Source organism: Vigna unguiculata, chromosome 8, assembly GCF_037176805.1.
Source record: "Vigna unguiculata cultivar grain cowpea cultivar isolate G323 ecotype 2 chromosome 8, ASM3717680v1, whole genome shotgun sequence".
Classification (NCBI taxonomy): Eukaryota; Viridiplantae; Streptophyta; class Magnoliopsida; order Fabales; family Fabaceae; genus Vigna; species Vigna unguiculata.
In genome coordinates, this window is record NC_140799.1 from 41,508,324 (window position 1) to 41,651,022 (window position 142,699).

At 32.4% G+C, this 142,699-nt stretch overlaps 15 protein-coding genes, 1 non-coding gene and 2 pseudogenes across 28 annotated transcripts in view; 15 read left to right on the top strand and 3 right to left on the bottom strand.

Annotated features, from left to right (window-relative positions):
- Positions 1–371: 371 nt before the first annotated feature.
- Positions 372–6,629, bottom strand: HY2 (phytochromobilin:ferredoxin oxidoreductase, chloroplast / phytochromobilin synthase (HY2)). Of its 4 annotated transcripts, XM_028083576.2 has the most exons (9): positions 6,298–6,628; positions 5,966–6,082; positions 4,070–4,164; positions 2,440–2,533; positions 1,998–2,129; positions 1,765–1,869; positions 1,316–1,366; positions 1,074–1,242; positions 372–673 (listed from the first exon to the last, which is right to left on the bottom strand). In XM_028083576.2, the coding sequence occupies exons 1-9, from the start codon at positions 6,514–6,516 to the stop codon at positions 666–668; spliced, it is 990 nt and encodes a 329-aa protein (XP_027939377.1). In that variant the 5' UTR covers positions 6,517–6,628; the 3' UTR covers positions 372–665. The 4 variants fall into 4 exon arrangements, with proteins under 4 accessions (XP_027939377.1, XP_085521478.1, XP_085521479.1 ...); XM_085665352.1 differs by lacking the exon at positions 1,998–2,129; XM_085665353.1 differs by lacking the exons at positions 5,966–6,082; positions 6,298–6,628 and adding an exon at positions 5,115–5,756.
- A 9,417-nt stretch (positions 6,630–16,046) lies between these two features.
- On the top strand, positions 16,047–17,513 carry SLY2 (F-box family protein). The gene has a single exon (XM_028085704.2). The coding sequence runs from the start codon at positions 16,850–16,852 to the stop codon at positions 17,300–17,302; it is 453 nt and encodes a 150-aa protein (XP_027941505.1). The 5' UTR covers positions 16,047–16,849; the 3' UTR covers positions 17,303–17,513.
- A 2,822-nt stretch (positions 17,514–20,335) lies between these two features.
- On the top strand, positions 20,336–23,679 carry LOC114194067 (uncharacterized). Its single transcript, XM_028084109.2, has 2 exons — positions 20,336–20,622; positions 21,130–23,679. The coding sequence occupies exon 2, from the start codon at positions 21,227–21,229 to the stop codon at positions 23,360–23,362; it is 2,136 nt and encodes a 711-aa protein (XP_027939910.1). The 5' UTR covers positions 20,336–20,622; positions 21,130–21,226; the 3' UTR covers positions 23,363–23,679.
- Positions 23,680–25,568: 1,889 nt separating this feature from the next.
- LOC114193981 (uncharacterized) lies at positions 25,569–36,666 on the top strand. Of its 3 annotated transcripts, none has more exons than XM_085665387.1 (10): positions 25,569–25,686; positions 25,771–25,841; positions 28,512–31,427; positions 33,157–34,068; positions 34,455–34,567; positions 34,867–34,935; positions 35,026–35,352; positions 35,482–35,562; positions 35,755–35,905; positions 35,976–36,666. In XM_085665387.1, exons 3-10 carry the CDS (start codon positions 28,544–28,546, stop codon positions 36,500–36,502), a joined length of 5,064 nt encoding a protein of 1,687 aa, XP_085521513.1. In that variant the 5' UTR covers positions 25,569–25,686; positions 25,771–25,841; positions 28,512–28,543; the 3' UTR covers positions 36,503–36,666. The 3 variants fall into 3 exon arrangements, with proteins under 3 accessions (XP_085521513.1, XP_027939797.1, XP_085521514.1); XM_028083996.2 differs by having other exon boundaries at positions 25,575–25,686; positions 25,768–25,841; XM_085665388.1 differs by having other exon boundaries at positions 25,575–25,686; positions 25,768–25,841; positions 35,985–36,666.
- Positions 36,667–37,790: 1,124 nt separating this feature from the next.
- On the top strand, positions 37,791–57,879 carry LOC114195189 (putative disease resistance protein At4g10780). 3 transcript variants are annotated; one of them, XM_085665778.1, is made up of 10 exons: positions 37,833–38,005; positions 38,086–38,157; positions 46,028–48,943; positions 49,825–50,739; positions 51,159–51,271; positions 51,493–51,561; positions 51,652–51,978; positions 56,634–56,714; positions 56,907–57,057; positions 57,137–57,879. In XM_085665778.1, exons 3-10 carry the CDS (start codon positions 46,060–46,062, stop codon positions 57,652–57,654), a joined length of 5,058 nt encoding a protein of 1,685 aa, XP_085521904.1. In that variant the 5' UTR covers positions 37,833–38,005; positions 38,086–38,157; positions 46,028–46,059; the 3' UTR covers positions 57,655–57,879. The 3 variants fall into 3 exon arrangements, with proteins under 3 accessions (XP_085521905.1, XP_085521904.1, XP_085521903.1); XM_085665777.1 differs by having other exon boundaries at positions 37,834–38,005; positions 57,128–57,879; XM_085665779.1 differs by lacking the exon at positions 56,907–57,057 and having other exon boundaries at positions 37,791–38,005; positions 57,128–57,346.
- A 593-nt stretch (positions 57,880–58,472) lies between these two features.
- Positions 58,473–70,282, top strand: LOC114195190 (uncharacterized; annotated as a pseudogene). The gene is made up of 11 exons (XR_014984100.1): positions 58,473–58,593; positions 58,690–58,760; positions 62,920–65,420; positions 65,511–65,837; positions 66,799–67,712; positions 68,134–68,246; positions 68,467–68,535; positions 68,614–68,942; positions 69,072–69,152; positions 69,286–69,608; positions 69,689–70,282. The product of XR_014984100.1 is annotated as an uncharacterized LOC114195190 (transcript).
- Positions 70,283–71,434: 1,152 nt separating this feature from the next.
- On the top strand, positions 71,435–99,242 carry LOC114195691 (uncharacterized). 4 transcript variants are annotated; one of them, XM_028086238.2, is made up of 10 exons: positions 71,435–71,552; positions 71,633–71,706; positions 91,223–94,135; positions 95,596–96,543; positions 96,965–97,077; positions 97,380–97,448; positions 97,539–97,865; positions 97,995–98,075; positions 98,269–98,554; positions 98,632–99,242. In XM_028086238.2, the coding sequence occupies exons 3-10, from the start codon at positions 91,255–91,257 to the stop codon at positions 99,093–99,095; spliced, it is 5,169 nt and encodes a 1,722-aa protein (XP_027942039.1). In that variant the 5' UTR covers positions 71,435–71,552; positions 71,633–71,706; positions 91,223–91,254; the 3' UTR covers positions 99,096–99,242. The 4 variants fall into 4 exon arrangements, with proteins under 4 accessions (XP_027942039.1, XP_085521679.1, XP_085521680.1 ...); XM_085665553.1 differs by having other exon boundaries at positions 98,641–99,242; XM_028086239.2 differs by having other exon boundaries at positions 71,438–71,552; positions 71,636–71,706.
- Positions 77,480–88,236, bottom strand: LOC114195191 (uncharacterized; annotated as a pseudogene).
- On the top strand, positions 85,260–85,366 carry LOC114195727 (small nucleolar RNA R71). Its single transcript, XR_003606560.1, has one exon. It is a non-coding gene; the product is annotated as a small nucleolar RNA R71 (small nucleolar RNA).
- Positions 99,243–99,639: 397 nt separating the features above from the next.
- Positions 99,640–101,028, bottom strand: LOC114195692 (thiamine-phosphate synthase). Its single transcript, XM_028086240.2, has 3 exons — positions 100,902–101,028; positions 100,567–100,760; positions 99,640–99,906 (listed from the first exon to the last, which is right to left on the bottom strand). Exons 2-3 carry the CDS (start codon positions 100,732–100,734, stop codon positions 99,736–99,738), a joined length of 339 nt encoding a protein of 112 aa, XP_027942041.1. The 5' UTR covers positions 100,735–100,760; positions 100,902–101,028; the 3' UTR covers positions 99,640–99,735.
- Positions 101,029–103,831: 2,803 nt separating this feature from the next.
- On the top strand, positions 103,832–107,277 carry LOC114195328 (Sterile alpha motif (SAM) domain-containing protein). The gene is made up of 4 exons (XM_028085748.2): positions 103,832–104,029; positions 104,275–104,356; positions 105,591–105,783; positions 106,874–107,277. Exons 2-4 carry the CDS (start codon positions 104,303–104,305, stop codon positions 107,002–107,004), a joined length of 378 nt encoding a protein of 125 aa, XP_027941549.1. The 5' UTR covers positions 103,832–104,029; positions 104,275–104,302; the 3' UTR covers positions 107,005–107,277.
- A 3,075-nt stretch (positions 107,278–110,352) lies between these two features.
- On the top strand, positions 110,353–117,229 carry LOC114194109 (Nucleoporin, Nup133/Nup155-like protein). The gene is made up of 8 exons (XM_028084171.2): positions 110,353–110,635; positions 110,719–110,843; positions 110,958–112,775; positions 113,562–114,280; positions 114,367–114,519; positions 115,249–115,582; positions 116,086–116,156; positions 116,338–117,229. Exons 1-8 carry the CDS (start codon positions 110,454–110,456, stop codon positions 116,866–116,868), a joined length of 3,933 nt encoding a protein of 1,310 aa, XP_027939972.2. The 5' UTR covers positions 110,353–110,453; the 3' UTR covers positions 116,869–117,229.
- A 1,661-nt stretch (positions 117,230–118,890) lies between these two features.
- Positions 118,891–123,050, top strand: LOC114194566 (putative calcium-transporting ATPase 13, plasma membrane-type). 2 transcript variants are annotated; one of them, XM_028084891.2, is made up of 3 exons: positions 118,891–119,626; positions 119,810–122,390; positions 122,736–123,050. In XM_028084891.2, the coding sequence occupies exons 1-3, from the start codon at positions 119,282–119,284 to the stop codon at positions 122,861–122,863; spliced, it is 3,054 nt and encodes a 1,017-aa protein (XP_027940692.2). In that variant the 5' UTR covers positions 118,891–119,281; the 3' UTR covers positions 122,864–123,050. The 2 variants fall into 2 exon arrangements, with proteins under 2 accessions (XP_027940692.2, XP_027940691.2); XM_028084890.2 differs by lacking the exon at positions 122,736–123,050 and having other exon boundaries at positions 118,899–119,626; positions 119,810–122,682.
- A 164-nt stretch (positions 123,051–123,214) lies between these two features.
- LOC114194567 (photosystem II stability/assembly factor HCF136, chloroplastic-like) lies at positions 123,215–127,483 on the top strand. Its single transcript, XM_028084892.2, has 9 exons — positions 123,215–123,433; positions 123,521–123,780; positions 123,876–124,111; positions 124,218–124,348; positions 124,594–124,726; positions 125,340–125,462; positions 126,163–126,237; positions 126,474–126,589; positions 127,283–127,483. Exons 1-9 carry the CDS (start codon positions 123,288–123,290, stop codon positions 127,347–127,349), a joined length of 1,287 nt encoding a protein of 428 aa, XP_027940693.2. The 5' UTR covers positions 123,215–123,287; the 3' UTR covers positions 127,350–127,483.
- Positions 127,484–130,290: 2,807 nt separating this feature from the next.
- Positions 130,291–131,759, top strand: LOC114194568 (chlorophyll a-b binding protein 215, chloroplastic). The gene is made up of 2 exons (XM_028084893.2): positions 130,291–130,560; positions 130,935–131,759. Exons 1-2 carry the CDS (start codon positions 130,415–130,417, stop codon positions 131,584–131,586), a joined length of 798 nt encoding a protein of 265 aa, XP_027940694.1. The 5' UTR covers positions 130,291–130,414; the 3' UTR covers positions 131,587–131,759.
- A 784-nt stretch (positions 131,760–132,543) lies between these two features.
- LOC114195386 (DNA-directed RNA polymerase II subunit RPB7-like) lies at positions 132,544–135,854 on the top strand. Its single transcript, XM_028085838.2, has 6 exons — positions 132,544–132,942; positions 133,229–133,394; positions 133,489–133,539; positions 134,505–134,570; positions 134,690–134,758; positions 135,516–135,854. The coding sequence occupies exons 1-6, from the start codon at positions 132,827–132,829 to the stop codon at positions 135,576–135,578; spliced, it is 531 nt and encodes a 176-aa protein (XP_027941639.1). The 5' UTR covers positions 132,544–132,826; the 3' UTR covers positions 135,579–135,854.
- Positions 135,855–137,353: 1,499 nt separating this feature from the next.
- LOC114193937 (uncharacterized) lies at positions 137,354–138,055 on the top strand. Its single transcript, XM_028083939.2, has one exon. The coding sequence runs from the start codon at positions 137,386–137,388 to the stop codon at positions 137,926–137,928; it is 543 nt and encodes a 180-aa protein (XP_027939740.2). The 5' UTR covers positions 137,354–137,385; the 3' UTR covers positions 137,929–138,055.
- Positions 138,056–139,701: 1,646 nt separating this feature from the next.
- HSP89.1 (HEAT SHOCK PROTEIN 89.1) overlaps positions 139,702–142,699 on the top strand; it is a 5,599-nt gene continuing 2,601 nt past the window's right edge. The window contains exons 1-11 of the mRNA XM_028084987.2: positions 139,702–140,000; positions 140,300–140,488; positions 140,580–140,653; positions 141,047–141,172; positions 141,250–141,343; positions 141,443–141,526; positions 141,614–141,757; positions 141,861–141,974; positions 142,115–142,174; positions 142,297–142,371; positions 142,467–142,571. Of these exons, the coding sequence (XP_027940788.1) occupies positions 139,887–140,000; positions 140,300–140,488; positions 140,580–140,653; positions 141,047–141,172; positions 141,250–141,343; positions 141,443–141,526; positions 141,614–141,757; positions 141,861–141,974; positions 142,115–142,174; positions 142,297–142,371; positions 142,467–142,571 (1,179 nt within the window). The 5' untranslated portion in view covers positions 139,702–139,886. The remainder of the gene's footprint in view (positions 140,001–140,299; positions 140,489–140,579; positions 140,654–141,046; positions 141,173–141,249; positions 141,344–141,442; positions 141,527–141,613; positions 141,758–141,860; positions 141,975–142,114; positions 142,175–142,296; positions 142,372–142,466; positions 142,572–142,699) is intronic.

Consider the following 142,699-nt stretch of genomic DNA (forward strand, 5'->3'; position numbering starts at 1 on the left):
GATTGTTAATTCCTTTTACTTTAACATTGATTTCTTCTGTTTGTTATATACTTGAGTCAGAATTTGTAGTCAAAAGCAAAAAGATTTTGGTAAAGATGTACTTGAAAAAAAAAATTAGACCAAATGTTTACAATTGTATAACTTTTTTTTTTACATGTAGAGTATGAATAAATCAATCAGGAATTAAAATGATTTATAAATCATTTTTTAACAGACATGTTTGAGATGAAAACATATCCACATATGCAAATTAGTTTAATACAGGTGATAGAGTAGTCCAATTGATTTAAAGAACTTTTCTATTTACCCACTATAGTTGATCAAATAAATTTTTTTAGGTTACACAAATTAAAATAAATTAAATGGTAATATACAAATTAAATTTAGAAGACTTGATTGATCTAAAGCTAATTGTACACAGTTGAATGGAATCTTACAATATAAATGTTAAAATAACACAAGTACAACCATAGGAGCCTGAGGTTTGTTAAAGAAATTTTTTGTAATACAAAAATTTGTGTGGACATAACACAGTACAGTAGCACTTATGTTACAAACATCTAATGACATAATTCTCTACAACAATTGCCGTCTTTTCAATGCTCGCTGAACCATCCAAGTTTTAAAGTAATGTCTGAAAAGTTTGGCTTCTTACATGGGGGCAATCATTCACCTAAAACATTCCATCAGTCAAATAAAAGCACATGGATTCTTAAAAGTTACTATAAACAAAGATAACAATTTCATTGAGTAGTTATTCAATCCAATCAAATAAATTTTATTCATAAAATTAACTGAATTACTGAAATAAGTTACAGAAGAACTTATTCTAACAAGTTTTTCTGTAAATATTATAAAAATTATCAACTAGTTACTATTTTAATTCAGAAGAATGTTGCTTGATCTTTAATGAAATATTGCTTGTGAGTGCTACCAGAAAATAAAAGACACAGTTAAGGAAATTATTCCAATTGATCACAACACAATGTTGATAAGAGAGACTAAGACTACAAAACACAGATGCAAAGAAAACAGAAATTAGATAAATAAAATCCAATTGAAAAACCAATTACCAATAAATTCTCCTCTAGAATCCCATGGGCGATTTTCAAAGGACTTTCCAATAATATTGCCTTTCTTATTCAAAGTTCCCTCTTGAGTGCAGTAGTGTGGAAAATAATCATAGAATGTTTTGCTTCCCAGTTCATCAACTCCATTAAAGAGAAAGTTTTTCAACAAATCCTGGTACAAAACCAGAAGTTAGCATCTATAGTACTAAATTGTAAGAAATTAAACAACCACAGATTTGACCTACCTTGGCAAGTGTATCCCCAATCAGCTTCTTCAACACACCTTGTCCTGGATCCTACTTCCAAACATGTCCATGAATCAGGTCCATTGTAAATTTGAATTTGAAATAGAATATTTATTCTAAATTTAAGTCCCGATTGGATTAATGTCCATGTTGCTAGTTCAAACTTTAAACTACATCTCAAACTTATTTGTCAAGATTTGAAAGTAGAAACAGATTTGAACATTGCTCTATAAACAATAAGGTAGCTCTCTTGAACATATCACAAGCATAATCCTCTTCAGTATTATCATCATCTAAATTATTTTCAACTGCTGCTAAATGAGTGTAGATCCTTGGTGAAATAGAAAACCCCAAAACCAACTATACCTAGGACAAATATGTGCTCTTGTGAATAGATCACTAGTCATATTTATGTTGGTTGCCCAAAAACACTAGAAAATGTGAACTACCTTTTCAACTCTCCATGTCAAATATCTATGTTGTGCTTCAAGATTGAGCACAACCTGAGATTCATCTGTCTCTTTAACTGATTTGCATATCAATTCCAACCATACCTGCCAGGGCCCCAGTCAACAAGATAAAAAAAATTACACTTGTACAAGGCCAACTCTATTAAATATATTATATTTTGCAAAATTCGAATGGTCACTGATAAAGTTTATCATGATGTTGGGGTTATTACCTTGTAATAATCCTTAAATGCGGAATACAAGATATCGTATTTTTGTGGGTTTGAGGTAAACTTTGTCCAGATGACAATTGGTGAAAAAAATTTTATAGACTCACTTGTGAGCTTCCCTCCCCATGGAAAAAGCTGCATGAAGTCTGTGTTAAGTCAACACACTAGCTCCTTTAAGAAAGAATTCTATAATTTACAGAACATAGATGCATCCATGAAAACATTTGTGAATCATTCAGAAAGGAAAAGTCAAAAACAGAGAATTTGTAGTAAGAGTATATATAGTTTTAGAGCAATGCATCACTCATTTGGCAAATCAGATCAATAAGTAGTTCTTATTAACAAATTGCACATTGTTACGCTGAATTTGAGTGATTAACTGTTTCAAAACTGAAAATACTTCTACCAACAACTATAATAATTTGCCCTAAATATTTGTATTTACCTGAGTATATTTAAGGCCAAGAGGAATTAAGCTTTTAAAGTACTTATCCTTGTACTCATGCTGATTGATGATATCATGCAAGGGGTTAAGGTCCCTGACATAATTAATTCAAGGTTAGTGCTCTGCATTACATACAGTAATTCGTTCTTATAGAATGTTTGAACAACCTATTAATAGTACAGTTGGAAACCTTTATCAAAGTACCAGCGATATATAGGTGAACAGATACTATATTTCTAAGACAGTTAAGGTGCAAATAATATTGAGGAGAACCGAGCACTACACAGACCAACACAATGATTTTTCACATACTTGATTTATGTTTTGTTCCTAGGTGTAGCACGATCTTCCTCATTATGTTATTTTGGCTATGTCTAAACTCCCATGTACCATTGTGTAAAGCACATGCACTGATAATATGACTAGAGAGACACCTACATTAAGGAAGAATAATGCAACCTTAGAAGGAAAACAGTACATTATCTATAGGGATGGACACTATAGAATTCTTCTACATACAGTTGAGTAGGTTGTAAATTCTAGTAGATGTGCACCTCACCCAAAATCCTTTTGTATTTACTGACCAATATGACAAATTTCTCATTTATTACAATGGCTGCACCAAATAGTTCTTTATAAGAAGAATCACGACGAGTCACTACCAATTATCCAGAAGTCTCTATAACTTTGGATTATAAAACTACAATACATAAGAAATGAAAGCAAAGGCCAATATGCATAAAACAAGGATGATTTGGTACATCTAATATAACTTAATTTCAAATAGTGAATCAAATACACCATCCTCTATATAGAATATGATATGACATCTTGTGACATATATAGCCAGATTTATTGAACTAAGGTTTCAGGGTTCTTTATTTACAAGACCTCATTCTAAAGAGAATAATAATTATAAAACAAGCACCGCAACGATGCAAGCAAAGATCTGTGACCTTCACTGTGCAGCTGGTTAGGGCTACACTTCATCTTCTTCAGGGTTCATAGAAAAAAAAGTGGAAAAACCAAAGGGCTAGAGTAAAACAACTACAATTTTCTGGCTTAAAGTAACATTCAGATGTGAATAATCAGAAATATACCATAAAAGATACATGAACCTATTATAAAAAGGAATGAAGCATCCTCTTCAAGTGACGAGCGAAGAAAGTTTGCACTTAATGAAATATGGTATTTTCTTTTAACAAGTTCAATCAAATACCTATCCCTGAGACTACTTCATACTTGATAAACCTAGTTTGGTGAGCATTAGTAGGCAGTAAAACATATGCATTGACCACACCCAAATGAAGACAAAAGTTCTCTGTTATGTAACACAAAGATAAGAGGCTATTTTATGCATATTAAAAAACTGAATGATTCCCAACACAATTTCACAATGCAAAGCAGTCAAAGACGGGTTTTCATTATTAGTTCTAAACTCTTCTTGAATGAAAAAATTATGCGTTACAATGCATAAATTTCCTTAAGCTGAAATGCTGCTTAAGAATAAGTTAAAAAGTTGAAAACACAGTACACATTGTGGACTTTTCCACAACTAAAAGTAAAATGGAAAATGGAGAACATCCTTTATATAAGTGGAATGCAACAGTGGAAGAAGATGCTAACTTACAACACGACAATGTTTGTTTTAGCAGAGGTGAAAAAGTTGGCACAAAATATGGGGACATCATATTCTGCTTCAGGAAAGACAGTAAAATCAAAAACCTGCATAAGTTCAAGAAAAAAAAATAAGAGGCAGTGAGCATATTGTAAAACAATTTCCGGACAGGACAAAATACAGAAGAACACTTCAGCAATTGATATGTCATTCTTTTTTCTTGTATCATTGAAAACAGGTTTGCACTAGGCTGAAGTTCAAGTTCACATGAAGATGGAAAAAAGTTTGGACTAGGATGAAATCCAACACATTGAATTCAAATGAGGAGGATCCAGAGATATACAATAACACAATTAAGAAAATAAACAATATCTGGCCACCTTTGTTTTCCCAATGAAGAAATTACCACTTTAAAATAACTGCAACACAGTTAGGAATGGAATTGTTATTATAGTAGTTTAACTAGCAAGAAATGAAAAAAAAGAAGAAGAAACAGTAAAAGGCATTAACTTTGAAGTCTTATTAGTAAAGAGGATAAATTGTGTAGTGCCGTCGGCAAGTTTTGAAATGATTAGTTTTTTCAGACATTTTAAATTAAAATAATGGACAAGGGATTGTCAGTTTTGTGGAAACTATGGTATTTCAAGAATCGAGACTGGCAGAAATAAGTTCCTAGAAGATCAAATTTTTGAAATTGTTATGGCTAAAATAAATTACCAGGTACTACAAAGGCGTATGTTTTTAGGACAGTAGTAGAAACCAACCATACATCAATTTGTATTAGTATAACATAGTACAGGGAGAAACTGGTTTCATTATGAATGAGGGATTACAAAATTGAATTTACTGCAGTAACCTAAGCTTCAACTATGTATAGCTACAGAGATGAGCTAGCTATGCTAGTAAACTAACTACGTATAGTAAAGGAGCTAATTTTAGTAGGGATAACAAACTGTAACTAATGGAGTTGAGTTAAGATAACACACTATAACAAACTGAGAGTATGTTACATAGATCTTAACAATGAAAGAGATACAATTGAGTAATGGATATATACCCCACTACACACATGCAAGCTCAGGAAGGGTGGTGAGAACGTGAATCTACAACTTTGAGCTTTAACCAGAGTCAGGAAACGAGTAGGAGAGAAGATTTTGGTCAGAACATCAGCAACTTGACATGAATGATCTAGATTTTGGTAGGTAACAACCTTTTCTCGAACAAAGAAAATATTTGTTTCCATATGCTTGGAGCATGAAGAATAGGATTGCGGCTAAGGCTATAGTGCTCATGTTATCACAAAGTATGTGGAATTCCAAGTTCAGATCATAAAGTTTGAATCAAAGCATATTTCAGCTGTGGTGTATGCCATATTGCGATACTCAGCTTCTGTTCAGGAGTGAGCTTTCATGTTGGTGTGCAAATGGAAGTATGCATAAACCTTGTTCCAAAGCTAACACAATGACTTGCACCAGAAAACATGAGTGAGCATTTCTCTACACATGGAAGATTGAAGCCACAAGAAAAGTTGTTTGAAGATTGAAGCCACAAGAAAAGTTGTTTGTTGACACCAAAGGAGATAATTCTCACTCAAGCTCTTCAGAGATTGAGTGAGAACAGGTAGTTGTCACCATTGTTGGACGAGGAGAAGAAAACTAGGGTTAGAGGCATGGATTGTTTCATGCTAACAAAAGGAGAGAAACTGATTTCACTATGAATTAGGGATTACAAATTTGATTTTACTATAGTAAGCTTCAGCTTTTTATAACTATACAAAGATGAGCTACTTATCCTAGTAAACTAACTATAGTTAAGCTATTGTAGTAAGGATAACAAAATGTAACCAACAGAGTTTAGTTAAGCTAACAAACATAATAAATTGATATTTGACAGGGATTAAAAAAGCACCTGCATTGTTTCTGTCTCAATGATCAAACTTCGTAGAAGCCTAATTTTGGCAGCTTCAAATGATAGCATACTAAGCCTTCCTTTACCATCCTTAGAATTCATGGAACTGAACTTATCCTAGCAAGAAAACATACAAAAATGTAAATGAAGACCTGTGCACACATCTTCAAAACTGCGCTCGTCCTCAACCTTTGTGCATTCATCCTCAAGCACATTTTTAACATTAAAAACTAAATAATAAGTAAAAATTGAATTTTTTTTTCTCATACAAAGTAAACATTTTCAACACCATCTCCACAAGAAAAAATAACATAATTAAAAAAAAAAAAAACCTGCAAAGGTGAAGGGGTCAAGTGAGTGTGGCGTCTGGTTTCATCCAAAGCAAACTCAACAAACTTGTGATAAGATACCGAAAGACTTTGTATGCAAGTACTTCTCCTTCTCCTTCTCCCCCACTCACGTGTGAAAGTGGTTACGGTTTTTAATGGAGGAAGAAGCGAACGTCGCAGGGAAAAAGTTGAAGACGATGAACCACCAATTCTAAATTCCATTCAAATTAAGCTTCTTTTGCACTCAATCACTCAACTCTTCAGTTCACTGCTTCTGCTTCTGCATCCTCAATCTTCGGTTTCAGTGTGCAACTCCAACTGAGCCACACGTGCGGCTCAGCAACTCCCATTATAGTTTTTAGCAACCCACATCAGGTGGGCCCACGGTCCACACTAATTCACAGCCTGTGGGCCTCTCCTCGTATGGCCCAAATTATAATGCCTCCAAAGTCCATTACACTCGTGTCCTCTCTGTCTCTTCTCTTAGACACAGTACAATTTCATTTACCCAATGAGAAAAAAAAACTGTAATAATCACTAATGATGAGTGAGTTACTACCAATGAAGAGTTTTCATTTCTTTGTGGTGAGGATTTGACAACGAAATTTGAAAGTGAGATTAAAACTAATTTATTATTGGACTTATTTATTATTTTTAATTGACCTGAGATCTTTTATACAATGAACATTTTATATGAGATTAGATGTTTATATATAGTGGATGAGCTGATAGATCAAATTAATTTAGAATAAACTTTAATATTTTATTAAAAGATGAGTTTAAATTTAATTCATCTTTATCAGTTAAAAATTATTTTTCTGAAATATTATAGATTAAACTTGTTTTAAGTTGGTGTTTAATTTTCTTTCATTTTCTTACCTTAATGAGATATGTTTTGCAAATTTTCAAGTTATACAATGATTTTTGTAGATTTGATAATTACCGATTTATTTAAAATAGATATCAACATACATATGGTCATTTTATCATAATAAAATAATGCTTGTGTGTAAAATCAAAATAAGACCAAAATGTTCATATATGGACAGAGCTAACCCATACATCAGTTTTAAAAATTGAATTTTTTTTTAAATTAAATATCTTAAATTCAAATCCCATTTTAATTATAAATATTAATTATTTTCAAGTTTGTTGATTAATATTTTTAGTTACTATGTAAGCTAAGTTTATAATTAAAGAAATAAATATTATGTAAATATTATACAAAAGTTAATAGATAATCACTTGTAACACTAATGATATAAGCTTATATATATGAATAGAAAACCACAGTTTAGTTTAAGAAAAAATAAACGTAATGTTCTTACCAACTTATATGTAAATAAAATATATTTTGAAAATAAAACTTTAAATAGTAGTTATGCTTTATTTTTTAATTTTTGTAATGAACTATTATTTTAATGTTAAAGTAAATCAAATTTACTTAAATTCTAACTTTAAATTTACTTAAACATTAATCATTAATCACTTTATATAATAATTTTAAGAGTTTAAACTTTTTCTACCAATTATGAAATTAATTAATAAAAGGAGATTTATTTTATTTGCGAGCTGAGATTGATATGAGTTATAAATTAAGTTCATAGTAGGGATGGCAACGGGGCGGGGCGGGTACGGGTATCATGATCCCATCCCCATCCCCATAATAAAAATTCATCCCCATCCCCAAACCCAACGGGTATACAACTTTTGACCCATCCTCATCCCCACCGGGTAACGGGTATTTTCTTATATCCATACCCATACTCATTTTTTTATTGTTCCATATATCAATTAAATATTTTTTATAAAAAAAATTTAAAAATCACACCAACGGAATCATGATACTATCAAAATATTCAATATTAAAATAACATACTCTTTTTTATTTTCATGATGTCAAATATTAAGAAAAATATTATAATAGTATAAATCTCAAATTAAAGTATCAAATAACAACTAAATAAAATTCAAATAATTATATAAAAGCTAAAAAATTACACATTACTAAAATTTTATAATAACCAAAATATTTATTAATTTTACAAATGATCAGTGGTTTCATTTGCATTCGATCCACCTACACATAGAAAAAAAATGAAAAATTAGATATGATATAATAATTGAAATTGAAAATTTTAATTACTAGAATATAATGTACCTTTTTCATCAGATTCATTTTCACTCATGAGAACATCTTTTCCTTTTAATTTTTTAACACCTACAAACACCAAATGTAGAATATTAGATGAGAATTCACAAAAAATACTAACAAAAAATATTAATAAATTTGAGTAACTTACCTAGATGGTTTGAGTTCCATATCCAACTTCTTGTACACATCAAAGCCTCTATAGTAAATAATTAAACATTATCATGAAACAAAAAATAAATAATAAATAAAATTATCATAAAGGAGTAAAGATAATTAAATGTGTGACCCAAATTTGAGAATATCCATTTGAACATAACATAACGGAAAAAAAAATGTATAATTAAGATTATGATAAAAGGAAAAGTACCTTGAAGATCTGTTTAAACCTTAAAGAACAAGCCAAACAATTAAAAGAGAGTAAAAAAGTGTATAACCAAAGTAACAAAAAGAAGAGTTACAAAATAAGAGTCAAACATTTTCATGAAAATAAATAAATAAATAAAGATAATCAAATGTGTAACCTAAAAATTATTTCATAGAATGAAATTGAGGAACACCTATTTGAACATAACCATGTACAGAGAGTAAAAATTATGTAATAAGAAGAAGAAAAATTACCTTCAAAATTAAATCTTGAAAAACAAACCAGACAATTGAGAGAGTAAACAAAGTGTATAACAAAAAACAAAGAGAATGAGAAATATGTTATATATATATATATATATATATATATATATATATATATATATATATATATATATTATATTATATTATATTATATATTATATTACTATGTATATATATATATTATATGTGTGGATATCTTATGTTTATATATATATATATATATATATATATATATATATATATATATATAATTATTTATATATATTATATTATATTATATATTATATTATTATTACTATGTATATATATTATATGTGTGGATATCTTATGTTTATATATATATATATATATATATATTTTTTTTTTTTATAGATATATATTTATTTTAAGTATATATTATATTATATTATATAATAATATAAATATAATAATATATATTATATTATTATGTATATATATTATATGTATATGCGTAAATATTTTATGCTTTTATATATATATATATTTCTTTTAAATTTTTATAAATTTGTCATGTTATAAATTTGTTTATAAAAGATCTCACTAGTTAAATGATTAATTTGTTTTATACGTATATATTATATATATTATATTATATTATTATGTATATATATTATATGTATATTATATTATATTATATTATATTACATGTATATGTGTAAATATATATATATATATATATATATATATATATATATATATATAAGTATATTTTATTTATATGTATATATACTATATTATATTATATTATATTTTATGTGTAAATATATTATTTATTTATATATATTTTTTAGATTATTTAATAAATTATAAATAGTTTAGTAATTTAAGCGGGGACGGGTATTTGGGCGGGTATATATATATCCCCATCTCCATCCCCATCCCCAGTTGAAAATTTCGGGTATTACCCATATCCATACCCATACCCAGTCAAAGCGGGGATTCCCCGTCAAAACGGGGACGGGTTCGGGTGATACCCACGGGCACGAGTTTATTTGCCATCTCTAGTTCATAGCTTATCAATTATGAAAAAAAAAATATTGCAAAGATAAAAGAATAAGAAATATAGATAAATTCGAATTATATCAATTAAAGTATACTCCTGCTATATTTAATTAGGAACAGCATTAATGTAATTAAATATAAACTTATTAATTTACTATTATTTTTATTATATATTTATTGGATAGTTGAACATTTTTTAAATTTATGAACTTATTACTCCATTATGTCACCCTTTTTCAACTAATAACAAAACAAAAATGTTGTTATATCAAGTTGTTTGATGGATTTCAAGGAGTACAACTCACTTAGTGTTAAGTATTATTTATAACCTTAAAAAAATGAACTTAATTTAATCATGTAGACGAGTTGGGTTTTAGAATTGATGAGATCGATTTCATTATTTATGTGAGAATCTTACCATGAATAATATTAAGTACTTTTGTAAACTTTTTCAGTCTTAAGATTTATTCTAATCTTAATAAGTTCTCTGATCCAATTTACCTAAGTACTTATGCGTGTATGACAACAATTCTTATTTGTTTTACACTTTATTTATCAAATTGATACAGAATAGTTTTAAACACAAGGATAATAACTGTTAGAAGAAAGTAATTTGAAGTGGTATTTATAAAACATTAAAATAAAAAATAGCAAGAAATACAATTAAAAAAAATGTAGCATAAAAACTAAAATAAGGAATACGTTTGTTTTAAAAAGAAAATAATTTTTCATTCATGTGTACAATAATTAATATAAGAGCCAAAATGTTTTCCATATACACTTATGAACCATAGAATATATTAAAGCATTGCTATAGTAGTTGTTTACCAAAAACTATTTAAAATAAATAAAATTACTTAAATATTACCTTAAATCAACAATTTTATAGGCTACATTAGTTTATAGTTAAAAGATTAATATAAACATAAAAAATAATATTTTACTACATATATAATTTTTTTAATATTTATTTTTCTGACTTCTTATTGAACATTCCTATTTCCAAACACAATATATTTTTAAGAGGGACAATCATACTTTTTAGGAATAGTAAAGCGGGCCTTAGTTTGTTTTAGACCGCAAAGTATAATAGTAACAAAGATTATAATTAATGTACAATAACACACCTTACAAGAGAAGTACAAATTTATTAATTTAAAAATAAAAATATTTTATATTCAAGAATAAAAATCATTATCTTATATATAGTGATAATAAATAATAATAATAATAATAATAATAATAATAATAATAAAACTTATAGACTATTTAATTTTATAAACGGGTCGGCCTGTTCCACCCGCCTTAAGTCCAAATAAACTATAAATCTATGTTTCAACCCACTATTCAAATTTTTTGTGCGGGCATCTCGCCTCAAATTTACACTTCTAATTTTTTTACATTCAACACAAAAATACAAAAATTTACATCTATTTGATATCATTCTTTACCATAAAAGTGACTCAAGATCGAAGGAAGTAAAACTTTTATTTATTTCAAAAAAAAACCTCAAAAGATGTTTTTTTACTAATTATTTTAGGCTTTCAAAAAAGTCTCAAAATATTTCTAGTGCTAATCGTTTTAAGTTAAAAAAGACTAAAAAACTAAAAATAATTAAATAAAATTATGATAAAAGAACTTAGTTCTTTAATTTGTTTTAAATACTTTAACAATTTTTCTTCATTACCTTTCACCTTTTTATTTTTCCAAATATAAAAAAAAAAATCGTTAAGAATACTGTATCATAGGTGTCTAATAATGAGGTTCACCTTAGCTCCTAGCATGAACCCATACCTACACAGTTTTTATTCACGAAGTTACGTCATGGCACTGCACCATGGTTCAGTTTTTATTCACACAACAAGTTATTTGTCCACTTTCCATCACCTTCAACATCGGTGCTTAAAGTTAAAACTGCCACAAAACCTGCACAGTGTGTGCAATGAAAAGCTTCAATGCAGAACAAGTTTGACTCTGACCTTTCACAGAGCTTGGAAAATGCTAAGTTTAAAACAGTAGAACCCTCTGATTGATTAAATGACCCAACTTTACGGTTAACAAAGTTTAATTTTGGATCCACCAACAGTAACTTCTTCCTCTGTGCTTGTTATTAGTTGTTGGCATGCTGTGAACCACATAGTCATTTGTTTTTATGCCTAACATCACTGTTTTGAAGATGCCCTGTCAGAAAAACATGTATGCAGAGATTTGTGATCCATTAGTGTGAAGATTGAGGAAGTTTCTTGCTTGATATAAGGAATAATGAGCAATAAATTAGGTTAGAAGAAAAGACACAAGAAGAAAAACACAAGCCATATTAGCTAAACTTTGAAAAACTTTGAAAAACTTTGAAAATAAAGATGAGATTCCACAGTTAGCCACTTGTAGCTAAGAGAGTAGTTAGGAGATAGCGTTGATTTAGAACCTCACTCACTTGCTTCCTGTCATTGCATTGTTTTCTTTCCCTCTCTATCTTTCTGTTTACCTTTTACTTCCTTGTTTGTTTCTTACGTGGATGTTGTTTAAAGCTTCTATTATCACAACATACTTGTGCTAATTTGGATATCACAAATCATTGTTATGCCAAAACACTTTAATTAATTCTATAACCTAGGATCATGTTACTGTTCATACACCATTAATTAATCACCTTTTGTTTTAGACACACAGAAAAAGAAAAAAAATGAGAGTAGACGTACTTTTGAGCGAATTAGGCATGATATCCAGTGGCGATCTTTGCTTTTTTGTCTTTTACCAGGTTTGTGTACTTTCTTTCTAAAGTTACTGAACGAGTGTTTTTGACATTCTAGCATAAAATTTCTGGTAATTCTGGACACTCATAAATGCTCTTGGCATTTAGTAAAAGTTAAAGTAAAAGAAATAAAAGAAAGACTTCATCTTATTTTTCTAAAAGTTGCACTAGTTTAGTAAAAATAATCCACTCTTGCTTGATGAAACTGCAAACTCAGAGTATATCTCTTAACTTTTGTTCTCCACATTTTTCTATAAATATTAGTTAATTTTTTATTTTTTTTGTCTTTTAAGTCTTCTATCGGTCGGATACTTGTATCACTCAAGTTAGATTAAGTTTTTATCACTTGTAAGTAAATGTTATTTTTAAAATTCTCAGATATTTACTTGGGTTACATATTTATACTATTTTTTTTTGTTTTTATCTTTAATTTGATGTAGTCGAAGCCTAATCACCTATAAATGATGATTTTATTAGTAGTATTTCTAGCGAGCTTTTACATTTACATGGGTCTAATTGAAGTCCAACCAACTTTAATTGATTTTACTAAAAGCTTAATTAGGTTTAGCTGCTTAATCCTTTTGGAAGCAAGCATCAATATTAAGACATCATCGGATATCCGAATGTTGTCAATATTGTTTTTTCCACCTTCTTTTGTTGAGAGGTTTTTAGGCTTAAGTGTGTTTTAAGACCACTTGTGTTATTAGATGGATCAGACAAGATGTGTTTTAATTAATGATTAAATGAATTTTTAGTTTTTAATTTTGTGGAATCAAAATTTGAATTCGTTTTTATTTTAAATTTTGATGCATTTAATTTTAAATTTTTTTAAATAAATGAATATAATCTTTTTAGTTAAGTGATATTAAATTTTCTTTTTAAGTGTTAAATGACATTTATGATTGATATTTAAGTTGAAACGTGTCAAATAGTATAAATAATTCAAATGTCTCAGATATTATTTGACACGTCAAACAAAATGTAACACACTTGAATTAGAATGACTATATCTATTACTTTTAAAATTTGAAAATCAAATTATATTAAAATTTGGAATATGAACACATTTTAATTTCAAAATAAAAAAAATATATTTAATCCTTCGATTAATTAACAATATAAAAACTATCTCTCTATATATAACCTGTTAAATTATAGGAACGATAATTAAATTTGATGAGTGAGCTGCACTTCACCATGACAGCACCACCTCTGTTTTTGTTTTCTCTGACGAAACAAACAACAGGATTAAAAGAAGATGCGACTACACAATTTTGATAAGCATCTCATGATTTCTCTTTACCACCATCAAAAGTTTCCATGATTGGATATTCAATAATTCAGCGTTTTAAACTATTTTCCAGTTAGCAACTATAATATGTTGGACCACAATAACTTCGACGATCACAAAAACAGTGGACATAAGTGGAAAAAATGAAATTGTGCATAAAGAGATGAACATTGGACCACAGATCACAGATGATTGGGAATATAATTGAATGTATATGTATATGTTGATGTATAGATACTATACTATATAACTCAAGTAGCTAGTTGACTAATTAGTATATGTGGGCACAAGTTTACAAGAACAAAGTACAAAGGAGAAAGAAGAGAGGTGAAAAAAGAAAAATGGTGAAAAAAAATTGTGTTGGTTGCAAAGTTTAAAGCCATGTCCTTGTTGTAGTTTTGCAGTTATCGAGTTGCTGAGAGCAAGAATAGGGAACAGTGCCTCCCTCGAGTGTGTCCAACGAACAAGTCCAACCTAATAAAAACAACCCCTTATGACACACTCTCTCTAAATTGCAGTGTGGTGGGAACCACTCTCTCTCTACACAAACCCTAATTAATAAATCAAATGTCAATTTCACGCCCCCTAACTAGATGATATTATATTTTATGCTTTCTGTCTCAAAGGACTTGGTGTTTTGCCTTTGTGGGAGAAAATCCAACCCTATCAGACATTTCAATACTCATTGCCTCAAACAAAAACCCCTTCACCTTTTTCTTTGTTGCTATTCAAATTCACATCATTTCTTTTTTCTCCATTTTGCTGTACCCTCGCTTTTCTATTCGTGTGTCTCGCAGGGAAAGAACTTTAGTCACCAAAACTTTCAAATTTGGTGGAGCATCATTCACCCTCCTTTCCTTTCATCACCAAAACTTCTTTCTACTTCTGCTTCCCCATTTGCAAGGGGAAAATCAATATCAAACTCCATCATCTTCTTGTCCTCAAGTTAACACAGCATCTTTCTCAGTTTCCTCAATAAATAATTAATGATTCGTGGGTCGTGTTAATTTAATAAAAAATGGTAATCATGGTATCGTCACTGTTAAGAAAAATGATCAATTTTTATATCACGAGCGGACTCAGATTATTATTATATACTTTAAAAACTACGTTAGTCCATTTTATAGTGAAACTAAGTGAATGAAACATTTGGTCGAATAGGTTCAAGGCATAAGTCAAAACAAAAAAGATAATTTAAGCAGATCTTGAAAACCGAAGGAATCCAAAGTTTTTGCTTGGAGCGTTGGAAAGGGAAAATTATGTTACAAAAACATATACAGAGATCTGATGCTATTATCTATATGATAATAGGCATAGAGAGTCAACTCTGGCTTGATGTTGTACTTAGTTTTGTATAGTTTAAAATGTAAAGTTTTCAACCTTATCAGCGCACTTGCCAGCTATTAATGTATACACTGGTATCATCATACACATGCATTGCAGTGTCTTGTCCCATTTTGCAGTGGTGTATATGCTAATAATAGTAACAAATAATTATATTTGTGTAGTACTTTTTGCCCTATTTTCCACTCATAAAAGAACACGAAAAATGTAATTCAATTCAACACTCTTCTTCCACTGCACAAAGTAATACAAGAAACATGGTGCAAAGTTACCGTGTAATGATTTTTTGAACTGAAAACAGCTCATGAATCGTGGTATATGTATATGGAGACACTTATTATTTGTAGCATGAAATCAAAGACAATGAATGAAGGAAGTTATAGAAGGGTAGGTAGGTACCTCATATGTAGAGTTATAGGGTGAAGAGATAGATCAGAGATTTGTGACGAAACAGTGATGGCCCCATAGAGTGGAGGGAAGCCTAAAATTCACACTTGAGTACTTGACTTGAACATGTCATAAAAGCTTTTGAGAAAATGAAAAATGGTCCAAAGTTCTGGTCCAGAAAAAACCAGAAAACGTCTGCGTAGAGTGTGTGACTATTCAAGCAACAGCAGGAGAAAATTTCAAAACTTTTCTTCTCTTTCTCTCTCTCTCTCTGATCCACAACGGTTCTCAAGCGATACAAGGTATTAGAGAGAATGCAAACAACAACAAAAACAACAAACACCAAATCTGCTAACCCCGAAACCTATATAGAAAAGCAACAAGAGGAAAAAAGCATCGCATCGGTTCCAGTTCTCTGCTTTGGACCTTTCTTTTGGCCCCTTCTCTCTCCTCGATACTCACAACAACACAACCTCTCTCTCTTTCTCTCTCTATACATGCACACAACAACTCCAACCACAACAACAAACAACAATCCAACGTAGTAACAAATGAAAATGGTCTCACTCTTCACAACTTCACGTTTATTCATTCATTGCTTCCCCAAAGTCAAAATACATCACTCTTTTCACAGCTAAAACCCCACACCCTTTTATTTTATCATTTTGTATTTTGCATTTTGCATTTTCCCATTTATTAACATTTTCTTTTCATAACAATCTCTTGCTCCATCGTTTTTATTTGCAAAATTTACGACTCTAGTATCATTCGAAGAAATCTAACGTTGGTGTCCCACACCAACATTGCTTCATCTTTCACATGCCACACTTTCTTCTTAAACCCACCACTTCCTCTTTCACTACCTAGCTAGATAAATCTCTCTCTCTCTCTCTCTCTTTCTGTTTATCTATTTTCTCTTCTCTTCTCTTCTCTCTGTGTTTGTGCGCCATTCATTGATTCACCGGTGCTGGGAAGAATGGTGCAGGAGCAGCACCGGGGAGAGCGAGAGAAACGGCCTAAGTTCTTCATAAACGACAACATAGACATTCTTCGGGAAATCCTGAAACGACTCGACGGTCCCTCGCTGGGTGTGGCGGCGTGCGTGTGTCGTCTGTGGTGCAGCCTCACGCGCAACGACGACTCTCTCTGGGAGCATCTCTGCTTCCGCCATGTCTCCACGGCGTCGGTGCGCGCGGTGGTGGTGGCGCTCGGCGGCTACAAGCGCCTCTACATGGTGTGCGTGCGGCCGGTGCTGAGTCGACTCGGAGAGTCGGAGCGAGTGAGGAAACGGGTGTGGACTCGGCACGAGGTGCAGCTCTCCCTCTCGCTCTTCTGCATCGACAGCTACGAGAGGCTCGGAAGTGGAAGGATCGCCAGCGACGCGTCCGCATCGTCCCTCATGTTCCTCTGCAACACCATCAACGTCTGATCTCATCATCTCTTCTAAATTTTGCGCCTTCGGTATTATTATTATACACCAAATTAGAAAATATCACCAATTTCTTTGTTTATTCTCATCTCTTAATTTCCTCATATCATAGTTGAATTAGGACATATCAATAAAAAAAATGCATGTAATAATCGTGGATTATTCCCTCCTTATCTTTTATTTATTTACATGCAGCTATCTAGCTTCTTCACTTTCTTCACTTCAAAATCACTCCATTTTTTTTTTTCATTATAACCTTCTTGCTTCCTTAATTCAAATTATTATTATTTCTTTTCTGTGTAGAAAAAATGTTTTAATGTCGGAACTACATTAAAGTTCAATTTTATGTTTGATTACACCACGAAGGCCCAGAAATAATTGACTTTTACACAATACAATGTTTTTTCCACAGAAAAGGGAATGATGTTATTTTTGTAAAAGATACAAAAACTAAAAGCTTTTCACTTTTTTTAATCTCTCTTCATTACACATTTCTTTACAATTTGTCTCACTCTGGTGTATTGTTGTGAGAATTTGTTCCAAAATATTAATTAATCTATGATGACTTTGAATAGAATGAAATTTATAATAGTTTAAAATAATTTTGATTTATAATATTTAAAACATTGTTATATAGCATATCTTTCTAAAATATATAAAGAAAAATATTTTTTTGACATCACTTATACAAGTTGACGATCTACTTTTAAAAATACTTTAAATCATTAAAAAAATTAACTTTTACATTTATAAAGAAAAAAATATATTTTAGAGTAAAATAGTAGATATAAAAAATTCTAAAATTTGGCTGGATATCAAATAGTATCCACATATAAACAAACATAAATGCATTAAAGTCGGTTAAGGAATGTAATTAAAAGTTACAATGAAAATAATTACTTTAAAGCTAAGATTAATTGAAAAACTTGTACGAATTTAATACTTTTAAAATGTGATGTACATCAAACGCAAAGTATACGATTACAATGGACAAAACAAGTATTCAGACTTTAATTTAAAAACTAACTAATCTCTTTTTCCATTGGATTAATCCATTTAGAATAAAATGGTATTTCTAGTCACAATTTTCAAATCAGAGGTTAAACAGCCGTCATGTTTTTCTTTTTCTTTTTAATATTCTCAATCGGGTACGGAATCCAACATAAAAGTTTAATATTTTACCGATAAATCATGGGAAAAGAAATGCGACATCATATTAAATGTTAAAGAAAAACAAATATAAGTCATATTTAGTCGTAGAATACGAAATTGTTGAATATTTTTTGGTATGTTTTTTTTTTATAGTCATAATTATATGAAAAATTATGGTTCTATATGATTATATGACATTAGTCTTACAGATATAAGATATTTAGCATTAGTATTACACCAAAAACTTGAAACAATGTTGTTATGGATCTTTATTCTTATATAGTGTTTAATTTTGTCTATTTCATTAAATGTGAAACTTTTTGACTCACACTTGAATTATTTCCAACAGAAATAACTATATAATTAATTAAATATAACACACCCACACATTTGTCACAATTAATTCTTATTCCATTAATTTGTTCTATTTCAAATCTCAATATTAATTTGGAATATTATCCTGGTTTATTTGATGAAATCATAGTTTTCTGTGTTTTATTTTTTATAAATAAAGGTAAAAAATATTTACCCGAACCTGAATACAAATTTAGATAATGATATCATGATTTCTTTATTTTATTTTATTTTTTAACATGATTTAGTATGAGTTATTAATTAATATACTATTTTTTTATATTATTAATTAAAATATGTTAAAAAATAAAAAATAAAAATAAAAATTTAAAATTCAAAGTATAATTTTTCGAAAATTTTTTCCTATGGTAACTTGAGAGCACAGTATAAGATTAATTTTTACAGTGTGACAGTGAGTGAGTAGTGTTGAAGAATACGAAAAAGAAAAACAAAGTGTCCTTCTTACAGTGATGGAGACAGAGCAAGCAAAATCAACACAGTGGACAAACAAACATGTGACTGTGATCATTGACTCAAAGTGTGCATCCAATCCAAGCACTTCAATTTTTGGCACAACCAGATTTTTCAAGATTCAACTCTTGTCCTATTGATTGATTCTGTACTCAACAACATCATTTCATTAATCTTTTCTTTTGGTCCATGCTTACATTAATTTCCTCTAACTTTCGGCGACCAATGTTTTATTGGGCCTCCCACGTTAGCCCAAATTCATCTTATTTTAAGTCCATCTTATATGACATCGACAACGTTAAATCAATGTCAGAATTCAAGTTTGAAACTTGTAAATCCAAGTGAAAAACAATAGCTCAAAATATTGTATCTAAAAAAAAAAGAAAAGAAAAGAAAGAGAGATAAGAGTAGATAGATAACATAACTTACCCAATTATCAATTGTTACATTTGTACATTAACTTATAACAACATAATTGCGTATTTAATGTTAGTGAATTAAATTGTGTGGTTAAAGTCTACAATAGTGGCAATCAAGTTTGAATTTAATATTACATATTTATATATAAATTACTTAAATCACGCGTCACCAGGCTGGTGGGTTGTTTTAAATCATTTTCTATAGTATTTTTATTAATTTTCCATTTTATTTGATGAAAAAATGTAATTTAAAAAAATAAAATGACCAATGTGGAGCATTCACGAGATGTCCCATGCCCGTCACTGATAATTCTCCAAATCATCATCCAACCTCGCACCAACTATAGAACACACTCTCTAACTTCTAACTTCCGCAAAATATATAATTTTTTTAAAATAAATTTAAGCTGTAATGAAAATATAAAAAAATGTGAAATGAAGGAAAATACTAGTACTAGATTTTTCTAAAAAAGGGGAAAAAAAAAGTAATAAATCTGTCATGCAGTCATTAGTGATTACGCACCTACGGTGCACGTTAGCTTGTTCCAACTACCTCAGTAATAACAGCGTTTACTTGCTCAGAAAATTATCATCATTTTATTTATAATAATTCCTATTTTATTTGCAACCTTCTCTTTCTGATCGGCGATTGTCGGAAGCTCCTATTCATCGCCGCCACCTTGCGCCGAATCGGACCCACTTCGGATCCGAGAGCCACCCGAACCCTTTCTTCCCGATTTTTGTTTCTGTAGCAAAGGCTTCACCTTTACCATTTACCACACACCACTGTGTCCATACAAATCGGGTTCTGTGTTTTCCTGTTTTTAGCGCAGCAAGCGAGATTCACACTCAATTTTGCTCTAATTTCAAACTACACGTGGCGATCTGGCTCTTCTTCAACACCCCATTACCGCTCCAATCTGAGTTAGTTTTTTTGTTATTATTATTATTATTTAAATTATTGTGCTTTTTTTTTGCATCTGGGGTTTTGGTTTTAAATAAATTTTGGGGGGTTTTTGGTTTAGGTTTTCGATCTCTTCGAAAGTTGTAGGTTTTGTCAAATTTACTTGAATTGGGTGCTGATTGAAAGATGGGTCATCTCTCCCTCTCTCCCGTTTGATTAATGTTATATTGATTTTGAAATTGAAAGATTTAGGGAGTTTAATCGTTTATGGGTTGTATGTGAAAAATTGAAAATTGTATTTCAATCAGTTAAATGTCGCGATCTGTTTCTCTTACTCCAAATTTTGGGCGTACGGATGGGCTGTGCTTGGTTTCTCTTGTCAGTTCTATATTAATGTTGGTCTTTGTGTATGTTTAATTTTACTATAATGTTTGTGAGTCGGTGTCATTTGGATCTTAGATGGAAATGATTTGAGTTCTAAAATTATAAATACTTACTTGTTCTTTTTGTTCCAAAACTGTTAGCAGACATGGAAACGAGGTTATATGTGATATTGGAAAAGATGTTGGGCGGGTCTTAGTTTCTGTTTCAAGAGTTCAGTTGTGAAGTGAGTTTTGTTCCTACATGGAAGCGAACAAGGAGGAAGCACTTAAAGCGATAGAGATTGCTGAAAAGCGATTTGCTGTGAGAGACTTTGCAGGTGCAAAAAACTATGCTGTAAAGGCTAGAACACTTTGTCCAGGATTGGAGGGTATATCTCAAATGGTGGCCACGTTTGAAGTTTACATTGCTTCTGAGGTCAAACATAATGGTGAGCTAGATTACTATTCGATTCTTGGATTAAAACCTTTTGCAGATAAGGAGGCTGTGAAGAAACAGTACAAGAAGTTGGCGGTGTTGCTTCACCCAGATAAGAACAAGTGTGTGGGAGCTGACGAGGCATTTAAGCTTGTTTCTGAGGCTTGGACTTGGCTATCAGATAGTGCTATGCGCAGTTCTTATGATCTCAAGAGAAATGCGCAGTTGGGTGGGACTAACCAGATGAATCTGTCTCCTGCCCTTGCTACAGGGGCTGCAGGTTATAACAAATGTTCCAATTTGTCAACCCCTCGTGGTGGGCTTGACACCTTTTGGACAATCTGCACCTCTTGTAAGGTTCAGTACGAGTATCTGCGCAAGTACGTGAATAAAAGACTATCTTGTAAGAACTGCCGTGGCACTTTTGTGGCTGTCGAAACTGGGGCGGCCCCAGCAAACGGTTCATTTCCATATTGTCCTTGGTCATATGTGCCGGGAAATGGGTATGGAAGTCATTCATTTGATGGTGTCTCATATGTTCCAACCAGTGCCCCCTATTTCAATGGGAATGGGGTTGCAGGATATCATTCTGGCCATGGATATGAGTACGTTCCAAATGTTTCATTTCAGTGGGGCTCTGCTGGAGTTGTTAATCAAAACGGATCACCTGCATTACCTGCTGATTCAGTCAATCGGGCAAATGGAAATGTGAAGAGGGGAAGACCAAAACTCAAAACAGGAGCTGATAAGAGGCATCATGTAGCAGAGACCATGGTGAATACAAATTCAGATGTACCGTTCTCCTATAGTGAACCACAGGAAGATAAACTAAGTAGACCTGACAAAAAACAGAAAGTTGTTGTGGGAGGCACTTTCAGAAATGGCTACGAAGAAAAGGGTTCCAAATGTGGTCTAGAGTCAATAGTGTCTAACGGAAATGATAGCACTGGACACGGCCAAAAGCCTTCTGGCGCAGTTGAAGTTCAAACCAAACATTGCTCCATGGCACCGGCATTTGATGCAAGAAAATTATTGATTGAGAAAGCCAGGACAGTAATCAGGCAGAAACTGGAGGAGATCAAGCTGTCATCCGAAGCAGAAGCAGCAGCTGCTGCTGCTCTGAAAGAGAGAGAAAAATCTCAAGCTCAAGTTGGTCTAGTAAAAAGAGAGACTTGTAGAAAAACAGCCCTGAATGTTTCTGGTCTACAGCTAGAGAATGGGAAACCTGGTCCAATCTCAATTACTGTCCCAGATTCTGACTTTCATGACTTTGATAAAGATAGGTCAGAGGAATGCTTCAGGCCAAAGCAAATATGGGCCCTGTACGATGAGGAAGATGGAATGCCACGGTTGTATTGTATGATCCGTGAGGTTGTGACTGTCAATCCATTCAAGATTCACATCAGTTACCTGAGTTCCAAAACTGATAGCGAGTTTGGCCCAGTAAACTGGCTGGATTCAGGTTTTACGAAATCTTGTGGAAATTTCAGGGCCTTTAATTCAGATGTTGTTGATCAGGTTAACATATTTTCTCATGTTCTAAGTCAGGAGAAGGCTGGTCGAGGGGGTTGTGTCCGCATATATCCCAGAAGTGGAGATATTTGGGCCGTGTATCGAAATTGGTCACCGAATTGGAACAGATCTACACCAGATGAAGTGAGGCATCAGTATGAAATGGTTGAGGTGCTGGATGATTACTCTGAGGAACTTGGTGTTTGTGTTAGTCCCCTTGTTAAGTTGGCTGGATTTAAAACAGTATATCAGAGTAATAGCGACAAGAGTGCCATAAAATGGATACCCAAAAGAGAGATGTTGCGGTTTTCTCATCAAGTGCCTTCTTGGTTGCTGAAGGGGGAAGCCGAGAATTTACCAGAAAGGTGTTGGGACCTGGATCCGGCTGCCACTCCAGATGAGCTTCTTCATGCTGCTGCCACTGCTACAGAAGAACCAAACGCTTTGTAGGTTATGCAATAGTGAAACAATTATTTGGGTTGTGCCTTAGCATTCTTCCCACAGTATTTTAGATTTAACTGTACACTAAGTCACACTTGGTTAGAGACCAATGAGACATTAACCACGGATGTTTTAGAAGCTGAAATTTTATTTTGTAACATTTGTCTAGTAGACTTTCAGATTTAGTGATTGCTCGTTCGGTAAAGTTTCTTCGCTGTAACTCGTGAGAGACCAGGACAGATTGCTTGTTTGTAACTCTATTCTGACCAGTTTTTACTGGTTAGTAAAGAATTCATTCAATTGAAAGCTGAAACCAATTTTAAATCCCCCAAACTTCACACGGAGAAAAAGAAATATTGCATTCTTTGCAAACTAGAAGTTATACCACTGACTTCAGAAACTATTTGTTTAAACGCTGACAGCCATGAGTGATGACTACCAAGCTACTCTACGTTTATGGTGGGGCTATATACTTATTGCATTTGAAACTTCTCTTTCAATGATTCATGTCATAAGAAGCTTTCCACTTTGTCAACCTCTCGTGGTTGACTTGGCTTGACACTGTCTAGTCATAACTTCTGTGCATTGAAACTATTAATCACCTTATTGTCTTTGGTAATATGAGTCAAAGACGTGGAAGGCATTCATTTGAGTGAGTGCCAGTAAAATTAACACGGAAGTGTGCCTCAATATAAATTCAGGTGTATCATTGTGTTAGCATATGGAAACATAGGATACGTTGTTCTATATTTAGGAGTATCATTCTGAGTCATATATTGTACACGTAATATAACCTGATGAATAGATGTTTTAGGCATTAGAATAATACCGATTTATACAATACTTTCCTTACTTTAAAAAGCTGCAGCCACGCATGAAATTGTTAGCATAACTAAACTTTTCCTGAATTGCTATTCTATTTTAAACCAGGTCATCTACAGTTTTTCTTAAAAGCATCTCCAATGCTTTTCATAAAAGCAACCCACTTAGTCTTTTTATATGGGTTCAAATTACTTCAATTTTAAGCAATCTAGTCAATTTTATTCCAATAAGAGTTACTCTTTCCAGATTGTTTAACTCACAATATCGTGTTATTATACAAGTGATTTTGTACAAATATTATATGAATTGTTGGGAACGGAATATTTGTCTATAGAATATACGTTAGCAAATTAAAAAGACGTTTAAAAGTGCATTGAAGAAGGTAAACAATACATAGAACATGAACATCTTGTTACAGTTCCTTCCAGATAATTTGATTTTCTTTCGGGAAATAAAGTTCGATTTTTTAGTGTGGACAATTTGGTTGGGGAAGCACCTGAAGATGACGAGGTTTGCCAAGGCTGGATTGTTTATAATTAATAAAACCATATAGAATTGGAAGTTAGCAAGAAAGTAAAGTTTTCTTTTTAATGAAGTTCTTGTTTGTAAGGACTTGTGTTTGTGGTTTCTTAATTAAGTGAGTACAATAATTTAAAGATGATAATTATATAGTGGTTTGTAATTATTTGATGTTAGGACTTGATTTTTGACTTGATCAAGAATTGCATATTAGAGGGTGTTTACCCATTCTTTGGCTAGAGTTCACAAAAATTAAGTTAAGGGAAGTTATTTTTATTCTACAATTTATTTCTTTTATATATATATATATATATATATATATATATATATATATAATATCTTATAGGTTATATTTTTTTATATATAGGTTATAATCATGGTTATATATATAATTTTTTCATATTATATATTTTCTTTCAGGTGTATGAGTGACCCCTTTAGTGATCAATATAACTTAGACAATAAATCACAAATCGAACAAAAGAAAATTCTAGAACAACCTTTGTTTTACTTAAAAAAATGTTGCTTAAGTGAGAAATCCTTGCACAAGCAACATTTTTCTATTTTATAAAACATGTTTTAACTTAGTTTAAAGTCTAACAATCATAGTTCATAATATATTTTTATAAATCATGTTTGTGTCCTTTGTGTCCTCCGTTACAAGTGAAGGAATTTTTGTGAGAATCTATGTTGTTGCCTTTGATTTGCAAAATTGGTGGATGCTCAACAATGGAGGATCACACAAGTTATTGCAAACACTTTAAGCATAACTTCAAACAAGGGATTACCAAACTCTTTCTTCAAAGAATCTGAAACATTCTGGAAAAGAATAAAAGATGATCTATATATCTTAATTTTTTTCTTTGAATACAAGGTTACCTTTCACATGTTTATGCCCTATAATTGTTCTTCATTTCACCACACCAACTCATACACTACTCAACATTCGGATCATAAACTCACCAATCTCCACAAATATATATTTTAAAGAGGTAAAGGTTTCATATCTTTGCTCAAAATCCTTTATGCAAATTTCTTTGCATCATTTATTCAATATTCACTGTCTCTTGCAGCAGACTTTGAACCCTCTTTCTGACCAAGTCACCCATTATTGTACTTATATAGCATCAATATTCTAAACAAAGAGGTACGTCATTAAATTATGTTTTTATCTCCTATTACATTTTCTTTTAATTTTAATTTCACCAAATTTATCCATTTCTCTAGTGTGAAATTGTGTTAAGATTTATAAATATATAATCATAATTAAATCTGAATGATTTATATCTTAAATCGAAAATATTATGTTATTATTATAGTCAACTACATGAAAAACTCAACCAATGCATTAGTTCCTTAATTTTCTTTTATTTAATAGATATTATATATAATTAAGCTTAAAAATCATTTAGTAGTCTATTAAATATTACTACATTGAAATTGAAAAATATATTTATTTATTTTTAATTGAGTAGACATTGTCTTTAAAAAATAATGTGGATAATGAAATCTATAACAATATTTTTTCTTCAAACAAGAAAGTAATAAAATACTTATATATATATATATATAAATATAAATATATATATATATATATATATATATATATATATATATATTAAATCTTAAATTAAAAGAAACTAGAAGTGTTTTTGGGCATGGTCAAAATTTTAACTATCTAATATCATGTATTTGAATATTAAATATTTTAGAAACATTTTTATTATTAGGTAATTTATAAATGTGTAAATACATTAATAATAACATTAAATCTATTATTAATAATCATTTCTATTTTTTTTAAACGTAGTTACTTTAAAAGATGTTTCAAAAAAACTAGTAAGTGAAAGTAATGACTTTATAAATATGTGATTAAGTTAAAAATAATCCATAATAACTTTCAATTAATAATTAAGTATATAAATTATAGATAAATTATATTTATAATTTGATAAACAGCATATCTTTTTTAATCCCATCATTAAGATATTATTTATAAAATAAGATTGTAATAAATCAAGACTCATTCCATCATATATAGTATTTGTGGTTTCGTTCCATCGTTAAATCCAACAACATATTCAACTCAAAATTTGTTAGCTCTCCAAGGCTCAATTTCCACATAAAATCTAATATTTATTAAAATATTCATTTTACCATTTAACTTAATCTTTGTCCTTTACAATTATAAAATCTTTTGTAAGGAATTTATTTTCTAATTTTCATTAGAACGAACTTGATTTGTTTTGTATTTTTCTTCCTTTTATTTTTCTTCTTCTACTTATTGTTTTCTATCAAGCATATAGGGATGCACACATCTAAATTATGAACTACAGTTCATAATAATGCAAATCCATGTTATTTTGGACTTTAAATGAAATTCACTTAATTGAATTTGGATTATATTTAGATTTGAATCATTTTTCGATTTTGAAAATACAAAACAAAAGTGTCTCTAAGTTAAGTCAAGACAGTTGGCACATGATCGAGCCAAATTGGCTTAGGTCAAAAGTCAAGTAGAATTGGCCTGTGTCGCAGGTCGAGACGAGTCAACCTGACCCGCAGGTCAAGCCAAGTCGTTTGGGATGAATGTCGAGTTGAGTCACCTTGACGATTGTGTCTAGTCAGTTTTGTTTGAAGGTTGTGTTGAGAGGAGCTAGGTCGAAGGTCAAATTGGATCAAGTTAGGTAGAAGGTCAATCCAAATTAGACTTAAGGTCAGACCAAAGTTTGATCCGAGTTGGACAAAAGGTCAAGTCGAGTCAGGTCAGGCCAAAGGTTGAGCTGAGCTAAGTCGGGCAAAAGATAAAACCAAATTGTCTCGAGTGAAGATTGAGCTAAGTTGGTATGGATCGAAGAGTCGAGCGATATTTGCCCTAGCCGAAGAGTTGAGCGAAGTTAGTCAAGGTTGAAGGTCAAGCTGGGCCGACCTCGACCGTAGCGTACCGAGTCAATTTGGATAAAAGGTCATGCCGAATTGACCCTGACCAAGGTCGAGCTGAGTGACCTGGATCGATACACTGATACATTTATAGGATATGATACGTAATATATATATATATATATATATATATATATATATATATATATATATATATATATATTGAAAAGTATACATAAAATTCTTAAAAACATGATAACTATATGATTGTTATTGTATGAATCCAAATTAAAATAATATATACTAAACATTGTCAAAATAAAAAAATTATAAATTATTGTTATCATAAAATAACTATTATTTTATAGATTAAATACTTCATTGATAGGTATTAATAAAATCAGACACGGATACATGACTCACTTTAAAATATGAGTACATTCATAGATTTTTACATCACGTTAAACAAGTATTTGTACTTAACATATTTTAAATTGATAATTATATTGACAAAATAATTATTAGACAAAAAATTTATTTGCCCTTCAATTATATTTATATTTGAATTTAATTTTTTTTAAGAAGGGAAAATATCTAAAAAATCGTGTTCCATATTGAATGAAAAAAAAGAGAAGATAAACTATATTTATTCATTAAAAAGAACAATTTTCATGTTCTGTAAAATCGTATAGGTTATCAAATATTCTTCCTCACTTGTAAAAAGTAATCATTAAAATACAAATAATTTTATATATATATATATATATATATATATATATATATATATGTATAATTTTACTACAATATTGATTATTTGAAATAAATATCTAAACGAATAAAACACATTTTTAATCTAACATGTCTAAACTTATATTTTAATTAGGTATGGAACTCAATATCAAATATGTTTATCTTTATATATGTTCTGTAATTTCAGGTTAATTAAGTTGAATTTAGTGGGGAGAATAAATGGACACCCTTTATGGTCTTTTGGCTGATATTTCAAAAGATTTGATGTGGAAGGGTTTCAATCAATTACAATACTCCTTGTGCTTTAATGGTTTTGTTAAAGAGCTTGAAAAAGAAGAAGACAACTTGACCGAAACAAGAAAGAATGTAGAAGACAGGGTCACACATGCTCGGAGACAAACCTTAAAGACTAGTGAAGTTATTGATAAATGGTTGGAGAATGCAAACATTGATTCAGAATATGTGAATCGTCTGCTGAGCGAGGCAAACGTCAAAAAGAGTTGTTTTTTTGGGTACTGTCCAAATTGGATTTGGCGATACCGTTTAGGAAAAAAGTTGGCAAATAAAAAGGCAGAGCTTGAAAAGATCATTCAAGAAGGTAGACAATATATACAACTTGAACGTATTGCCTCAATTCCTTCAAACACTTTTGATATTCTCACAGAAAAAAGTATGAATTTTGAGAGTAGAAAATATGCTTATGATCAAGTAATGAAAGCATTGAAATATGATGGGGTTGGCATGATTGGATTGTATGGAATGGGGGGTTGTGGTAAAACCACTTTAGCAATGGAAGTTAAGAAGATAGCAGAAGCTGAGCATCTTTTTGACAAAGTTATTTTTGTGTCTGTGTCTAGTACAGTAGCAATTCCCAGGATTCAAGAAAAAATTGCAAGTTCATTGCAGTATACATTTCCAGAAAATGAAGAAATGGAGAGAGCCCAACGCTTATGCATGAGATTAACCCAGGAAAAAAATATTCTTATTATTTTAGATGATGTGTGGGAGAAAATTGATTTTGGTCGCATAGGGATTCCCTCATCTGAACACCATAAAGGCTGCAAGATTCTGATTACCACTAGATCGGAAGAAGTTTGTACTTTAATGGATTGCCAAAAAATAATTTATCTACCAATCTTAACTGATGAAGAAGCATGGGCTCTCTTCCAAAACAAAGCACTTATATCTAAAGACACTTCTAAAACCATTAGGGATTTGGCAATATCAATTTCTAATGAATGTAAAGGATTGCCTGTTGCCATTGTAGCTGTTGCCAGTAGCTTGAAGGAAAAACAAAAGGACGTATGGCGTTCTGCTTTGAATAAATTGAGAAGTTCTAAGCCGATGAATATTGGAAAAGGTTTGCAAGATCCCTATAAGTGTTTACACTTAAGCTACGATAATCTAGACACTAAAGAAGCTAAATCACTTTTATTGTTGTGCTCTGCATTCCCTGAAGATTATGAGATTCCAATCGAAGGTTTAATAAGATGTGCAATAGGATTAGGTGTGGTTGATGGATTTGACACGTATGAAGAAGCAAGGACCGAAGTGACTGCAGCCAAGATTAAGCTTGTAAGTTCTTGTTTGTTGTTGGATGTAGGTGATAAACATGTCAAAATGCATGACTTGGTTCGTGATGTAGCCCAATGGATAGCAAAGAATGAGAATAAGGCCATCAAGTGTGAACTAGAAAAAGATGTAACTTTGGATCATGGTTTAATGAGATATCTATGGTGTGTGAAATTTCCAAATGATATTGATTGTTCCAATCTTGAGTTTTTAAGCATACAAACAAAGTTGGAAGTATCCGATGCAATTTTTGAGAAAATGGAAAAACTTAGAGTTTTGATTCTTAGTAATCAAAATGATAACAACGGGCTGCAGTTGTCAACCATGTCTTTCAAAACATTACAAAATCTTCGTTGTTTAGTCCTTCAGTATTGGAAATTGAGTGACATATCCTTTGTAAGAGATATGAAGAAACTTCAAAGTCTTTCACTTCGTCGATGTTCATTGCCTTCATTCCTTGAACTAGAAACCGATGTTGGAGTTACACAACTTCCAAACTTGAAATTGTTAGAGTTTAGTCATTGTGACATTGAAAGGAGGAACTTTGAAGAGATTAAACTAATCCGATCTCTAGAGGAATTATATATCTTAGAAAACTACTGGAATGGAAACGTTGAATTCCTTAATGTCCTCCCCGAAACATTAAAAAGGTATGGAATTGTGTTAGGATACAATACATTATATTATTACTCTCCACAACTTGAGTTTTGCTCTTTTCATGCAACTTTAGCGCTTTATCATTTTGACATATCAAATGAGATTATTATGCGTATGGCCAAAAGCTCAAAGGAGCTAACTATGGGAAACATTGAGGGAGGTGCAAAAAACATCGTACCTGATATATTTCAAATTGGAGCAAGTATGAGTGAGTTGAATCAATTGCAGATACACAATTCTGAAATAGAGTGTTTGGTTGACACTAGCAATCATTTGAACAAGGTGGGAAATGTCTTCTCCGAATTGTGTAGCTTGACAATCACAAATATGTGGTGTTTAAGGGCTTTATGGCATGGTTGTGTACCTGTCGATGGATCTTTTAAAAAATTAGAGAAACTATTTATAGAAAATTGTCCTAAGTTGACATTTCTCTTAACATGTGACATGGCTCGAGGTTTGGTGCAGTTGAAATTATTAGAAATATCCGATTGTGATATATTGAAGCATATAGTAACAAATGATGACAATTTTACAAAGAAAAGTGAAGATGAATTTGCAATTGGACATTTCGAGCATTCCAAAATTTTCCAAAATCTTGAGGATTTGGAGGTGTCCAAATGTAAAGAATTAAAAGATGTATTCTCTGCCGGTATCATAGGAGGCCTACCTCAATTGAAAAGCCTTGTGATACAAGAGTGCAATATGCTTGAACAAATAATCGGAGATGTTATTCCATCAGTACACCAAGATGAAAAAGAAGAAAAAGATGGAATTATTGAAGAAAATGAGCATCAACTTTTGGAGACAAACCAAATGATATTTTCTTCCAAAAACAGTTCAACTCCATCACCACCTATTGTGAACCATAGCTCAGGTACATTTTCCATTTACATCTCATAACCATGTTTAACCCATATTTGTACATTTTATTATTTTTTTGCATGTTCAATAAAATATATGGTTAAATAAAACTAGCACACGTTGTTTGGATATTTTTATTAAGGTGAATAATTTAAACAATTACACAATTATAAATACGCGAATAATATAGTATTATATTAAAAGAAGTACGGTGAAAATGTGTACCAGGCATAAGAAAATTTGTCTTTTGATGATTTTTTTTTCATTATTATCACTAAATTATTTGATGATAGGGTTTGTTGTTTTAGTTCTTTGAGATCAATGTTTTGTAAACAAGAATCAACTTGTGGACATAACATTTATATAAATGACTAATAGTTTTCTTATAATAGTGGTGTCGAAAAACACTTTTTCCTTGAAGATCTCTTGAAAAAGTATATTATCAGGATAATTGGAAAAAACTTAAAGATATCAACATAATTTATTAGAAAAAAGGTGTAGTGAAGATTGAATAATCTATTTTCAATATTAAGTGATAAAGATTCCTACATGGAGTGGAGAAACTTTCTGCTAAAACAGAATACAAACATGAAAAAGAAATGACTAAATCTAACTTTTGAAACCATTTGATATTTTTGAAGTCGTTTTTTCTATTAAACTCTAGAAATAAGTCATAATGTAATCTAATATAACAGCATTATATATATATATATATATATATATATATATATATATATATATATATATATGTATAATATTATATACACAAGTAAATTCATACATTATCAAAATATACTATATTAAGGAAAATTATGTATATATTTTTTCTCACTGACAAAAGGTAGTAGATAACTTTCATGATATCAAATGTTTGGTAATAGCTATTAACAAATTGAAAGTGGCTCCATTAATCCTTAAGAATTGAATCTAGATTTTTGTTTGGAATGTATCCAATAAGTGTGTTTCTCACCTTACAGTTATATTTTTAATGTAGTTAGTTAGTTAAAATTTGTCGTATATGAAAAATATAGGAAGATTAATTGTTAAAACATTGTATATGATATTAGTCACGTAGTAAGAGAACAAGAGAAATATATTTGAATTTTAAATATTTTCCATATAAAATTATAAATTATTTACTCAATTGATGGCTTTATTTATAAAATTTTATCTTTGAGTCTATCTACGTAAGAACATTTCTTTTTAATCCCTAAAAATAATATATATTTTTAATTTCTTTTAGTTTTCATATATATTATCTTGATGAGTAAATTAAATTACAAGTGGTATCATATAGATTGAAAACTATTAGAATATAGGAACCAAAACTAAGATGGATTTTTCGTAAATATAGAGATTATACAAGGTAATTAAATCTGAAATTATTAAAAGAAAAAGGATAGTGAAAATGTGCAGTGGACATAAGAAAAGTGTATTGGATGATTTTTTTCATTATTATCAGCTGATTATTTGATGTTTTGGATTTGTGGTTTTCGTCCCCGGAGATCAATGTTTTTAATAAAGTTGTTATATAATAAGAGTGATGTATATGAATTTATTTGGAAAAGTGAATGCATAAGTTATTAAAATATAACGAGTTAAGAAAAATTATGTGTATAATTTTATCACACACAGAAAGATGGTGAAAATGTGAAGTGGGCATAAGAAATTGTTTTGGATGATTATTATTCATCATTATGAACTCTTAGACTAACATTTTCTTATTTTTAATTGATTTTCAGGATCGTTTTCTCTGTCTAGCCTTGCAGAACTTGAGATACATTCATGTCCAATGTTAGGCTCATTGTTTACGACATGTGTAGCTAAGACCTTGACTTCATTGGAGGAATTGACCATAGAAGAGTGTGATGGTTTGAAGCATATAGTAACTCCTGCAAGAGTGAAAAGAAATAAAAAGGAAAACATGGTTGAAGATGACCATGAATTTGATAGTGACCTTTCAATGTTCTCAAGTTTGAAATGGGTAACTATTTCGAATTGTGAGTCATTGGAAGATATATTCGGAATGGCTTTTGTTGGAGGCATGATGGGACAACAAGTGAGTTTAAAGTTAGAATATTTGTCGTTGGCATATCTACCTCGAATGACTCATATTTGGGTGGCTACCAACAACTCATTTACCCTCCAACATCTCAACTCATTAACAATAATGAGGTGTCAAAAATTGAATGTAATATTTCCTCGTTCTATGTTGAGATCCCTACCAGAGTTGAATTATCTACAAGTAATTGGATGCAATGAATTAAGACATGTCATTGAAGATTCTAGTATCGTTGCTTATTCTCCACGACCATGCTTCCCCAAACTACAATCATTGCTTATTGAACGATGCCATAAGTTGAAATGTTTTGCCTCTGTATCTGCATCCAATGATCTTTCCAACTTGAAGATTCTAATCATAAAGGGAGCCACTGAACTAAAAGCGTTTATTGGATGTGAATACGACAACACAGGAAACACCAAACTTCAACTTCCACAACTCCAACTTTTAATATTTATGCATCTTTCAAATTTTAACCAAGAGACTATATTTTTAAATGTCAAGTATCGTATTGTTCGCAACTCTTCAAAACTCTCCTTGACTTCAACAATTACTCCTCATGAGCTCCCACAAAAATTTTCCCTATTAGAAGGTAAATACTATGCATGGAACCTTTATATATAAACTACTCATCCTGATTTCGCTTAATAATGCAATCGTGAAATTTCAATTCTTCAGCTAACATTTTTAATTGTTCGTAGAATTAGACCATAACTACATTTCAAATAACTACCCTCAACTACCAAATCATTTATGTTTCTTTGTTCCTCCTAAAGAAAATATGAACAAATTAACTATGTCATTCAAATTTTACACCAAACACTAGTACAAAAATAATCACAGTATTTATAATTGTCTACACATTATTTTCTTTTCCATATTTTTTAATTGTGACAATGTAATGATCATTCACGGAATGTTGAGGTTGCGTTGTTTTCCATTGCTAAATGAAGTCCTTAATTATGTATTGAACTACAGGTTTGGAAAACTCTGGAATTTATAGCTGGTATATTGAGTCATTGATGGATGAAATACAGAAATTAGATGAAGTTTCTAGAAGCAACAATTCTACTGAGTTGCCTTCTCCACAGGTCAGAACCAATCAACCAATCCAACTTAACCTACTGAAATTCAATCATACTGACAATGACATTTAACTACAGTATATATACACCATCACTTGCTTCACTAAAACTTGACAAACTTCATCTCTTTTTTTTTTTTCTTTGAGACTCGATTCATTAATTAAAAAAATAGTCTTTTCATTTATAATTATTATTATTCTCAAAAAACAGACTTATTGAGATGCTCCTTTTCTATATATTTTATCTTTGATTAGATGAATGAAAAATCAGATAAGAAACTTTCTGAGAAAGATTATGGTTTATAGGAACTGGTTAATGCGACTTCAATAAATTCAGAGGTGGATGAAAAGTCTAATCGTGTAACATATTCACAGGTAACTCTACATTAAGGTCTTCTAAATATTTGAGAAATGGAATGACCAAGCACTTTTTATTACTTACTACCTATTCATCACTTCATATAGGAGTTGGTGGATGGAAAATCAACGACTGGATCATACCTGACAGACCAACAAAATCCACTTGGAGAAACCCAAAGTACCATCAAAATGAGCCATGAAGATCCACCTATATCTGAAATTAAATCATCTTCTTCACAACTCAATGATGACAATCAATCTATGTCGGATAGCATAGTTGAAATGGTAGGTGAACATAAGACAATTGAAACAAAAACACTGGTGTCTAAAACACAAGAGTTCCAAAAAATACACAGAAAAAGTGAAATGACATCAGACCCACAAGCGATGGACCAAAATTTCCCACTCATTTCTTCTCCAAACATGACTCAGGTATTTATATATTTTATTTTAATCTTCTAAAAAATGATATATTAATGAACTACATGATGGAACAAATAAAAATAACAACAACGAAACTTAACTTACTAATCAATCAACATAACTTTTGGCATTGTAAAGCTCACTGATGAAACAGAGGCAAACAACATTGGGAAAACTACGACATCAGATAAACTTGCAATACCAACTTCTGTTTTAGAGGTGAGAACTTCATCTCAAACTTGTATGGTAACTCCCTTGCATAAAATAAATCTGCTTATAATCATGGTAACAACTAAAATTGGTCAAATTATTGTGTTACCAACACACATGATGTACATTAGGAAACGAATGTTTTTCAAAGTTATAACTTCAAATATACACAAACATTACTTTTCCATTCGTGATGAATAGAATATTGAGGAAATAGGAAGACAAAGGAAACCTGCAACAGAGGGAGCTACAATTAAACAAGATTCCCAGGTTGTTAAACAAAATAATGAGATGAATGAAGAGAAGACAGAAATAGGAATTGTTTCTAACAACAGAGTTGAGGTTACGCCAGGTTATTACTCTTTGCTTGTCTCTTCTTTATCCTATATTCATATGTCGCCTACTCCTCAAATTTTTTACAGCTTCTACAGATCCTCGTACAAGATTGGAAAAGTATAAGAAGTTCGTTGATCTCAATGATTCACAAATTTCTCTGCTAGTGGAGGCGATAGCAGCATATCCTCATCTTTGGAATTCCTGTGAGAAGTTCAATGATCGTTTTCGAGCTTGGATGTTGAAAACATTGGCAGATATGTTGTTGTTCCTTCGAAGTGAAAGTGTTGGTAGTGTTGATCCTGAGAGAGAAAAGGAGTTCCTTGAACTGTGTGATGAAGCTGTTCAACTTGGATTTGAGAGGTCGTGGGTTGATGATATGCGTCAACGTGTTGTGGGAAGGGATCATAAGTTGGAGCATGCAAGGGCACAAATTGGTGAGCTTCTTAAAAGACATCATCATTTAACTCAGGAACTAGACAGTATAAAGGTGCCAATTGGTGAACTTGTTAAGAGACACGATCATTTAACTCAAGAACTGCACAATATGAAGAAAGAACTTAGGAGTATTAATGACTCTTTTGATGCTCCCACAAAATGTTTCGACTTTTTGTGATTTGGAAGTTCTGGTCAAACACTTTGGTTTTATGTATTTTATGTTTCTATGAGACATACATTTAGTCTTATTTGGATTCTTCTAAGAATGAGTGTGAGTTTCTGAATACACTGTTATATATGGGGTGTATAAAGCAAGATGTTTAAGTTTATTATGCTGCATTTACAGTAAACATTAATTATGTCGTTTTTTTGAAGTTCTTCAACCTGATGAATAGATGTTTTAGGCATAAGAATAATTAATATTGATTTTTTTTAATAATCTTGAGTCAAAAGTTCCGCATTCAATATAATAAATAAATTTAAATATTATATAAAAATAAAGATTCGTACAATTGCGTTAAGATTTTAATACAGATGTCAAATATTATATATATATAGATAACCACGATCTCTTGATCGATGATTATAAACATATCAGATTTTTACAATACTTTCTTTACTTATAAAAGCTGCAGCCACGCACGAAATTGTTAGCATAACTCAACTTTTCCTGAATTGCTATTCTGTTTTAAAGCAGGTTATATTCTAATTTTCTAAAAGCATTTGCAATGTTTTTTCATTGTTGGAAATAGGTCAAGTGTGAGTTAAAAGGTTCCATATTGGATAAAAAAGACAGTTAAACACTATATAAAAATAAAGAGCTATAACAACATTGCCTTAAGGTTTTGAGATTAAAGTGATGTCTAAGGTCTTATATATGTAAGACTAATGTCATATAATCATATATGCCAATCACAAGCTCTCAATAATTATGTCATGACTGTATCCATAACCCGGTAAGAATTACTGTAACTCACAGTATCGTATTATTTTACAAAAGTGATTTTGTACAAATATTATGTGAAATGCTGGGGAAGTAATATTGCTCTATAGAACATCTATTTTTTCCATTTTCTGTTCCTCATTTTCCTTTTGTTTTCTTCAAACAATCCAACAAGTTATCTTATTAATTATCTCGCTTCCATGATAAATGTAAAGCAGTAGCTATAAAAATTTACTATTCATAATCAATCCTAAATAGCATAAACATTTTGTTTAACACACCGTAAAAATAAAAACAAAAAACTAATAATATTTTCGGTTTATGTGTGGCTTTAAGATACCTTGCTTGGATTAAAGTTGGACATTGTCATTTGTTGTTTGAGTCCTTTGTGTCCTCCGTTACAAGTGAAGGAATTTTTGTGAGAATCTATGTTGTTGCCTTTGATTTGCAAAATGGGTGGATGCTCAACAAGGATCACACAAGTTATTGCAAACACTTTAGGCATAACTTCAAACGAGGGATTACCAACACTTCGGTTATTACACTCAAAGAATCTGAAACATTCTGGAAAAGAATAAAAGATGATCTATATATCTTCATTTTTACTTTGAATATACAAGGTTACCTTTCACATGTTTATGCCCTATAATTGTTCTTCATTTCACCCGACCAACTCATACACTACTCAACATTCGGATCATAAACTCACCAATCTCCACAATTATATATTTTAAAGAGGTAAGGTTTCGTATCTTTGCTCAAAATCCTTGTTGCAAATTTCTTTACATCATTTATTCAATATTCACTGTCTCTTGCAGCAGACTTTGAACCCTCTTTCTGACCAAGTCACCCATCATTACACATATAGCATCAATATTCTGAACAAAGAGGTACGTGATTAAAGCTTTCTCAATGTTTTTATCTCCTATTACATTTTCTTTTAATTTTAATTTCACCAAATTTATCCACTTTCCTAGTGTGAAATTATGTTAAGATTTACAAATATATAATCAGAATTAAATCTGAATGATTTATATCTTAAAAGGAAAATATTATGTTATTATTATAGTGCAATAGATGAAAAACTCAACCAATATATTAGTTCCTTAATTTTTTTATTTAATACATATTATATATAATTAAGTTTAAAAAATATTTGGTAGCCTATTAAACATTGCTACATTGAAATTTAAAAATATATATTTTTATTTTAAATTGAGTGGATATTGTCTTTAAAAAATAACGTGCATAATGAAATCTATAACTATTTTTTTTCAAGCAAGAAAGTAACAATATATATATATATATCACTACAATAGAAATTTTAAATAATAACTATTTTTAGTGATAAAAAATTATTAATCACTATAGTGACCAATTTAGATACTAATTTACAAAATAAAAAATTATAATTGGTCACTAGTTAATTAGAGACTATTTGAAAACTAATTTCTTCTGTAGCAAAAACCTTGGTAGCTAATATTTAGAGACCAATTTTCTTTGATAGCCAAAACCTATGTAGCTAAATTTTAAAAATCAATTTAGAGACCAATTATAATTTTTCATTCATGATAGTGATTATTTTAGTAAAAAATAATTTTTTATTTTGTAAATTGATATCTAAATTGGTCACTATAATGATTAACAAATTTTTATGACTAAAACTAATTGTTAATGAAAGATTTTCTTTAATGTATATAGACTAACACATTAAATTTTAAATTAAAGGAAACTAAAAGTTTTTTAGGCGTGGTCAAAATTTTAATTTTATAATATCATTTACTTGAATATTAAATATTTTTGAAGACGTCTTCCAGCTTTATACCGTATTCTATTTGAGAACAATAAAACACAAATATAAAAGCATTTAAAAGAATTAAAAGATATAACACGTAGGGATGACAAAAATAACTGAGTTACGGGTATAAAAAGAAAAAAATATTTGGCGGGAAGTTAATATGTGCAGGTGTTTTTTATCCACGGATAACAAGTATTTTAATACTCGCTTACAAATAGGTCCGGTGAAGGTATCATACTATTTCCACCTGCAGGTACCTGTTACTCGAAAAAATTAAAATTAAAATTATATTTTATTAAGTTAAATTTAATTAAAACTAAAATTTAATTTAATTTAATTTTATTTATATTTTATTTTATTTTATTTTTACAATTTTATTTAAAAAATTTATAATATATATATATATATATATTTTTTTTTTAAATATTCGCGGGTATCCACGGGTTCCTGCGGGTTTTAAAAAAATTCGCAGGTATTTTTTAAGTGGTACTAGAAGGCTAAATGGACGGGAAGCAGGTGGATTTATTTTTTTTTTTTGCGGGTAGGCACTATCCGTATTCGACCTAACCCGTTGTCATCCCTAATTACTTGTGTGCCTTAGAATATATTTGATACACCATTGAACAAATTTGCATAGAAAAGAAAAACATGTATAATTAAGGGGTATGATATGATCACAAATATCTTGAAAATCTGAGATATTATTTTAGTTATTAAACTAGTCAAATCGTTGAGAGATAATGAAAATTATTTTTTGAAAACAAATATTCTTAAAAAGAAACAAAAAATAAGGGTCAAAGAGAATAAAATATATTTTTTATATTACCTAGTAAATGAAAGATTTATACGATTGAACACTTGAAATTAATAATTAAACATTCTCATTCATGAAAAAAAAATAATAAATAAAAATATTAAAATGAGTAAATATAATTCAACATGAGACTAAAAATTATTTCATTAACTGAAACTAAAAATACACAATTTGATTATAACCAAACAAAAAATAAATATAATTAACATTGTGGTAAAAGAGGAAGTACTCGAAATATCATGAATTTTGTAGATATAAAACAGACGAAATAATTGGAAGAGAAGAAGAAATATTGTATACCAAAAAGAAAAAGGAGTTATATATATATATATATATATATATATATATATATATATATATATATATATATATTTATTTATTGTAAAAGTTAAATTTTGAATGAAACTTGAAGTTTTTTTTGGCGTGGTCAAAATTTTAATTTTATAATATCATTTATTTAAATATTAAATATTTTGTAAACATTTTTTATTATTAGATCATTTATAAATCTGTAAATACAATAATCATGACATTAGATTTATATATATATATATATATATATATATATATATTAATAAGCATTTTCTATTTTTCTTTTAAACTTAGTTACTTTAAAAATACTTCAAAAAAGTAATATATGAAAGTAATGAATTTATTAATATTGGTTAAGTTTAAAATAGTTCATAATATTTTTTAATTAATAAATAATTAATAAATTGTAGATAAATTTTATTTATGTAGCGTCCCAAATTAGTAGAATAATTTTAATTTATAGAATGTCTCATGTTTATAGTATAAAATAGAGCACCGACATAAAGTATATTATAATTAATCTTTTACGGTTATCCCAAATTATATTGGAATGGAAGTCCAAAGACACAACACAATGCCATGAAAAGAATCTAAACACATACTAGATTAAACTATAAATTTGCTCAAAGAGCAAGAAACTACAAAATAACAACAGTACACAAGAAGAAATGCTCAACAAGGAGCAATAAAGGATCTAGGAAGCCTAACTACATCGCAACCTCCCCGCCAACATCACGATCACTAAGAGTCTCCACATCTGTTCACACCAAGAATTTGGTGATCATCACAAAAGGAAAAACCCAAAAGAAGATAACAGACACAAAGAGAAAGGGTAAGTTAGAGTAAAATATTTAACATGTTATTGAGCAAGCAGATTATAAAATAGGTTATAGACAAGCAAAGCAGTAAGCATCCAAAACATATGAAATCAAACAATTAAAGGACTCTTTAACTCAATATTCGGATCATACTCTTGATATAAAATTCTAAAGGAAGTATGTTATTTTAAATTGAGTGGATATTGTCTTTAAAAAATAACGTGCATAATGAAATCTATAACTATTTTTTTTCAAGCAAGAAAGTAAAATATATATATATATATATATATATATATATATATATATATCACTACAATAGAAATTTTAAATAATAACTATTTTTAGTGATAAAAAATTATTAGTCACTGTAGTGACTAATTTAGATACTAATTTACAAAATAAAAAATTATAATTGGTTACTAGTTAATTAGAGACTATTTAAAAACTAATTTCTTTTGTAAAAAAACCTTGGTAGCTAATGTTTAGAGACCAATTTTTTTTGATAGCTAAAACCTATGTAGCTAAATTTTAAAAATCAATTTAGAAACCAATTATAATTTTTCATTCATGATAGTTATTATTTTAGTAAACAATAATTTTTTATTTTATAAATTAATATCTAAATTTGTCACCATAATAACTAACAAATTTTTATGACAAAAACTGATTGTTAATGAAGGATTTTCTTTAATGTATGTAGACTAACACATTAAATTTTAAATTAAAGGAAACTAAAATTTTTTTAGGCGTGGTCAAAATTTTAATTTTATAATATCATTTACTTGAATATTAAATATTTTTGAAGACGTCTTCCAGCTTTATACCGTATTCTATTTGAGAACAATAAAACACAAATATAAAAATATTTAAAAGAAGTAAAAAATATAACATGTAGGGATGACGAAAATAACTGAGTCGCGGGTATAAAAAGAAAAATATATATGGCAGGAAATTAATATCTACGGGTATTTATTATCTATGGGTAACAAGTATTTTAATACTTGCTTACAAATGGGTCGGGTGAAGGTATCATACTACTCACATCTGCAGGTACCCGTTACTCGAAAAAATTAAAATTAAAATTATATTTTATTAAGTTAAATTTAATTAAAATTAAAATTTAATTTAGTTTATATTATATTATATTATATTATATTTTTATAATTTTATGTCCATATCGCAACATATTAAAACGAAATTAAGAAAAACACACTGCCTTATACAAGATACATGCTCAAGCTGGTCTTGGGGATTCCAATGCTTCCATGAACCTGCCCGTTCGTGGTCCAACTCTACAAACCTCCCCGCTCGTAGTCCAACATGCTTGAACACCTACTATGAACCTCCCCGCTCATAGTAGCCTCAAGTGTGAGCATGGAACATATGAACCTCCCCGCTCGTAACTGATCCAACATATCCCTAACCAAGCCCTCAAACCCATCCATGCAAATTCATCTGCAATGGACCCTTGCTCCTGCATATCGCCTGGCGCTGCCAAAGCGCCACCAGGCGAAATGGAAGTGCAGACCACTTGACGGTTCCACAACACCGTCAGGCATCACGACACACAAAGCTTCCCTATTTCTGGTTATTGCTTAGCGCTTCACTCTTCACCGTCAGGGGCTACACCAGTAATGTGACACTACTGGTTTTAGGTACTCTAACTAAGTTCCTAGTATCAAACAATTCAATTCTCAACCATCCAGAACCCAAAATACGCATTCATATACTTCATATACTTAAGTTTACAACATCACAGCTCATATGCATCATTCAATTATAAACACACATCTATCCCTTTCTAAATTCATATATAACCATCAAAACAAAAGTGTTATACCCAACACACAATCATGGACAACAAAACAATATACAAACCAAGAAAAACACATAATCATTTCCCCAAAATATCGCACAGGCAATAAGATAATAATAAGGATAAAAATAAAAATAACAACAACAACAACAATAATAACGATAATGATAATAATAATAAAATTAAACAACAAAAATAAAAATAAAAATAATGAAAATAATAATAAAATAAAATAAACAATAATAATAAAACAACAATACTAATAAAATAAAATAAAACTAAAAAGAAAATAATAATAATAATAATAATTAAATAAAGCACTAATAATGAAATAATAATAATGATAATAAAATCATAAATAAAATAAAAATGATAAAGTTAATAATGATAATAAAATAAAATAATAATCATAATCATAATAAAATAATAATAATAATAGTAATAAAAATAAAAATAATAATAATAATAGTAAAATAAAATAATAAAAAAAATAGTAATAACAATAAAACTAAAAATAAAATAATTATAATTATAATATAAATAACAATAATAATAATAATAATAAAAGAAGATAATAAAATAATAATAATAATAATGATGATAAAAATAATAATAATAATAATATTAAAATAAAATAAAATTAATAATAATAATAAGAATAATAATTATAATGATAATAGTAATAATAATAATGAAAATAATAATAACAATAATAATAGTAATAATAATAATAATAATGATAATAATAATAATAATAATAATAATAGAAATAATAATAATAAGAATAATAATAATAATAATAATAATAATAATAATAATAATAATAATAATAATAATAATAATAATAAATGTGTTGTGTTTAGAAGAAGAACTCTAAACACGCACCCTAGAAGTCGAATGCAACTAAAGTCAATTAATTAAATACCAACCTAAATTAATAAAATTACCTCTGCAATCCTCATTTATAAACCACTTTCTATAACTATTCCATTCCCCTCTTATATAATATATTAAAAATTACTAATTATATCATATCATAATTTCTATAAAAAAACACTACCAAAGAAAATTACTAATTATTCTAAAACCTTAATTGCGGCATACCATAACACCACATTTAACTACTTTTTCATATAACTAAAAAAAAATGAAAGCTTTAGAGTGCAACCCCAAGTCACGCCACTGTAAAAGAAAAACATAAACCCTAACCTTTCCTTTGCATCATTCACCCACAAATCAAGAAAACCTCAATGCATTCATGCTATATTAGATTTCGTATCACTAAAATTCATCAATCATATACTTAACATTCAAACAAAAATTTGATGATACTATATCACCATTACAATCAAAATTTCTAAAATATAAAACAAATGCATCACATTTTTTTTATTGTAAACAATAATTCAATCAAACAAAACATTGTAAACAATAATTCACATACAATCTTCTTTCAAAGGAAGAGATTAAACTAGTCAGCTCCCCTTACATGAGACTTTCCTTTGCTTAGAATTTGAATTACCCTTTGCCTATGTCACAATAACAGATGCCAAAAACCCCTTATGGTGAGGTTAATTGTTATTCAAAGCCCATTATTTGGTTGTTTTTCAACCCCACCATGCTCATCATCAAATCAATGCCTAACCACTCAAGCAATTTATATTTTGTGATAATTCACCTAATTCTATAATCATGTTATCACTCAACATGATCATGCATATTATTATTAAAAATTAATAATAAATCAAACATCACATAATTGACATACACAGGACTCAAACTCAAATCTTCTCACACAATCAAAGTACTCTAAACTGTTTAAGCTAGTACTTTTCCACATCACATCAATCAATATTTAATGCCATAAAGGCTCTCACTGCTCGCATTTATTAATTAATTAACTATTTAGTTATTTAAATTTCTTGGGTTTATAAGTGAACCTGATCCAAAGGTCAAGTCAAGTCGTTCAGGATGAATGTCGAGCTAAGTCACCTTGATGAGTGTGTCGAGTCAGTTTCGTTTGAAGGTTGTGATGAGGCGAGCTAGGTCGAAGGTTGATCTGGATCAAGCTGGGTAGAAGGTCAATCCAAGTCAGACTTAGGTCAGTCCAAATTGTGATCCGAGTTGGACAAAAGGTCAAGTCGAGTCAGATCAGATCGAAGGTTGAACTGAGCTAAGTCGGGCAAAAGATAAAACAAAATTGTCTCGACTGAAGATTGAGCTAAGTTGGTATGGATTGAAGATTCAAGCAAAATTTGCCCTAGCCGAAGAGTTGAGCGAAGTTAGTCAAGACTGAAGGTCAAGCTGAGTCGACCTCGACCGTAGCGTACCAAGTCAATTTGGATAAAAGGTCATGCCGAATTGACCCTGGCCAAGGTCGAGCTGAGTGCCCTGGATCGATATGTCGATACATTTATTTTTAAAATTATAGGATACGATACATAATATATGTATATTGAAAAGTATACATAAAATTCTTAAAAACATGGTAACTATATGATTGTTATTGTATGAATCCAAATTAAAATAATATATACTAAACATTGTCAAAAATAAAAAATTATAAATTATTGTTATCATAAAATTACTATTATTTTATAGATTAGATACTTCATTGATAGGTATTAATAAAATATCATAGAATATCGAACACAGATACAAGTCAGATACGGATACATGACTCACTTTAAAGTATGAATGCATCGTAGATTTTTACATCACGTTAAACAAGTATTTGTACTTAACATATTTTAAATTGATAATTATATTGACAATATAATTATTAGACAAACAATTTATTTGCCCTTTAAGTATATTTATATTTGATTTTGATTTTTTTTAAGGGAAAATATCTAAAAAATCGTGTTCCATATTGAATGCAAAAAAGAAGAAGATAAACTGTATTTATTCATTAAAAAGAACAATTTTCATGTTCTGGAAAATCGTATAGGTTATCAAATATTCTTCCTCGTCCCCTTTTACTTGTAATAAGTAATCATTGAAATACAAATAATTATATATATATATATATATATATATATATATATATACATATATATATATATTAATTTTACTAATACATTGATTATTTGAAATACGAATAAAATACATTTTTAATCTAACATATCTAAAGTTATATTTTAATTAAGAACGGGACTCAATATCAAATATGTTTATCTTTATATATATTCTGTAATTTCAGGTTAATTAAGTTGAATTTAGTGAAGAGAATAAATGGACGCCCTTTATGGTCTTTTGGCTGATATTTCAAAAGATTTGGTGTGTAAGGGTCTGAATCAATTACAATACTCCTTGTGCTTTAATGGTTTTGTTAAAGAGCTTGAAGAAGAAGAAAACAACTTGACCGAAACAAGAGAGAATGTAGAAAGACGTGTCACAGATGCTCGGAGACAAACCTCAAAGACTAGTGAAGTTATTGATAAATGGTTGGAGAATGCAAAGATTGATTCAGAATATGTGAATCGTTTGTTGAGAGAGGCAAATGCCAGAAAAAGTTGTTTTTTTGGGTACTGTCCAAATTGGATTTGGCGATACCGTTTAGGAAAAAAGTTGGCAAATAAAAAGGCAGAGCTTGAAAAGATCATTCAAGAAGGTAGACAATATATACAACTTGAACGCATTGCCTCAATTCCTTCAAATACTTCTGATATTCTCACAGAAAAAAGTATGAATTTTGAGAGTAGAAAATATGCTTATGATCAAGTAATGAAAGCATTGAAATATGATGGGGTTGGCACGATTGGATTGTATGGAATGGGGGGTTGTGGTAAAACCACATTGGCAATGGAAGTTAAGAAGATAGCAGAAGCTGAGCATCTTTTTGACAAAGTTATTTTTGTGCCTGTGTCTAGTACAGTAGAAGTTCAAAGGATTCAAGAAAAAGTTGCAAGTTCATTGCAATATACATTTCCAGAAAACCAAGAAATGGAAAGAGCCCAACGCTTATGCATGAGATTAACCCAGGAAAAAAATATTCTTATTATTTTAGATGATGTGTGGGAGAAACTTGATTTTGGTCGCATAGGGATTCCCTCATCTGAACACCACAAAAGCTGCAAGATTCTGATTACCACTAGATCAGAAGAAGTTTGTACTTTAATGGATTGTCAAAAAACAATTTATCTACCAATCTTAACTGATGAAGAAGCATGGGCTCTCTTCCAAAACAAAGCACTTATATCTAAAGACACTCCTAAAACCGTAAGGGATTTGGCAATATCAATTTCAAATGAATGTAAAGGATTGCCTGTTGCCATTGTAGCTGTTGCCAGTAGCTTGAAGGAAAAACAAAAGGACGTATGGCGTTCTACTTTGAATAAATTGAGAAGTTCTAAGCCGATCAATATTGGAAAAGGTTTGCAAGATCCCTATAAGTGTTTACAGTTAAGCTACGATAATCTAGACACTAAAGAAGCTAAATCACTTTTATTGTTGTGCTCTGCATTCCCTGAAGATTATGAGATTCCAATCGAAGGTTTAATAAGATGTGCAATAGGATTAGGTGTGGTTGATGGATTTGACACGTATGAAGAAGCAAGGACCGAAGTGACTGCAACCAAGATTAAGCTTGTAAGTTCTTGTTTGTTGTTGGATGTAGGTGATAAACATGTCAAAATGCATGACTTGGTTCGTGATGTAGCCCAATGGATAGCAAAGAATGAGAATAAGGTCATCAAGTGTGAACTAGAAAAAGATGTAACTTTAGAGCATGGTTCAATGAGATATCTATGGTGTGTGAAATTTTCAAATGATATGGATTGTTCCAATCTTGAGTTTTTAAGCATACAAACAGAGTTGGAAGTATCTGATGCAATTTTTGAGAAAATGGAAAAACTTAGAGTTTTGATTGTTAGTAATCAAAGTCAAGACAACGAGCTGCAGTTGTCAACCATGTCTTTCAAAATATTACAAAATCTTCGTTGTTTAGTCCTTCAGTATTGGAAATTGAGTGACATCTCCTTTGTAAGAGATATGAAGAAACTTCAAAGTCTTTCACTTCGTCGATGTTCATTGCCTTCATTCCTTGAACTACAAACTGATGTTGGATTTACACAACTTCTAAACTTGAAATTGTTAGAGTTTAGTGGTTGTTACATTGAAAGGGAGAACTTTGAAGAGATCAAACTAATCCCATCTCTAGAGGAATTATATATCTTAAAGAACTTTTGGAATGGAAACGTTGAATTCTTTAGTGTCCTCCCCAAAACATTACAAAGGTATGGAATTGTGTTAGGATACTATCAACTCGCTTATTACTCTCCACAAGATGAGTTTTGCTCTTATAATGCAACTTTAGGGCTTAGTCATTTTGACATATCAAATGAGATTATTATGCGAATGGCCAAAAGCGCAAAGGAGCTAATTATGAGAAACATTGAGGGAGATGCAAAAAATATCGTACCTGATATATTTCAAACTGGAGCAAGTATGAGTGAGTTGAACGAGTTTCAAATATATAGGTCCGAAATAGAGTGTTTGGTTGACACTAGCAATCATTTGAATGAGGTGGGAAATGTCTTCTCCGAATTGTGTAGCTTGACAATCGTAAATATGCAGTGTTTAAGGGCTTTATGGCATGGTTGTGTACCTGTCGATAGATCTTTTGAAAAATTAGAGAAACTATTTATAGAAAATTGTCCTAAGTTGAAATCTCTCTTAACATGTGACATGGCTCGAGGTTTGGTGCAGTTGAAATTATTAAAAATATCCGATTGTGATATATTGAAGCATATAGTAACAAATGATGACAATTTTACAAAGAAAAGTGAAGATGAATTTGCAATTGGACATTTTGAGCAATCCAAAATTTTCCAGAATCTTGAAGATTTGACGGTGATCCGATGTGGAGAATTAAAAGATGTATTCCCTACCGGTATCATAGGAGGCCTACCTCAATTAAAACGCCTTGTTATAACTAAATGCAATATGCTTGAACAAATAATTGGAGATGTTGTTCCATCATCACACCAAGATGAAAAAGAAGAAAAAGATAAAATTATCGAAGAAAATGAGCATCAACATTTTGAGTCTAACCGATTGATATTTTCTTCAAAAAGTACTTCAACTCCATCACCACCTATTGTGAACCATAACTCAGGTACATTTTCCATTTACATCTCATAACCATGTTTAACCCATTTGTACATTTTATTATTTTTTTGCATGTTTAATAAAATATATGGTATTAACTAAAACTAGATATAGAATCGCACACGTTTTTTGGGTATTTTTATTAAGGTGAATAATTTATTAAGGTGAATAATATTATATACACAAGTAATAAATTCATACATTATCAAAATATACTATATTAATAAAAATTATGTATATATTTTTCTCACTTACAAAAAGTAGTAGTTAACTTTCTTGATGTCAAATGTTGTTTGGTAATAGCTATTAACAAATTGAAACTGGCTCCATTAATCCTTAAGAATTGAATCTAGATTTTTGCTTGAAATGTATCCAATAAGTGTGTTTTCACATATATTATCTTGATGAGTAAATTAAATTACAAGTGGTATCATATAGATTGAAAAATATACTATTAGAATATAGGAACCAAAACTAAGATGGATTTTTCGTAAATATAGAGATTAAACAAGGTAATTAAATCTGAAATTATTAAAAGAAAAAAGATAGTGAAAATGTGCAATGGACATAAGAAAAGTGTATTGGATGATTGTTTTCATTATTATCAACTGATTATTTGATGTTTTGGATTTGTGGTTTTCGTCCCCGGAGATCAATGTTTTTAATAAAGTTGTTATATAATAAGAGTGATGTATATGAATTTATTTGGAAAAGTGAATGCATAAGTTATTAAAATATAATGAGTTAAGAAAAATTATGTGTATAATTTTATCACACACAGAAAGATGGTGAAAATGTGAAGTGGGCATAAGAAATTGTTTTGGATGATTATTATTCATCATTATGAACTCTTAGTCTAACATTTTCTTATTTTTAATTGATTTTCAGGATCGTTTTCTCTGTCTAGCCTTGCACAACTTGAGATATTATCATGTCCAATGTTGTTGGGGTCATTGTTTACGACATGTGTAGCTAAGACCTTGACTTCATTGGAGGAATTGAACATAGATCAGTGTGATGGTTTGAAGCATATAGTAACTCCTGCAAGAGTGAAAAGAAATAAAAAGGAAAACATGGTTGAAGATGACCATGAATTTGAAAGTGACATTTCAATGTTCTCAAGTTTGAAATGGGTAACTATTTCGAATTGTGAGTCATTGGAAGATATATTCGGAATGGCTTTTGTTGGAGGCATGATGGGACAACAAGTGAGTTTAAAGTTAGAATATTTGTGGTTGGCAGATCTACCTCGAATGACTCATATTTGGGTGGCTACCAACAACTCATTTATCCTCCAACATCTCAACTCATTCTTCGTAACAAAATGTCAAAAATTGAAAGTAATATTTCCTCGTTCTATGTTGAGATCCCTACCAGAGTTGAATCATCTATGTGTAAGGGAATGCGAGGAATTAAGACAGGTCATTGAAGATTCTAGTATCATTGCTTATTCTCCACGACCATGCTTCCCCAAACTACAATCATTGCATATTCAACAATGTCATAAGTTGAAATGTTTCACCTCTGTATTTGTATCCAATGATCTTTCCAACTTGAAGATTCTAATCATAAATGGAGCCACTCAACTACAAGAGTTTATTGGATGTGAATACGACAACACAGGAAACACCAAACTTCAACTTCCACAACTCCAACTTTTAATATTTGTGCATCTTTCAAATTTTAACCAAGAGACTATATTTTTAAATGTCAAGTATCGCATTGTTCGCAACTGTTCAAAATTCTCCTTGACTTCAACAATTACTCCTGATGAGCTCCCACAAAAAACTTTCTCAATAGAAGGTAAATACTATGCATGGATATGTTGTTGAAAACATTACATGTTACCATGGAACCTTTATATATAAACTACTCATGCTGATTTCGCTTAATAATGCAATTGTGAAATTTCAATTCTTCAGCTAACATTTTTAATTGTTCGTAGAATTAGACCATAACTACATTTCAAATAACTACCCTCAACTACCAAATCATTTATGTTTCTTTGTTCCTCCTAAAGAAAATATGAACAAATTAACTATGTCATTCAAATTTTACACCAAACACTAGTACAAAATAATCACAGTATTTATAATTGTCTACACGTTATTTTGTTTTCCTTTTTATTTTAATTGTGACAATGTAATGATCATTCACGGAATGTTGAGGTCGCGTTGTTTTCCATTGCTAAATGAAGTCCTTAATTACATATTGAACTATAGGTTTGGAAGACTCTCTAAGTTATAGCTGGTATATGAAGCCATTGATGCATGAAATACAGAAATTAGATGAAGTTTCTGGAAGCAACAATTCTACTGAGTTGCCTTCTTCACAGGTCAGAACCAATCAACCTATCCAACTTAACCTACTGAAATTCAATCATAATAACAATGACATTAAACTATAGTATACAAAAAACAGTCTTTTCATTTATAATTATTATTATTCTAAAAAAAAAAGACTTATTGAGATGCTCCTTTTCTATATATTTTTATCGTTGATTAGATCAATGAAAAATCAGATAAGAAACTTTCTGAGAAAGATTATGGTTTATAGGAATTGGTTAATGGGACTTCAATAAATTCAGAGGTGGATGAAAAGTCTAATCGTGAAACATATTCACAGGTAACTCTACATTAAGGTCTTCTAAATATTTGAGAAATGGAATGACCAAGCACTTTTTATTACTTACTACCTATTCATCACTTCATATAGGAGTTGGTGGATGGAAAATCAACGAATGGATCATACCTGACAGACCAACAAAATCCACTTGGAGAAACCCAAAGTACCATCAAAATGAGCCATGAAGATCCACCTATATCTGAAATTAAATCATCTTCTTCACAACTCAATGATGACAATCAATCTATGTTGGATAGCAGAGTTGAAATGGTAGGTGAACATCAGACAATTGAAACAAAAACACTGGTGTCTGAAACACAAGAGTTCCAAAAAATACACAGAAAAAGTGAAATGACATCAGACCCACAAGCGATGGACCAAAATTTCCCACTCATTTCTTCCCCAAACATGACTCAGGTATTTATATATTTTATTTTTATCTTCTATATATTAGTGATGTTGACAAACAAGTCTCTTTGGATAAACACTTTGTATTTAGATTTGTTGTTTTTGAAATGAAGCACTACATGGTCCTTTTATAGGCCTTTGGACATTACCCTTCAACTACATTCATTAAATATAACTACTACCTAACTCACAATTAATACAACAACTTCCAACTACCCACCTTCCAACTACCAACTACCCACATTTAAGTTTACCTAACAAAATCCCCCCATAAACTTAAATGCTCTTCTTGTCCTTCATTCCGAGTATCATCTTATTGTTCTCGAACAAAGAGAATGACAGCGGCTTTGTAAACATATCTGCAGCTTGTGCTCGACTTTCAACATGCTCCAACTCTACATTTCCTTCTTTCACTTGTTCTCGGATGAAGTGAAATCGAACATCAATGTGCTTGCTTCTCTCATGATTGACTGGGTTCTTTGCCAATTCAATGGCCGACTTGTTATCAACTCGGATCACAGTCCCCTTTTCTTGCTTCAATTCCAATTTGCTTAGAAGGTTTCTAAGCCAAACTGCATGGCAGACACTCCATGATGCTGCAACGTACTCTGCTTCACATGTTGACAGTGTTACAATGGGCTGTTTCTTTGAAAGCCAGGTGAACGCCGTGCTCCCCATGAAGAATACATATCCAAACGTGCTTTTCCGGTCATCAACATCTCCACACCAATCACTATCTGAGTAGCCGACTAGTCAGTAATCATCCGTCCTAGTATACATCAGACCAAGTGACACAGTTCCTCTCACATACCTTAAAATTCTCTTTAGGGCCTTCCAATGAGTATACCTTGATTCCTCCATATACCGACTTGCTATTCCAACACTCAGCATTAAATCTGGTCTGGTATTTGTAAGATACCTGAGACTTCCAATCAAACTTCGGTATTTGCTCGCATCAACTTTGTTTCCATCTGCATACTTAGAAAGTTTTGTGCCCGGTTCCATAGGGGTGGAAACCGGGTTGCAACTCATCATCTTGAACTTCTTTAAGACATCCTCAACATACCTTTCCTGCGACACAAAGATACCGTCCTTCCCTTGAATGACTTCCAAACCAAGGAAATACTTCATAAGACCTAAGTCGGTCATCTCGAACTCCTTCTTCATCATTTCTTTAAATGCTTCAATTAGCTCAGCATTATTCCCCGTGAAGATAAGATCATCGACATAGAGGGCAATGAACATCACATCTTCTCCTTTCTTCTTTATGTAAAGAGCATGTTCATAAGGGCACTGCTCATACCCATTCTTCTTGAAGTAAGTGTCGATTCTTTCATTCCATGCTCGTGGAGCTTGCTTTAGGCCATAAAGTGCCTTCTTCAATCTCAACACTTTCTTCTCTTCGCCTCTTCGTATGTATCCAAGTGGTTGTTCAACATATACTTCCTCCTCCAAGACTCCATTTAGAAATGCTGACTTCACATCCATCTGCAAGATTGTCCATCTGTGTTGAGCTGCTAAGGAAATCAACAACCTGATTGTTTCCATCCTTGTCACTGGAGCGAATACTTCGTATAATCTATTCCTTCCTTCTGCTTGTACCCCTTCACTACGAGTCGAGCTTTGTATCGCTCAACTTCTCCTTCAGCGTTTGTTTTCTTCTTGTACACCCACTTTACGCCAATAGGCTGAGCTCCTTTGGGCAGATCGGTTAGCTCCCACGTGTTGTTGTGTTCGATTGCTTCGATCTCTTCATTCATTGCCCTTTGCCACTTTTCCTCCTGCACGGCCTCTTCAAAGCTCAAGTCTTCCGAATCTGCCAAGAAACATACAACATGTACTTCATCAGTCGAGTTGTATATGTCTTGCAAGCTTCGCGCTCTAGGCTGTAGAGGTTCATCTTCTTCATCAGAAGTCTCATGATCTCTCACAACTGGTGGTGTATCTACTTCCAAGCTTCTAGGCTCCTTCTCGGAGTTGTTCCACTTCCACTCGCTCTCTTCATCAACTTGAACATCTCGGCTCATAATCACCTTCTTTGTTATTGGGTTGAACAACCTATACGCCTTGGTTTTTTCATCATACCCAATAAACACGTACTTCTTGCTCCAATCTTCAAGTTTGGTCCTTTGATGAGCAGGAACATGACCATAAGCAATGCTACCAAACACTTTGAGGTGAGACACACTCGGCTTTCTTTCGCTCCAGACTTCTTGCGGTGTCTTCTCGTTCAGCTTGGCATGTGGACATCTATTTTGTACATAGATGGCACATTGCACTGCTTCCGCCCAGAACTCCTTAGGCACATTCTTGCTTTTCAACATTGTACGAACCATGTCAAGTATGGTTCGATTTTTCCTCTCAGCTACTCCATTCTGTTGGGGTGAGTATGGTGCTGTCAGAAATCTCCTTATTCCTTGCTCCTCACAATACTTCATGAGCTCAGATGAGATGAACTCGCCTCCTCGATCAGACCTAACAGATTTGATAGGCATACCGGTCTCCTTTTCAACCATTGCCTTGAACCTTTTAAACACTTGGAACACCTCGGATTTCTCCTTCAAAAAATACACCCATGTTTTTCTTGAAAAATCATCTATGAAAGAAATGAAATACCTTTTTTCCACTGAAAGATTCAGGGGTAATTGGTCCACAAATGTCTGTGTGAATTAATCCGAGTTGTTCCTTTGCTCGGTACTCGGCAGTCCTCGGAAATAAGGTCCTTGGATGCTTCCCGAGCACGCATTCTTCACAAAATTTCTTTTCAAACTCCACCGTCGGGAGTCCTCGCACCATCTCCTTTTTCACCAACTCGACTAGTCCACCAAAATGCAAGTGGCCAAACCGGAAGTGCCACATCATAGCTTCATCCTTCACGTCAAGTTTCAAGCACCTCTCTTGGACTATTTTCAAGTCCAGCTTGTACATCCTGTTCTTCTTCATCTCTACTCGGGCAATCAATCGATCTGACTTGTCTTTCAAGTATAGTACTCGGTCTTTCATCAGAACCGAATAGCCTTTCTCCATCAGCTGGCCCATGCTCAATATGTTGCTCTTGAGATCGGGTACATAGTACACATCTTTGATTTCTCCAACTCGGTTGTTCTTCTACAGGTACCAGATTGTACCCCGGCCTTTTACTGCCACCTGTGATGCATCTCCAAATGATACATGTCCAGCGTCAACTTTGGTGAGCTCCTTAAAAAGATTCTCGTCCCCGCACATGTGGTTGCTTGCTCCTGTATCAAGGTACCAAACTGAGTTGTCAGAACAGCTCGGACTTAGTTCGACACCTGATCTCCTGGACATCATCAATATTCCTTCTTCCTCAGCATCCTCAGAAAGGAAGTTTGTTTCCTTTTTGCTTTCAGATTGGCAATCCTTCGCGAAATGTCCAACCTTCCCACAATTGTAACATTTGACTCCTGAGTAGCAGTCTTTAGCAAAATGACCGTACTTACCACATTTGAAGCACTCAACTCCTGAGTTGTTCGACTGGCCTACTCGGCCTCTACCACCACGACCTTCACCTTGTCCTCGGCCACGCCAGTTTTGTTGGCCGACCTGTTCTTGACTTCTTTCATATCCTCCTCTGCCTCTACCACCTCGGCCTCGAGTGTTCTGAGTATAAGGAACCTTCTTCTCCCTAGTGGTTGCCTTTGCTTGGAGTGCTTGATCAAGGGACTCCTCTTTCTTCTTCCTTCTCCGCTGCTCATGCGCTTCAAGCGACCCAGCAAGCTCTTCTACCGAGAGCGCTGTCAAGTCCTTGGATTCCTCTATTGCGCAAACTATATTCTCGAATTCGTCGGTTAATGACCTCAAGATTTTCTCCACCACTCGACAAGCGGGCAGCGTCTCTCCATTTCTACCGAGCTGATTTGCTACGGTCTCAACTCGGGAGACGTACTCAGCAACCCCTTCATCTTCCTTCATCCTCATCCTTTCAAGCTCGCCCCTGAGAGTTTGAAGCCGAACTTGCTTCAAACGGTTATCCCCTTTGTATGCCTTCTCCAGAATATCCCACGCTTCTTTTGAAGACATAGCATTTGCTATCTTCTCAAAGCCGGACTCATCAACAGCTCGGTACAGTACGTACAAAGCCGTTTTGTCCTTTGCTCGTGTTGCTTTTAACGTAGCAATCTGGGCTATCGTCATTTCTCCAATATCCTCTGGTTCTTGGTGCCCATTTTCGACCACCTCCCATACTTCTTGGGAACCAAGGAGAGCCTTCATCTGCAGGCTCCAGTTATCATAGCTGACGCCTTTTGATAATTTCGGCAGGGGCATGCTGTTAGCTAAGCTGGCCATCTCGATCAAACTCTCTAACTCACTCAAACACTCAAGCTCTCAAGCTCTGATGCCAATTTGTTGACAAACAAGTCTCTTTGGATAAACACTTTGTATTTAGATTTGTTGTTGTTTGAAATGAAGCACTACATGGTCCTTTTATAGGCCTTTGGACATTACCCTTCAACTACATTCATTAAATATAACTACTACCTAACTCACAATTAATACAACAACTTCCAACTACCCACCTTCCAACTACCAACTACCCACATTTAAGTTTACCTAACAAGTGAACTACATGATGGAAGAAATAAAAATAACAACAACGAAACTTAACTTACTAATCAATCAACATAACTTTTGGCATTGTAAAGCTCACTGATGAAACAGAGGCAAACAACATTGGGAAAACTACGACATCAGATAAACTTGCAATACCAACTTCTGTTTTAGAGGTGAGAACTTCATCTCAAACTTGTATGGTAACTCCCTTGCATAAAATAAATCTGCTTATAATCATGGTAACAACTAAAATTGGTCAAATTATTGTGTTACCAACACACATGATGTACATTAGGAAACGAATGTTTTTCAAAGTTATAACTTCAAATATACACAAACATTACTTTTCCATTCGTGATGAATAGAATATTGAGGAAATAGGAAGACAAAGGAAACCTGCAACAGAGGGAGCTACAATTAAACAAGATTCCCAGGTTGTTAAACAAAATAATGAGATGAATGAAGAGAAGACAGAAATAGGAATTGTTTCAAACAATAGAGTTGAGGTTACGCAAGGTTATTACTCTTTTCTTGTTTCTTTTTTATCCTATATTCATATGTCGCCTACTCCTCAAATTTTTTACAGCTTCTACAGATCCTCGTACAAGATTGGAAAAGTATAAGCAGTTCGTTGATCTCAATGATTCACAAATTTCTCTGCTAGTGGAGGCGATAGCAGCATATCCTCATCTTTGGAATTCCTGTGAGAAGTTCAATGATCGTTTTCGAGCTTGGATGTTGAAAACATTGGCAGATATGTTGTTGTTCCTTCGAAGTGAAAGTGTTGGTAGTGTTGATCCTGAGAGAGAAAAGGAGTTCCTTGAACTGTGTGATGAAGCTGTTCAACTTGGATTTGAGAGGTCGTGGGTTGATGATATGCGTCAACGTGTTGTGGGAAGGGATCATAAGTTGGAGCATGCAAGGGCACAAATTGGTGAGCTTCTTAAAAGACATCATCATTTAACTCAGGAACTAGACAGTATAAAGGTGCCAATTGGTGAACTTGTTAAGAGACACGATCATTTAACTCAAGAACTGCACAATATGAAGAAAGAACTTAGGAGTATTAATGACTTTTTTGATGCTCCCACAAAATGTTTCGACTTTTTGTGATTTGGAAGTTCTGGTCAAACACTTTGGTTTTATGTATTTTATGTTTCTCTGAGACATACATTTAGTCTTATTTGGATTCTTCTAAGAATGAGTGTGAGTTTCTGAATACACTGTTATATATGGGGTGGATAAAGCAAGATGTTTAAGTTTATTATGCTTCATTTTTTTCAGTAAACATCAAACAATCCAAACTTCCATCTCCAATAGTTAAAGATATTTACAAAACGTGAACTCTTTTCTTTGGCTAAGATAACCTTTCTTTTTTTATTTCGTTTATTTTTATCTCTAAGTTTTAGCATGCAACAAGCACTTATATATAGTATCTTATTATAACATAATAAACTAAGCGAAACCATATATAATTGTGAAGAAACAATATTGAGACCTTCCAACAAGTTATCTTATTAATTATCTCGCTTCCAACATAAATGTAAAGCAGTAGCTATAAAAATTTACTATTGATAATCAATCCTAAATAGCATAAACATTTTGTTTAACACACCGTAAAAATTAAAACAAAAAAACTAATAATATTTTCGGTTTATGTGTGCCTTTAAGATACCGTGCTTGGATTAAAGTTGGACATTTTCGTTTAATGTGACCTTTGTTCTTGCCACGGTTACAAGTGAAGGAATTTTTGTGAGAATCTATGTTGTTGCCTTTGATTTGCAAATTAAATGAAGGATCACACAAGTTATTGCAAACACTTTAAGCATAACTTCAAACAAGGGATTACCAAACTCTTCCTTCAAAGAATTTGAAACATTCTGGAAAAGAATAAAAGATGATCTATATATCTTCATTTTTTCTTTGAATACAAGGTTACCTTTCACATGTTTATGCCCTATAATTGTTCTTCATTTCACCCCACCAACTCATACACTACTCAACATTCGGATCATAAACTCACCAATCTCCACAAATATATATTTTAAAGAGGTAAAGGTTTCATATATTTGCTCAAAATCCTTGATGCAAATTTCTTTACATCATTTATTCAATATTTCAAATCAATGGTACTGTTTCTTGCAGCAGACTTTGAAGTCTCTTTCTGACCAAGTCCCCCATTATTGTACTTATATATCATCAATATTCTAAACAAAGAGGTACGTGATTAAAGCTTTCTCATTATTTCTATCTCCTATGCAGTGGCATTTTCTTTTAATTTTTATTTCTCATGATTTCTTGCTGTTCAAGGATTACTTAACCAAATTGATCCATTTCTCTGGAGTGAAATTATGTTAAGATTTATAAATATATAATCAGAATTATATCTGAATATCTTAAACGGAAAATATTATGTTATTATTATAGTCAACTAGATGAAAAACTCAACCAATGCATTAGTTCCTTATTTTTTTTTTATTTAATAGATATTATATATTGTTGGGAATAGTCCAAGTGTGAGTCAAAGTCTCACATTGGATAGAAAAGACAAAGTTAAACACTATATAAGAATAAAGGCCCATAACAACATTGCTTTAAGGTTTTGGTGTAAAAGTGGTGTTTAAGGTCTTATATGTGTAAGACTAATGTCATATAACCATATGGAACCACAATCTCTCAATATCCATAAACATGCCTATAACTATAACCCATATCCTATATGAAATAAATATAACATATCAGTGGTATCAGAGCCGATGGTTAAAAGAAAAAAAAAACAAGGGACTCACCCTTGAGGGGAGATGTTGGGAATAGTCCAAGTGTGAGTCAAAGTCCCACATTAGACAAAGTTAAACACTATATAAGAATAAAAGCCCATAACCATATGTGTAATGTTTCTATTGTATTCTATCTCATCGTATCCCATTCTGTTCTGCGATATTTGAGAATCGCCGTCGGTGTAGGTTCGGGATACTCATTTGTTCGACAGTCCGGGGCTATTTAAACCAACCAATTAAGAATTCTTAGATATACTGGTACTAGCAGTAGCAAGTGCATCTTTGATGCATTCATCAATTTTCCCGAGAAGCAATTACCACTAGCAAACATATTAATGATGAGGAACGCTTTTTTGTGCTATGCTAATAATACTTTACTTGCTCCGCTATTCCAAACCTGGCTGAGGAAGCGTAAAAAAAAATGGGGATTAAAAGATTAGGGCATACTCAATTGATTTAATAAAACATAAAACAGTAAGGCCATTCCATTTCTACAAACTACTCACAAGTTCCATAGCTTTGGGTCCACTAGCCCGATCATGATTTTCCTACCCCCAGAGGGAAAAATCCTTCCCTTTTTTGGCCGGTTGTGGGCGAGGAGGGATTCGAACCCCGTCCCACATTGGATAGAAAAGACAAAGTTAAACACTATATAAGAATAAAAGCCCATAACCATATGTGTAAAAGTGGTGTCTAAGGTCTTGTATGTGTAAGACTAATGTCATATAACCATATGGAACCACAATCTCTCAATGACCATGCCATAACCATGACTATGACCATAAATCATATATGTGAAAAGAATATATATATAACCTATCATATATAATTAAGCTTAAAAAATATTTGGTAGCCTATTAAATATAACTACATTGAAATTGAAAAATATATTTACTTATTTTTAATTGAGTAGATATTGTCTTTAAAAAACAACGTGGATAATGAAATCGATAACTATTTTTTTTTTCAAGCAAGAAAGTAATAAAATACATATAATATATATATATATATATATATATATATATATATATATATATATATCACTACAATAAATTTCTAAATAATAACTAATGATAAACAATTGTGAGTCATTATACTGATTAATTTAGATACCAATTTACAAAATAAAAAATTATTCATTACTAAAATAGTCACTATAATGAATAACAAACTTTAATTAATCTTTAAATTGGTCACTAGTTAATTAGAAACTAATTTAAAAACTAATTTCATTGGTAGCAAAACTTTGATAGCTAATCTTTAAACACCTAAGTCAAAACCTATGTAACTAAATTTTATAAATCAATTTAAAGACCAACTATAATTTTTTATTCATGATAATTATTTTAGTAAATAATAATTTTTTTTTATTTTGTAAATTGATATCTAAATTGATCACCATAGTGACTAACAAAAATTAAGTATTAAAAAGAATAAAAAGATATTTTTTTATATCACCTAATAAATAAAAGATTTATATAATTGAACACTTGAATTTAAGAGTCAAACATTCTCAATCATGCAAAAAAAGAATAATAAATAAAAATATTAAAAATGAGTAAATATAATCAAATATGAGACTAAAAATTATTTGATTAACTGAAACTGAAAATACATAATTTGAATATAACCGAAAAAAAATATATAATTAACATTGTCAAAGAGAAAGTATTGGAAATATGGATGAATTTTGTAGATATAAAATAATAGAACAATTAGAAGAGAAGAAGAAATATTGTATCACGAAAGAAAAGAAAAAGGAGTTATGAATATATATATATATATATATATATATATATATATATATATATATATTTATATTTATATTTATATTGTAAAAGTTAATTTTTGAGGGAAACTTGAAGGGTGTTTTGGGTGTGGTCTAAATTTTAATTTTATAATATCATTTATTTAAATATTAAATCTTTTGTAAACACTTTTTATTATTAGACTATGATGCATTGATACTTCAACTTGAGCCACTTATTCGTGTTCGACACGTGGATACTTTATGATACTTTAACAATATTTAACAATGAAGTATCTAATTTATAAAGTCGTAGTACACTACAATAAAATATTTGAATAGTGACCAATTTTATTGACAAAAAAAAAATAGTCACTAAATAGTGACCAAATTGACAACTAAAATAGTTTCCAAAAATTATAATTAGTCTCTAAATTGATAATTAAAATAGTTTCAATTATGAATTGGTTTTAAAATTGGTCACTAACATTAGTTACCAGGTTTCGGCTACCAAAATAATTGATTTATAATTAGAAAATTTGGATTCATACGTTAACAATCATATATTTATTACGTTTGTAAGAATTATTGTAGACTTTTCAATATTCATATATCATGTATGTATCACGTATCGTATTCGTATCGTATTATTTTGAAAATAAACATATCGACATATCGAATACGTGTCATATAGGTATCGTATATGTGTATCATAGTTATTAGATCATTTATAAATGTGTAAATAAAATAATGATAACATTAGATCTATATATATTAATAATCATTTTCTATTTTTCTTTTAAACTTAGATACTTTAAAAGAAACTTAAAAAAGTAATATATGAAAGTAATGAATTTATAAATATTTGATTAAGTTTAAAATAATTCATAATATTTTTTTAATTAATGAATAAGTAATAAATTGTAGATAAATTGAATCATATAAATAATCATATTGTATTTATAACCAAGTTAAATTTTTTGAATCTCATCGTTAAATTATTATTTATGAGAAAAAGACTAATAATAAATAAGGACTCATTCCATTACATATCGTATTTGTCAAGATAGTTCTTATTCCAGCATTAAAACCAACAACAATATTCAACTCAAAATTTGTTAGCTATATTAGGTTCATTACCACATAAAGTTTAATCTTTTACATTGAACTAGATCCATTAAACTTCTCAATTCATTGTCTTCAATGAATAGCTTCAAAGATTAAGAAAAAGAAAAAGAGAGAAAAATTCCAACTTGTTTTCCAAAAGCCTGACTCTCACAAAAAAATGATCACTGTGGATCCATATTAATACAGATTTATCCATTTTACTTCAATGAATTCCTGTCTCAACTACAGTAAATAACCTAATAACCTTTGTTTCCACTTTGTGATTCACGATTCACATTAATCAAGTATTTTAAATTGATAATTATTCTAAGAAAAGTATATTAGAGACAACTTTTTTAAGGTTACTTTATTTATCTGGAGAGGCGGAAATTTTGTATGCCATTTAAGTATATTCATATTTGAATTGATTAATTCTTTGGAGGAAAGAAAAATATTTTTTAAACGTATAACTTTTTACAAATTCCATGCCAACCAAAAAATATCCGTGTTCCATGTTGAATGAAAGAGAAAAAGGTAAACTATAATGCAAGATGTTTTTTCATTAAAAAAACACTTCTTGTTATGTAAAATTGTATAGAATTGTATACTTTATCAAATATTCCTCCTTAGTCTATTTTACTTCTCTTTAATAAATCATTATTTTAAACACAAAAACTTATTACAACAAATAATTTAATAATCGATTTTTTTTATTTTACTAATATGTTGATCTTATCTGTTTTGTAGTATCACATTAATAAGTTGAATTTAGTGGGGAGAATAAATGGACACCCTTTATGGTCTTCTGGCTGATATTTCAAAAGATTTGGTGTGTAAGGGTTTCAATCAATTACAATACTCTTTTTGCTTTAATGAGTTTGTAAAAGAGGTTGAAGAAGAAGAAAACAACTTGACCGAAACAAGAGAGAATGTAGAAAGACGTGTCACACATGCTCAGAGACAAAACATAAAAATTGATGAAGTCATTGATAAGTGGTTGGAGAATGCTAAGAGTGATTCAAAAGATGTGGATTGTTTGCTAAAAGATGCAAAAGCCAAAAAGAGTTGTTGTTTGGGGTATTGCCCAAATTGGATTTGGCGATATCGTTTAGGAAAGAAGTTGGCAAATAAAAAAGCAGAGCTTGAAAAGATTATTCAAAAAGGTAGACCATATATGCAACTTGAACGCATTGCCTCAATTCCTTCAAACACTTTTGATATTCTCACAGAAAAAAGTATGAATTTTGAGAGTAGAAAATATGCTTATGATCAAGTAATGAAAGCATTGAAATATGATGGGGTTGGCATAATTGGATTGTATGGAATGGGGGGTTGTGGTAAAACCACTTTAGCAATGGAAGTTAAGAAGATAGCAGAAGCTGAGCATCTTTTTGACAAAGTTATTTTTGTGCCTGTGTCTAATACAGTAGAAATTCCCAGGATTCAAGAAAAAATTGCAAGTTCATTGCAATATACATTTCCAGAAAACCAAGAAATGGAAAGAGCCCAACGCTTATGCATGAGATTAACACAGGAAAAAAATATTCTTATTATTTTAGATGATGTGTGGGAGAAACTTGATTTTGGTCGCATAGGGATTCCCTCCTCTGAACATCATAAAGGCTGCAAGATTCTGATTACCACAAGATCAGAAGAAGTTTGTACTTTAATGGATTGTCAAAAAACAATTAATCTACCAATCTTAACTGATGAAGAAGCATGGGTTCTCTTCCAAAACAAAGCAGTTATATCTAAAGACACCCCTAAAACCATTACGGATTTGGCAAGATCAATTTCAAATGAATGTAAAGGATTGCCTGTTGCCATTGTAGCTGTTGCTAGTAGCTTGAAGGAAAAACAAAAGGACATATGGCGTTCTGCTTTGAATAAATTGAGAAGTTCTAAGCAGATCAACATTGGAAAAGGTTTGCAAGATCCCTATAAGTGTTTACAGTTAAGCTACGATAATCTAGACACTGAAGAAGCTAAATCACTTTTATTGTTGTGCTCTGCATTCCCTGAAGATTATGAGATTCCAATCGAAGGTTTAATAAGATGTGCAATAGGATTAGGTGTGGTTGATGGATTTGACACGTACGAAGAAGCAAGGACCGAAGTGACTACAGCCAAGATTAAGCTTGTAAGTTCCTGTTTGTTGTTGGATGTAGGTGATAAACATGTCAAAATGCATGACTTGGTTCGTGATATAGCCCAATGGATAGCAAAGAATGAGAATAAGGTCATCAAGTGTGAACTAGAAAAAGATGTAACTTTGGAGCATGGTTCAATGAGATATCTATGGTGTGTGAAATTTTCAAATGATATGGATTGTTCCAATCTTGAGTTTTTAAGCATACAAACACAATTGGAAGTATCCGATGCAATTTTTGAAAAAATGGAAAAACTTAGAGTTTTGATTGTTAGTAATCAAAATTATGACAACGAGCTGCAGTTGTCAACCATGTCTTTCAAAACATTACAAAATCTTCGTTGTTTAGTCCTTCAGTATTAGAAATTGAGTGACATCTCCTTTGTAAGAGATATGAAGAAACTTCAAAGTCTTTCACTTCGTCGATGTTCATTGCCTTCATTCCTTGAACTACAAACCGATGTTGGATTTACACAACTTCTAAACTTGAAATTGTTAGAGTTTAGTGATTGTTACATTAAAAGGAAGAACTTTGAAGAGATCAAACTAATCCCATCTCTAGAGGAATTATATATCTTAGAGTACTATTGGAATGGAAACGTTGAATTCTTTAGTGTCCTCCCCCAAACATTAAAAAGGTATGGAATTGTGTTAGGATACAAAGAATTCAATTATTACTCTCCACAAGATGAGTTTTGCTCTTATCATGCATATTTAGCGCTTAATCATTTTGACATATCAAATGAGATTATTATGCATATGACCAAAAGCGCAAAAGAGCTAATTATGGGAAACATTAAGGGAGGTGCAAAAAATATCGTACCTGATATATTTCAAAGTGGAGCAAGTATGAGTGAATTGAATCAACTGCAGATATATAGTTCTGAAATAGAGTGTTTGGTTGACACTAGCAATCATTTGAATAAGGTAGGAAATGTGTTCTCCGAATTGTGTAGCTTGACAATCGTAGATATGTGGTGTTTAAGAGCTTTATGGCATGATTGTGTACCTACCGATGGATCTTTTGAAAAATTAGAGAACCTAAATGTAGTAAATTGTTGTGAGTTGACATCTCTCTTCACATATGACATGGCTCGAGGTTTGGTACAGTTGAAATCATTAGAAATATCTCGTTGTTATATATTGAAGCATATAGTAACAAATGACGACAAAACGAAGAAAAGCAAAGATGAATTCACAATTGGACATTTCGAGCAATCCAAAATTTTCCACAATCTTAAATATTTAGCGGTGTATGAATGTACAAAATTAAAATATGTCTTCCCTGTCGGCACCATAGGAGGCCTACCTCAATTAAAACGCCTTGTTATAACTAACTGCAATATGCTTGAACAAATAATTGGAGATGTTGTTCCATCAGCACACCAAGATGAAAAAAAAGAAAAAGATAAAATTATCGAAGAAAATGAGCATCAACATTTTGAGTCTAACCGATTGATATTTTCTTCAAAAAGTACTTCAACTCCATCACCACCTATTGTGAACCATAACTCAGGTACATTTTCCATTTACATCTCATAACCATCTTTAACCCACATTTGTACATTTTATTATTTTTTGCATGTTCAATAAAATATATGCTATTAAATAAAACTAGATATAGAAACGCACACGTTGTTTAGGTATTTTTATTAAGGTGAATATTTTAAACAATTACAAAATTATAAATACGTGGATGTTTTAGTATTATATTAAGAAAAATTATGTATATATAACTTTCTTAATATCAAATGTTTGGTAATAGCAATTAACAAATTGAAACTGGCTCCATTAATCCTTAAGAATGGAATCTAGATTTTTGTTTGAAATGTATCCAATAAGTGTGTTTCTTACCTTACAGTTATATTTTTAATATAGTTAGTTAGTTAGTTAAAATTTGTGGGATAAGTTTTGGATTTCTTTTTTTTTTCATTAAAACTATGAATCCATTGTCGTATATGAAAAATATAAGAATATTAATTGTTAAAAACATTATACATGATATTAGATCACGTAGTAAGAGAAAAAGAGAAATATATTTCAATTTTAAATATTTTCAATATAAAATTATAAACTATTTACTCAATAGATATCGCTTTATTTATAAAATTTTATATATGTTATCTTGATGAGTAAATTAAATTACAAATGGTATCATATAGATTGAAAAATATACTATTAGAATATAGGAACCAAAACTAAGATGGAGTTTCTGTAAATATAGAGATTAAACAAGGTAATTAAATCTGAAATTATTAAAAGAAAATGGATAGTGAAAATGTGCAATGGACATAAGAAAAGTGTATTGGATGATTCTTTTTCATTATTATCACCTGATTATTTGATGTTTTGGGTTTGTCCCTGGAGATAATTTTTTTTAATAAAGTTGTTATATAATAAAATTGTCTTGGATGATTATTATTCATCATTATGAACTCTTATAGACTAACATTTTCTTATTTTTAATTGATTTTCAGGATCGTTTTCTCTGTCCAGCTTTGCACTTCTTACGATACATTCATGTCCAATGTTAGGGTCATTGTTTACGACATCTGTAGCTAAGACCTTGATTTCATTGGAAGAATTGCGTATATATGAGTGTGATGGTTTGAAGCATATAGTAACTCCTGCAAGAGTGAAAATAAATAAAAAGGAAAACATGGTTGAAGATGAGCATGAATTTGAAAGTGACCTTTCAATGTTCTCAAGTTTGAAAAGGGTAACTATTTGGAATTGTAAGTCATTGAAAGATATATTCGGAATGGCTTTTGTTGGAGGCATGATGGGGCCACAAGTGAGTTTAAAGTTAGAAGAATTGTCGTTGACAGATCTACCTGAAATGAGTCATATTTGGGTGACTACCAACAACTCATTTACCCTCCAAAATCTCAACTCATTCATTATTCATAAGAGTGTCAAAAATTGAAAGTAATATTTCCTCGGTCTATGTTGACATCCCTACCAGAGTTGATTGATCTATATGTAAGTGAATGCGATGAATTAAGATATGTCATTGAAGATTCTAGTATCATTGCTTATTCTCCCCGACCATGCTTCCCCAAACTACAATCATTGCGTATTCAACAATGTCATAAGTTGAAATGTTTCACCTCTGTATTTGTATCCAATGATCTTTCCAACTTGAAGATTCTAATCATAAATGGAGCCACTCAACTACAAGAGTTTATTGGATGTGAATACGACAACACAGGAAACACCAAACTTCAACTTCCACAACTCCAACTTTTAATATTTATGCATCTTTCAAATTTTAACCAAGAGACCATATTTTTAAATGTCAAGTATCGCATTGTTCGCAACTGTCCAAAACTCTCCTTGACTTCAACAATTACTCCTCGTCAGCTCCCACAAAAATTTTCCTTATTAGAAGGTAAATACTATGCATGGATATGTTGTTGCAAACATTGCATCTTACCATGGAACCTTTATATATAAACTACTCATGCTGATTTCGCTTAATAATGCAATTGTGAAATTTCAATTCTTCAGCTAACATTTTTAATTGTTCATAGAATTAGATCATAACTGCATTTCAAATAACTACCCTCAACTACCAAATCATGTATGTTTCTTTGTTCCTCCTAAAGAAAATATGAACAAATTAACTATTTCATTCAAATTTTATACCAAACATTAGTACAAGAATAATCACCAGTATTTATAATTGTCTACACGTTATTTTGTTTTCCTTTTTATTTTAATTGTGACAATGTAATGATCATTCACGGAATGTTGAGGTTGCGTTGTTTTCCATTGCTAAATGAAGTCCTTAATTACATATTGAACTACAGGTTTGGAAAACTCTCTAAGTTATAGCTGGTATATTGAGTCATTGATGCATGAAATACAGAAATTAGATGAAGTTTCTGGAAGCAACAATTCTACCGAGTTGCCTTCTTCACAGGTCAGAACCAATCAACCTATCCTACTTAACCTACTGAAATTCAATCATAATAACAATGACATTAAACTATAGTATACAAAAAACAGTCTTTTCATTTATAATTATTATTATTCTAAAAAAAAAGACTTATTGAGATGCTCCTTTTCTATATATTTTTATCGTTGATTAGATCAATGAAAAATCAGATAAGAAACTTTCTGAGAAAGATTATGGTTTATAGGAATTGGTTAATGGGACTTCAATAAATTCAGAGGTGGATGAAAACTCTAATCGTGAGACATATTCACAGGTAAAACTGTACATTAAGGTCTTCTAAATATTTGAGAAATGGAATGACCAAACACTTTTTATTCATCACTTCATATAGGAGTTGGTGGATGGAAAATCAACGACCGGATCATATACCTGACAGACCAACAAAATCCACTTGGAGAAACCCAAAGTACCATCAAAATGAGCCATGAAGATCAACCTATATCTGAAATTAAATCATCTTCTTCACAACTCAATGATGACAATCAATCTATGTCGGATAGCAGAGTTGAAATGGTAGGTCAACATAAGACAATTGAAACAAAAACACTGGTGTCTGAAACACAAGAGTTCCAAAATATAGACAGAAAAAGTGAAATGACATCAGACCCACAAGCGATGGACCAAAATTTCCCACTCATTTCTTCTCCAAACATGACTCAGGTATTTATATATTTTATTTTAATCTTCTAAAAAATGAGATATTGATGAACTACATGATGGAAGAAATAAAAATAACAACAACGAAACTTAACTTACTAATCAATCAACATAACTTTTGGCATTGTAAAGCTCACTGATGAAACAGAGGCAAACAACACTGGGAAAACTACGACATCAGATAAACTTGCAATACCAACTTCTGTTTTAGAGGTAATTAGAACTTCATCTCAAACTTGTATGGTAACTCATTTGCATAAAATATTAAAAATTACTAGGATTGCAAACAGATTTCCTGCTATAAACACTAACTCTTGTGATGCTTATTCAATATTTCAAATAAAAGTTGGTGCACAAAGAATCAAACAACGAAACTGGTTTTCCATACCAACATGGACTCGAAGAAACAGTGGTAACCACTAAAATTGCTCAAATTATAGTTGTACCAACAACACACGATGTGTATTATGAAACAACTACTTTTCAAAGTACTATAACTTTAAAGATACACAAACATTTCTTTTTTTATTCGTGATGCACAGAATATGGAGGAAATAGGAAGACAAAGGACCAAAGATGGACCTCCATCAGAGGAAGCTGCAATTAAAACTCTGTCAATTGGTGCAGATAATGGTGTTACAATTCATAAGTCGAAGGAGGTTACTCCAGGTTATTGCTCTTTTCTTGTCTTTTTTCCATCGTATTTTTCATATGTCACCTACTCCTCAAACTTTTCACAGCTTTTACAGACATTCGTACAAGATTGGAAGAGTGTAAGAACTTTGCTGGTCTCGATGATTCACAAATTTCTTTGATAATGCAAGCGATATCAGCATATCCTCATCTTTGGAAAGCTTGTGAGAAGTTTAGCGATCGCTTTCAAGCTTTGATGTTGAAAACATTGGCAGATATGTTATTGTTCCTTCGAAGTGAAAGTGCTGGAAGCGTTAATCCTGAGAGAGAAAAGGAATTCCTTAAACTATGTGATGTAGCTGTTGAACTTGGATTTGAGAGGTCCTGGGTTGATGAAATGCGCCAACGTGTTGTCGGAAGGGATCCTAAGTTGGACCATGCAAAAGCGCGAATTGGTGATCTTCTTAAGAAACACGCTCATTTAACTCAAGAACTACACAGTATGAAGATAGAACTCATGAGTCTCCATGACTATTTTGATGTCCCTAAAAAATGTTTCGACTTTGTGTGATTTTGAACTTCTGGTCAAAAACTGTTTTGATATTATATCATTTACAATTATAATTTATTAATAACACGATATCTCATAATGTATATGATATTAAAATATTTCAACAAATGTATCATTTATTACCATTGTATAATGTCAAAATCATTCCACCAATGTGAAAAAGCTATTTAAGAGGTATAAAATCATAACCATATCATTCCACTCACAGAAATAGTACTTTTTTACTCTGCAACATTTACTTATTTGATATTTATTTAGTTAAAATGTGCTTTTAATCAAGTAATAAAAAATAATGCTATAATTTCTTCAAGAAAAATTTTGGGAATTAAAAGATTTCAAGAGTTTTAGTTGATTAAAAAAAAAGATTTTTAGACAAAATCAAAAACAAATTTCTTCTCCAAAATTCTAGATTAATTCTGTTAGCTTAAACTAACTTTATTAAAATTTAAACTGGTATAAAGTCTTTAAGATATACGTTGCTTGACACTACAGCATTTAGTAGCTACAACAATAGCTACATTTATTAAAAATGTTACTATTGGTATAATATAGCTACATTTATTAAAAATGTTACTATTGGTATAATATAGTTACATTTATTAATATTGTAACACTTTTTAAAAATGTCACTGTAGATGGTTACACTTTTTCTATTTTTACTAATATTTGTGTAATCACATTTACTCAAAATGATACTATATACATCCTAATATCGCAACATGTTTTAAAAATGTTACTGTAAATAAATAAATACTGATTTTTTTTGTATTCATGTCTTTAAATACTGATTATTTTATTCTCGTTCACACATATGGTATCAATTTTTAGGTTCACACAACGATAACAGTAATAAAAGAGGACAATTTTTAGGTTCACACATAATATAAATTTTTTTAATTCTACAGTATTAAATAATCAAATTACTTTAATCATTCTCATTAATTTAACATTTTTCTTAATTTCTAATCTAAATAGTATATTTTATCATAAAATATTTAAATATGTAGTACTGTGAATTAAATTTGGACATTGTCATTTGTTGTGACCTTTGTTCTTGCCATGGTTACAAGCGAAGGAACTTTTCTGAGAATCCAAGTTGCCTTTGATTTGCAAAATTGGTGGATGCTCAACAATTTCCACAAATTAAATGAAGGATCACACAAGTTATTGCAAACACTTTAGGCATAACTTCAAACCAGGGATTACCAACACTTCGGTTATTACACTCAAAGAATCTGAAAAAAGAATAAAAGATGATCTATATATCTTCATTTTTTCTTTGAATACAAGGTTACCTTTCACATGTTTTATGCCCTATAATTGTTCTTCATTTCACCACACCAACTCATACACTACTCAACATTCGGATCATAAACTCACCAATCTCCACAAATATATATTTTAAAGAGGTAAGGTTTCATATCTTTGCTCAAAATCCTTGTTGCAAATTTCTTTACATCATTTATTCAATATTCACTGTCTCTTGCAGCAGACTTTGAACCCTCTTTCTGACCAAGTCACCCATTATTGTACTTATATAGCATCAATATTCTAAACAAAGAGGTACGTGATTAAAGCTTTCTCAATGTTTTTATCTCCTATTGCATTTTCTTTTAATTTTAATTTCACCAAATTTATCCATTTCTCTAGTGTGAAATTATGTTAAGATTTATAAATATATAATCAGAATTAAATCTGAATGATTTATATCTTAAATCGAAAATATTATGTTATTATTATAGTCAACTACATGAAAAACTCAACCAATGCATTAGTTCCTTAATTTTCTTTTATTTAATAGATATTATATATAATTAAGCTTAAAAATTATTTAGTAGTCTATTAAATATTACTACATTGAAATTGAAAAATATATTTATTTATTTTTAATTGAGTAGATATTGTCTTTAAAAAATAATGTGGATAAAGAAATCTATAACAATATTTTTTCTTCAAACAAGAAAGTAATAAAATACTATGTTTACATCCTTAAATTTTTTCTTATGTTTATGATTAGTAATTATATATATATATATATATATATATATATATATATATATATATATATATGTATGTATGTATGTATGTATGTATAATAAATTTTAAATTAAAAGAAATTAGAAATTCTTTTGGGCGTGGCCAAAATTTTAATTATCTAGTATCATGTATTTGAATATTAAATATTTTAGAAACCTTTTTATTATTAGGTAATTTATAAATGTGTAAATACAATAATAATAACATTAGATCTATTATTAATAATCATTTTCTAATTTTTTTAAACGTAGTTACTTTAAAAGATGTTTAAAAAAAAAAAACTAGTAAGGGAAAGTAATGACTTTATAAAGACTCATTCCATCATATACAGTATTTGTGGTTTTGTTCCATCATTAAATCCAACAACATATTCAACTCAAAATTTGTTAGCTCTCCAAGGCTCAATTTCCACATAAAATCTAATATTTATATATAACCAAATCATATTTTTATATTAAAATATTCATTTTACCATTTAACTTAATCTTTGCCCTTTAAAATTATAAAATCTTTTGTAAGGAATTTATTTTCTAATTTTCATTAGAACAAACTTGATTTGTTCTGTATTTTTCTTCCTTTTATTTTTTCTTCTTCTACTTATTATTTTCTATCAAATATATAGGGATGCACAATACATCTAAATTGTGAACTTCAGTTTATAATAATGCAAATCCAAATTATTTGACTTAATAGTATTTGAATTATATTTAAATTTGGATATTTCTTCCATTTTGAAAATATAAAACAAAAGTATCTCTAAGTCAAGTCAAGATGGTTGATGACAAGATCGATCCAAATTGACTTTGGTTAAAAGTCAAGTAGAGTTGGTCTGTGTCATAGGTCGAGACGAGTCATGTAACATTCCGGTCGGATATTACTAATTTAAATAAAATGAAGTAAAATAATATCAAATATGTCATTATTATTCAAAGTTCTTTCCCAAAACGCGGGAAAATTAAAACCTTACTAAAATGTCTCAAAATTCAAAACCATAAAGTAATAAACTCCATGCTTACATAGTTCAAAAATGATCAACTAAATGTTTACAAAATAGTCAAATATAGTCTATAAAACTTCCCAAGCTAACCCCTCTTCGACTTTAAGTGTCACCAGCTCCACCTGAAACAACGTCTGCTCCCGTGTAACGAATTACACGATCATCGTCAAACACACACAGAAAGGGTGAGCTCATGTAACAATATAAACATATAATTTAATACATTGAATTTCACCCCCAAATTAATTTATTTCAGCCAATGCTTAACTAAGAAACCTTATTGCCCTAAGGTTTCTAATTCACAATTTCATGACCATGGACCCAGGATATATATGCTTCCGCGAACCTGCCCGCTCATGGTCCTACCTCTACGAACCTCCTCGCTCGTAGTCCAACTCTACGGACCTCCCCGCCCGTAGTCCAACACACGTGATCTAACAGCTACGAACCTCCCCGCTCGCAGCAGCCCTCAAGTGTGAGCACGGAACATACGAACCTCCCCGCTCGTATCCTCACATGAGAGCATCATAATATGAACCTCCTGTTAAGACTTTGGCAAGTGTACCAAGTCGTGCAAGTAATAAAAATGGTAAGTCCAAGTATCGTTTTCCCACGGGAATTGCGTTTGTTTAGTTAACTAGGTGTACTTACTAATTTAAGTGTTGAATGTAACCATTGATTAATTCGAAACAAGTGAAAACATAAGAATTTCTAAACTTTAAAGTGATAAAATACCAAGGCAAAGACTCATTGGGGTTGGAATTCATGACCAAAACTCTAAGCAAGCACCTCACAATATAAATCTCTCATCTACTCAAGCATTGACATCAAAGGTATTCAATCCCTAATCCCTTAGGGGTATGTTTTGAACTTTTATGTAAAAATTACTAATCCCTTAGAGGTTTAAACACAAAAGACACATTAAAAACGATGTCTAGAATGACCAAAAGCTTTGGTCTATGTCTAGAACCAAACCTTTAGGTTGTTCTATCCATGTCTATGGTTCCAAAACACTTTCCAATGATTAGATACCACCCAAAATGCATAGATATTCCATCATGCACGAAAATAATTTAGATAGAACACAAAAACAGTGAAAGAGATTCTATTGCATAGATGAAACTATAATGAGTTTAGGTACATTACATCCAACCCCAATGAAATGGAGTTTAGCTACTCCTATACATCTAGAGCACAAATGGAGTTGAAATGGTAGAATGGATGAAGAAAGATTGATCCTTTAAGCTCCAGAAATGTCTCTGCCTTCGTTTTGAGTTCCAGCAGTGTTCCTCCCACCAAAAAACTCCCTTTTCTATTCGAGTCTCGACACTTTTAATGTTTGAGCAAAAAGATAAACTCGCTGGGCCAACATTCATTCTCGCTGGGCTAGAGAGCATTCCTCGCTGAGCTAGTGAGTCTGGTTCGCTGGGCTAGTGAGTCTGGTTAGCTGGGCGAGTACATCCAGCTAGCTGGGCTAATGGCTCCAGACAGCAACAACAACTAGTGAATTTTTCTCCAATCTTCCATTCTTTTCTACAAAAGTCCACAAACATCAAAGTAAACATGTTTTTGAAATAAATAACAAAATCCTAAATTCTTTCATGAGATTAACACAAAAATACATGAATAAAAGACAAATAAGAGGTTCTAAGAAGTGTAAACAATAGGTAATTATCACACTTATCAACTCCCCCAAACTTGAATTTTTTTCATGTCCTCATGGAAAGAAAAACTATCAAAACAGCAAAGAGAAGCAAGGCTAGCCTGATCAACACAAAAAGAGAAGCATATGATATCAACTCACACTATCCTTGTCACAAAATAGAGAAAAGTCTTTTGCATTTCAAAGAGTGAACATGGAATGGTGCTTTTATCAACACAAATCCTTAAACCAGAATGATATATGGCACACAGGAAAGAGAATCATCACAGCTTTCACCATGGTAGTGTTTCACTCAACTGACAAGTGTTTAAACAACTCAAACTCAGCATGTAAGAAAACTACTTCATCAACCTTTGCACTTCATCTCAAAAACACTTCACACAACTTGATTTAGATCAAAAGGTCTTTAAGGGTTGTAGCTTGGCTTGGCTAGAAGAAACATGGTTTTTCTTGGATTCAAAGACACCAAATGAGAAGAAGAGAACAAAATATGCATAAATCATTCATCAACATCCTCTACCTTCATATAAAAAATAGGCTCCCATATCCTTCTAACCTCATTTTTATCTGTAGCAACCTCTTTGCTTGCCTTTTTCTTTTGTTCATTCATTTTCATTTTCTTTTTCTTTTTCTCTCTTTTTTTTTTATAGAGATATTCAAACATTACTAAGAGGCATTCTCAACCAATTCACCCCTTACTTTTTCACACAATCTTCCCCCAAACTTAATCCCAACTTATACCCTCATAACATACTATTTGTTCTCTTCTTCTAGGGTGTGGGTAAAGATGTATTTCTCTTTATAGGCTTAGGGGTCACAAAAAAAAAAAAAAAAAGAATTTATAACAAAGCTCAAAAGGTTCACAAAAGATCAAAGTCAAGCATCAAGGGTGGCTATTTGGCCAAGTAGCTATGTAACATAAAAACAAAGAAGTGCCTTTCTCATTTCTAATCAAGTGTGTATGTGCATTTACAAGAATCATGCAAAACTCAAATCCATAGCAACAACAGCTTTCTCACATACACTCCCAAACACATTCTCACAATTCTCACCATTCAATCCCCTGGTCATAATCACACAAGGTTAAGGAATTAATCAAATTGCAACCACGTCCACATTCTCACTCTTGGATTTGCAAGCAAAATGCTCAAGATCATGCAAGGATAACATGAAAAGACATCAAAGCTCCCAATGCCAACAACAAAATAAGGCATCTAAAACAAGGCTGGCCAACAAAATTAAGAGAAAAAGAGAATTAGTTCAACTATCAAGCAAGTGTTCCACCCTAAAACAAGGTACTGAAAGCAAAAACTAAATAAACCAACAAAAACACCAATCAAAGTACTCCAAACTGCATCAGGGTCCTCCCTGCTCTCCTTCTTCAGCATCAGGGTCATCATCATCAGCAGGGTCCTCCTGACCTCCTTCTTCTGCATCAGGATCATCATCAGCAGCAATAGAACCTCCCCCCCACTGAGACTCAGGCCTGCCCACAGGCCAAGGAATGCGTGCATCAAACTGTGCTCCTGTCATGATAAGATCATCTGGAAAATCTGGAACACCTAGAGACAAATGGTGCATGCTATCTATGATGTTGACTTGGCCTTGCCTAAGTGCTTGATGACCCAGCCACATGTCCTCTTGTCTTGCAAACATTTTGGTCATGGCTGCTTGGAATGATGCCTCGAAAGTGGAGGAAGGATCATGTGTGGACTGAGAGGAAGAGGAAGCTCGGGGTGGACGGGCTGCTCGGGGTGGTGGTGCAGGTTCATTGAGTTCCACCCTACTAATGCAATTCTTCCTTATGAACTTTTTGTCTATGGGTGGCTGGAGGGAGAGGAGTACAGGAGTGTCAGCAATGATTCCCTTTTCCCTGCAAAGAGCTGTGATAAGTGCAGGAAAACCCAACTTTACATTCTCCATGTCCGCAGTGTAGGCGATATCCTGAGAAATGTGGGCCCCCACGTCCATGTCCATACCTGTTACGAGCCCATAAATGAGATAAGATCTCATTAAGTTAAGATCTGAAGTATGAGTGTTGGGGCTTAGGTTGGTGTAGGAGAAGGCACTCCACATTTGTGCCAATGAGGTCAGATGCTTCCTGAGAATGCGGATGGGATTGCCATTGACGCCCAACATGTAAGTATGACCCGGGGTGCACAAAGCTGAGGCAATTGCATCATGATCCTTGTGAGCACTTGAGAATTCACTAAATGGAGTTACGTGCCCCGCAGGAGGTGATGCCGTCCTCAAAAAGGTATTGATTGTCTTCCTATCATATTTTATCAGCTTCCCCCGCACCCTACATTGACGTGGGCCATCCCTCACCTGCTGGTATGCGTTTGCATAGAACTCTTTTACCAACACTTCATCAATTTCATTAGGAAGGTCTGCTAACACCTTATGCCAGTTTCGCCTCTCAAGCTCCAAACGAAACTCATCATACTCCCCAGGATTTAATTTGACCTTCCTCTCTGGTATCAAGCTCCTGGGCATTATCTCAGCAAAGCGGTTGGCAGCCGTCTCCGAAGAGAATTTATGTTGATCAAAATTCTGCACCATGTCTGATTCCATGAAGTCTGGTTGGGGATTCTGAGAAGAAGAGCCTCGGGTAATTCTCTTCTTTTTAGCAACATGGGAAGTCTTAGGAGGAGCCATTTGATGGAAGAGACAAAGAGAAAACGTGAAAAATGGAAGCAAAAGTGCAAAGTGTGAGCTTAGGTGAAGGTGGAGGCGCAACTGAGCAAGGAAGAGGGAAGGGGAACGGCTAGGGTAAAAAGAAGGGAGAAAATTGGATTAAAAATGAAAAGTAATAATGGGGAATAACCGCAGTCATTCGCTGGGCGACCCGATACCACTCGCTGGGCGAGCTGCTTCAGAAATTTAAAAAGCAGGCTTGACCCAACTAACCGCTGACAGCATTAAATGCTGCACAGTCGCTGGGCGAGTGGAATCGTTAGCTGGGCGAGTGGTCGGGTTTTCCCCCCAAAAATTCGAATTTCAAATTTTTTTTTTTAAGTAAAAGAGAGTCGCTGGGCGAGTTTATGCGCCCAGCGAGTAGCTCCAGGGGCAAAAATTCGTTCAAAAAGGGCTGGGCGAGTAGTACTCGCCCAGCGATTTTATTGGACAAAAGATTTTGTTGTTGCAGGGGTCATGCTCGCTGGGCGAGTGGGGGCTAGCTGGGCGAGTCTGCATAATTTTGGAACTGTTTTTCTGTTAAAAACCAGACTCGCGAAGCTAGTGGTCACTCGCTGGGCGAACAGTGACAGACCTGATGCACCCAAAAGTTGGTGAAATTGAATCTACTAGCTAAGAAAAACTCAAAACACTGGGTTGCCTCCCAGTCAGCGCTTGTTTAACGTCATTAGCTCGACGCCTGTAGGCTCATGCGTCATCTAGATGAATGACAGTGGTGAGGCGTTCAACCTCACCCCCCAAATAGTGCTTAAGTCGCTGTCCGTTCACAACCCAACTCCTTTGTGGATCTTCCGAGGAGGGATCCATCAGCTCTATTGCTCCATAGGGTTTGACTTCCTTGATGGTGAAGGGTCCAGACCATTTAGACTTCAACTTACCCGGAAATAATTTGAGCCTTGAATTGAACAACAACACTTGTTGGCCGGGTTGAAATTCTTTCTTAAGTAGCTTTTTATCATGATACATTTTAACTCTCTCCTTGTAGCTTTTAGAGTTCTCATACGCATTTAACCTCATCTCTTCAAGCTCCAGCAATTGGATCCTCCTCTTCTCAGCAGATAAAGAGGGCTCAAAATTCAAAAACTTCAAGGCCCAGTATGCCTTGTGCTCCATTTCCACAGGCAAGTGACATGATTTGCCATAGACCAACTGGTAAGGTGATAATCCAAGAGGAGTCTTCATGGCAGTCCTATATGCCCAGAGGGCATCATCAAGTTTTAAGGACCAGTCTTTTCTAGATGAAGCCACGGTCTTCTCTAAAATCCTCTTAATCTCCCGATTAGACACCTCGGCCTGACCATTAGTCTGTGGATGATAAGGTGAAGCAACCTTGTGCTTCACTTCATAGTGTTTCAAGACTTTGGCCAATTGGGCATTGCAGAAATGGGATCCTCCATCACTGATGAGAACCCTGGGGACTCCAAACCGAGAGAAAATTTGTCTCTTTAGAAATTTGATGACAGTCTTGGCATCATTTTTCTGACAAGCTGTTGCCTCCACCCACTTACTGACGTAATCGACTGCCACTAGAATATACTCATTGTTGAATGAAGAAGGGAGGGGACCAACGAAATCAATTCCCCAACAATCAAAGACCTCCACTTCTAAGATAGCTTGCAGTGGCATTTCATGCCTTCTCGAGATGCTTCCAATCCTTTGGCATTTATCACAGCTCTTGGCATGAGCATGAGCATCCTTAAACAAGGTGGGCCAATAGAACCCGGATTGAAGCACTTTAGCAGCTGTCCTATCACCATTGAAGTGACCACCATATGGCGAGTTGTGGCAATGCCACAGGATCCCTGCAGCTTCCTCTGCAGTAACACACCTCCTCAAGAGATTATCAGCGCCAAGCTTAAACAAGAAGGGATCATCCCAAATGAACTGCTTTGCATCATGCAAGAATTTCTTCTTTTGATGCCATGTAAAATCATCTGGGAGAACTCCAGCAGCTTTGAAATTAGCCATGTCAGCGAACCATGGCCTCTCCTGAATTAGCATAAGCTTTTCATCTGAAAAAGCTTCTTGGATCTCCTTCTCTTTGCATGTCACTTCCTCATTCACTAGCCGAGAGAGATGATCAGCAATAACATTTTCACTCCCCTTTTTATCCCTAATCTCCAAATCAAACTCTTGAAGCAAGAGAACCCATCTAATCAACCGAGGTTTGGAGTCAGGTTTGGTCAACAAATATTTAATGGCAGCGTGGTCAGTGTAAATGGTAACTTTAGACCCAATGAGATAAGGTCTAAACTTCTCAAGCGCATACACAATAGCCAGAAACTCCTTTTCAGTTGTGGCATAATTCAATTGAGCTCCATTCAAGACCTTGCTTGCATAATAAATGGCATGAAACAATTTTTCTCGCCTCTGGCCAAGAACAGCTCCTATAGCATAGTCGCTGGCATCACACATTATCTCAAAGTCTTGTTTCCAATTTGGAGCAATGATCACAGGGGAAGAAATCAATTTGTTCTTCAATATATTGAAAGCTTTCAAACACTCTTCATCAAATTCAAACGGAGTGTCTTTAACAAGGAGGTTGCACAAGGGTTTGGCAATCTTGGAGAAATCTTTTATAAATCTTCTATAAAACCCGGCGTGCCCAAGAAAACTTCTAACCCCCTTCACATTAGAAGGAGGAGGCAATTTCTCAATTACATCAACCTTGGCATTATCCACTGCTATCCCCCGAGATGAAATTTTATGTCCCAGCACAATTCCTTCACGCACCATAAAATGGCATTTCTCCCAATTGAGCACAAGGTTTGTGTCTATGCACCTCTTCATCACCACATCTAAGTAGAGATGGCAAATAAACCCGTCCCCGTGGGTATTGCCCGAACCCGTCCCCGTTTTGACGGGGAATCCCCGCATTGACTGGGTATGGGTATGGGTATGGGGAATCCCCGACTTTTTCAGTTGGGTATGGGTATGGGTATGGGGATGTACATATACCCGCCATAATACCCGTCCCCGCCATATCTCCATTCTCGTTTAAATTATTAAAATATTCACAATTAATCAAGTAACTCCTATATATATATATTTTTTTTTCTATTTTTTTTTCTTTTAATTATTTCATTTGTCATGAAACTCATTCACATCTCCAATATATTTTTTATCTTATCATAACCTTTATGTAATTATGTTAAAATGATGTATGTTAATAAAAAAATATTATGCCTCACATTTGAATATTTATATTATTTTTTAATATTTTTATTTATTATAAATTTTCCTTTCACATGAGAATGTTTATACTCTCAATTTAAGGTAATATAAAAAAAATTCTTTACTTATTATTATTATTATTATTAATTTTTATTTAATTTGAAGAACTCTTTTGTTTCATTAAAATAATTTTCGTTATTTTTCAACCATTAAGTATATATGTTGATATTTGAAAGTTTTCTTAGTTCTCTAAGATATTTTTCGTCTTATCATATCTTAGTTATACATTTGATTTCCTTTGTGTGATTTTTTTCGATAGTCTCTCAAATTATTTCTAAAACACACATTTGTTAATTTTTTAATATTTTTATTTATTGTTTTTATTTTTATCATGTAGAATAATATTTCGATAAATTCTATCTAATTATTTTTTATTTTATAACTCATTATTAATCAGAATGTAATTTTTTCACTTTAAATTCTGTTTGAAGTGGTTAAAATTATATATATATATATATATATATATATATATATATATATATATATATATATATATATATATATATATATATATATATAATGATATTTAGGAATAGTATATGATAATTCACTACAAGAAAAACATGAAATGGTGACTGATTTAGTCAGTAACCCATATCAGTCACTATTTTTCGTCATTGGTGGTAGTAGTTGATTTATTGTCTGAATCAATGACTAAATTAGTGATTGATTCAATGATCGAATCGATACTTGATTTAGTGGTCAATTTAATTACTAATTTATTTGTAATTTAATGACAAATTTTTTGGTCACTAATGATATTTCTATTTAATTTTAACCACTTCAAACGTAATTTAATAATTAGTTCTCTAAGGTATTTTTCATTTTATCATACCTTAATTATACAATTGATTTCCTTTGTGCGATTTCTTTCGATAGTCTCTCAAATTATTTCTAAAACACACATTTGTTAGTTTTTTAATATTTTTATTTATTGTTTATTTTCATCATGTAGAATAATATTTCGATATATTCTATCTAATTATTTGTTATTTTATAACTCACTATTAATCATACTGTAATTTTTTTCACTTTAATTGTATAAATAACTTTTATTTACTACAATATAAAAATTTAATGTAATTGCTATGAATATTTTTTTGTCACTATCCAACATATATTGAAGTTCAAAAGATACAAAATCTATGTCAAAATTTTATTATTATGTTTATTATTTGTTTTTTGTGTCATTTTGATCAAGTGATGTATTATTACTTTTATTAGTGTATAAAAAAGAGATTTATTATAATTTAAAAAAATTGAAGTAAACAAACATTTAAAATATATTTTAATTTGAATATTTGTTTTCCTTTTATTATTATGTTTATTATTTGTTCTTTGTGTCATTTTGATCAAGTGATATATTATAACTTTTATTAATGTATAGAAAAGAGATTCATTAGAATTTAAAAAATTGAAGTAAACAAACATTTAAAATATATTTTAATTTGAATATTTGTTTTCCTTTTATATTTTTTTTGAAATATTTTTTAATTTTATCAACTAAGTTCATCAATGTTGTAGTTTGCAAATTTAATAAATGTTTTGGTTCACATGAAATTTTATTTGGTATTCTAATATAAAATGTAAACAATTATAATTTATTTTAAGGTATTTGGCATCGAAGAAAATCCTCCTAATATTGAATATTTCATAATATTATGTTTTCTTTACCGTAATTTTTTTTCTTTTATAAAAATTAATATTGAAGTAGTTAGAACACGGGTACGGGTATGGGTACGAGATTATACCCGTTACCCGGTGGGGATGGGGATGGGAAAAAAGTTTGATACCCGTTGGGTTTGGGTATGGGGATGGGGATGAATTTTTTATGCGGGGATGGGTATGGGATAGCGAAACCCGTCCCCGTCCCGCCCCGTTGCCATCCCTGCATCTAAGTTCTTCAAGCAGAGATCAAAGGATTTGCCAAACACAGAGAAGTCGTCCATAAATACTTCAATGCACTTCTCAACCAAGTCAGCAAAGATGGCTAACATGCATCTTTGAAATGTAGCAGGAGCATTGCACAGACCGAACGACATTCTTCTATAAGCAAACACACCGAATGGACAAGTGAACGCAGTCTTTTCTTGATCTTCCGGATTTACCACAATCTGATTATATCCAGAATAACCATCTAAGAAGCAATAGTACGCTTGTCCTGCTAAACGTTCCAACATCTGATCCATGAAGGGAAGGGGGAAATGATCCTTTCGAGTGGCTTGATTAAGTTTCCTGTAGTCAATACACATCCTCCACCCGGTGACCGTCCTAGTTGGAATCAACTCATTTTTCTCGTTCTGAATGACTGTCATACCTCCTTTCTTTGGCACCACATGCACAGGACTAACCCATGCACTATCAGAGATCGGGTATATCATTCCAGCTTCAAGGAGTTTTAGCACCTCCTTTCTCACCACCTCCTTCATAGTGGGATTCAATCTTCTTTGTGGTTGTGCTATGGGCTTGTAATCTTTCTCTAACATAATCTTGTGCATACAATAAGTTGGGCTTAACCCCTTCAAATCAGAAATGTGACACCCTATAGCTCCTTGATTTGCCTTAAGAACTTCAATCAATTTCTCTTCTTCAGCTTTAGATAGAGAGCTACTAATTATCACAGGCTTCCTTGCTTCCCCTTCCAGGAACACATACTTGAGGTGATCAGGCAACAATTTAAGCTCAATCTTGTTTTGATCATCAAATTTTTCCTTCTCCAATTTTTCCACTTTCACCTCATTAGGAGATATCTCCTTGAGCTTTTCTAGTTGTCTGGTCACTTCCTCCACTTCCGCTTCCTCATCAAGGGTCAACTCATCACATGCCTCAATCAAAACCCTCTCAAGTGGGGACTTCACATGCAATTGGCTCTTGGTAGTCTCAATCACTTCTTCTAGAACATCCACTCTAAAGCAGTTGCTATTATCACCAGGGTGTTGCATAGCTTCCAAAACATTGAAAGTGACAGTCTCATCTTCCACACGCACCTTGAGATGACCATTATCCACATCAATGAGCACCCTTGCAGTTTTCATGAATGGCCTGCCCAATATAAGCGGAACTTCAGTGTCTTCTTCCATGTCTAGAATGACAAAATCCACTGGGAAAGTGAATTTGTCCACCTTCACTAGCACATCCTCAATGACTCCATAGGGGCACTTGATAGACCTATATGCTAACTGGAGTGTCATTCTTGTGGGCTTCAATTCCAAGTCTCCAATCCTCCTCATCACAGAAAGAGGCATCAAGTTTATGCTTGCTCCCAGATCGATTAGTGCTTTCCCAATAGCCAACTCACCAATAGTGCAAGGAATAGTGAAACTACCGGGATCTTTAAACTTTGGTGGAAGCAACTTTTGGATGATGGCACTACAATTTCCCTGAACTTCGATGGTCTCTTCTTCAATGTACTTTCTTTTCTTTGTGAGCAACTCCTTCATGAATCGAGCATATGAAGGCATTTGTTGGAGGGCTTCAGAGAAGGGGATATTAATCTCAAGCCTCTTGAATATGTCTAAAAATCGCCCAAATTGCTTCTCCTTCTCTTTTCTAGAATGGATTTTAGGGTAAGGTAAGGGCTTTTCAACACTTTTTCCTTTATTCTTCTCTCTCTCACCCATTTCTTTATGTCCTCCTTCAACCTTCTCATCATCTTCTTCAATGCTCTCTTCTTTTCTCTCATGTAACTCTCCATTTTCTTCTCTTTTTTCATCATCTCTATTTACTTTTCTCTCTTCTAACACCTTTCCACTCCTTGTAGTAATAGCTTTAACATGCTCTTTTGGGTTAACTTCAGTGTTAGCTGCAAAATTTGTATCGGATTTCTCCTCCATCCTCTTAGCTATTTGCCCCATTTGCACCTCCAAGTTACGGATAGCAGCTGCAGTGCTCTTGTGGTTGGATATTGACACTTGCATGAATTGATTGAGTGTGTCCTCAATCTTTGAAGTTCTATCTGCCAAAGAGGGATGTTGCTGAAATTGTTGAGGTGGTGGTCTATTTGAGGGTCCTGCTTGTCCCAGGTTTGGGTGAGGCCTCCAACCTTGGTTGTAATTACCTTGGCGACTTGTATTACCCATGTAATTAACCTCTTCTTGAGATGTGTTTTGCATGGCACACTACCCATTGGGATGATCCCCACCACACAACTCACAATTTTGCAACTGTTGTTGGTGTTGAGTTTGAGAAACATTTCGGAGATCTTGCGGAAGTTGAGAGAGCTTCTTCATGAGAGCTTCAAGCTGTTGTGTCATGATTTTGTTCTGTGCCAGTAGAGCGTCATGAGACTGAAGTTGCAGAACACCCTTCTGTTGAGATTGAGCTCTCTCATTGTGCACTTCATTGTCATTGGAGGCCATATTTTCAATCAATTCTCGTGCTTCAGTAGGTGTCTTCCACTTAATACTTCCTCCCGCTGATGCATCCAACATTAACTTTGAGTGAGATTTCAGCCCTGCCAAGAAAAGTGTAAGTTGTGTGGGCTCATCAAACCCATGAATGAGAGTTTTTCTGAGCAATCCCTTGAACCTGTCCCATGCTTGCCCCAAGGACTCATCCACGTCTTGCTGGAAAGCAGAGATTTCTTGTTTGCCTTTGTTAATCTTGGATTGAGGGAAATACTTGCTCAAGAATTTGGAAACCACATCCTCCCAGCTAGTGCGACTGTTTTCGGGGAAAGAATTTAGCCAAACCTTGGCATTTCCCGCCAATGAGAAAGGGAATAAACTCAAGCGAATGGCTTCATCAGGCACTTGATGGATTTTTACTGTATTACATATCTCTAAGAAGGTGGCCAGATGCGTGTATGGATTCTCATTAGCCAATCCATTAAACTGATTACTTTGCACCAAGTGGATTAGAGCTGGCTTCATCTCCATATTTGTAGCATTCACCGTTGGTCGAGCAATACTGTTGAAATTAATGGTCCCTGTGAATGCAGCATAATCTTCCAACGTGCGTCTTCTTTCACCTCTAGCATCATCATGCGGATTTTCTGCCATGTCTTCCTCTTCTTAATCAGATGAAGAAATGAGAGTTGGATCAGAAATAACAGTTGCTTCTCTAGCTTCCCTGCTTTGCCTTCTTCTTCTACTATTGTTTCTTCGAGCCGTTCTTTCAATTTCAGGATCAAAGAGCAAATTATCAGCTCTAGTTCTACTTCTCATGCAAAACAAGAAACACTAGAAAAGAAAAGTTGCACAGAAGGGTAAGTATATACAATTGGACTATATACAATCAAAAGTGTAAAAAGCAATAAATTAATGAATGAAATGAATAAGCCTAAATCGGTAAATAGCACACAATTTGCCTAAACAACAAACAACTCCCCGGCAACGGCGCCAAAAACTTGTTAAGACTTTGGCAAGTGTACCAAGTCGTGCAAGTAATAAAAATGGTAAGTCCAAGTATCGTTTTCCCACGGGAATTGCGTTTGTTTAGTTAACTAGGTGTACTTACTAATTTAAGTGTTGAATGTAACCATTGATTAATTCGAAACAAGTGAAAACATAAGAATTTCTAAACTTTAAAGTGATAAAATACCAAGGCAAAGACTCATTGGGGTTGGAATTCATGACCAAAACTCTAAGCAAGCACCTCACAATATAAATCTCTCATCTACTCAAGCATTGACATCAAAGGTATTCAATCCCTAATCCCTTAGGGGTATGTTTTGAACTTTTATGTAAAAATTACTAATCCCTTAGAGGTTTAAACACAAAAGACACATTAAAAACGATGTCTAGAATGACCAAAAGCTTTGGTCTATGTCTAGAACCAAACCTTTAGGTTGTTCTATCCATGTCTATGGTTCCAAAACACTTTCCAATGATTAGATACCACCCAAAATGCATAGATATTCCATCATGCACGAAAATAATTTAGATAGAACACAAAAACAGTGAAAGAGATTCTATTGCATAGATGAAACTATAATGAGTTTAGGTACATTACATCCAACCCCAATGAAATGGAGTTTAGCTACTCCTATACATCTAGAGCACAAATGGAGTTGAAATGGTAGAATGGATGAAGAAAGATTGATCCTTTAAGCTCCAGAAATGTCTCTGCCTTCGTTTTGAGTTCCAGCAGTGTTCCTCCCACCAAAAAACTCCCTTTTCTGTTCGAGTCTCGACACTTTTAATGTTTGAGCAAAAAGATAAACTCGCTGGGCCAACATTCATTCTCGCTGGGCTAGAGAGCATTCCTCGCTGAGCTAGTGAGTCTGGTTCGCTGGGCTAGTGAGTCTGGTTAGCTGGGCGAGTACATCCAGCTAGCTAGGCTAATGGCTCCAGACAGCAACAGCAACTAGTGAATTTTTCTCCAATCTTCCATTCTTTTCTACAAAAGTCCACAAACATCAAAGTAAACATGTTTTTGAAATAAATAACAAAATCCTAAATTCTTTCATGAGATTAACACAAAAATACATGAATAAAAGACAAATAAGAGGTTCTAAGAAGTGTAAACAATAGGTAATTATCACACTTATCACCTCCCCGCTCATATTACCACGTGTTCACCACTAGCCATGAACTTACCCGCTCATGACACAATCAAGCACCTCCTGGTCCAAGTCCATATCGCAACACATTAAAACGAAATTAAGAAAAACACACTGCCTTATACAAGATACATGCTCAAGCTGGTCTTGGGGATTCCAATGCTTCCATGAACCTGCCCGTTCGTTGTCCAACTCTACAAACCTCCCCGCTCGTAGTCCAACATGCTTGAACACCTACTATGAACCTCCCCGCTCATAGTAGCCTCAAGTGTGAGCAGGAACATACGAACCTCCCCGCTCGTAACTGATCCAACATATCCCTAACCAAGCCCTCAAACCCATCCATGCAAATTCATCTGCAATGGACCCTTGCTCCTGCATATCGCCTGGCGCTGCCAAAGCGCCACCAGGCGAAATGGAAGTGCAGACCACTTGACGGTTCCACAACACCGTCAGGCATCACGACACACAAAGCTTCCCTATTTCTGGTTATTGCTTAGCGCTTCACTCTTCACCGTCAGGGGCTACACCAGTAATGTGACACTACTAGTTTTAGGTACTCTAATTAAGTTCCTAGTATCAAACAATTCAATTCTCAACCATCCAGAACCCAAAATACGCATTCATATACTTCATATACTTAAGTTTACAACATCACAGCTCATATGCATCATTCAATTATAAACACACATCTATCCCTTTCTAAATTCATATATAACCATCAAAACAAAAGTGTTATACCCAACACACAATCATGGACAACAAAACAATATACAAACCAAGAAAAACACATAATCATTTCCCCAAAATATCGCACAGGCAATAAGATAGTAATAAGGATAAAAATAAAAATAACAACAACAACAACAATAATAACGATAATGATAATAATAATAAAATTAAACAACAAAAATAAAAATGAAAATAATGAAAATAATAATAAAATAAAATAAACAATAATAATAAAACAACAATACTAATAAAATAATATAAAACTAAAAAGAAAATAATAATAATAATAATAATTAAATAAAGCACTAATAATGAAATAATAATAATGATAATAAAATCATAAATAAAATAAAAACGATAAAGTTAATAATGATAATAAAATAATATAATAATCATAATCAAAATAAAATAATAATAATAATAGTAATAAAAATAAAAATAAAAATAATAATAGTAAAATAAAATAATTAAAAAAAATAGTAATAACAATAAAACTAAAAATAAAATAATTATAATTATAATATAAATAACAATAATAATAATAATAATAATAATAATAATAAAAGAAGATAATAAAATAATAATAATAATAATAATGATAAAAACAATAATAATAATAATAATATTAAAATAAAATAAAATAAATAATAATAATAAGAATAATAATTATAATGATAATAGTAATAATAATAATGAAAATAATAATAACAATAATAATAGTAATAATAATAATAATGATAATAATAATAATAATAATAATAATAATAGAAATAATAATAATAAGAATAATAATAATAATAATAATAATAATAGTAGTAGTAAAATAAAATAATAATAATAATAATAATAATAATAATAATAATAATAAATGTGTTGTGTTTAGAAGAAGAACTCTAAACACGCACCCTAAAAGTCGAATGCAACTAAAGTCAATTAATTAAATACCAACCTAAATTAATAAAATCACCTCTGCAATCCTCATTTATAAACCACTTTCTATAACTATTCCATTCCCCTCTTATATAATATATTAAAAATTACTAATTATATCATATCATAATTTCTATAAAAAAACACTACCAAAGAAAATTACTAATTATTCTAAAACCTTAATTGCGGCATACCATAACACCACATTTAACTACTTTTTCATATAACTAAAAAAAAAATGAAAGCTTTAGAGTGCAACCCCAAGTCACGCCACTGTAAAAGAAAAACATAAACCCTAACCTTTCCTTTGCATCATTCACCCACAAATCAAGAAAACCTCAATGCATTCATGCTATATTAGATTTCGTATCACTAAAATTCATCAATCACATACTTAACATTCAAACAAAAATTTGATGATACTATATCACCATTACAATCAAAATTTCTAAAATATAAAACAAATGCATCACATTTTTTTTTATTGTAAACAATAATTCAATCAAACAAAACATTGTAAACAATAATTCACATACAATCTTCTTTCAAAGGAAGAGATTAAACTAGTCAGCTCCCCTTACCTGGGACTTTCCTTTGCTTAGAATTTGAATTACCCTCTGCCTATGTCACAATAACAGATGTCAAAAACCCCTTATGGTGAGGTTAATTGTTATTCAAAGCCCATTATTTGGTTGTTTTTCAACCCCACCATGCTCATCATCAAATCAATGCCTAACCACTCAAGCAATTTATATTTTGTGATAATTCACCTAATTCTATAATCATGTTATCACTCAACATGATCATGCATATTATTATTAAAAATTAATAATAAATCAAACATCACAGAATTGACATACATAGGACTCGAACTCAAATCTTCTCACACAATCAAAGTACTCTAAATTGTTTAAGCTAGTACTTTTCCACATCACATCAATCAATATTTAATGCCATAAAGGCTCTCACTGCTCGCATTTATTAATTAATTAATTATTTAGTTATTTAAATTTCTCGGGTCTTATAAGTGAACCTGATCCGAAGGTCAAGTCAAGTCGTTCAAGATGAATGTCGAGCTAAGTCACCTTGATGAGTGTGTCGAGTCAGTTTCGTTTGAAGGTTGTGATGAGGCGAGCTCGGTCGAAGGTTGATCTGGATCAAGCTGGGTAGAAGGTCAATCCAAGTCAGACTTATGTCAGTCCAAATTGTGATCCGAGTTGGACAAAAGGTCAAGTCGAGTCGGATCAGATCGAAGGTTGAACTGAGCTAAGTCGGGCAAAAGATAAAACAAAATTGTCTTGACTGAAGATTGAGCTAAGTTGGTATGGATTGAAGAGTCGAGCAAAATTTGTCCTAGCCGAAGAGTTGAGCGAAGTTAGTCAAGACTGAAGGTCAAGCTGAGTCGACCTCGACCGTAGCGTACCAAGTCAATTTGGATAAAAGGTCATGCCGAATTGACCCTGGCCAAGGTCGAGCTGAGTGCCCTGGATCGATATGTCGATACATTTATTTTTAAAATTATAGGATACGATACATAATATATGTATATTGAAAAGTATACATAAAATTCTTAAAAACATGGTAACTATATGATTGTTATTGTATGAATCCAAATTAAAATAATATATACTAAACATTGTCAAAAATAAAAAATTATAAATTATTGTTATCATAAAATTACTATTATTTTATAGATTAGATACTTCATTGATAGGTATTAATAAAATATCATAGAGTATCGAACACAAATACAAGTCAGATACGGATACATGACTCACTTTAAAGTATGAATGCATCGTAGATTTTTACATCACGTTAAACAAGTATTTGTACTTAACATATTTTAAATTGATAATTATATTGACAATATAATTATTAGACAAACAATTTATTTGACCTTTAAGTATATTTATATTTGATTTTGATTTTTTTTAAGGGAAAATATCTAAAAAATCGTGTTCCATATTGAATGCAAAAAAGAAGAAGATAAACTGTATTTATTCATTAAAAAGAACAATTTTCATGTTCTGGAAAATCGTATAGGTTATCAAATATTCTTCCTCATCCCCTTTTACTTGTAATAAGTAATCATTGAAACACAAATAATTATATATTTATATATATATATATATATATATATATATATATATTAATTTTACTAATACATTGATTATTTGAAATACGAATAAAATACATTTTTAATCTAACATGTCTAAAGTTATATTTTAATTAAGTATGGAACTCAATATCAAATATGTTTATCTTTATATATATTCTGTAATTTCAGGTTAATTAAGTTGAATTTAGTGGGGAGAATAAATGGACAGCCTTTATGGTCTTTTGGCTGATATTTCAAAAGATTTGGTGTGTAAGGGTCTCAATCAATTACAATACTCCTTGTGCTTTAATGGTTTTGTTAAAGAGCTTGAAGAAGAAGAAAACAACTTGACCGAAACAAGAGAGAATGTAGAAAGACGTGTCACAGATGCTCGGAGACAAACCTCAAAGACTAGTGAAGTTATTGATAAATGGTTGGAGAATGCAAAGATTGATTCAGAATATGTGAATCGTTTGTTGAGAGAGGCAAATGCCAGAAAAAGTTGTTTTTTTGGGTACTGTCCAAATTGGATTTGGCGATACCGTTTAGGAAAAAAGTTGGCAAATAAAAAGGCAGAGCTTGAAAAGATCATTCAAGAAGGTAGACAATATATACAACTTGAACGCATTGCCTCAATTCCTTCAAACACTTTTGATATTCTCACAGAAAAAAGTATGAATTTTGGGAGTAGAAAATATGCTTATGATCAAGTAATGAAAGCATTGAAATATGATGGGGTTGGCACGATTGGATTGTATGGAATGGGGGGTTGTGGTAAAACCACATTAGCAATGGAAGTTAAGAAGATAGCAGAAGCTGGGCATCTTTTTGACAAAGTTATTTTTGTGTCTGTGTCTAGTACAGTAGCAATTCCCAGGATTCAAGAAAAAATTGCAAGTTCATTGCAGTATACATTTCCAGAAAACCAAGAAATGGAAAGAGCCCAACGCTTGTTCATGAGATTAACACAGGAAAAAAATATTCTTATTATTTTAGATGATGTGTGGGAGAAAATTGATTTTGGTCGCATAGGGATTCCCTCATCTGAACACCATAAAGGCTGCAAGATTCTGATTACCACTAGATTGGAAGAAGTTTGTACTTTAATGGATTGTCAAAAAATAATTTATCTACCAATCTTAACTGATGAAGAAGCATGGGCTCTCTTCCAAAACAAAGCACTTATATCTAAAGACACCCCTAAAACCATCAGGGATTTGGCAATATCAATTTCTAATGAATGTAAAGGATTGCCTGTTGCCATTGTAGCTGTTGCCAGTAGCTTGAAGGAAAAACAAAAGGACGTATGGCGTTCTGCTTTGAATAAATTGAAAAGTTCTAAGCCGATCAATATTGGAAAAGGTTTGCAAGATCCCTATAAGTGTTTACAGTTAAGCTACGATAATCTAGACACTAAAGAAGCTAAATCACTTTTATTGTTGTGCTCTGCATTCCCTGAAGATTATGAGATTCCAATCGAAGGTTTAATAAGATGTGCAATTGGATTAGGTGTGGTTGATGGATTTGACACGTACGAAGAAGCAAGGACTGAAGTGACTGCAACCAAGATTAAGCTTGTAAGTTCTTGTTTGTTGTTGGATGTAGGTGATAAACATGTCAAAATGCATGACTTGGTTCGTGATGTAGCCCAATGGATAGCAAAGAATGAGAATAAGGTCATCAAGTGTGAACTAGAAAAAGATGTAACTTTGGAGCATGGTTCAATGAGATATCTATGGTGTGTGAAATTTCCAAATGATATGGATTGTTCCAATCTTGAGTTTTTAAGCATACAAACAAAATTCGAAGTATCTGATGCAATTTTTGAAAAAATGGAAAAACTTAGAGTTTTGATTGTTAGTAATCAAAATTATAACAACGAGCTGCAGTTGTCAACCATGTCTTTCAAAACATTACAAAATCTTCGTTGTTTAGTCCTTCAGTATTGGAAATTGAGTGACATCTCCTTTGTAAGATATATGAAGAAACTTCAAAGTCTTTCACTTCGTCGATGTTCATTGCCTTCATTCCTTGAACTAGAAACCGATGTTGGAGTTACACAACTTTCAAACTTGAAATTGTTAGAGTTTAGTAAATGTGACATTGAAAGGAAGAACTTTGAAGAGATCAAACTAATCCCATCTCTAGAGGAATTGTATATCTTAGAAAAGGACTGGAATGGAAACGTTGAATTATTTAGTGTCCTCCCCGAAACATTAAAAAGGTATGGAATTGTGTTAGGATACAATGAACTCAGTTATTACTCTCCACAAGATGAGTTTTGCTCTTATCATGCAACTTTAGCGCTTAGTCATTTTGACATATCAAATGAGATTATTATGCGTATGGCCAAAAGCGCAAAGGAGCTAATGATGGGAAACATTGAGGGAGGTGCAAAAAATATCGTACCTGATATATTTCAAATTGGAGCAAGTATGAGTGAGTTGAATCAACTAAAGATACAAAGTTCTGAAATAGAGTGTTTGATTGACACTAGCAATCATTTGAATAAGGTGGGAAATCTCTTCTCCGAATTGTGTAGCTTGACAATAGCATATATGCAGTGTTTAAGGGCTTTATGGCATGGTTGTGTACCTGTCGATGGATCTTTTGAAAAATTAGAGATCCTATCTATAGAATATTGTCCTAAGTTGACATCTCTCTTCACATATGACATGGCTCGAGGTTTGGTGCACTTGAAATCATTAAAAATATACTGTTGTGATATATTGAAGCATATAGTAACAAATGATGACAAAACGATGAAGAGTGAAGATGAATTCGCAATTGGGCATTTCGAGCATTCCAAAATTTTCCAAAATCTTGAGGATTTGGAGGTGACTTATTGTAGAGAATTAAAAGATGTATTCTCTGCCGGTATCATAGGAGGCCTACCTCAATTGAAAAGCCTTGGGATACAAGAGTGCAATATGCTTGAACAAATAATTGGAGATGTTGTTCCATCAGCACACCAAGATGAAAAAGAAGCAAAAGATGAAATTATTGAGGAAAATGAGCATCAACATTTTGAGTCTAACCAATTGATATTTTCTTCCAAAAGCACTTCAACTCCATCACCACCTATTGTGAACCATAGCTCAGGTACATTTTCCATTTACATCTCATAACCATCTTTAACCCACATTTGTACATTTTATTATTTTTTTGCATGTTCAATAAAATATATGGTATTAAATAAAACTAGATATAGAAACCCACACGTTGTTTGGGTATTTCTATTAAGGTGAATAAATTAAACAATTACACAATTATAAATACCCGGATGTTTTAGTATTATATTAAAAGAAATATGGTGAAAATGCGTAGCAGGCACAAGAAAATTTGTCTTTTAATTATTTTTTTTCTCATTATTATCACTAAATTATTTGATGATAGGGTTTGTTGTTTTAGTTCTTTGAGATCAATGTTTTGTAAACAAGATTCAACTTGTTGACTTAACATTTATATAAATGACTAATAGTTTTCTTATAATAGTGGTGTCGAAAAACACTTTTTCCTTGAAGATCTCTTGAAAAAGTATATTATCAGGATAATTGGAAAAAACTTAAAGATATCAATATAATTTATTAGAAAAATATGTAGTGAAGATTGAATAATCTACTTTCAATATTAAGTGATAAAGATTCCTACATGGAGTGGAGAAACTTTCTGCTAAAACAGAATACAAACATGAAAGAAAAATGACTTAATCTAACTTTTGAAACCATTTGATATTTTTGAAGTCATTTTTCCATTAAACTCTAGAAATAAGTCATAATATAATCTAATATAAAAAAATAATATATATATATATATATATATAATATTATATACGCAAGTAAATTTATACGTTATCAAAATATATTATATTAAGAAAAATTATGTATATATTTTTTCTCACTGACAAAAAGTAGTAGATAACTTTCTTAATATCAAATGTTTGGTAATAGCTATTAACAAATTGAAACTGGCTCCATTAATCCTTAAGAATTGAATCTAGATTTTTGTTCGAAATGTATCCAATAAGTGTGTTTCTGACCTTACAGTTAGTTAGTTAGTTTTCATATATATTATCTTGATGAGTAAATTAAATTACAAATGGTATCATATAGATTGAAAAATATACTATTAGATTATGGGAACCAAAACTAAGATGGAATTTTTTGTAAATGTAGAGATTAAACAAGGTAATTAAATCTGAAATTATTAAAAGAAAAAGGATAGTGAAAATGTGCAATGGACATAAGAAAATTGTATTGGATGATTCTTTTTCATTATTATCACCTGATTATTTGATGTTTTGGGTTTGTGGTTTTAGTCCCTGGAGATCAATTTTTTTAAAAAAAGTTGTTATAATAAGAGTGATGTATATGAATTTATTTGGAAAAGTAAGTGTATAAGTTAAGAAAATATAATAAGTTAAGAAAAATTATGTATATAATTTTAACACACAGGAAGATGGTGAAAATGTGAAGTGGGCATAAGAAAATTGTTTTGGATGATTATTATTCATCATTATGAACTCTTAGACTAACATTTTCTTATTTTTAATTGATTTTCAGGATCGTTTTCTCTGTCCAGCCTTGCACTTCTTACGATACGTTCATGTCCAATGTTGGAGTCATTGTTTACGACTTCTGTAGCTAAGACCTTGACTTCATTGGAGGAATTGAACATAGATCAGTGTGATGGTTTGAAGCATATAGTAACTCCTGCAAGAGTGAAAAGAAATAAAAAGGAAAACATGGTTGAAGATGACCATGAATTTGAAAGTGACATTTCAATGTTCTCAAGTTTGAAAAGGGTAAGTATTTCGAATTGTGAGTCATTGGAATATATATTCGGAATGGCTTTTGTTGGAGGAGTAGTGAATATTGAGAACCATTTGCAAACTCCACGCTTGATGGAACAACAAGTGAGTTTAAAGTTAGAATATTTGTCGTTGGCATATCTACCTCGAATGACTCATATTTGGGTGGCTACCAACAACTCATTTGTCCTCCAACATCTCTACTCATTATTCATAACAAAATGTCAAAAATTGAAAGTAATATTTCCTTGGTCTATGTTGAGATCCCTTCCAGAGTTGGATGATCTATATGTAAGTGAATGCGATGAATTAAGACATGTCATTGAAGATTCCAATATCATTGCTTATTCTCCACGACCATGCTTCCCCAAACTACAATCATTGCGTATTCAACAATGTCATAAGTTGAAATGTTTCACCTCTGTATATGTATCCAATGATCTTTCCAACTTGAAGTTTCTACTCATAGAGGGAGCCACTGCACTACAAGAGTTTATTGGATGTGAATACGACAACACAGGAAACACCAAACTTCAACTTCCACAACTCCAACTTTTAATATTTATGCATCTTTCAAATTTTAACCAAGAGACTATATTTTTAAATGTCAAGTATCGCATTGTTCGCAACTGTCCAAAACTCTCCTTGACTTCAACAATTACTCCTCATGAGCTTCCACAAAAAACTTCCTTATTAGAAGGTAAATACTATGCATGGATATGTTGTTGCAAACTTTGCATCTTACGATGGAACCTTTATATATAAACTACTCATGCTGATTTCGCTTAATAATGCAATCGTGAAATTTCAATTCTTCAGCTAACATTTTTAATTGTTCGTAGAATTAGAGCATAACTGCATTTCAAATAACTACCCTCAACTACCAAATCATTTATGTTTCTTTGATCCACCTAAAGAAAATATGAACAAATTAAATATTTTATTCAAATTTTATACCAAACACTTGTACAAAAATAATCACCAGTATTTATAATTGTCTACATTCTATTTTCTTTTCCCTTTTTTTTTAATTGTGACAATGTAATGATCATTCACGGAATGTTGAGGTTGTGTTGTTTTCCATTGCTAAATGAAGTCCTTAATTATATATTGAACTACAGGTTTGGAAAACTCTGGAATTTATAGCTGGTATATTGAGTCATTGATGGATGAAATACAGAGATTAGATGAAGTTTCTAGAAGCAACAATTCTACTGAGTTGCCTTCTTCACAGGTCAGAACCAATCAACCTATCCAACTTAACCTACTGAAATTCAATCATAATAACAATGACATTAAACTATAGTATATATACACCATCAGTTGCTTCACTAATACTTGACAAACTTCATCTCTTCTTCTTCTTTTTTTCTTCGAGATTCGATTCATTAATTAAAAAATAGTCTTTTCATTTATAATTATTATTATTCTCAAAAAACAGACTTATTGAGATGCTCCTTTTCTATATATTTTATCGTTGATTAGATCAATGAAAAATCAGATAAGAAACTTTCTGAGAAAGATTATGGTTTATAGGAACTGGTTAATGCGACTTCAATAAAGTCAGAGGTGGATGAAAAGTCTAATCGTGTAACATATTCACAGGTAACTCTACATTAGGCTCTTCTAAATATTTGAGAAATGGAATGACCAAACACTTTTTATTACTTACTACCTATTCATCACTTCATATAGGAGTTGGTGGATGGAAAATCAACGACTGGATCATACCTGACAGACCAACAAAATCCACTTGGAGAAACCCAAAGTACCATCAAAATGAGCCATGAAGATCCACCTATATCTGAAATTAAATCATCTTCTTCACAACTCAATGATGACAATCAATCTATGTCGGATAGCAGAGTTGAAATGGTAGGTCAACATAAGACAATTGAAACAAAAACACTGGTGTCTGAAACACAAGAGTTCCAAAAAATACACAGAAAAAGTGAAATGACATCAGTCCCACAAGCGATGGACCAAAATTTCTCACTCATTTCTTCTCCAAACATGACTCAGGTATTTATATATTTTATTTTAATCTTCTAAAAAATGATATATTGATGAACTACATGATGGAAGAAATAAAAATAACCATAACGAAACTTAACTTACTAATCAATCAACACAACTTTTGGCATTGTAAAGAGCACTGATGAAACAGAGGCAAACAACATTGGAAAAACTACGACATCAGATAAACTTTCAATACCAACTTCTGTTTTAGAGGTAATTAGAACTTCATCTCAAACTTGTATGGTAACTCCTTTGCATAAAATAAATCTGCTTATAATCATGGTAACAACTAAAATTGGTGAAATTGTTGTGGTATAAACACATGATGTACATTATGAAACAATCGTTTTTCAAAGCTATAACTTCAAAGATACACAAACATTACTTTTCCATTCGTGATGAATAGAATATTGAGGAAATAGGAAGACAAAGGAGCAGAGATGGACCTGCAGCAGAGGGAACTACAATTAAAACCTTGCCAATTGGTGTAGATAACATTAGCTTGGGTAGTGGTGTTACAATTCACAAGTCAAGCAGTGCAGATATACTTCCACAAGATTCCCAAGTTGAAAAAGATAATGAGATGCATGAAGACAAGTCAGAAATAGCACAATATAAAAATATCAAAATCCAAGAAGGGGTGAGCTTGTTGGATAAAACAAAGGAAATAGGAATTGTTTCAAATAATAGAGGTGCGGTTACTCCATGTTGTTGCTATCTTCTTGTCACTTTTCCATCCTGTATTTATATGTCCTTAAACTTTTTACAGCTTCTGCAGATACTCGTACAAGATTGGAACAGTACAAACACTTCGTTGATCTCAATGATTCACAAATTTCTCTGCTAGTGGAAGCGATAGAAGCATATCCTCATCTCTGGAATGCCTGTGAGAAGTTTAGTGATCGCTTTCAAGCTTGGATGTTGAAAACATTGGCTGATATGTTGTTATTCCTTCGAAGTGAAAGTGTTGGCAGCGTTAATCCTGAGCGAGAAAAGGAGTTCCTTAAACTATGTGATGAAGCTGTTCAACTTGGATTTGAGAGGTCGTGGGTTGATGATATGCGTCAACGTGTTGTGACAAGGGATCATAAGTTGGACCAAGCAAAGACACGAATTGGTGAGTTTGTTAATAGACATGATCATTTAACTCAGGAACTAGACAACATAAAGAAAGAACTAAGGATTCTTAATGACTTTGTTGAAGCTCAGACAAAATGTTTCGACTTTCTCTGATTTGGAAGTTCTAGTCAAACACTTTGGTTTTATGTATTTTATGTTTCTCCTTAGACATACATTTAGTCTTATTTGCGATTCTTCTAAGAATGACTCAGTTTCTGAATGCACTGTTATATGGGGTGTATAAAGCAAGATGTTTATGTTTATTATGTTGCATTTACCGTGCAAGCCTCTAATTCTTTCAGATGCTAGTTAATTTTTTTAGATGATTGATCTAAGAAAAATCTCAATCCGTAGAAGACTTGTTCAAAACATACAACGAGGCCCATACTAAACTACCCCTAAAACACCCAGTCAGAAACACAAAAAATCTCAAAAACAGAAGAGAAGAGTTACATTTAATCCCCGATCCTTTCATAATAAACTAGCCGACACCTTCTTTCACTATTAGAAAGTTTACCGGACCATCAAACCAGTGCGTGAGCTCTAGAAAATTTCGAATCATAAAGTTTATCTACCATTCATTTCTCCTCTGAATATGACAAGAGCATCGGTCACAGAAATAACAGAGTGAAGAAGAAAAAGAAGAAGCAACGAAAAATAAGGCCAAATTTAGATTCTCTATAAATTAATGTTTCTAAAACGAAATTATTACTCTTGGCATGATACAAATCAACAACAAACTGATAATAAAGTTTCAAGAGGGGTTCTTAGGAGGTGTGGCTGGCTTGGTAAACCAAGTGGTGTAGAGAAACTGTTTATGAGCCCCGACGTGGTTGCAAACGAGACGAACCTTCTGCCTCTCTCTCATCCATCTCAGCATGATTTTCATGTGATTCTTGCTTGTCAAATCTTTCAATCCAACTTCCTAAAATCCAACATCTCAACATTATTTCCTTTCAATCAAGTTTATATCAAGAAAGTAAATTACACTAACATCACCTAAAGTTTCAACGATTAGCATGAAAATCTCTTCATCTTTTTTTCTATTCATACACCATCTTCCTTAATTGTTCGAAAAACAACTTCCAGACATTACTTGTACATTACACTAGTTTCATAAAATGTTTGAAAAACATTATACTGTACGTCGGAATACTTAACAAAATACTTAATTACACTTCAGGTCCTGAGTTGTTGCAATTGCACAATTCTAGTCCCAGAGATTCAAATTATGCCAATCAAATTTCAAGTTATCGCAGATGTGCGACCTTAGTCTCTCATGTCCTAATGGTGTCAACTGAGTATCCTAGATATTGCAATTGTGTCCATCGAATCCCCAAACATTACAATTGTACGATTTTAGGTCTTCGATCAAATGTTACTTGCGGAAATAACTTACAACATGTCCGCTGACTTAAATCAAACAATTGCAACAATTGACACAATTAACCGAAACATCAAAAGTGAAATTCAGTCTTCAAAAAATCCATGCAATCTCGAAAAAACAGAAGAATATGACTATAGTTTACTCATGCCTACAATAATAAGAATGAAATTGGAGAGAATGAAAGAAAAGCCAGTGCACCTTGACGCGTTCCCAGGTGTTAGCAACGGTGATGGGACCATGCTCCTTGATGATATCGAAGAGGGTTCTGGTTATCGTTTGCCTCTGCTCCGGCGGCGTTTTAACTGCCACGGGCCCCATCTTCGGCTTCGACTTCTTCGCCAAACATCTAATCGCCGTCCCAAACATTACCTTCCTCAGACACAAACTCTATTCTGCAAAGCAAACACAAAATATCTATGAATCAATCAATAAATCTTCCAATAATTACATCATTATACAACTCTGTTTCCATGAACACACGATCATAGCATAGCAAGATTTCAAAACGATACAATGCTACGAAATCGAAGTACCCAAGCAAGTAAAGCTCGCTGTTGTCGTCAATCAATTTAGGGTGAACTGAATACTGAGCAACCTGTTGTGAGTCAAGACTTCGATTATGGGCCGCCTCTGATGGGCCTACAAAATTGTGGATTTTGTTATTAGGCTTGAACCATTACATGTGAAACGATTTTTTTCGCACTTCCATAATTTTTAGATGCACCCCATAACTTTTAACGTGACATTTTACCTTAAAGAAAATTATAATTTTTTGATATTCAACTCAAATGTTTTTAAATTAATTTTATTTTTAATATGATATTTTTTATTAAAATCTAATAATAAATTATATAAAGTTATAATTTATTCTAAAAAATAATTATTAAAATCACACGTGTAACTTTTGCATTAAAGATTCGATACATTTATATATATATATATATATATATATATATATATATATATATATATATATATATATATATATATATATAATTACTTACACGGACGTGTATTAAGATCTGGTAATTTTATCGCACCATCTTTTTCCGTAATAAGATGTAATAACGAAATATTTCTTATTGGATATATGTGTACAAATGTTTTAGTTGTTATTGTTTGTAAGAGTTTTTTATGATGATAGAAACTGATAAAGAAGAATAAGAATAAAAAGTGTTAAATGAATTATTCTATGAACTAAAGTTATTTTTTAAGATAAAAATTAAAAGTTATATTAGAGGACATTTTTCAATTAGTTTGTGAAGAAGTTAGTTTTATTTTATAAAAAAATATTTATTCTGTTTATCAATTTTTTAAAAGAAAAAACACCCAAACATTATATAATTTCAATAAATTCCATTTTATTATATAACACAGAAATATTCTATATTATAATATAATTCTTATGATTTCATCACATTTCAATTAAGTTCAAATTAAATTCTTAATATTAAAATACGTTATTCCAAAAACTTTTCTGTTAATATATATAGTCGCTCTAAATATATAAACTCGGTTTGATGGTTGTTGCGGTTGATTTGGAAAAACGCATTAATCTTGGTATTAAGTAATCGAGCTTGTTATTGTTCCATCAAATCAAGATTAATTAAGACTCTTAAGATGCTTTTAGGTTTATTCAATCAAATCCAACTTGAATGGTTATTTGAGTTTTAACTTTTTTTCTGAATTATTTTATTTTCTATTTTAGTTTTATGCCATTTTCTTTTTGGCTGATACATTCGTCAGTTTGTTACTCTTAAAAAAAAAAAATTAAGCTTCAATCAAACCAAAACTCCTTATAAAAAAACAATTAGACAAATATGATAATATTTATGAATGATCAATAGTTTATAAATACTGTAAGAAAATTGTTCATTAATCACTGTATCATTTAGAGAAAATGTGAAATTGGAGTGCTAACGGATACAGATACCGTATAACAGATATTCGTATGTATATGATTATATTTACAGAATAAATATTTATTTAACGGGTAAGGTTATGTGGCATGGACATTCCTAGTTCTATGGTAACAAAGGGTGTTTAAGTCTTTTCCTAATATTGTGGCGTTACAGTTATTAATTATGGGGTGCAGAGGCAATAGCCTCTTTCTATATGTTCTGCTGTATCTTTGAAAATTCAAGCCCATTTTATATTCTTTCACCCATCATTATTGCCATTTTTACCTTTCGCCTCAACGGAATTTTCATTCTTCTAACAAGATATAAACAATTCCGCACATTAAATCAATGCCTAACACATATTTTCAAATTAATCTGCAAGCTTATTTTATTTCACAAAAACACAAATGACTCATTCATAATTCCATTTGTTACTCACTATTGAAGAGTGACTATAAATTTTTCAATTACCATAAAAAAAAAACTAAAATTTTAATGTATATCTGAGTTAAAACAAATTATGAGGTGAAAAGTATATCAATTATTAATCAGTTACTTTTATAGATGATAAACTTTTTTTTAACACTCACCACCCGATGGGTTATATATATATATATATATATATATATATATATATATATATATATATATATATATATATATATATATATATATATATATATATATATATATATAACATTAATCTTAGTTAGATATATAAAATATTTAATATTATTTTTATCCTTAAAATAATAATATTATGAACTTTTATTTTTATATAATATTTTATTTTATTTATTTTATCTAATATGAAATTTTAATTCATACTTAAATTAGTTTCAACGACAAAAATTAAAAAATATAATTTAAAATCATGGGTATCGGTGTGTTTGTGTTTGTTTATGTATTTTTTTTCTTTGCCTAATTTAGGTTTGAAGTCTTCGTAAAGGGTTAAGTGTCATTGCTGCCAGATTTGTTCCATGATCCTAAGACTTGACTTCGATTTTTTTTTTAATTATTGATTTTTCTATTGTTTTTTTTAATCTTTACTATGGATTCTTTTAGGTTGATGCATCTTTATCTAAATTTCATTGATTTTTTTTTTCGTTAATTAATGATCATTTAACTCAAGTTAATACGCTATTCAACGCGAGTTATGTGAAAGTTGATTAACTCCAGGATCGAATAGGAAATAAATCAAGAATATGAAGTGACGAGTGATTTGTTAATTTTATTGAATTTAACTATTTTTTAACTGTATATATTTTTTTCTTGAATTCATTCTGAATTTTTTAGAGTTAAAAAACGATAGCGAAATATATATTTATGAAGTTTGTCGTAAATAACAATTAATTATGTGGAGAGACTTATTAGGAAATTTTAAAATTAAAAGTTAATTAGGAGGTTAAACATCAAAATCATGATTGATTTGGCAATGAAATTACATGATTTATCAATAATGTTGCTCAAAATCTGAAGCAAATACAATTATTTATTTGGAGTGGCAAGTGGCAAGCCTGGCGCGTGTCTTGTGATGCAGAGGAGTCGCGTGGTGAGTGGCAGACGCGTTAACACGAAGCATGCAATTCTGAGCTGAAGAAAAAAGGCTTCTCCCTCTTTCTTCTGTTCTCTCTCTCTGACTTCCCACACCACACCACTCACTTTCTCTCTCCTTCTCTTCATGTCTTCTTTCTTACATCAAACGTAGATTTTCTTTTTTTCTTTTTTAATCTTTACCCGAGTTTTACTCTCGCAAAGTGGTAAGCAAAATATTTGGTCTATATTATTTATTTATTTATTTTGGATTTCTCCTTTAATTCAATGAATGGCCCTTGAGATCTTGCAATTGGAGCTTCCATTTTTGCTGCTTGTCCAATATTCTTATTCTCAGATCGACCCCTTTTCGGTTACTTAACTGGGGAAAGTTACTCATGAATTTTCTCCACTAAAAATGTTATTTTTTTTTGGTGGGGGGGTTTTGATTAGCTGTTTGACCTCTGTTCAGGTTTATTTGGGGAAGTTTGATTTGGGAAATGAACAAAGGACAGTCACCGGAGCCTCTTGATTTCTTCATCTGGACTGTTGAGGTTAATCATTTCTCTCCCTTGTTCAATCGATGGACTTATTTTCATTTGTTATTTACTTTCTAATAACAAAAACTTTTCCCTGTGATCTCCTTGATGTGATTTGCTCTTTTAACATGTAATTAGGTTTCTTGCAACAGTTAGTTTAACTATTGTTGGGTTCATAGCTTGAACTTTCTCCATGGTAGTCTTTTTGTGATGCTCATTTGTAAAAAGTAAAAGTGGAGATTTAACTTTGTTCTCATGTGTCGGAAAATTTGAACACAGTGTTGTCTGATCAAGTTGGAAATTTGGTGGATGATGTTCAAGTCCTTCTCAGTTTGGAAATAGTTGGCTAATCAAGCTTGTGCGTGCATTATTTCATTTAATTCTGAATCTCATCTTCTTTCTATTCTTGTCCCAAGTTGTCTGGTATTTACATATAGTCTTCAATTCTTGCCAGATAATTTTGTTCAATTCTTCAGTTTGACATTAGCAGTTTCTAAGATCATTTCAGAAGTGAGGGGTTTAATATTCTCTCGAGAAAATAATAGATTACATCGAATGCTTACCTACCCTTTTTTGCAGCACACCATAGGTGTAAATCTTCGTCTGATGAGTTCCCACTGCAAAGCTATATTCTTCTTTCTATGGTCTTTGGATTTCTGGACTTTGTTGTTGCAACTATGTTTTGGAAACATAGCATATGAAACTAGATTGAAATATTATTTTTATGTTGATTATGCCCTTAGTCAATGTTCCTCTTTCAGTGGTTTATCCTTGTTGTCAGTTACTCCGTTAAGTATGTTATTAAGCCCATACATATTAAGTGTAAACACTATAGATAACAGGGTATTATCTCGTAGTTCTCCTTTTATGTGTGTATCAAGGTCCCAAGATTGCAGTGTTATTTTACTCATGTATTGTGTATGTTTCTAGTTATGTGTTGTCTACATGCTTATTCAGCACTGTCTTACAGGTCTAGACTATTTAACGTAATTGATGCACAGTTAATAACTGATATTATCTAGTCTGGAATGCTTCCACATGTTTTCTTTTGATTCATTGTTGCTAACTGCATGATGAATTGTGAAAATTACACAAGAGTTATGTTGAGAACGATCTAAGCTTGGTGAATATAAAATCTGGGTGCTGTTACGCAAGTATATCATATAGTGCATCTCCATAGCAGAGTCCAAAATGTAACCGATCATTTAAACTAACATCTGAATTCCTGCTATCTCGTGTGTTTTACCAGGATGTTGGCTTGTGGTTGGAGACTATAAATCTTGGTAGTTACCGCCAAATTTTTAAAGAAAATGGTGTCAATGGAGAATATCTGGAAGGCATGTCCATGTTTACGACTGAACAGATCCTACGTTTTATAAGACGTTGCCACATGAAGTGGGGAGACTTCATCACATTGTGCAAAGAATTGAGACGGATTAAAGGTTTCTCTCTCTCTCTCTCTCTCTTCTTCCCCTTTTAAACAGTAAACAGACAAACACTTGCCAATAAACTCTCATTGAACATTTTCATTTTTACCTATCTGTTTTGTGCTCCTCCCCTGGTGAGGCATGATCATTGATGTTGTCACAATCATTTTCCGCTATTTGAACAATCTATAAGGAAACATGGATATACTAGAAGAATGATTAAAGTAGGGGTCTGGTATTGCTGTATTAGTGTGAGATATATCTAGAATTTTGATAACTTGTCTATTAGTTATTGGTACTGCTGTCATTTCATCACAGACATCAACCATTAAAGGGTCTCGTCATAGCACATAATTCTCTATATTGTGCAGCATCAAGACAAGCTGTGAATTACATTTTCTAAAGAGTACTCCTTCCTTATATATATGAGTTTTAAACTCTAAAATCATTTGTTTTCACATTCTTCTTTTCAAATTAGTGTTCCCGTTAAACATTTTTCTTTAATACATTAAACACTAAATATCATGGGTTTCTTCTCATTTAGTGCCTCTAAATATAAAGATTTTTCTACCTTCAAATGGAAAAAGGAGAGTTAAATTATATGCATTGACAGTTTTCACACAGATATCTAATAGGAATTTATCTATGATCACATCATTCTATTTATTAGCATGATCTGATGACATGCTAAATTCCCATCGAATGCTTATGTTAAAAAATTTACACTGAAAATACAGTAAAACTCCAAAAAACCAAACAGAAGACTGTGTCAGAGGAATCATTTTGGTAACAAAGAATGGCTGAATCAAATTTGAAATTAGTGATTTTTTGAAGGACCAAATGATATCATTATACAGGGTGAAGTCATCCAGAACATGATTGTCAAGACGTCCATTCCTAAACATGTGACATGTTTATATATAAGGAGACATGAAATGTACATATGCCTCTTGTGTTTGTTTTGTTGTGACTTTTCTTGCAAGATGATATATTCCTGTGATAACACTAAAAGAGAGAAGTGGGTGTTTACCCCAGTAAAGTTGAAGAAAATGGCTTTATCTGTTACCTGCTCCTAACCTCTGAAAGGCCATGTTGGTGTCTGTAGTGGCTTGTCTGAAAGGGGAGCAGAAGGTGCGGCGGCCGTGGTGGGCACCGGCATGCCTATCCACAGTGTTCTTAAAGGTTGCAAAATCCAACAGACAATCAAGAGTTGTTTCCCTGAAGCTGGAACCATGATACAAAAAATCTCTCCAACTGTACCAGTGTACGTATAGCAAATTTCTTTTTGCCTAGAAAACAAAAGATAGGAAAGAACTTTTTCTAGCCCTTTTTTTTATATATATATATATATTTTTTTCTTTGGATTCCAAAACCTGGTTGTTTTTTCTCCTCTGGAGAACTGTTATGTTGTAGAAGATCCTTGTGCACTAATTTCCAGTGCTGTGTAATTATGTATTCTATTATATGTGAACGAAAATACTATATATGCCGTTTCTCTTCATCTTCTAATACCCCATATTTGTACGTCTTCATTTCCCTGTATCAGTAGTAGTTAGTTTCTTCATATACCAGTTAAATTATTTGATATTTTCTCGACACATGTGGACCTACAAGTTTTTAACCCTTTAATAAATACAACAATACAACGATGACATACAGTATCACTTTTTGGCAAAAGCACCATTTTGATGCAACTTTTTTTTAAAATTATCAAAATGGACAGATTTGGAAAAAGTTACAGAAGTGAACAAGTGCCAAGGTGATACAATGTCACTGTGAAAAAGTTGTGCTACACGACTTCAGTTCAAAGCATTTTAAAAATTGAAGTCGTGTTAAAAATTGAAGTTGTGTTAAGTTAACACAATTTTAGTTTAAAAATGTACTGAAACAATTCAACTTTATTAATCTTCTTTTGTTTTCATTTACTAGTTTTTGATGAGTTATAAAAAGTGGTTTTTGCGTTGAATGAAGAGATATTATTGATAATTATTTTTATTAATTGTTTTAATGTTAATGAATGAAAGAAAAAATTAGGTTAAAATACTCCCTTCGTCCATGTTTTTGTTGAAAAATCTCAAATAGGTCCTAAGATTTTTTTTAGTCTCAATTAGGTCCATATTTTTGAAAATGTGTAACAATTAGGCCCGTTAATATAGAGTTAACGGTGTTAAGGATATGTCACGTGTCAGCTTCTCATTTTTTTGAATTTTTTAATTTTTTTAATTTTAATTTTTTAATTTTTTTTAATTATTTATTTATTTTTTTTGAAAATTATTCATGTCACGTGTCACATCAATATTGTGCCACGTGTCAAGTCAGTAAGGTGACACGTGTCAAGTCATTGTTTTAATTTCAATTTGGTCCATATATTTGTTATTTTAATTATATTTCAGTCCATTTTTTTTTTAATTTTCAATTTCATCATTTCCAAATTGAGATCAAATTTAACTTTTATATAAATTTTATAATGATATTTTTATTAAACATTTTAATAATATTAAGTTTATTTTATATTTTATTTTAAAATTTTAAAATATCTATTTTAACTTGTTACAAAATTGTTTTAAATAATTTATATACAAATGTTAGAGTTGGTTTAAAATTAACAATTTTATAAACTTAAATATAAAATTTTAAAACAATTTTGTAAAAAGTTAAAATAAATATATTTAAAAAATTTTAAAAAAATGGACTGAAATGTAATAAAAATAACAAATATATGGACCAAATTGAGATTCAGACAATGATTTGACACGTATCACCTTACTGACTTGACACATGGCACAATACTGACGTGACACGTGGTATGAATAATTTTCAAAAAAAAAATCAAAAAATTTTTAAAAAAAATTAAAAAAAATATATTTTTTTTTTAAAAAATTCAAAAGAATGTAGAGCACACATCTTTAACACCGTTAACTCTATACTAACGGAATGTGCCTAATTGTTACACATTTTCAAAAATATGGATCTAATTGAGACTAAAAAAAATCTTAGGACCTATTTGAGATTTTTTAACAAAAATATGGACCAAATGAGTATTTTAACCAAAAAAATTATTAGGATGTTTTCTCCTTGGTAATACAAAATTATTGAAAAACTCTATCACAAAATTTAAACGTTAGCGGGAGATATTTTGTCATAGGTGGTAAACTGGATTTTCCGATGAAGATTAATAAAGTTGATAGATTATCTGTACTTATAACACTGTTTGTTAGGAAAAAAAAAATAACATATTAAAAGTTTAGTCATGAGAATGTTAATGGTAACATATTTGTAATAATTTTAAAATCCATTATTTATTATCATTTAAAAGTATAAGAAATTATAAAACAGTTATGAATTTTATTTTGTATTTATGTTGGGTTTAGATGAAGATTATTAATAGGATAATTTAAGATAAAATTCATGGTAAAATACATTTTTGATACTTAAAAGAGTAAATTTGAGAGAAAATTAAATACATAAAAGACAATGAAAAACTTATGAATTTTAAAACATAAGAGAGCATTTTTATTACTTAAAATTGCATTATTCTGAAATTTAAAATAAAATAAAGTAAAGAATTTGAACCTAGTGTATAGTTTTGTTTTCATCTTCATGTTTTTTCTTCTTCTCCATGTTTTTTTTTTTCTCTACCTCTTTCCATTGTCTTCCTTATCATCTTCTTCATGTATAAAGATTTCTCTTTTTTTTTTTCTTTTTCTTACTTTCCTCTCTTATCTCGTGTTGCTCTTATTTCTTTTTTTTTTTCATTCATCTTTTTCTATCTTTCGTTTCTTTATTGATATTAATGTAACAAGTGATAACATTTACATTTTAATTGCTAAATATTATTTTATATCATTTTTTATACTTAACTTTTTAAAATTAGCTAATATTTTTGTTAAAGTTGAATATTAATATTTTTGTTTTTAAAACATATATTTACTTTTTTGCATATAGTTAAGTTGTCTACCAAAACTGGTAATTTAAAATTTTTAAACTAAAATTAGTTTATCTAAATAAAAATATTTTAAAGAATGAACACAATTTAAATTAAACAATTCAATTCCAATATTTTTAAAAAAATTTAGTCCAAAACAACGTCTCAGTGAATTTTACTCCTAACTTTGTATATTTTAATAATTTTGACGATTGACACCGTAAAATAGTTTTACATTTGACGCATAAAATTATATTACATTAGGAATGCATTTTTTTTTTCTTTAAATTTTAACTTAACCTGTAAAAAAGTTAATGTTTTTTTTTTATAAAAAATAATACCGGTATTTCGTTCCAGTCATTTATGCAACATCCACCAAAACCACAGAAAGTTAAAGTTTTAAGTAAAATAAGCAAATTTGTTCATCAAATCTTTCAAAACCAGTTAAAATGTTTGTCTCTGTCTATTATATAACCTTTTTTAAAAGATAATAAGATAATAATTTGATCGTATGTAATACTAATAATAATTTTAGTTATGAATCAAAATATTTAAATATATAGTTTAGCCCTTTATTGCAAGTATTATGTTTTCAGTGTAGAAGTATTGGAAAAAATTAAAGACGTTATGAGTAGATATTTTATTACACTTAAAAATTACAAAAATCTGGCTTCTATGTACATGTCTTGCTTTTCCCTCTCGTGATTCAAATGGCGAAAACCCCATAAACCCTAACATCTGGTGCTACTGAGTGATCGTCATGTTTTCTTGCGGAACGAAGAAGAGCAATGCTCGTGTTCGGAGAGAGCAAGGTCGCGGTTCGGCGGTGGCAGATTCTCCGGTGACTCCTGCGCGAGCCTCTTTCAATGACAGCGCCGTTCCCAATCGCCCTAGCTCCGGCACTCCTGCTCCTTGGGCTCCTCGTTTATCTGTCCTTGCCAGGTACTCGTTCATTTGCTTCTTTGCCGAAATCTGCCTCGAAAATCGCGTTCTGCTTCTGACTCTTTTTCGTTTTCCGTGCGTAGGGTTCCTCAGGTCAACCGAAGTGGAAAAGGAGACGACGCTGATCCTACCAAACCTGTTTTCGTCGGCGAGTTTCCGCAAGTGGTTCGAGATGAGCAGAACGTTTTGCTGCACAAGCGAATTCCTGGTGAAACAATTTGACCTGTCTCTTTACTGCGTTAGTTGGCACGTGTTTTAATTCCTTCAGATTTGAAGTAAATTTGGTTTGATGTGTTTGAGACTATGGTGTAACGCAATGCAGGCGAAGATCGCGCGTGTGGTGGGATTGACAAGTGCACAGCACTCGCCTGGATTATTTGCGGGAACAGGGTCTACCTATGGAGTTATCTGTCCCCGGCACCCTCCATGAAATGTGTGATCCTTGAAATTCCTGTGGATGATGCGGATGTTAGCAGAAATGACGCTGGTAGTTGGTTGCTTCGTGTTGTTAATTGTGATGTCGCTTCTGTGGGAAGGAATGAGGTTGCCAAACAGTGCAACTCTGCTGCTGTAGTTTTGTGTAATTGTCAAACTCGGGCTGTTTTTTATTGGCCAGACATTTATTCTCAGCTGCTTGCTCCGGTAAGTAGCATAGCATCTTCCAGTGAGCTGGGGGCTGTTTTTACTTCTGATGGGAAAGCTTCCTTCAACCGGCAGCGGCGACAAAGTAAGCTAGCAAGTGGTCCGAGTGGATTGTTCACGTTTAACTCTATGATTGCTTCTAGTGTTCCCAATCATAAGTTTGCATGTGTTGCCCTTGCGTGTAGCTCAAGTGGTGAGCTCTGGCAGTTTCAATGCACTCCTAGTGGCATTGAGCGAAGGAAAGTGTATGAAAATATCATGCATTTCCATCCTCAACGGGGTGAGTCAGTTCAAACTGTGAGCAATGTCGGGTACCCAAGGTCTCTGACTTGGGGTTGCCCGCATTATTCTATCCAGGAAGCAAATAGGCAGTTCTTGGTATTGACGGACCATGAGATACAATGTTTCAAAGTAGAGTTTGATAGTGATATACCTGTTTCTAAGCTTTGGTCTCAGGAAATAGTTGGAACAGATGCTGAGGTTGGCATTAAGAAGGATCTGGCTGGTCAAAAGAGAATATGGCCTCTTGATATGCAAGTAGATGATCATGGTAAAGTCATTACTATTCTTGTTGCAACCTTCTGCAATGACCGGATTAGCAGTTCAAGCTACATGCAGTATTCTCTCCTGACCATGCAATATAAATCGGTGCTGGGTTTAGAGACAACAAATGACAAGGTTTTAGAGAAAAAAGCGCCTATTGAGGTGATAATGCCAAAAGCTAGAGTTGAAGATGAAGATTTCTTGTTTTCCATGAGGCTTCGGATAGGGGGCAATCCTTCAGGGTCTGCAGTCATAATATCTGGGGATGGAACAGCAACTGTCTCCCATTATTATAGAAACTCTACACGACTCTATCAGTTTGATTTACCCCATGATGCTGGTAAAGTGCTAGATGCTTCAATCCTTCCTTCTGCAGATGATTATGAAGAAGGTGCATGGGTTGTATTAACAGAGAAAGCAGGAATATGGGCAATACCAGAGAAAGCTGTCATTCTTGGAGGGGTGGAACCACCTGAGAGAAGCTTATCTCGGAAAGGAAGTTCTAATGAAAGATCCGCACAAGAAGAGATAAGAAATCTTACATTTGCAGCTAATGTTGCTCCCAGAAGGGCTAGCTCTGAAGCATGGAGTGCTGGGGATAAACAGAGGACGGTTTTGAGTGGAATTGGACGAAGAACTGCTCAAGATGAAGAATCAGAAGCTTTGTTGAATAATCTTTTCAATGAATTTTTATCATCTGGTCAAATTGATAGGTCTCTTGAAAAGCTAGAAACTTCTGGTTCATTTGAAAGGGATGGGGAAACCAGTGTTTTTGTACGGATGAGCAAATCAATTATTGACACCCTAGCTAAACACTGGACAACTACCAGAGGTGCAGAGATTTTAGCCATGGCTGTTGTTTCCACCCAACTCTTGGAAAAGCAGCAGAAACATGAAAAATTCCTTCACTTTCTTGCCTTGTCCAAATGCCACGAAGAACTGTGTTCTAAGCAGAGTACGAAATCTGCAGTCTATTCACCAAAAGTTCATTTACTGTTATTTGATGCTCAGACATTTTTTTTTTTACAATCATACTTCCTTATCCAACTAGTTTAATCATGTTTGAATTGGTCCTAAGTTGTTACATGATGTGGAAGTGTGACTCGTATAAGCTTAATTTATCTGCCAACCTCCTTTATAAAGTAAAATTAATCAGCTGCCTCCTTCGAAGTATTTGTTCCAGATTGTGCTGATGGTAAAAAATAGTCAGATTTAGGATGACTTTGTGCAATGTATATCATAAGTAATGCCACAGAGTGTTTTTTCACTAATAACTTTTTGACTTCTATAAATTGCGTGAAATGCATATGAATATAATCTCAAGTATCATCTAATGCTCTTTTGACTCTGCGTCATCTTATGCTGTGACTAAATGATTAGAGGCTTAGTTTTCTTTATTTCTTAACCTCACATGTGAGTTTTTATAAAAGAGTAATCTTGATAATAGACGGAAGTAGTAAATTATAGATTTGGTTGTTGACTAGATGCCTTTTGTAGTTTACATTTTAGGTATGCACGTGGATTCTTGATCCTTGTTGTTTGACTTCTTAGGGTGGGATTGTATGTGAAGGCACATTTATTTATGATTTTGTTAATTGATGAATCTGCCAATCTTTTTAATTGATGTATAGATTAAGTCAGTGAATAAATAATTATAGGTTTAGGTAAAATGCAAGATAAAAGCAGCACATTGACAACAAGTGGATATTCCATGACTGTATGATGCTTTTTTGATTGCCAGGACATGCCTTGCAAATTATTCTAGAGCACGGTGAAAAGTTATCTGCAATGATTCAGCTGAGGGAGCTACAAAATGTGATCAGCCAAAATCGATCAACTAATGTTGACTCCTCAAATTCTAGTTTGGACATTCAAATGTCAGGTGCCCTTTGGGACATGATACAGTTAGTTGGTGAGCGAGCTCGTCGAAACACTGTCCTTTTGATGGATAGAGATAATGCAGAAGTGTTCTACAGTAAGGTTTCAGATCTTGAAGATCTCTTCTACTGCTTAGATAAAGAGTTAGAATATGTAATAAGACCGGAGCACCTGTTAGTGATCCAGATCCAGAGGGCATGTGAACTCTCTACTGCATGTGTTACCATAATTAGGACATGCTTCAACTATAAGAATGAGCACAGATTATGGTATCCTCCACCTGAGGGTTTAACACCTTGGTATTGTCAACCTATTGTACGGACTGGGATTTGGAGTGTTGCTTCTGTTCTGCTTCACTTGTTAAATGAAACATCTGGACTTGATAAAACCTCAAAATTGGACTTGTATAACAATTTGGAAGCACTAACTGAAGTCCTACTTGAGGCATATTCCGGAGCTGTTACAGCGAAGAATGAGCGTGGAGAAGAACACAAAGGTCTGTTAAATGAATATTGGGAGAGACGAGACACCCTTCTTGAATCTCTATATCAAAAAGTTAAAGAATTTGAAGATGCTCACAAGGTTATTATTTTATTTTTCTTACGCTAGTTATCCTTGCAATCCTGGTGTGGAATTGATATATGTTGTTCAATTGGTCTTTTGTACAGGATTCGTTTGAAGTTGCTGGAGAGCAGAATGACGAGACCATAATGAAGCTTACTTCACATCTGCTATCAATTGCTAAACGACATGGATGTTACAAAGTTATGTGGACAGTTTGTTGTGATGTGAATGATTCGGAATTACTGAGAAATATTATGGTATGCCTGATTTTATTCATTGTTGTCATGTTGTGCACTCAAGTTGGCATGTTGCTTTTATTCCCTCTTTTCTAGGTATTTGCAGATTGAATGATTTTTTTATTAACATATCAACCCAAATATTCTGTTACTAATTGGGGTTAGGGTTTGAAAAGAAGTCCCCTGGGAAGAAATATTTGCACTTTTCTAGATCTATTGTCTATAAAGAAGCAATGATACGGTTTTATCATGATCTAGAGCTGGAGTCAGGACTCAAAATGCCTCTTTAAATAATAAAGATCTATTAATTAAGAATCAACCGTAGACCTCAGTTCCACCAAATTTTTACAGCTCCTGTTCTCCTTCATTCTATTTAAACCTTTATATATTATTGGAAAGAGCTCTCAAGGAAAGACTATGCAAACAAATGTTGACCAGGCATACGGAAATTTCTTTTATCACATTCTTCACCAATGTTCAAGCACAAAGTAACATCTGATGTTTATTTTATTTTATTTTTGTGAACTCTTAAAACACAAGATATACCAAAAAATTGCCTGATTTTGGGCACAACACCTGAAATGAGTTACTAGTAGTAACTAAGTCGTTTTCAGTTGCATTGCTGACAACCCCCAATGTCAAATAAAACTTTGGCCTTTCACGAAAAGTTGGTTACTGGAAAATGATAATTTATGATGTCCATTTTTTCAGAAATTTATTCTTGCTTATGTCTCAACGGTTTGTGTGCAGCATGAAAGCCTGAGTCCAAATGAGGGATTTAGTTACTATGTCTTTAAGAAACTCCATGAGAGCAGACAATTTTCTCAACTTTTAAGGCTAGGGGAAGAATTTCCCGAAGAGCTATCCATTTTCCTGAGGGAGTATCAAGATCTTCTATGGCTTCATGATTTGTTCCTTCATCAATTTTCCTCTGCTTCAGAATCACTTCATACATTGGCGCTGACACAAAACATGCATTCTAATTCAGTCGCTGAAGAGAAAGAACAGGAGTGTCTGAAGACGAAACTAAAATTGACTGACAGAAAAAATCTTTTATACCTATCTAAGATTGCAGCCTTTGCAGGTATAGTGCTGTGTGTTTTTCAACCGTATGGAGATTACTTTCTTTCTCTTCATTCTATTTTATATTTCTTTATATCTCTTCAAATTCTGATAGTAACTTATGGTTGCAATCAACTTTTAATGTTCAGTTTTATTATTTATGGCTGCAGCCTTTTTTCACTTTTATTTATTTTTGGGAATTGGTGAACCTATAACGGATGATGCAATAGGCTCAACATAACTCATTGCAGTAGACTTTGATACCATATTAGATATTAGGTTTAGGCCTAATTCAATCTTAAAACCGATTTATAAGATAAAGTTTGCATCCTACATGTATATTATGATTTGGCTATATCCCTAGTCAATATGGGGTCTCCGACAATTGTTATTTAAATTCTAATTTGTGTTATTTTAATCTATGAACACTGACTGTTTAGTAAGTTAAATATCTACGTTATTTTGGGGATGAATAGACATTAATAAATTGCATTTGCTATAAACAAATCCTTTTCTTTGGTACAGCTGGCAAAGATGCTGATACTCAGGTCAAGGTCGACCGCATTGAGGCTGATTTGAAGATTCTGAAATTACAGGTAAATTTGAGTGACTTCTGCATAGAGTCTTGTGTGACTGTTTTATTTGCCCTAGAGGTATAAAAGATTAGTGAGTTAATATTTGCTTTGTTTCATGAGAACTTGGTTTGCTCTGGTAAATAAACCTTGTTGCACTCTTTTAAAAGTCCTCTTTATCCTTATTTATGTGTTTTACTTGTAGGAGGAAGTAATGAAGCGTTTTCATTCCATTGAGGATACGCAACTAGTAGAAGATGAACCGCTTCATCCTCTAGACTTGATTAACTTATGTCTGGAAAGTGAAGATCAAGAGCTCTCACTGTGGGCCTTTGACGTTTTTGCTTGGACTAGTTCCTCGTTTCGGAAGATAAACAAAAGCCTTTTGGAGGATTGTTGGAAAAAAGCTGCTAGTCAGGATGATTGGAGTAAATTCCACGATTCATACACATCTGAAGGATGGAGTGACCAGGAAATTCTGCAAAACTTGAAAAATACCATACTTTTCCAGGCTTCAAGTAGGTGTTATGGACCTCGAAGTGAAACATTTGAAGAAGGGTTTGACCAAGTATTACCCTTGAGGCAAGAAAACATGGAGGGTAGTTCAGTTGAAACAATATTAATGCAGCACAAGGATTTTGCAGATGCTGGCAAACTTATGCTAATGGCAATAATGCTTGGTAGCGAGCATGGTGGTGACCTGAGAATCGAAGAAGGGCCTTCCCCAATGGATTAGCGTGACATCTGGAATATGCATTTGTTGTGATACTTCCTCTTCCATGCACTGCATTCACTACACAACCCTGCCGTAATCACAAAGACGCCAATATCGAAAGTGAAATGCTTCTTGCATACGGTTTTTGCATACCACTCCGGAAACATTATTGTTTGGTAAATGAAAATTGGTTGTGATTTTTTTTTTTTTTTTATATTCAAAACAAAGAGCAGTGTGAGAATGGGGGCAGTTAAAATGCCTTGCAAATAACATTGTTGATATTGAAATCGAAATTAACTAGATCATGTCAGTATAGGGAACATCAGTGTTTTTATTACTGGTGAAAATATATTAACTGAAAATGAAAACAAGTGCTTAAAAATGTGCCAGTGTCATCCAATCTAAATATTTGAATATTGATAATTTTTTTCGTTCTTAGACATCAGTGAGACGACCTAGTTTTGTTTCTAATATTTGTTTTAATAAATGTTTCTAGAAATATATTTCTGATCACTGTTGGATATTTAGACTAACCTTGAAACTGGAATCTCAAAATAGAAAAAATTGATACAAGTGAAGGGAAAATAAAATAGAAAGAATGTCACTGTTGGATTTCTAGGGAAAATAAAATAAAATTATACTCCATCAACTCATAAGACATATGAAGTATCTCTCAAATCCCTAAGCAAATATGATTATGCGGCAAACAGAAAAGATAATTGATTTATGAATAACACGAATCTACTTTAAGAATATACTACAAGAGATACGCGGAAAAGAAAAGAAAAAGAAACATTTCGACGATGAAGAGTTTGGTAAAGAGAAGGGTAGAAAAAAGATAATTGTACACTCCATTCAAATTTTCTTAAAATATACAAAAAAAATGATATAAATCAATATATCATTGTTTTCAAAAGCATGCACAATAAAAATAATAATAATAGAAAAGAGCCTGAAATCCTTTTCTTTTTCAGAAGTGGTTTTCAATCTACCTTCTTAATTTGGATTAAGGACAAAGGTTAACAAAATGCTTTTTAATGTTTTTTAATATTTTTATCCATTAATATTTGTTAAAAAGGTTTATATCTTACTTTATGTATAATAAATTATTATAACTTTTATTTGAAAACTTTACTTATTTTATTTTTAATGAATTTCACTATTAATTTATAACTTGTTAGTACATTTTAGAGTGTTAAAAATACATTTACCCTTTATTTAATATAATTTGAGATTCCGTTTAGAAGTTAGAATAGTCCAAGAAACGCGTAGAATCATATTTATTTTAATCACAATAGGTTTGCTAGAACGGTTGAATAAATGAGCTCAAATCTGAAGTAAGACAACAATACTTAAAAAAATCAAAGATAAGAAAACAACCGTTTAAACTGTCTTTTAATTATAATGAGAATCTTTGTCACTTCATAATTTATCTTACAATGATATGTGAAGGTTCACTCACTTACAAAATTATTAAATTCTTTACCAATTTACCAACTCATAACTATTAATCGAATAAATTATGCTGTTATCAATCAATAACTTCATATAATTTTTTTTAACCTAACTATGGACTTATAATTATGCATTACACAAATGACATATAAATAATATGATAAAATATAAATAACAAAAAAAATTATATAATACATCGATGGCAGCTACAATCACTTAAATTAATTAAACAAGCTTCCACATAAATTAATTTTATGTTATGTTATTTCAATGTTTTTATTTTCAATTGTTTATTTATTTTCATTTAAAGTATATATTAACAGAATATTATTTTTACGATTATAAGTTTATAATAATTGATTATTTACTTTTCCTAAAGCATGTTTGTGACGCGTCCTTCTAATTTTTCATTCTAGAGCACATTTGGGTTTTTCATTCCCACAAGAAGCAAAACGCGTGTATGTAAATTGCATTATAATTTCCTTTACTTTAAAATTTTAATTTTCAGAAGTTGCGTCTAACCCAACAGTAGCAAGGATGCAAGGTGACAGACACATCTCATCCGTTCACACATTTTAACATATTTCTCAACACATCCCAACTTGACTCTATAAATTTGAGCCTTTTTCAGTGTCTTTATACATCACATATTCACTTGTTAGATTTGAGCAATTAAGTTAGCATTTTTAGAAGTGTCTAGGGATTCTGCAGAAGAAAGAGAGAGAGAGAGAGAGATGAAGAGTGGTTGATTGCAGAGTGCAAGAAGAGAATTGAAGTGTGATATAATGTCAAAATAGTATCTTTTTGCCTTCTTGCTAAATTCCAAACACCACGTTTTTTTTGTGAGGATCGAGGTTGTCTAAAAAAATTCCACTTTTGGATTTCCTTTCCTAGAAAAGATTGTCCAATCATTGTTGCTGTTTTTGTTTTTCATCTTGCTGCCAAAATAAGGAATTAATTAACCAACTGTCACAGAGACATGTCCATAGAAAGCATGTCCTCAGCTGGTGGTGATGGTGATGGTGGTGCCAGCATTGAACTTGGTGCTTCCTTACTTGGTTCTACTACCAAGGGGAAGTACAACAGGATATGGCGTAAGAGTTTATACATAAGGTTCCTCATCTCCGTCAAGAAGCCATCAACTTCCGGTGGCAACCATGAGTCTCTGCCATCACCACCATCTCCTGCTAGTAGAACTTCCTCTTCCAAATCCTATGTCACAGTTGATATAGAAGAGTGCATTAGCAGTGATACTGATGGAATTGTGAAGGAGCAGGACTTGAATTCTCTTTCTGGGCTTGGGGGTCAACGTCAACGCACACAGGTAGAAATTCATCCACATATTTGGTTGTTTTGGTGGTGTTTGGTAGATCCCCTGTGGTTTACACTCACCGAACCGAACTAAACTTTCTGAATTTTTGGTTTATCGAAGTGTTCAGGATGAATCTACTACCTCTTGTTCCTATGTGGGTGTGTTTTGTTGATGTGATTTTGTGTTTATGAACAGGAGCGCGGTGTTGTTGATGAGGGGAACCCCACTGTACGGTTACCAGTTCTTGGAATAGACTTTTCCAAGTCTTTATTGAAGAGCTACAAATGCAACGGTTGCACAATTTTGATGCTGTTGGTCTCGGCTGGGTTGTCATTCGCCATAGGCTTCAAGCAGGAGGGACCTAAACATGGTTGGCATGATGCTGTTGCTATACTGTTTGCTCTTCTCCTGCTGGTTCTGGGAAAACCATTTGCAAACTTTTTGTGTGAGAGGAAAAGGTTGAAATTGAAGGAGAGAAAGCACGAGTTGAAATCCATAGTGAAGCGAGGTGAAAAGACGCTAAGGGTTTCCGTATCTGATATTCAGGTGGGAGAAACGGTGTGCTTGTGGCCAGGCGATGAGGTTCCGGCAGATGGTGAACTTGAAAGTGATGGCATCCTTGTGGTGGAGGAGTTTGGGGTAAGGAAAATCAAACAGAAGGGGAAGGATTCGTTTCTTGTAGCTGGTTCAAAGGTGATCGGGGGCCAGGGAAGGATGTTGGTAACATCGGTTGGAACCAAAACCAATTCTGAGAGGAAGGGTTTGTTGGAAAGACAAATTGAGAAGCCAATTTCTTACATTGACATGGCTGCACTTTTTATCTCTGTAGTGGTTGCATTTGTGGTGTTGATTCGCCTAATTTGTGGAAAAGATGGGAGCAATGCAGGGTTGCCAGAAATTAAGGGGAAGGTCTCAATTGGCGTGCTGATGAAAGTCCTTGAGAGAATTTTTCTGAGACCCCAAGGAAGGGTTTCAATTTTGACAGGTCTTGTTACTGTTGCAATACTTTGCGTTCAGCATGGAATGCCGCTTGTGGTTACAATTTCTCTCAAGTACCAGATTGAAAAGGAAGTGCAAAGCCAAGATGTAGTTCTTAATGATTTGTCCGCTTGTACGACAATGGGGTTGGTAACTGTCATCTGTGTTGATGTATCAGGGGAGCTTGTATCTAAACAAATGGAGGTTAGCAGAATATGGATGGGAGAGGAATATATCAGCATGGTTGAGGGATCAGAAATAGAAAAACCTGTTCTTGACATGCTTAAACTGGGGGTTGGTTTATCAGTCCTTGCACCAGAGATTTATCTTTCCCCTCTGTTCAATTCACTTGTTTCTTGGGCAGAAACAACATGGGAAATGAGCATGAGATCTTTCACAGAAGAAAAATTTGATATTCTTAAGCACAGCAAATTGGATTCTGGCAAAGAAGGCAGTGGAGTTTTGGTGAGAAAAATTGGGGACAGTGAAGTTCTGCACTTGCACTGGAGTGGAGCAGCATCTGAAATTTTGGAGATGTGTTCACAATACCATGACAGTAAAGGGAATTGCCACGCCATGGAAAACCAGAAAATAAAATTTGGGAAGGTGATTAAACAGATGGAGGATAGTGGTCTTAGGTCAATTGCTTTTGCATATAAACAAACAGATGGAGAAGAACTTGAGCAAGAAGAACTGATCTTGTCAGGACTGATAGGCCTGAGAGAAACTAGTCAAGAATCCATAAAATCAGCTTTGGAAAATTTCAGAACTGCTGCAAATGTACAGATCAAACTGGTCTCGGAGGATGGCATCGAGAAATTGGAAGGAATTGCTCGTGAACTGGGACTAGAACATGGTGTTGTGCTAGAAGGTAAACAACTTCAGGATTTGAATGAGGAAGCTAGACTGGTCGAAGTGGATCGAGCCCATGTAATGGCAAAATTCCTTCCTGAGGACAAACTTCTCTTGATACAGTGCTTGCAAAAGAGAGGCATGGTGGTTGCATTCACTGGGACAAGGTTGATAACTAGTTTAACTTCAATTCTAAAAGTAGCTGATGTGGGGATAGTGCTTGATTCTTTGGATAGAGATAGTTGTGACATATCTATGAAATGCTTCAGTGCATTGGAACCTGTTGTGATAGCTGGCAGAAGTAAATACCACAATATTCAGAAGTTCATTCAACTTCAGTTGACATGTACCATATCAGGATTAGTCATAACCTTGATCACAACCTGTACTGGAGATTCCCCGCTTGCACCGTTCCAGTTGATTTGGGTGAATGTTTTTGTGTGCATTCTGGGTGGCCTAATGATGGTAATGAAGTTAACCAGCGAGGAAGAACTTGTTAAACAACCATCTGATGACAGGAACCAAAACATTATAGCCAAAGAAATCTGGAAAAGCATTGTGATTCAGGTACTATATCAGACTTGTGTATCAATGATACTTGAGTTTGGGGGACATGTTACTGACAGGGAGAAAAAAGTTCGGGAAACCATGATCTTTAACACCTTCTTGTTGTGCCAAATCGTCAATCTGCTCAACACCATGAAGTTGTTGAGAAAGGAAGTTCTTGTTCAGAGCTTGTATTTCTTGGGGGCCTTAGTTATCTGTTTTGCAATGCAAGTGGTGGTGATTGAGTATGCTAAAGGCCTATCAGATTGCATGCACCTGAATGCTACGAGATGGGGTATCTGTGTCATGATTGCTGCTCTTCCATGGGTTCTTGAGTGGAGCATGAAGAATATTCTTCCAGTTATTCTGAATTCCAGCACCAATTATTCTTCAGAATCCAGTACTTCACCTTCTTTCTTTCTTTCTCCATCTTTTCCATTTCTGATGCTACTTTTGTTCCCAATAGGACTAATTTTTAGTCAAATGGGAATGGACATGACAATTCGTTAGTGGCAGGGATATCATCAACCTTACACGCCCACTGACTTTAGTCTGTGTATAGTATTGTTGCTGCATATATGTATGTCATCATTTTGTTTTGTACTCATCATAGATAAAGCCTCATTAATTCATCATGTCTTTCCCACTGTAAATCAATGTGAATTAAAGCAATTACAGATTTATTCTATGTAGTTTCACTACAACTTCTTGTTTCTGTGTACATGTCTCCATATTGTCTCAACAGGTGCATGGTTTACCAGGTTTGCCTCAAAAAAAAGGTCTATGAAGTTTCACTACAAAGTATTTTTCTTCTTTTGTGAACTCTTTAATGCGTCTGAAAGATATCGAAATTATTATTATATACAAGTTTAGAGCAAGAGAGGATAAAGGTAAATCTTCTAATACACAATAATTCTCGCGTTTAGGAGTTAAAGTGAAGAACAGTTTGAATATTTTTTGCTCTTTCAGCAGCTGGAATGATTTTTAAAGCAAAATCATGATAAAGTTTAAAACTTTAAAACCGAGAATATCTTTGAGGTGCGGTTGTTGAAATTTTTTTAACTTTCAATATAATAAATTTCATGTATTTTTTTATAATAAGTATTATTACTAACAATTTCGATTTCTTGTGGACCCTTTTTGTGTGGCTTACGTTAATCATTTTTGAGTTGTGCATATCGTCATCCACAATATCATAGCACTTCTAGCATGGCCCCCATCACCCTTCGAATTTCATTCTCCACAACACACTCACAGAACCAAAGAAAGAAGAGACCTTTGACCACACAACACAGCCATGGCCACCACTGCTTTCCAGCAATCAGCATTCTCTGGTCAAACAGCTCTGAAACAGGTCAATGAGTTCGTCCGCAAAACCGGTGGTTCCGGGAAAGGTCGCACCAACATGCGCCGTACCGTCAAGAGTGCTCCTCCGTGCATTTGGTAAGTGCTCCAATTGAATCCATGAACCTTCTTGTTATACTACAAAATGATGTTAGTATTTGCTCGCTCAATTTCCTCCTTGTTCAGGCCTACTCTACATTCCTCGCGAACCTTCCCTCGGAATCGAAGACTCGTTGTCAAAGCCTCTTCTTCTTCTTCTTCTTCCGACGACATTTCTCGGAGCAGGAGACGCTTCCTCGCCGAAACCGCCGCAATCTCGGTTTCGCTTCCTCACTTTCCGGCGAGGGCCGAAGACACGCTCTCGGAGTGGGAGAGAGTGTACCTCCCTATCGACCCCGGCGTCGTGCTTCTCGACATCGCGTTTGTCCCCGACGACCCCAACCACGGTATCGTAAATTCGTAGTATTCTCTCGCTTCGCCTTAGATGCTGTTGTTTTGGTTTGAATTAGAGTTGAATGAATGAACGGTGTTCGTGTTTTAGGTTTTCTTCTCGGGACGAGGCAAACAATTCTTGAGACGAAGGACGGAGGAAACACTTGGGCTCCGCGTTCGATTCCCTCTGCCGAAGATGAAGATTTCAACTATCGGTTTAATTCTATCAGTTTCAAGGGGAAGGAAGGGTGGATAGTTGGAAAACCAGCGATTCTGTTGTACACTGCTGATGCTGGAGAAAGCTGGGAGAGGATACCTCTCAGTGCTGAACTTCCAGGGGATATGGTTGATTATGGCTACCCTTATGATTTGTTATTCGTTCTATTACTAATATTTGTGTTCATTTCTATGTTGTGAAAATTGTGCTGAAATGTAATGGGATGTATTACAGGTGTACATAAAAGCGACTGGTGAGAAGAGTGCAGAGATGGTGACTGACGAAGGTGCAATATATGTCACTGCTAACAGGGGTTACAACTGGAGAGCTGCTGTTCAGGAAACTGTGTCAGCTACTCTTAACAGGTGAGTTTCCAATAATGCACAAGTGTATATCTATGCGTGGAACTGTCATCGATATGGTGTAGTGTAGTAATGCTATTCTTTCAGAATAGTAAGTGAAGATTAATAAAATTGAAATGTTTGATTTTTTCTATGTGTTTGTTTGTTGAAAAAGTTTGACATTCATTGGCTTTTGTATTATGTGAATGTTGAACATTTTCAGTTTTATACGTCAAGGCATTTATCTATCTGTGTTACTTCTTCTTCAGAACAGTTTCTAGTGGTATTAGTGGTGCAAGCTATTACACTGGGACTTTCAACACTGTTAATCGCTCTCCAGATGGAAGGTATGTTGCAGTCTCAAGTCGAGGCAACTTCTACTTAACCTGGGAGCCTGGTCAGGTGAGGATTTTACTTCAGGATGAATTTCTTTTTCTTTTTTTTACCTCTGTTGTGCCTGGAACTTGTGCTATGCCTTTCCTAGAATTTGAATTTTGAGAAAATGTTGGCCTGAAATGAAATTGTCAATATGAAAATTCTGAAGCAGCAGCCATAAGCTGGTCAGGTGGAAGAGATTACATCAGTTTATTTTTCTAATTAAAATATTTTCTTTGATGCTGGGTCGTCTTTGTTGTAGGGCCCAAAAAGTGATGTACAAAACTTGCCTATTGGATTTGTCCTAGAATTTCTTTTTTGTATATTCTTTATTTTGTTTTCATCCAGTTGTCCATATATAGAATATACCTCCAAGGAAAAAACAGACAAAATCAGAGGATTTTCTCTGTTTCTTTTTCACCAGCTTTTTTACTGTACAAAACTTTTCGTCCTTTCTCAATGCATAATGATTCTAAAGTGTATACTGATGCATTAGCTCTTCCACAGGATATATATCTCAGATGGTAGCTCGTATAGATTATTTCTTTTTTATTTAACCATGAGATATCACATTGGTTGGTGATTTGTCTTCTGCATAGTATTTGGTAATAATAACTGTTTTATTATATTTTATTTTCAGCCATTCTGGCAGCCACATAATAGAGCAGTTGCCCGAAGAATACAGAACATGGGATGGAGAGCTGACGGTGGTCTGTGGCTTCTTGTTCGTGGAGGTGGTCTTTATCTCAGCAAGGGCACCGGGGTAAGTTAGTTGTTTTTTCTCTTTTTTATATATCGATTAGTTATTAGTGAGATTGTTGAATCCACAATCCTCGCACCCACCCTCATTTTAAACTCTTCAAACGAACCTTATAGTTCCCAAATGTTAGTGGAGAGAGTTGAACCCACCGTTTCTCCTAGATTCTCTTCTAACTTTTACCACTAAGTCAATCTTATAGATCTGGACATTGGGGCAAGTAATTCTGAGAATGCATCCCACAGTATGAATGTGAGATAACAATCTTTCATTTCACTCCTTACCAATGGATAATCTTTTCAATAGTTTCTTAAGTATTAAATTAGCTTTGAATTTTGTTACCTTCCTCACTCGAACATTAGTGCATGTCTAGAAATGGGTTGATTATGGAAAATATTTATTGCCCTGACACATAATAAATTTATCATATTTATCTGTGTCTCCAGTTCAACTAGCCCAAAATGTTTGAGTTGCACCTTGTTAAACTGGGGAGAAGTTGAAGAGTGTTACAAGAATGAAAGCCTTTTCTAAGAAAGCACTAAAGTCCTTGAAACGTTTTTGTTTTTGTTGTTATTGTACTAAATAGGATAGATATCTAAAGTGATGAATTAAAATCTCTTGATAAAAGATAGTTGGCTCTTGTTGCACTTTCTTCTTGCCGCTTCATTTCTTTTCAATTATGAGCAAATATATATTGTTGTTTCAGTTAACTGAAGAATTTGAGGAGGTTCCTGTTCAAAGCAGGGGTTTTGGCATTCTTGATGTTGGATATCGTTCAACGGTAAAGTGTTCCTTCACTCAAAGAATTGATTTCTTAAGCAAGCAATTCTTGCAGGTTCCAAAAGAAAGAAAGAACATTTGAAATATGAATGCTGCCTCTACAGTTCTTGCAATATTTTTTTCTTTTTAATTTTTAAACCAGATCAATGCGAAGTCATTCTTTTATGTATATATATATATATATATATATATATATATATATATATATATATATAATTTGCTAAATTATTTATACAGGATGAAGCTTGGGCAGCAGGAGGAAGTGGTATTCTTTTGAGAACTACCAATGGTGGCAAGTCATGGATCCGTGACAAAGCTGCCGACAACATTGCTGCAAATTTATACTCAGTGAAGTGAGTCTAGCTATTACCAGCCTCAAATTTATAACTGAATAATGATATTTTAATCTATTTTTTTTATTTACTTTTAATTCATCATTTCACTTCAATCATTCTTAGATCATTACGTTGTACCATTAAAAATAAAAGATCATCAAAATAGATAATTGGAATGGTAAATTAAAATTAAGTCAAAATATCATTATGCTATGTCATTTTATCTATCTTTTAAAAGCTAAAAAATAAAATTTACCTGCCCAATCACACTGGGCTCCACATGTTACCTTACTTTATATTTATATTTGAGTACATCACACTCATTTCCCCTATCTTTCTTCAGATTTTGTCTACCCTCATGTTTGGAGAATTGAGAAAACTCCTTAATTGTTTTAACAACATCACACCAACACCCTTATAAATTTCACCAATTTCTCCTAATTGTTTGAAAAATGTTATGTTTGCCCTTATAAAGAGGTTGTTTTGTAAACTTAAAGAAAACAAATATATTATGTGCAATCTGAAAAAATATTAGGGGATGTCAATATAATTTACTCTTTGTATTTTTATTTGTCTTTATGATACTTTTCAATTTTATGATAGATGGAAATTTTCTAGGAAAGAGTATACGAGAGTTTTTGGAATTGGTTAGTGTTATTTTGAAGATTATAAAACCTGTGTGAGTAAAATCTTGTTGTATACTTGATGCAGGTTCATTGATGAGAAGAAGGGATTTGTATTGGGGAATGATGGAGTCTTGCTTCGCTTCCTTGGGTAGAGTCATTGTCTCGAAATCCCAATGGGATCACTAATTGAAAGCAAGAATTTTAAAAGAGTCGTTACTATATTTTATTCTAAAAAATCTACGGAAAATTAAGAAATATAATACAAAACCAAATTTTGAATTAGTAATCGATTATGTCTAAGGATGGTATTAACACCTACCACGTAATTAAATGTGTAAAAAGAGATGAAAATTTTCAAAATATTTAATTTTTTCAAATATTTTGAAAGAAGCATTACTGCTCATGATATAATAAACTTCCTGTCCAAATATTTTAAAGTAAGCATTACTACTCATAGGTAAATGTTTAATTGAAAATTTTATACAAATTAAAATTTGTACTCATTTATATACTTTATAAATTAATATATATTTAACCATTATGTTCTTCAAATCCTTATAAATATTCTTTGATAAAGAAAACAAAAGTATTAATGAAAATACAAAAAATGTCTAATGTTTACTTTTTAAAGTAAGAAGAAATCTTTAATAAATATACTTAAACTTTTTTAAATAATGGTTATGAATCTAGGTTGAGTTTAGGTTGTGTTAACTCTCTATAGGATAAGGATATTTTAACCAATTTTTTTTATCTAATTTTAACCTATTACTTCAATCATTATTAGATCATCTATTTTTTATTTATTTTAGTGATGTAATGTGATGATCTGATAATGATTAAAATGATGACTTAAAAATAGATAAAAAAGTGAGTTAAAATATTATTATTTTAATTATTATTATTGTTTTTCGAAAAGCATATCAATAACATTAAAGGAAAAAATAAATAACCTTTCTCTATTAATGATGTTATCCTCATAGCTCTCCTCAGTTGTTGTAATCTTACATCTCAACAAGTGATTCTGAAATCTTTTACTCTTTTTGGATTCCTAGAGATGCTAATCACTTTGTGAAAATGTTGTTTTACTGGTATCAATGAAACTTCATTCATATTTATGTGAAAACTATCATATGGCAGTAATAAATAAACAAATCACCAACACATAGTCTAATAAAGATTGTAAAAGATAAATTAAAATTTCAAATGGTTACATATTATAAAATTCTACGATGGACATGTATTAGAGCTTGTAAAAGTCTTTTTCAAAGAACCAAAATTTTTAAAAATAGTAAATATTTTAAGTGATGCTTCCATTGCAATTTTGTAGATTTTAGTTTGTCTATCTTAAATTCATTTCCTTTACTGTATTTTAAATTTACTAAATTATTATTTAAATTTGGGATTATCATTGAAATAGTTGATAAAATATTTCATCACAACTTTATTTTTTAATGCTGATCTATACGATAACTTTTGCAAGGTTTTTTTATTAAATTTGACATTTTAAGATTTTTTTTTTCACTTCACCAAGTTTAAGATGAAATAATGAACTTTATGAAAAATGACGTGTTTAAAAAAATCGAGCTGTTTTGGTATTTTATCTGATGAGGAACACGAAAATAAAGCTGGGCTTTGGGAAGCAAATTGAATGATGAAGAATTAAAAAAAAGAAATATAATACGGAACTTAGAATGAGGGTCACCAAATTAAGATTGATATTAGTTATAATAAAAAACATCATTTAAATACTCATTATTTCTTAAGATTTTGATTTGTTAAAATAGGCATTTAAAAGCAATCTTATGCACTTAATGCATAGATTAGCAAACCCGATAATAAATAATTTAAAAAATGCATTACTTATTTTATAGAAAATGGCAATAATTTTGACATTTTTTTCTATTGATTATCTAAGTTGTTCATTTTAATCTTATTTAAAATTTGTATTGAAGGTTTAAACAGAAATTTTCAACAGTATTTGTGATGTTTTTAACCTTATTTGATGTGCTTTAATTGTTTTTTTCTAATTCTCATCTAATTACAACTTATTTTAGAATTTAGATTTACTATTGAGTATTTCGTGTCCTTATAATATTTCTTCAAAATGCAATGTTATACATGTATGTTCATGTTATAAAATATATTAATAAAATATCTATATTAGTAATTTAGTACATTTTAAAAACAAACAATACAAAAAAAAAAAAGTTTAGAATCTAAACTCCTTCTTCAATTGAAAAATTATATTATGATTCTATTTTTTTACATTCATCTTTTATCTTTGATGTAATTTTGTGTAGATCATTGATTCTTCTAAAAGAGAAGATAATGATATATTAATCAATAATACACACTAAATTACGTTAGAAATTAAAAATAAAAGTCAAAAAATGGAAGTTATGAAATCATTGTCCTTTTCAATTATAAATAGGATTAACCAAAAAACCTATAATATCATTAAATTCCAACTAAAACTTCAAGCATTTGTTCTCATTTCATACACGATTTACAACATTTACATATAAAACTAAATTCTCTATTTTCAAACAGTTTTCAATGATATTCATTTGTGATTTTTCCCACTCTTTTTTTTAACTGTTTGCTTAAAGCTAACTTTTTTTTAGTTTTCAGACGAAGCAAAAGAGGTCAATATCTCTTCCAAAGTACCATGTTCTAATTCCCACATAAACCAAATTTGTAATGTAGCAGAATTGAGCTGCCACCTTGAGCTCTTCGTAGCCGAGTATTCTGTTTGTGGTTTCAGATTCTCAGTAATTTGTTTTCTTTGAAAAGAAAAGAAGAAGAAAAAGAATGTGATGGGTCATGGGTTCACACTGTAGAACGAACCCAACCCAACCCAAACTATCTGCAATTAAAAGATGATATTTTTAATTTTGATTTCTCAGACATTGGTGTGGACCCTTTTTCTGTGGCTTACATTAACCCTCTCGAAAACATCCAACGAAGAAGATCTTTGCATCCACGTGGCAGAAGCAGAGACAGTTTAGCAGCACAAAATATCAGCATGAGAATCCACATCCAAATCCAGAACCAATGAAGTGTTGCTGAGTTGTGCATATCCTCATCCACAATATCATGCCACTTCCACCATGGCCCCTCTCACCCTTCTATAAACAATTGCAGAACCCTTCTTCATTCTCCACAACACACTCACAAAACCAAAGAAAGAAGAGACCTTTGCCAACACAACACAGCCATGGCCACCACTGCTTTCCAGCAATCAGCATTCGCTGGTCAAACTGCTCTCAAGCAGGTCAATGAGTTCGTCCGCAAGACCGGTGGCTCCGGCAAAGGTCGCACCAGCATGCGCCGCACCGTCAAGAGTGCTCCTCAGAGCATCTGGTAAGTGCTCCAATTTCATTCATCCATGCACCTTCTTGTTATACTACAAAATGTTAGTATCTGGTATTACTAGTTATGATCAGTTTTAGTATAATAATACTAAAGTTACATGCTTTTATGATTTTGGTGTTGTTTTGCCTCACTAGTTTACCCTATAAGGGTCTGCATTGAATGTCAAACTCTATTTCTGATAAAAGAACACAGCACAAGAGAATCTATAGAACTGGATGTGTATTTTGTATTGTACTGAACAACTAGGGTTAACTAGAAAACCAGTGATTATGCAAGCATTGTGAAGACAAACACACTATGTTGGCTATCTGTTTGAGGAAATGACTGATTGATTTTGCATGGGGTGTGGTTGTGGAAAACAGGTATGGCCCTGACCGTCCCAAGTACTTGGGTCCATTCTCTGAGCAGATTCCATCATACCTGACTGGTGAATTCCCCGGTGACTACGGATGGGACACAGCTGGATTATCAGCTGACCCAGAAACCTTTGCCAGGAACCGTGAGTTGGAGGTGATTCACAGCAGATGGGCCATGCTTGGTGCTCTGGGATGCACCTTCCCTGAGATTCTTGAGAAGAACGGTGTGAAATTCGGTGAGGCAGTGTGGTTCAAGGCTGGTGCACAGATCTTCTCTGAGGGAGGACTTGACTATTTGGGGAACCCAAACCTGATCCATGCTCAGAGCATTCTTGCCATCTGGGCTGTGCAGGTTGTGCTTATGGGGTTTGTTGAAGGTTACAGAGTTGGAGGAGGACCTCTTGGTGAAGGGCTAGACCCTATCTACCCTGGTGGTGCCTTTGACCCTCTTGGTCTTGCTGATGACCCTGATGCATTCGCTGAGTTGAAGGTCAAGGAACTCAAGAATGGTCGCTTGGCTATGTTCTCCATGTTTGGTTTCTTTGTTCAGGCCATTGTTACTGGCAAGGGCCCTATTCAGAACCTTTACGACCATGTTGCTGACCCTGTTGCCAACAATGCTTGGGCTTATGCCACCAACTTTACCCCTGGACAATGAGCATGTCAACTTGTTGTGCCTTCTTAGATGCAATGCAATGCAAGCTTCTGCTCATGTTTGCAGTTTTTCCCTTGTGTTTAACTCAAATTTCGCTGATGTAACTACACAGTGTGTAGCAGAAGAATCTGTATGAGAACAGTTATATATTACAAATTTGGATCCCTGAAATATCAGACTCTTGACTAGTGTGTGTTAATTATATGGTTTTCTATTTTCCTCACAGCCTGAACTGAACGTACTTTTCCTAAATGTTAATCGGTTCATACATTAAAACCATAACCATGTTCAAGGAATCTACCAGTGATGTACCAAGTACACCGTCGCATTCAAAGCTGAGATAAAAAACATAAAAGAATTAATTTTTTACCAATTTCTTTCATAATTCTTTTCTTCTTTATGATTGGTGCCAAAGAGGATGTAAAGCAACAAATTGGTGCATGTTTGGATAAGCGATTTGTTAAAATTTAATTTTGGGAGTGATAACCATATATTGTTTATTTTGAAAGTACTTGGAGAATAATCCAAACACACCATTAAATTAAAATATAAAAAAAGTAACCGGTAGTAAGGAATTTATGTGACATATTGGTAAAACTTAGTTCTTACTAGTAACTTTGTGTGAGTAAATATAGTATAATGAAGGAGTTTACTATGCAAGAGTCTTCTGAAAATAGTATGTGGTAATGATTAAATGATTTAATTATTGAATAATATTAATTAAGTGATGATTGTGGTGTGAAAAGGTGTGATTATGTACAATTTTTATTTTATGAGTTGTATGATAATTCTAAATAATGCCAGTTTATTTGTTTGTGTTATATATATATATATATATATTCTATTATGTATTATGACACAAATGTTTCATATGAGAGTGTTTTGCAGTGATAAACTGAGGAGAGCCTATATATATATATATTGCTTGATGAATGGATAAAATATATTTTAAGGTTTATTTTTAAATAATTTTCTTTAAAATTAAAAAATAAAAATAAAAATATTGATACATTGAAAATAGGAAGATTTACAGGGTCCTGAACAGAGTAAAAGTTTTGGGCGGAAATAGTGCATCGGTCCCGCCCCCGCGGAGTTGCCAATTCCTAGATGCCATTTGATTGAATGCATTTCAGTTTTATCTTTTTCAATTGTATTTTTCCAAATCCATTCTTATTCTGTGTTTTTGTGGCAGTAGTAAGGGATCAGATTGGGCAAAAAGGGTTGGAAAAGAAGTAACACGAAAATGTTTTTCCACATAGTGCTGGAGCGAAATATGCAGCTCCATCCACGATACTTTGGTCGTAACCTTCGTGATAATCTTGTTTCCAAATTGATGAAAGACGTGGAAGGCACTTGTAGGTGATTCCCCTTAAGATTCTTTCAATATTCTTTTCCTAGAAAATGAGTTGTGCTAAAATGTGAAAGAAGAGGAAATATGTAATAATTTTTTTTATTAGGGAATTGCAAAATAGTGGTTGAAAATGGCATGTTGTAGTTTTACCCAGTTATACAAGTTATTGTAGTAAATTTTATTGTACATTTGATTGAACAGTATATAATTTAGATCAGAGGAAAGTATTTATCCGTAAGTGACTGATTTGAACCTTGGATGAATATAACATTTGGATTTTCAACTATTATGCAGTGGTCGACATGGATTTGTGGTGGCAGTTACGGGGATTGAAAACGTAGGGAAAGGATTAATTCGTGATGGGACAGGGTATGTGACATTTCCTGTTAAGTACCGGTGTGTTGTCTTCAGACCATTTAAGGGGGAGATCGTAGAAGCTGTTGTTACCATGGTGAACAAGGTTTATGCAATTCCTTTCTCTTTAGAGTAATTAAACTATGTAACTCTAACCAGTGGAGATTGTGGTTTATGATTGTTGAGTTATGTTTGTACAGATGGGATTTTTTGGTGAAGCTGGATCTGTCCAAATCTTTGTCTCAAACCACGTAAGTTTGTCTTCTATAATCGGAGAAATGATCTCTATTATCTACATGTTATATCTAAGAGGTTGTTAGTGTTGTTCTTCATTTTGAATAGTAAAAATGTGCTTTCCTGTAATTGGAATGTTATCCTAGTATTTTAATTTTGAACACTAAAATTGTATTTGTCATTTATTATTGTTGCCATTGGAAGGCAAAATTATGAGTGAGGTTTTGGGTTCTCCACCCCACTCAAAAGTACGTGGAAACGCAAAATTATCACCATAGGGAATTAGGAGAGTGAGAATGCCAGGATCTTGGGCTAGGATAGGATGATCCGGTGTACATAAATTCATTTAAATGTATATTTTATAAAATATTATATAATATATATTATCATAACTCTTTCTTAATTTATTGTATTTGATGTCATGTATTTGCATATTGGATGTTGTCTTTGTCATACACTTGTATTTGTACTTATGCAGCATGGGTTAATGTTATGCCTCCTCAAAGTTGTTCTTATGGGAGTGTTTTGCAGTGATAAACTGAGGAGTGTCCAAAGATGATCCAAATACGCAGTTTATCTCAGTCTGTATGTTTTGACTGGTTCATTGTAAGGAATCAAAAGGGCTATTTTGCAAGTTTTAAACTGTAATGGGAGTTTGGATTCCGCTAGAATTTTTTGCCTTCATCTTTTTATTTGCTATTTGCTACTACTAACTAGTTTAATTTATACTGTGATGATTGTAGACATGCAAACCATCTTAAATTCAAGATCTCAATGAACTCTCTTTATTTTACCTTCTCAAATCGTTATATCTCTGCAGTGTTTAGAATTACCAAGGATTATTTTCTGTTCCTTTTCTATTTTCTTAAAATTAATTTAACAGTCTCTGTCATTTCATTGCAATTAAAATTTTTTATCTTGTTACTCGTACATTTTTATATAATTTTTGTTTATTAAGATACCTTTTTTTTTTTCCTATTAGTTGATTCCGGATGATATGGAGTTCCAGGCTGGAGACATGCCAAATTACACTACTTCAGATGGATCGGTATGTATCATTTATAACTTCCATAATGTTAAACTGTAGAGAAATTTGTTTCTTTTTTATTTGTTGCCATTTGTTTTTCATTTTATGATTATTTTTACTATCAATTTTGTCTTTTGCAGGTTAAGATTCAAAAGGACAGTGAAGTGAGACTAAAGATAATAGGGACTCGAGTGGATGCTACTGAAATTGTACGAATATATATATGTGTGTGTATGTACATATGAATATATATGTGTATGTATATATGTATATGTATATGTCAAGATCCATCACCATTATCCTAAATTCTGCTTTGAGAAATTTGAATAAATCGAAAAGCATTCTGTAGCAGATGTAGCTTTTTGTTTCTCTGCAAATTTTCTATACTATTACGAATTCTTCCCAAAAGAGCCACTGATTTTTGCTAATTCTAATGTTTAGCTCATGCACCGGCTTAGCAGTAGTATTTGTGCATATCATGAAAGCCGTTATGTGTTTACATCTCTAGGATGGTAGTTTTTACTTGGTTTTCTTGTAATTTACTCTTTTGCAACTCTTTTATCACTATTGAACTTCATCCATTTCAAAACTTATTTGCAAAGTTCTAGCTACCCTGAGGGAGTTATAAATTTGAAATATATTTCTTTGGTTTGCAAGAATCGTGACAATTCCATGGTGCAGCTTTACTTCATTTCTAAAAGTTGTGAGAAAATTGAAATCACAAATTCTCCAGTTGCATGCTGGCTAACGAAGTTTTAATACTACTGCACATGCTTAGCCATGTTTTCCTTCTCTTTGGTTCTTTGGCTATAGATATGAGCTCTGCCACTGTTCAGTTTTTAAAATGACAAGTACAGAGATACAAATCGCTTTTACAATTTGGATATTGAATGTTCATCTGATTTACAGTTTCAATGTGTTCTAGAACCCGTTTTTCTGATAATGCATAATTTGTTCTTTTTGCAGTTCTGCATAGGTACCATAAAAGATGATTTTCTGGGTGTGATCAACGATCCTACAACAGTTTAAACACCCCTTACTATGCCATTCTGTTGAAAATAGGAGCATTTAATGATTGTTACTTTTCTAACAAGCATAAGTTGTCGTGTTTAGATAAGTTCAATGTATCCTTAGAAGTAGTTCTCCTGAAAATAGTAGTAGTTATTTTGTTATCATTTTATCATCATCATTATTATTATTATTATAAATAGATCACTCTTCTGGGATTTTCTAGTAGAATCACGGTACCCATCTTCAATTTTGTCTCAAACAAACTTCTATTGAGATTGAATGTAGTTCATCAAAATAATATTTCGAGGACTTACCTTTACTAAACGGACGTATTTCAAAAACTTGTTATACTTGGAATTTGTGATGTAGAGTTTCTCTACCCTTAGGCACAAGCCAGTAGCATTGTTCTTTACTAAAACTGTTTTTTATTCTATTTTTTGTTATTTTGCATTATGCAGCTACCACCCTATTATTTATAAAATCTTCCATAAAGTAAGATTTAAAACTATTCTGACCCGCTTAAGAGCAGAAATTTAAAACATATTTTCCCAATAATTCACAAAGTTATATACAGTTAAAAGTTAAGTAAAGTTTTTATATCCTACTTTAGCATCCAACTGAACTAGCCATCTTAGTACTCGTCCTTTAATTGCTACTCAAATTTAAGAGACACAATCATTGCATTGCTTGTCTTCTAACACTTAACCTCCTCGTTTTAGCCAAGTTTACAAGTCAAATCAACCCATATAAAATCATTTAACAAATCACTAATCTATGCTAAGACATTGCGATTGGTGCATAGCACCAAGTTGACACTCTACAGGACCACAACCATTCAAATTGCATAAAATATCCCATCTTTAAAGTTAATCTCATCATGAATATACACTGTTAGTTCCACTCAACTTGTTCACATTCATGAGGGTGTATTAGGATTGTATTGAAAGCTTTCAAACGTCAATTTGCGTTTTCCTATACAGTAAGGTGCAATATACTGAAGAGAACGTGGGATAAAACTTTCTCTCAAACTCACATTGTTACAAAAAACAGAAAAATGATGAACAAACACCTCAATATTTGGTCAAGAAGCAATCAAATTCATTCCAAAGAAACTTCTATGTAAGAAACCCAGGCTACCAAGTTACACTCTCATGTATCTAAGAAATTTTTTACACGGGAAAAATGAGACATGAAACTAGAAACTTGTCACGTTCAAATTAGACAAAACTAACCTTTATGGCATTCCATCAATCCAGAATCCAGAAGGAAAAATTGTGGAAATTAATTAGAACTAAATCTACAGTCTAAAAAAGTAGCTAGAGGGTATTTTAAAGAAACCTTATTGTTACACGGTAGAGTGAGTTGGTCCTATGTCTTTCCTTGATGAACAGTGCATTAGGAGTAATTTAATCATTGATGGCAAAGTCCAAAAATATTCCTTCTCTATTCCTTTTGTCTCCTTCGAGCTCCAAAACAAGAATAGCACATTCAACAGTTAAAGGGTATTAAAAAAGGGGGAATTATAGCAACAAGATCAAACAAAGAAGTACCATCTTCTCCTAAGCAAACAGTGGCTAAAATTGACAAGCCCAGATAAGCATTGCATTACCTAACCATTTATTCTCCACAATACTCCCTTCCAAATGCTACTCTGCATCATCATTTTGGACTCTACCTCTCACCCTTTTCCTCCTTCAAAAAGTCCCTTTGGCCACACATTTTTCTCCTATACTAACTTTCACCATTTTTCTCCTTGGCATCTTCTCCAACACCAGTCGATTCTAATCTCTGTTGCTATCATCAGGAATCAGTAACATGCACCCAAATGAAAAAAATAAACTATGAACAGCTAAAAATGATTATCTCCTATACATGCACTTCCAAGCCACTTCATTCCAAACCCCACCAAAATATAAAGAACACCCCAACTTCATATTTTACTCACTGCCAAATGGGTAGGCAAGGTAATGATCCTACTACCACTGTTAACTCCTCCATTGCTCTTCTTCAAGAAAGGTTTAGACAGTTGGAGAAGGTCAAAGAAAGAAGAGAGGGAAAGCAACTCCTTAAACTCTTGTCTTCTGAGAGCACTTCTTCATCTATTATGCAGAATCCCTCATCACAAAACTCTCATCATCATCAACAACATCAACAACACCAACAACATCAACAACAGCCAAGAATGGTGCCTCCTCTTCATAGGCCAATTCTCCATCATTCTCTTTCTCTTGGCCTCAACTTCACCACACAAGGTGATCACAACACCATGAACATGAAACCACCCCCATCCTCCAATTTATGGCCTCAGGGATCACCAACATCACGAAATTTTGATACCTCAGAAGTTGATACTTCTCTTCATCTGTAAATATGTTTACTGCTACTACTACTACTACTTTTCTCTGCTTCCTTCCCTAGTACCTTTATAGATGTATAATAATATAACCCTGTGTTCTGCATCGTTTTGTATCAGTAATCAAGGAGAATTTGTATCAGTTATGCTTCATTTTGTCGCTGGAAAGTATGTGAGTAACATATGAAATTCGTAATTGTATATGGACTTCCTTAAACAACAGTAACATCGTTTTTCATAGGCCAGAAAATGGTATTTTGGGGTTGCATGTTAGAAAAAACATAACCTAATTCCATAGTTAATTCGCAGATTCTTGTTTTCATCAGATGTTATATTGTTTTTCTGAAAAAATAATGTACAATATGAGTTATTGTGCAGCTCGTACATGTTAAAAAACAATCTTTTATGTTCGTGTGAATTCAATTTACATACTTCTGTTCTATCAACATTAACTTACATGCATTTGAGTTATAATTTAGTGATTTATACTCATATAACTAATCTTGCATAAGATTGAAAATTTGATCCATTTATATTAGTCCGATATTCCAGCATTTCATTGAAATTATAAAAAAAAATCAGCTTTTACTTTTAAGGCTAACCATTCTCGTTACATATTATTATTATTTACGTTTAAAACTTAAAAAAATTGCTATATGTATCAAAATATTTTTTGTGAAATATGCAAAGACATGAATGCATCATGCTGTACTCAAATATCAAATCACGCACTTATATACATCTAAACACGTGCGTTCAGACACACAAACACGACAATTATATTATGCTCTTTATGTATTTGGCAGTATCTCAAGGTGGCTTCTTGAACTTATATTTCTCGTGATATTGAAGGTAGAAAATATACTACATGTCATATTGTTGATTTCTAATGAAAAAATTTAAACATTCGACAATATTTTTGAGTTTGAAACAATTTTCACTAAGAAAAATGTGAATATATATTTATTTATGATGATTTCTTCAATGATGAAAGAATATGGATAATCTTTTAAGCACTTAATTACAAATTACAAGGATTTGCAACAATAATTAACATTACAAACTAGTTTTACACCATCATTACATAAGTATCGATGGACAATACGTACGTCGCAAACGTGTATATTTATATTTTTATTATTTAAAATAAAACAATGTTAAAGATATATAATTTTATTATTTTTATAAATAATTTATTAAAAAATACAAAAAATAATATAATTTAAAAAGATGTATGTATAGTTTTGTAAAAATAATAATAAAAAAATTATTTAACATTTAGTTCTAAAGAAAATTTATTTAAATATTTAAAAATAGAGAAAATTAGTCAATTATTTATTTTATTAAACAAATAAAATATTATTTATTTACTTATATACAAAGAAGAGACACAAATAACTTTAACTTCATTTTGTGCTATTTTTTAATCACATAATTTTACTATTTTACAAATAAAAGATAATTTATTTATTCATTGAATAAAAATGAATAATTATTTTTTTTTTAAATTAAAGTTAATTAAATAATTTTTTGGCTACATAATTTATTTAATACTATTTTCATAAAATTATATATTTAAATATATTGTTTTTCTCTTTTTAATTAATTATTCATTAAAATAAAAAAAATATATTTTTTCGTATATTAAAAATATAAATACACATATATTAAATTTTTTAATTAAAAGATGAAAAAAGCTAGTTAAAGGTGTATTTTTATAATAGTATAAATAAAAAGTATTTTAAGAAATAACCGGTCAAAAATCCGAGAAGGGAAATAAATAACTTAGAGCGAAGTGTCGGAAACTAGTAGCATCCAGAAGCTTCGAACTCCATATTTTGATGAACACAACCAAATCAAAACCCTTCTAAAACCCTACCATTTCCCTGCTTAACCAAACTTTCTCAATTTCTCTATCGTGCTTGTGGCTACAATCTTCCTCTCTCACCTCTTCTTTCTCTCATCAATTCACTATGCACAGACTCTCCACCACTGCTCGCTCATCATCCGTCTCCGCCTTGTTGCGCTATGGCGGCGCACTTCGAAGGGACGTGCTTGCTCCCATTTCCTCTTCTCATTTAACTAAGGTACCCATTTCGTTTACCTTTCTCCCTTTGCGAATTGCTCTTCGTTTTGATTTTTCATGTCATAATCCCTAGCTTGCTATTCATGTTTGCCTCGGTAGCCAGGTTGTATATTTTTCTGTTAGTGATTATGTTTGTTTTTATAATATTCCGGACAGACATACTATATTTGTAGAAGAACGTTGATGGATTGTGTGGTGTTAGTTTATCTGATGTTCCTGGGATAACAAACACGTGTTGCAACCATTTTTAAATATTGTCGGCTTTTGTGTGTCCCTTTTTGTTTTTCTTGTGAGGAGCAGGTCGGCGAGAAGGACAGCCAAGCTAGATGGTTTTCTATTCTGGGCTCGGACAAATCCAGCACAATTGAATCTGCAAATCATCCGAACCTGAGAAAAGATTTGTTCTTGGGTAGACGATGTGAATCAACTGCTGCAGAATCTTCTGCTTCTAGTTCCCCTCCAGCCGAGAGATATGAATACCAAGCTGAGGTATGGCTGTTTTTCATCTTGTATGGTCTCTCTAGTGCGTATGGTATGGTTTGCCTTGAGCTTAACTTTGGATAATATGCATCATTCGCAGGTTAGTCGGCTCATGGACCTCATTGTTAACAGTTTATACAGTAACAAAGAAGTGTTTCTTAGGGAGCTTATAAGGTATGTTCTTTCGTACTTGTAGATTTTTTTTAGTACTACTACTATTTGCATATTTATTGTGTGGAAACCTTTTTGGCTGAGGTAGTATTGGTTCGTTTTTGCTGGTGATCCTATATACAATTATGTTGTTAGAGCATTTGTGTTTAGATGGTGTGAATACATTTATCTATATTAATATTATACTGGCTGTGGCAAGTGATCTCATGCAGATATACTACAATTATTTTCATGATCTGTTTTGAATAAATTATTCAAGTTTCTCCTTCATCCTTTTAGGAGACTATTTTTAAGAAGGGACTTAAAATTTTTAATATAGAATCCATGTACTTGATTATTATGAATGTATGTAATTGCGTGTTGCCCAATCTTCTAATCTATACATTTTTAATACAGCAATGCAAGTGATGCTTTGGATAAGCTGCGGTTTCTGAGTGTAACAGAACCTGGACTGTTGAAGGAGGAAGTTGATTTTGATATCCGAATTCAAACTGATAAGGATAATGGGATCATATCTATTACGTAAGAGAAGTAACTTTGATTATTATTTAATATACTATTATAATCTCAGTCATTGCTGCAACTTATGTTATATGCAGTGATACAGGCATTGGTATGACTAGGCAAGAGCTAGTTGATTGCCTTGGAACTATTGCTCAAAGTGGAACTGCAAAGTTTTTGAAGGCTTTAAAGGTCTTAATTTCTTCTGAAAGATGCTTTAAGATTTTACTGTCTTTATTTGCTTTTGCATTCATTTAATTTACCTTCTGACAAATGTTTATCATTTAAAAGGATAGCAAGGATGCTGGTGGTGACAACAATTTAATTGGTCAATTCGGTGTGGGATTTTATTCAGCTTTCCTGGTTTCTGATCGGGTATGAATTTTTGTGTAAAAGTAAATATGTCTTGGTCTTTCATTTTTTGTTTAATTTGGTAATTATATCAATTTGTGTTGTTTGAAGGTTGTTGTCTCAACAAAGAGTCCAAAATCTGATAAGCAATATGTTTGGGAAGGAGAGGCAAATGCTAGCTCATATACCATAACTGAGGAAACAGATCCTGAGAAGATGATTCCAAGAGGAACTCGTCTTACACTTTATCTCAAGGTATGTTGATAATCATCATTTTTGAACATTAAGTAATTATTTTAGTTTTCTTTTTCCCCGATCTTACAAATGTGATTTCATTATGGCCATTGCCACACTTCAGAGGGATGACAAAGGTTTTGCTCATCCAGAGCGGATTCAGAAGCTTGTGAAAAACTATTCACAATTTGTCTCGTTCCCAATATACACTTGGCAGGAAAAGGGATTCACCAAAGAAGTATGGCATCTAATCCTTATCTTTTCAATTTGGTAGCACTATCTATGATGAATATTACTTGTCTTGGGTTAATTTCGTTCTCCACTAGATTTTATAGTATTGATTTTTTCAGCTTTAATTGTATTTTGATCCCATTCTAGGTGGAAGTTGACGAGGATACAGACGAAGCTAAAAAGGATGGTCAAGATGAGAAGACTGAGGTAACATTTTGATTGTTCTGCATATGTGCCGAATCCAGTATTTTCATTGACGTGAATGTGTAATTGTCTAGCTGCTGCAAATTTACTCATTGGTTAGTGACTTTGAAATATTGTCATGACAGAAAAAGAAGAAAACTAAAACTGTTGTCGAGAAGTACTGGGATTGGGAGCTGGAAAATGAGACCCAACCAATCTGGGTGAGTTTTATGATTTCGAATTTCATGAGTTGCATTCATAAATATTTTAAAAAAATTATTAGTTGAATGAAGTGAAATTTGCTTTATTTTTGCAGCTCCGTAATCCTAAAGAAGTCACTAAGGAGGAGTACAATGAATTCTACAAGAAAACTTTTAATGAATACTTGGAGCCATTAGCATCCTCACACTTTACCACAGAGGTAAGGATTTTATGGTCTCAAGTGCAACCTTGCTTTGCGTAGTGGATACTTTTATTTGTTAACGAAAATTCATAGTTCGGCTGAAAACAAGATTAATAATGTAAAGTTTTCACCACATTCCTGGGGAG

Bases quoted from the DNA above. Each gene is read 5' to 3' on its own strand.
- HY2 (XM_028083575.2), bottom strand. From the start codon at position 6,516: ATGGAATTTAGAATTGGTGGTTCATCGTCTTCAACTTTTTCCCTGCGA. The intron at 6,083-6,297 runs GTTTTTTTTTTT...TTTTCTTGCTAG, and splicing joins TGACCCCTTCACCTTTGCAG to GATAAGTTCAGTTCCATGAA. The intron at 2,534-4,069 runs GTAAGTTAGCAT...TAATTATGTCAG, and splicing joins AAAACAAACATTGTCGTGTT to GGACCTTAACCCCTTGCATG.
- SLY2 (XM_028085704.2), top strand. From the start codon at position 16,850: ATGGTGCAGGAGCAGCACCGGGGAGAGCGAGAGAAACGGCCTAAGTTC.
- LOC114194067 (XM_028084109.2), top strand. From the start codon at position 21,227: ATGGAAGCGAACAAGGAGGAAGCACTTAAAGCGATAGAGATTGCTGAA.
- LOC114193981 (XM_085665387.1), top strand. From the start codon at position 28,544: ATGGACACCCTTTATGGTCTTTTGGCTGATATTTCAAAAGATTTGATG. The intron at 31,428-33,156 runs GTACATTTTCCA...ATTGATTTTCAG, and splicing joins TATTGTGAACCATAGCTCAG to GATCGTTTTCTCTGTCTAGC. The intron at 35,906-35,975 runs GTTATTACTCTT...AATTTTTTACAG, and splicing joins CAGAGTTGAGGTTACGCCAG to CTTCTACAGATCCTCGTACA.
- LOC114195189 (XM_085665777.1), top strand. From the start codon at position 46,060: ATGGACGCCCTTTATGGTCTTTTGGCTGATATTTCAAAAGATTTGGTG. The intron at 50,740-51,158 runs GTAAATACTATG...ATTGAACTATAG, and splicing joins AAAAACTTTCTCAATAGAAG to GTTTGGAAGACTCTCTAAGT. The intron at 51,272-51,492 runs GTCAGAACCAAT...TATGGTTTATAG, and splicing joins CTGAGTTGCCTTCTTCACAG to GAATTGGTTAATGGGACTTC.
- LOC114195691 (XM_028086238.2), top strand. From the start codon at position 91,255: ATGGACAGCCTTTATGGTCTTTTGGCTGATATTTCAAAAGATTTGGTG. The intron at 96,544-96,964 runs GTAAATACTATG...ATTGAACTACAG, and splicing joins AAAAACTTCCTTATTAGAAG to GTTTGGAAAACTCTGGAATT. The intron at 98,076-98,268 runs GTAATTAGAACT...CGTGATGAATAG, and splicing joins TACCAACTTCTGTTTTAGAG to AATATTGAGGAAATAGGAAG.
- LOC114195692 (XM_028086240.2), bottom strand. From the start codon at position 100,734: ATGTTTGGGACGGCGATTAGATGTTTGGCGAAGAAGTCGAAGCCGAAG. The intron at 99,907-100,566 runs GTGCACTGGCTT...GTTGGATTTTAG, and splicing joins ACACCTGGGAACGCGTCAAG to GAAGTTGGATTGAAAGATTT.
- LOC114195328 (XM_028085748.2), top strand. From the start codon at position 104,303: ATGAACAAAGGACAGTCACCGGAGCCTCTTGATTTCTTCATCTGGACT. The intron at 104,357-105,590 runs GTTAATCATTTC...GTGTTTTACCAG, and splicing joins TCTTCATCTGGACTGTTGAG to GATGTTGGCTTGTGGTTGGA. The intron at 105,784-106,873 runs GTTTCTCTCTCT...TGGTGTCTGTAG, and splicing joins AGAATTGAGACGGATTAAAG to TGGCTTGTCTGAAAGGGGAG.
- LOC114194109 (XM_028084171.2), top strand. From the start codon at position 110,454: ATGTTTTCTTGCGGAACGAAGAAGAGCAATGCTCGTGTTCGGAGAGAG. The intron at 110,636-110,718 runs GTACTCGTTCAT...TTCCGTGCGTAG, and splicing joins CGTTTATCTGTCCTTGCCAG to GGTTCCTCAGGTCAACCGAA. The intron at 112,776-113,561 runs GTACGAAATCTG...TTTGATTGCCAG, and splicing joins AGAACTGTGTTCTAAGCAGA to GACATGCCTTGCAAATTATT.
- LOC114194566 (XM_028084891.2), top strand. From the start codon at position 119,282: ATGTCCATAGAAAGCATGTCCTCAGCTGGTGGTGATGGTGATGGTGGT. The intron at 119,627-119,809 runs GTAGAAATTCAT...GTTTATGAACAG, and splicing joins GTCAACGTCAACGCACACAG to GAGCGCGGTGTTGTTGATGA. The intron at 122,391-122,735 runs GTACTTCACCTT...TTGTCTCAACAG, and splicing joins CAATTATTCTTCAGAATCCA to GTGCATGGTTTACCAGGTTT.
- LOC114194567 (XM_028084892.2), top strand. From the start codon at position 123,288: ATGGCCACCACTGCTTTCCAGCAATCAGCATTCTCTGGTCAAACAGCT. The intron at 123,434-123,520 runs GTAAGTGCTCCA...CTCCTTGTTCAG, and splicing joins AGTGCTCCTCCGTGCATTTG to GCCTACTCTACATTCCTCGC. The intron at 123,781-123,875 runs GTATCGTAAATT...TTCGTGTTTTAG, and splicing joins CCCCGACGACCCCAACCACG to GTTTTCTTCTCGGGACGAGG.
- LOC114194568 (XM_028084893.2), top strand. From the start codon at position 130,415: ATGGCCACCACTGCTTTCCAGCAATCAGCATTCGCTGGTCAAACTGCT. The intron at 130,561-130,934 runs GTAAGTGCTCCA...TGTGGAAAACAG, and splicing joins AGTGCTCCTCAGAGCATCTG to GTATGGCCCTGACCGTCCCA.
- LOC114195386 (XM_028085838.2), top strand. From the start codon at position 132,827: ATGTTTTTCCACATAGTGCTGGAGCGAAATATGCAGCTCCATCCACGA. The intron at 133,395-133,488 runs GTTTATGCAATT...ATGTTTGTACAG, and splicing joins TTGTTACCATGGTGAACAAG to ATGGGATTTTTTGGTGAAGC. The intron at 134,759-135,515 runs GTACGAATATAT...TTCTTTTTGCAG, and splicing joins GAGTGGATGCTACTGAAATT to TTCTGCATAGGTACCATAAA.
- LOC114193937 (XM_028083939.2), top strand. From the start codon at position 137,386: ATGAAAAAAATAAACTATGAACAGCTAAAAATGATTATCTCCTATACA.